General features: G+C 40.4%; 1 protein-coding gene across 1 annotated transcript; it reads right to left on the bottom strand.

Annotated features, from left to right (window-relative positions):
- Positions 1–4830: 4830 nt before the first annotated feature.
- On the bottom strand, positions 4831–119328 carry cwf19l2 (CWF19 like cell cycle control factor 2). Its single transcript, XM_063054104.1, has 18 exons — positions 119207–119328; positions 110495–110605; positions 103462–103572; positions 101033–101149; positions 96486–96605; positions 90236–90329; positions 76174–76289; positions 74010–74812; positions 52253–52352; positions 46410–46514; positions 37330–37449; positions 32811–32948; positions 18758–18970; positions 17570–17686; positions 16169–16324; positions 11537–11617; positions 7602–7703; positions 4831–6728 (listed from the first exon to the last, which is right to left on the bottom strand). The coding sequence occupies exons 1-18, from the start codon at positions 119297–119299 to the stop codon at positions 6582–6584; spliced, it is 2844 nt and encodes a 947-aa protein (XP_062910174.1). The 5' UTR covers positions 119300–119328; the 3' UTR covers positions 4831–6581.
- Between the last annotated feature and the right edge of the window lie 13463 nt (positions 119329–132791).

Genomic DNA, 132791 nt, shown 5'->3' on the forward strand with positions numbered 1-132791 from the left:
TCCCTCTGCTCCTCCACACTACCAAGTATCCTGCCATTTACTTTGTACTCTGCCTTGGAGTTTGTCTTTCCAAAGTGTACCACCTCACACTTCTCTGGGTTGAACTCCATCTGCCACTTCTTTGCCCACTTCTGGATCCTATCAATGTCTCTCTGCAATCTTTGACAATCCTCTACACTATCTACACCACCACCAACCTTTGTGTCGTCTGCAAACTTGCCTGGACAAAGTAATGATCTTTGTTTAATCTTCCAGAGGTAATGTCATCTTGGCACACCACAGCTGTCTTCAAGGCAATTACAATGACCTCTGCCTCCCCTGTGAGCCACACTGCAATGGGATATACCCTTTCAAATCCATAAACTTCCTCATATCTACAGGATTTGGTTGCCTCTGTTTAAAAAAAGTTTGACATATTTAAGAGGTCTCAGACTTGCTCTCAAATTGGGAATGTCTAGGAGCACGAGGCTTGCAGTCATCACTAATAGCCTCGGAAAAAAATGAGGTATACAGTTTTTAGTAGCATTAGATTAGAGAGTTGCAGCTAAGAACTTGTTTGTCATTGTACATCCACAGCAGAACTGAACTGAGGCTAAATCCAAAAATGATTTAAGCCTTTCCCTTGCAGCTTGAAAAATTGTGACTGTATTTGTAGTTACAGGTTTATCATGGGCCCTGGCTGTAAAACCCACAGTAAAAGTTCTCAGCACAAGTAGAAAATTTATACAAGAATAACTTGTATATGAATTCCAGCATGATCTTTGATACCACCATCCAAGTAAACCATCTACTTCATAGCTATTAGAGATACTTTACTCAAATACAGAATTGCAGGAAATGCAAGATAAGCAATGAGATTTTTGTACACATTTCAGACCTTTGCCGAACTATCAAAAATGCAAGTTATGACGCATAAGAATGCAGAATGCCTAAAAGAAAGCAACAAATGTTAGACAAATAGCCTGATAGAGGCCATTAGAAAACAGACCAAGCCTTTGCTGAAGGAGTTGGCTGTGGTAGTGAGTTATGATACAGAGAATCACCAAGTATGGAAGTTGACAAAACTCTTTGACCTAGTTGTTAGAGCAAGAGTGAAAAGGGCAAAGGAAAACAGCAGCCTTATGCAGGATTTGAAGTTCAGAAGTTATAGACAATTTGCTGTTTGTCCTCCAGTCTAGCAAGCAGATGAACAACATATAGGTGAATATGTGAGACAGCAGTTCCCATCCCATCAACAAAATCGATTCCTGCATGATTATGTAGTGTTTGGTTTTCAATTATTTGTTAATAAAGATGGCAAAATAAAAGACATAAGATTTAGGATCAAAAGTGTTAGCAAGTACATAGGCAAACCTACTTTATGGCTTGGAGAATAGCATGCTTGGTGATCCAACTGATTAAATGTCAGGATCAAATGAGACTTCCTTCTGAATATCCGGCCAACTAAGCAACATATTTCAATGAGACAGGCCCCATAAATACAAGTCCAACCACTCCTAATAGCAGTGAGGCACCACACAAAGTAATACAGCAATAGATGAAGCTAATTTGGGAAAAAAATGTATCTTTAAGTCAAGTTTCTCATGATCTTTTTTCATCCATGACTATTAACTGTATTTGAATGACAAGTGTCGGCACTCAGTAACATCATTATATTCTGTCACCACAATTCCTAACCTTTGTCTTCCAGTCATATACAGTATGTAACCAGACCCAATCAAAGTCATCTCATGGAAGATTTTGAAATCACAACTTCCTTCAGCTTTGTCAACATAACACTAATGTTAAATGCTCAGAACTCTAAATAACTTGTTTTTGAGTACATTATCAATTGCTATTAATATTTGAAAATAAATTGGACAGGTTTCTTTGTACAATCAGAAAATATTCCTAAAATCAAGCTTCCAGGAGTATTTATCCAGTCCCTGATGAATGAATAACTTATGTTATTCCTCCTCCCTTCCTCCTGTGACACTGTTTGTGTTTGAAGTGACTATTTGCATTAAAGATTGACATTTTAGATAATCCTTGTCCATACAAAACATTCCCATCTTGTCCTGGAATGCTCCCAGCCTTCCTATACTAAAATGATACTTTTCTATTTCTCACTGCATTCATCCTGTGTACATAGTGAGCCTGGTAATTTAGTACTTGCAGCTTCGTTTTAGGGGCTCACACGCCCCTTTTAACTACCTGCCAATGAATTGGTCTAGCCCCTCTCTTGAATTAGCTCAAGTCTCAGAACCACTCAACAATGAATTTCACAAGATTTCATAGTATGTTGAAAGACTAATTTAACTAGGTTCTGTGAACAGTAAAAAAACAATAAAACAAAGTTTTCAGCAATATTGTACTAATGGCTACAATGAAATCTATTTATTGAAAAAGTCAAATGCAAATTCAAAATTTTCATTATGAGAAACAATATGAATAATACAAAAACAATACGAATTTGAATTCCACTGAGAACTGCACAAGCAGAATGTAAACCACTTGGTTCAAAAATAAAACAAGAGCTGGCTCAAACTAGCTCTTTGTAACTGCCATAATAACAAGTTCTATGAATATATGCTGTACATAACTTAACAGTGTAATATATGTAAAATCAGTTAACAAACATTGCTGTTTTATGACTGTATCACTATTATGTGACTGTACTGAGAGATCAACTGCTCTCTGTTCAAAGACTAGCCAAGTACGAATGTTCCTTAACATTATGTTTTTGAAAAATTCAATATTGTACTCATCTGAGTGTGCTTACAATATCTGCTTCAATGAACAGTAATTTACTCTGGTTATTGTAGAATTGTAGAAGTACCATGGCAGTGATGGAGACTGTTTGGCCCACTAAGCAGAAACTGATTTTTATGTAATCTCTTTCACAGACTCTTGCTCCTGCAATCTTGCCCACTTCAAGTACTCAAGTAATTCTTTTTTGAAAGCCGCAATTGAATTTGCTTTCCATCATACTTTAAGGAATGATAAAGATTTTCCTCATGTCTACTTTATTATGTCTGTGCCGGCTCTTTTGAAGAGCAGTTAGTTGTGCTTAGTTCAACGATCCCATTTTTGTTTGTGACTATATAACTTTTTTATCCACAGATGCCTGCTCAAATTTCATTCAGATTTATTTATGAAATCAACTGCCACCATTTTTTCTTCGGGCAAAATATTCCAGTTCACAACCGTATTGAGTCAACAATTTTAAACCTATGACCTCTGGTTATCATTCCACTTGCCAAGGGAGCAGCTGTACTCCATTCAGCTTTCAGCTATATCTATTAAGTTACCCCCTGCTCCTTCTATATATACATAAAAGCATATTCCCAAACTCTTGGAGACTCTTTATTTTACATCTTTCCTGAGAGTGGTTAGTTTTCGTCTGAAGCCTAACATTGTTCCATGAGGGTGAATGCTACGTGGGAATTAGTATGGACTTGCTGGCCTCGCTGGGCTCCTGCATCACAAGGATATGTACTTCAATCGGCCACTTTTAAAGGCTTTTCTATTTAAGTTTCGTTGTTGAATATCCACATATGGAATAAGCACTGAACGTTAATTGCGAGTCTCATGCTTAGTGGGAGCACCTTCAAAGATTTTAAATCCACAGGATTACAAAGGACATTAAATTTACAAATGTTTTAAGATAATAGTTTTGGGGACCGAAAGCAGAAAGTGGTGAGTAGATGTTTTTCCAGGCTTGGAGTTGCTGCTCATCTACATTAATCAGAGCATTTATGGTATAAGGCTTTTTCATACTGAACTTCCCAAAGTCTGCCATGCATACTTTTCTGCTTTGAACTCCCATCCTCTACACTCTGTCCTTTTAGTCAATCTATCAACGACATTCTGCAGGCCAGTTCTCCCTCAATTCTCTTTATAATGTTGGCAAGTTTTATGGCATCTGAAAATTTTCAAATGGTGCTCCGTTTGGGTCTACAGCATCCAAAAAATTGAAAGGAGATTATGGAGCCTAAATTGAACATTGGGAAGCACAGCAGCTCACCTCTCAGTCTGAAAACAACTATTCTCTGCTTCCTGTCACTGAACCAATATCAAAAGAAAAATAAGTGCTGTAATCCTGTGAATTTTAAATCTCTGAAAACACACCTACTTTAAATATTAGAATAAGCAACAATTATTCCATTTGTTGACATTTAACAATGATATACAGAAATATATAAGCCTTTAAATACAGTAACATACATTGCTGGTTACTGGCTTATACTTCATGGATCAGAATAATTGGACTGGAAGCTAGACCATAAGACATAGTATCAGAATTAGGACATTCAGCCCATTGTGTATGCTCTACCATTCCATCATGGCTTCAACAACCTTCTCAACCCCATTCTTCATTCTTCTCCACACAAACTTTGAAGCTATTCAAGAACTTATAAACCTGTTTTAAATACACTCAATGACTTGGACTCTACAGCCATCCGTAGCAATGAATTCCACATATTCCACCATCCTCTGGCTAAAGAAATTCCTCTTCAACTTTGTTCTAAAGGTACAGTACAAAGGTCTTAGGTGTGTATATATAAAATGAGAGTGCCTGAGATATTTGCACAGCACTATATTTGTCAACATGGAGTGGAGAGCGAGTTTGCAAATCTGGCAGGAGCAAAGGATGTTGGGAATGCCAAGGAAGGGGTGTGGCGCAGATGGCAGAGAAGGAGTGCCGGGGCAGGGGGTGGTGCGGGTGCAGACATACCCACCCCTGAGACACTAGACAAGGTCATTTGATTCCAAACAATTGGTTTATTGATCATTACAGAATGTCTCTCTGGTGTTTCCTGCCCCCTCCCCTCTCCCTTCCCCTTTTCCCAACCATGAGTCCCCGCTCCCTGCCCCCTTTCCACTCTCAATCCATAATAGAGACCTATATCAGAATCAGGTTTAGCACCACTCACATATGTCATGAAATATCTTTTTTGCAGCACCAGTACAGTGCAGAATATAAAATTACTACAGTACTGTGCAAATGTCTTAAGCAGCATAGCTATATGTGTTCCTAAGACTTTTGCACAGTACTGTACGTACTTCTACTCAGATGCTGTGCCTTCTGATTCTAGACTCACCTACTATAGGAAATATCCTCCTCACATCCACTCTGTCTAGACCTTTCAATATTCAATACGGTTTCAATGAGATTCCACCCTCATTCCTGTAAACTCCAGTAAGTACAGGCCTAGAGCCATCAAACGCTCCTCATACATTAACCCTTTGATTCCTGGACTCATTCTCTTGAACCTCCTCTGGACCCTCTCCAATGCCAGCACATCTTTTCATAGATAAGGGGCCCAAAAGTGCTCACAATACTCCAAAGGTGGTTTGACCAATGCCTTATAAAGCCTCAGCATTTCATACTTATTCTTATATTCTAGTCCTCTCGAAATGAATGCTGAAATTACGTTTGCCTTCCTTACCACTGACTTAATCGGCAAGTTAACATTTAAGGAATCCTGCACAAAAACTCCCAAGATCCTTTGCACATCTGATTTTTGAATTTTCTCCCTGATGATGAAATAAAAACACAAAAATGTCTTCATTCCACATCCAGATGGTCTAAGGATCCTCACCATCTTTCTTGAACAGAGGCCCAACCACAACTCATTGCCTAACTGAACTTGTTTTTACACTGAACTCCTCCTTGAATTGCACTTTCTCCATTTCAAAGATGAAACTCATACAAGCCCATTGTGATGAAACAACATAAATTTACAGCTATTTACAGTATCAAATTTTCATTTGCTTTTATAAACATAATAAAGCTTGAACCTCACAGCTGAGGACAAATTAAAAATGTACATTAAGCCTGCTTTTATTTGCTATTTACAGTGCAAAATACCAATTTAAACTATTTTCAATATAGATTAATTTTACATTCTTGTACCGCCATCTGAAAGCTTCATGATAAAATCAGTGGGATCTTGAATTTTAACTGCAGAGCAACTCACACAAAATGCTGAAGGAATTCAGCAGGTTAGGCAGAATCTATGGAGGGGAATAAACAGTCAACATTTCGCGCCGAGTCTTTCATTAGGACTGGAAAGGAAGGAGGAAGATGCCAGAATAAGAAGTGGTTGGGGGGGGGGTGGGGGGGAGGCACAAATGTGAATGTGATAGGTGAAGCCAGTTGGGTGGAGGAAGGTGATGATATATGAAGCAGCGAGGTGAAAGGTGGAAAGGTAAAGGGCTGGAGAATAAGGAATCTGACAGGAGAGGAGAGTGGACCATGGGGAGAAAGGGAAGGAGAAGGGACACCAGGGGAGGTGACTGACAGCTGGGGAGAAGAGGCAAGAGCGGAGCCAGAGCTGGGAGTTGAAGAAGAGGGAAGGGGGAGGGGGAGAAATTACTAGAAGTTGGAGAAATCAATGCTTATGGAAGCTTCCTAGACAGAGCTGAAGGTGTTGCTCCTCTAAACTGATGGAGGCCTCGTCATGGCAAAAAAAAATCGAACTTTTTTTTAGTTTACCTAAGCAGAGGTGGTTTACCTAGAGAACATTGTAAAGAAATTGTCTTTGTCCAATACAATGTTCGAAGAGAGTTTAATCATTTTCTTGTAAAAGACAACCTTATTCCTTATTTTTAGTTTTGGTACAATCATAAGGCTTCCACCACTGTGAAAACTGCAGCACTTTCTTCCTCTGATCATCAAAGTTTTCTCTGTGAGGTTTCCGCCAACGCCTTGGCTCTAGATCTAACATGCCACCAACAATTTCCTTTAAAAGAGGACAAATCAGTTAATGTCAATTATTTTTCTGCAAACTGCTCACTAATTCAACATAATATTTCTACTCCCTGTGTTATTCCCTTTTCATCAACTACACCACACACAAAGCAAATCAATTTCCTTCCTCTGTTCTCTTGGGCAGGCAAGAGGAATATTCTAAGTCAAATTTTGACTCCATCTCCTACCTTTTAATATTAAAAGAAATATTATTTCAAGTTTTCTAGTAAGACTTTTAAAAATGGATACTTCCCACTACACTTCTGAAGACATTGTTCTTTAATTACATTGCCTTTACTAGTGTGGCTCTATTAATTTAATGAACTGCAACCCCAAGTGCTGTTCTGGTACTGAGGTTCAGTACACTTATGGAGTCAGCAGGTAGGCTCTCCTTGAGATGTCAATGGTGGAAGGCCTCTACATCAAAATGATTGCCAAGAGATTGAGGAGGTCTGGAGAAATTTCTTCAGCGAATTATGGAAAAGTTAATATATTATTGGAAATAGAACAAAAGGAATAAAATGAGGTAATGGGATTTATTTTGGATAGTTCTAGATAAAGCACCAGCCGGATGGCTCCAGATTGTATCAGTTCCCTCTGAGCTACAGAAGACATGATGAACAGCAAAAACAGCACAAGAAACAATATAGTGTCAGAGAGCAGCTAGATAAAGACTCCCAGAATTTACATTATAATTAAATCATTAGACCTTGCAGAGCAAATATTTTATATTTCATAATTGGTACATGAAGTTGAGTACATTTACTGTTTAATGAGTTTTTACTAACTGATTTCTTTCTGAGATGATTTAAATAAGAATCAAGCAACTCCGTAGTATATGTCACAAGCATACAAGTTAGGGTACCTTCCCAAAGTAAAAAGGAAACTTGTCTTCATTTTCAATAACATGAGCAAATCCACCTTGAAGACCAAAGTCCACAGAAAAATAAGGAAGACCTTTAGGAACCTGAAACAAAAAAAAGTATTCTTAGATGTTGTTTCTGCAATGTGGAACAATCTGCATCTAAATGAGAAGAATGTAAGGAGTCGACACTCAGGGTCTGCATGCTTGTTCACTGACAGATTAAATCAAGTGTGGAGAAGAAATTTTTATTGAAGCTCCTGTTAAGCTGTGTAGTTCAAAAGCAACACAAACAAGAGAAAATCTGAAAAAGCAACACACACACAAAATGCAGGCAGTATCTATGGAGAAGAGTCATCAGGTCAGGAGAAATAAAGATGAGGAGTCAGAGTAAAAAGGTGGGGGAGGGGAGGAAGAAGCACAAGGAAACCATGTGGAGCTCATAGACTTCATCAATTTTGCCTCTAATTTCCAACCTGCCCTCAAATTTACCTGGTCCATTTCCGACCCCCCCCACTCCCCTTTCTCGATCTCTCTGTCTGTGTCTCCAGAGACAGCTTATCTGCTGATGTATATTATAAACTCACTGACTCTCACAGTTCCCTGGATTATTCCTCTTCTCATCCTGTTACTTATAAAAATGCCATCCCCTTCTTTCAATTCCTCTGTCTCTGCTGCATCTGCTCTCAGGATGAGGGTTTTCATTCCAGAACTAAAGAGATGTCCTCCTTCTTCAAAAAAAAGGGGCTTTGCTTCCTTCACTATCAACACTTCCCTCAACGTCTCTTCCATTTCGCACATGTCTGCCCTCACCCCATCCTCCCACCACCCCACCAGAGATAGGGTTCCTCTTGTCCTCACTTACCACAGCACCAGCCTCCGTGTCCAGCACATAATTCTCTGTAACTTCCGCCAGCTCCAACAGGATCCCACCACCAAACATATCTTTCCCTCCCCACAAACTTTCTGCTTTTCAGAGGGATCACTCCCTACATGACTGATTGTCCATTCGTCCCTCCCCACTGATCTTCCTCCTGACACTTATCCTTGCAAGCGAACCAGCCCCTATACTTCCTCCCTCACTACCATACAGGGCCCCAAACAGTCCTTCCAGGTGAGGAGACACTTCACCTGTGTGTCTGTTGTGGTCATCTACTGTATCCGGTGCTCCCAGTGTGGCCTCCTGTATATCGATAAGACCCCACACAGAATGGGAAACGGCTTCACTGAGCACCTACGTTCCATGTGCCAGAAAAAGTGGGATCTCCCAGTGGCCAACCATTTTAATTCCACTTCCCATTCCCATTCGTCCATCCACGGCCTCCTCTACTGCTGCAATGAAGCCACACTCAGACTGGAGGAGCAACACTTTATATTCCGTCTAGGTAGCCTCCAACCTGATGGCATGAACATCGATTTCTCGAACTTTTGGTAATGCCTCTCCCACTTTCTCCTTCACCATTCCCCAGTCCCTTTTCTCTCTCTCATCTTATTCCTTTATCTGTCCATTGCCTCCCTCTGGTGCTCCTCCCCCTTTTCTTTCTTCCATGACCTTCTGTCCTCTCCTATCAGATTCTCCCTTCTCCAGCCCTGTACCTCTTTCACCAATCAACTTCCCAGCTCTTTACTTCACCTCATCCCCCTTCCAGTTTCACCTATCACCTTGCGTTTCCTCCTCCACCTTCTTACTTTGACTCCTCATGTTTTCTCCAGTTCTGATAAAAGGTCTCGGCCCAAAATGTTGACTAAGGTCTTTTCAATAGATGTTGCCTGGCCTGCTGAGTTCGTCCGGCATTTTGTGCATGCGGCTAGTTCAAAAGCACTTGTTTATGTTTTTCACATCCCTATGACTTTATACAAATTTACTTCACTAGTGGGTTTGATAGATGCAAAATATTCACCAAAATATATAGCTAAGTTGCACTACTGATTTTCTATGAAGATGCTGTACATTCTGGTACACCAACATTAAGACACAAATCATGTTACGTTGTTTTCTTCAAGTCTTAGTAAAGTTTCAAAACTGAGTATTCAAAATTCTTAACCTCCTATTCTCTCTCCTACTGTAGCACCTAGTTAAAACCTGTGATATGGTGGGAGACTATGAAGCTGAACTCAGATTTAGATATATCAGAATATAATTCCATCATATTTTATTATGTTAGATACTGCTGTTAAATTATTCTACTTTTTAAGATGCAGTCAGAGGTATGGGGTATCACAACAAAAAAAAACAATTTGTTGGAAATGTTGCACCTTAGAACATGCTTAATGCTTTAATTGTTCATGAAGCTCTAAATATCATGCAAGACAAAATTTTAGTGTGTAGTTTTAATCCTGCCTTAATCTGTGATGCCTCTTCACCCAGTACTGTACTGGGGATATCTGCATAGGAAGCCTTGCATGAACGTGCAATAAAAATCTTCCTCCAATGGCGTATGAAAAAACTGGCATCTTCTTCCCTACCGGGCCGTTTCAGCTTGTATATATTCACATGCAAATAGTTTATACAACATTGCATTTTAGTTTAATCCCCATGTATCCAACTTGCCTCTGACTCCTATATGTAAACCAACACTTATGAAAAGAAATTACTCTTGGTAAGAGTAGATATAATTAAATTCCATTTCATATGAGCTATGTGTAGAACTCCCAGCAGGCTTCACGTTTTGAGATACTACAACATTCTGTTTAATTAGAAGTTTTAGTAGTGTTGAGTTTAGTAGATTTCTGATCCAGCAATTTTAAAACCAAATAGCAAAGTAAATACTTTCTTTTTAAGAATTGGTGAAATCGTTTTATGCCAACAAACTATCTTTTCCATAGATAAGGAAAAAGAAATCTATTTGGAAAAACTGTGGTTATCAAGAATTTTAAGACAATATAAAGATAGGGACATTTGTTACAGGCACAATTTAAGGCCCTCAATGCAAGGCTCCAGCTCAAGCACACAAAATGAAAGAAAAATAGCTTTTTAGAAAAAGTGCATTTTGTTATGAATGGTGATACAATCCTATAATTCAAATACAGCAATTGGTATTCCAAAACACTGCAGCTCTTACAATCAAAACTGCATTTGAAACTATTTTAATCCAATATTTGATACTTCACAAAAGCAAAAACAATTTAGATAATGCCAATAATTTAATTATTATAACAATAGGCAAATTAATAGAGGAGGTTCAGTGTAACCGGGCTTTGTAAAGCATTAAAAAATCGTAATCTATTAAGCTACAGAAGATAAATTAGAGTTACATTATGAAAGACAAATTTAGTGAAGTCAACCACAATGATACAGATATATAATATAGCAGAAGGTGGTGAATATTTTTTCCTTTCATGCATTTGAATGAACCAGATTCTGCAGCTGTAATGATGAGCCAATAGTAAGTTGCCATTAGCATTACACTGTAATTAACAGCAACCTTAGTGTAATAGATATATATGTAATGAAATGTTTTCACTGAGGTTTATGCTTAGGGCTATTCCTCAGTTGCGTGGGAATCTAATGAATTTTTAAAACAGCATGTTTAGCCACAATTACTACTTTGTGGCCCTAAATACATAATTACATATGTATTGTCAATCTCTAAAATATTATAATTCAATGAAATTGATTTTTTATTTTAACAAATTCAGTTTCTGGATCAGGAGGTTACTAAAGTAGCTAAATTTTGCTCTCAAAGTATTTAATGAAAACTGCAAGAAAAATCAAAAGAAAAATATTCTTGGTGGAACACAGTTTGAAATTTAAGTACTCTTGTGCACTGTGAAACACATAGTCAATCTATAGATATGTTTGCTTAGGTCTTTGCAATATGCAGTTATTTTATTTGATCTTAGGTATCTTACCCAGACAAAAATAACTTCATTCAATTACTTCATATATATATTTATATATATTGCATAATTTCTAGACAATGGTAGTAACTACTTACAGCTCTGCGGATATCCCTTGTTGAAAGATCAACTAGCTTCTTGTTCATGGCCCACTCTTCATCGGACTCCATTATAGCTTTCTTTCATAAATTGCAAAGGAAAATAATTACATTTAGGGAAAATATTGTGTCAAACAATGTACTTGAATGCTTCCCTATTGCTGGCTCTATTTACAACAACCATTACCATAATGAAATGTTAATGCTTATAAATGCTCTCCGTGTAAAATAAAACATTTCAGAACAAAACAAAACTGAAGGCACTGGGCTTCAGTTCTATGAGATTACTTAGTACACTTTCCTCACACAATCTAGTGTCTGCACTTATAAAAACTTACTCTTCTACATTGAGGTTTAATTGGTAATTGTGCCTAAGTGAAAATATGGTTGGGAAGCAAATGACCACTGAAAATCCGCAGATGCTGGAAATCAAAACAACACACATCAAATGCTGGAGGTACTCAGCAGGCCAGGCAGCATCTACAGAAATGAATAAACAGTCAATGTTTCGGGCTGATCATCAGTTGATTCTTAGCATTTCTTCTATTTGACTTCAGCTAAAACAAATGCTAAGAATTTTGGAAATGGTTGATTTGAAGCCAGGAGTAGCGCTTGAGTATGCTAACATAAAAATATCTAAGACTGTAAGCTCTGCCGATATTATAAATATTTTTTAGGAATGCATTGTATTACAACAGTCAGCAATAATATATATTTCAGTTATATAATTTGAAGATTTTACCAGAATATGATATAGCAGATCATTTTTACCTATCAACACTTAATCTTGAGTTTAGCTCATAAAGATGTTCATCAATTTGTTGCCTGCAGCCAAATGTAGCTACTTGGACATTCAGCATTTAAGATATGATAGATCTGAGAAATGCAATTAATTGTCAACATGCACCTCCTTCAGAATATCGGGAAGATTATTAGGAAGAGTTGATGCTGATTCAAAACAATTCCCAACTTCAGTATGATACATTTTATGTTATCTGTCTTATCTCAGGATGCAATGTTTTAATTGCTACTGAAAGTTTAGTTACAAAGTAGCTCAGCTGTTCACTGCCAAGCATTTTTTCATTTAAAATAAAAGTTGTAATTAAAACAGCATTTCCAAAAGGCATGGGAATGTATGGTAGTGAAGCAGTTTCAGAAGGCAAACAAGAGATGCTGGAAATCTGAGCAACACATACAAAATACTGGAGGAATTCAGCAGGCCAGGTAGCATCTACAGAAAAAAGTACAGTCTATGTTTCGGGCTGAAACCCTTCAGCAGGAGTGGAGAAAAAAAGCTGAGGAGTAGATTTAAAAGATGGGGGGAGGGGAGAGAGAAACGCCAGGTGATAGGTGAAACTTGGAGGGGGAGGAATGAAGCAAAGAGCTAGGAAGTTGATTGGTGAAAGAGACACAAAGCCATGGAGAAAGAAAAAAAGGGGGGGCAAGGAAAACCAGAGGGAGGTGATGGGCGGACAAGGAGATAACATGAGAGGGACAAGGGGATGGGAAATGGTGAAGGGGTGGGGAAGCATTGCCTGAAGTTTGAGAAATCAGGTTGGAGGCTACCCAAATAGAATATAAGGTGTTGTTCCTCCATCCTAAGTGTGGCCTCATCCCAACAGTGGAGGAGGCCATGGATGGACATATTGGAATGGGAAGTGGAATTAAAATGTGTGGCCACTGGGAGATCCCACGTGTTCTGGCAGACAGAGCGTAGATGCTCAGCAAAGCGGCCTCCCAATCTACGTCGGGTCTCACCAATATAAAAGAGGCCAACTGGGAGCACTGAACACAGTATATGACCTCAACAGACTCACAGGTGAAGTGACGCCTCACCTGGAAGGGCTGTTTGGGGCCCTGAATGGTAGTGACGGAAGCGGTGTAAAGGGCAGGTGTAGAACTTGTAAGGATAAGTGCCAGGAGGGAGATCAGTGGGGAGGGACGAATGGACAAGGGAGTCATGTAGGGAGCAATCCCTGCAGAAAGCAGGAAGTGAGGGGCGGGGGGGGGGGGGGAGGAAGGGAAAGATGTGTTTGGTGGTAGGATCCAGTTGGAAATTTCGGAGAATTATGGGCTGGACGCGGAGGCTGATGGGGTGGTAGGTGAGGAATCCTATCCCTGGTAGTATGGCGGATGGATGGGGTAAAAGCAGACATGCGTGAAATGGAAGAGATGCGGTTGAGGGCAGCGTTGATGGTGGAGGAAGGGAAGCCCATTTCTTTGAAAAAGGAGGACTTCTCCTTCGTTCTAGAATGAAAGCCTCATCCTGAGAGCAGATGCAGTGGAGACGGAGGAATTGAGAGAAGGGGATGACGTAGCTATCGACACTTAATTGAAACAGTTCCCATGTTCTGAAAGTTGTGTTAGGATAATGGTAGTTAGAGGAATGCATGGTTTCTAACTAGGAAGTAATATATAATCCTGTATTTTTTAAATGACGATTTATGTACATTTCTAGCACTTACTGTTTCAGTTTATATTTCCTTCATTACTGTTTTTTTTCCCTGTTTCCCCTACACATTTTCTTGACCTCACCTTTGTCTTATATGTTCTTCTGTACAATTAATTCTTTTTTTGTTTTGTGACCTCAGATCTTCAAAAATCAGAGTTTATTTTCATTCCAATATCCGCCTGTGCCAGAAGTCAGTACTCCTAACATCTAATCGCAATTGCACTGCCTCTTCAATTTAGTGTTATTACTGGGTTCAGTTAATTTCCAGTCCTGATGAAGGAGCTACAACTAAATTTAAATCTGTTTTAAGAATGGGAAAAGCTAGACCTACTCAGAAGATCAGACATTTTTGGGGTGGGGGAGGGGGAGTTAACATATCAGGCCAATAACCATGGTGCTTACTATCTTAGAAATTTTACTTTGGCATATTTGGCTGGGATTTTCTATAAATCTTTTATAATCCATTTCTTAGTCCTGATTCTTACAGATTAATTAACGGATGCACATCGTAATAGCAATGTATCCTATAGCTATTCAAAGAGGCAGTAAAGGCATTCTGCATCTCAAGTCTTAAGTTTAAGGCCCTTCTCCATTCAAGTGTGAGTTACTGTTGCCAAAGTTCAGATCAGGAAGAGCGGAGCAAGCCTCAGAATTGGAATCAGGTTTATTATCACCGGCATGTGTCGTGAAATTTGTTAACTTAACCTCAATTTTATATCTGACTTTGCCTTATAAAAACAATGTAGTAAATAATTTCAAAATGACATTTCCGAAATTTAAGTTTGAATCATTATTAGAAACGTTAAATGGAACCTTTTAAAAAATGCTTGTTGATAGTGCAATGTTATGATAATCATGAGGGATTTCAATATGCAGATAAGATGGGAAAATCAGTTCGGTGCTGATTTTGGATCCCAACAGGAGTGTTTGTAGAATGCCTATGAGATGGCTTTTTAGAGCATCTTCTAGTTGAGCCCACAAGGGGATCAGCTATTCTGGATTGGGTGTTGTGTAATGAACTGGATTTGATTAGGGAGCTTTAAAGTAAAGGTGTAGTCACGCGCAAAAGCGCCACTAAAGAAATACACACAGGCAGAGAGAGCTGAACTCAGAATGCCTTCACTGATCAAAAACGCACGCTTAAATCTCCCCTCCCATAACCCCTGCGCCCACGGGCGGACGTGACGTCAGACTGTCCCCGGAAGGTCCACACTGAGTGGGTAGTTCCAAATGCGCTACCGCGTGTCTGCCCGCGCGGCTCCCAATGGCGGTTCAAGTCCTGCATGTTTGGGCCGCCACAAAGGAACCCTTAGGGGACAGTGATCATAATATGATATAATTTGTCTGAGTTCCTCCACCATTTTGTGTGTGTTGCTTGGATTTCCAGCATCAGCAGAGTTTCTCATGTTTGTAATTCGTCTTGCAGTTTGAGATGGAGAAGCTTAAGTCAGTTGTATCAGTTCACAGTAGAGTAAAGGGGATTACCGAGGCATGAGAGAGGGGCTGACCAAAGTTGATTGGCAGGGAACACTAGCAGGGATGACAGCAGAGCAGCAATGGCTGGAGTTTTCGGGAGTATTTGGAAGGCACTGGACAGTTACATCCCAAAGAAGAATAAATATTCTAAAGGTAGGATAACACAACCATGGCTGACAAAGGAAGTCAAAGCCAACATAAAATCAAAAGAGAAGACAAATAATAGACCATTTAATAGCAGGGTAGTTTAGGACCAGAGGAAACAATTTCAGAATAGAGGGTCGAGTTTAGAACAGAGATGAGGAATTTCTTTAGCCAGAGGATGATGAATTGGTGGAATTCATTGCCACAGGCACCTGTGGAAGCCAGGTATTTGGGCGTATTTAATGTGCAGGTTGAGAGATTCTTGATAAGTCAAGGTGTGAAAGAATACGGGGAGAAAACAGGGGAATGGAATTGAGAGGGAAATGGATCAGGCACGGTCAAATGACAGAGAAGACGTGATGGGCCAAATAGCTTCTGTGATTTATCGTCTTATGGAGTAACACATGCTGGCTACTATGCAGACTACTAAAATATTCAACTAAAGCATCTGTAAACATTCACTATCAACTTGCTTTCAGGATTAATAAAAAGTCAGTACTGAATTAGAAACTAACTATTTAAAAATGCTTCCATTATTTCTGTATGTACTCAGAATTTACCTTAAAGTAGATAGGAGCCATATCTCCAAGTTCTTTTGGCAGTGGAATACATTCATATACCATATGAAATCGTTTCTTCAAACTCATATTTGTCTCAAAAAAGACACAGTCAAGACCTTTGTCTTCTAACATTTTCACCAAGGTTTTTCGGAAGAGCTGTTAAAAAGATAAAAATTAATCCCATGACTAACAATGAAACACTACAGTCATTTGGCATCTATGGAAGTGGGGGAATCAGCTGCAAGCAATTTGATCAAAAAAAAAGCTATTGCTGTACATCATACACTAATATTTTACAGATAAACCTTTAAGTAAATTGCTCTACTACATGTTGCCATGTGCTTTGCTTAGCACTATTCATCCATTTTATCACTAAGTTCATTTTGCATTTTTGCTTTTATTATCAGAAATGATTGAGGAGCAACATTGAATTCTTTGATACAAACATGTTTTCATCTTTTTCAGCCTTTTATATTTCCATTTTCTATTTTGACATTACATGTCTCTACTTCATACTTTTATTAATATTCAACATGTGGATAGCTGGGAGAAGTAATTTACCATTTATGAAATACAACTGGAAACAGTTATCACATGTAAATATATGTGAGGTTCAGAAGGTGTACTGCTGTGCTGTAGGCTAATGAGAGCTTGAATGAATTCAGAAAGGAAGTCAGTGTGCCAAATAGAAAATATTTCATGTAATTGCTTAATATTCTTAGTTATTGCTGCTGGTTGCATGATGTTTCCATTTGCATAAATATCAGACAGAGTTTACTATATTTCTAAATCATCTAACGACTGCTCCAAAATGGCTGTCTGGTTCACAGAAATGTATCCTTACAGAATTCACAAATCACTACCTAAAATTTGAGGTACGAAATAACATTCATCCTTATGGAATTTGTGAAATAAAAACAATAAACTAAAACAATTTTTTCCAATGAGCATTTCTCGATGCATGGACAAATAACATTGTATTGCAGTACAGAAAAATCACAATATAAGCAATTTTCTAGGAGCATAATCACCCTGGTAACACAGGGTTCAATGATTCAATTTAATATTAGAGAATGTCTACAGGATACAACCTGAAATTCTTACTCTTCGCAGACATCCATGAAACAGAAAAACCTGTATTTCAAATTTGTGTACATACTTTCAATTTAACATTAGTCAGAATGTTCATATCAGCCTTTTATTTAGAGATCAGTCAAGGATAGTGCCATTTGCTCTACATCGATGGCATTTTTAATTTCCATTCATTTTTGTAAATCTTTTAATAAGTAACATTTTCTAGTTACCTGGTTGTACAAGTTCAGTCTCCGACAGGTTTAAAGTTTGATTAATTAAAACAAACAGCAACATTTTAACAAGATACAAAAAACACAGTAATCTTACCTGCATTTCCTCCCAGATATCTTCATCCAACAGGTTACCTGCAGTATGATGCTGGAGAGGTACTATTAGGCAGTGACCATCTGTCATTGATTGGTAATTAGGAAGGCACAGATATACCTGGGGAGGAGAGGAAATGTCTGAATTCACATAATTAAGCTAAAAGAAAATAGTTTGGTTAGTCAAATATAAGTTAGTTCAAGATGTAGCTGCTCCTATGTATAAATAAATGCCTGTCTCACTTATCATGTTTTGGATGAAATCAAGACATACTCAGAAAAGAATTTTTTTTTTAAATCAAGAGTATACCTGGTGATGTTTTATATTAACTATCCATGACTAGTCAAATGTAAAGTAGTCTGATTATAATAGGAGTAAAGTACTTTGATCAGTGAGGTGGTTATATTAGTGTCTATATAGATCATGTATCATTTTATTCAGTTCTCAAAAGAAAAATAAGATATGACAAAGAGCTGAAGATCCCAACATTTTCCAGTGGGACTGGTCTTGACAAGAAGAATGGTTGTAGAAAAAGCTGAGAAAAAGTTCTTACACCAGAAAGAGGAAGGGAGATAACAGTGGCGCACAACGCCAATTCTTTCAGTGCTCCATGAAATGCGGCAACTGCATCAGGTCATACAAAAATCATATTGAGCATATTTCTGTTATTTTTAAAACTGTGTTCTAATACAGCATTTAATTATTGGAAATCGGTGGAATAAAGCTATTACTCTTTGAAGCAAATTACGCTTTACTTGAAAAAAAAATCCCTTGATACAATGCAACAAATATGATAGCAGATTTGCTAATTTCTTATAAAATTTATGGATAGAAGATTAATTACAGGGTGCAAAAATTTAATTACGCACCCCCAGAAGATCTCACCATAATCCCTACAACCTTCCACACGCTCTTACTCTCAATATTTTGGCACATCTATCCCAAGCCCAACTCCTCATTATCCAAAAGATAATTTTAACTAGTGGTCAAACGGTCCTTGATCCTCCAGAATTTAAAACAATATGTCTAAAATGTTAATGAAACAAAATATTCATACCCCTAGAGCTTTCCTTTCAACAGCAATATCCCTCAGATAACTTTTCAGTTCAGGACATTCAACTAGACTAAAGACCGCAAAGACTATTGTAAAACTTGTTACTTTGTATTGACTCAAAAAGTCTATTTACCTACCTTTACACCAATACCAATGATAAGGTGTTTTGGAAGTTCTGGGTTATCAAAGCAGTATTGGCATTTCTCCATACGCTTAGCCAAATGTTTATGTTCATGTATAGCTTTATTTCGTTGCCTTTCACATTCACGACCTGGCTGATCTTTCCTGGCTGCTTTTGACACAAACATGTCATCCAATGTGTAGTAGTCCCTATCCATTTTCTCCATAAACTACAGAAAAACATAAAATAAGCAATTGAAAATATCAAGGTAATTGCCACAAAGATATGAATTTTATTCCTTGATCTTTATGTATATACATCAATAAAATGTTGAGGCCCAAAAGCAATTCATTTAAAAAATGTCAAGGAGATTTGGTTATTTTATTCCATTGTACTTCTACAAATAGCATTTTCACCCATGATGCTGTGATTGGAGTTAGCATTCCAAGGTCCTGGGCTTTTACATTATTTACTTTATGAATTAATTAAAATTTCTGACAGAAGTAAAATTTGTAAGTTTAGATCTTTTTACTGCGACTAACAATTGGTTGAAGTGCTAATAATTCGGCCCTTTGACCATTACTGAATTATTCCAAATGATGTAATTCAGAATCCATAGTTCCAAGAACCTGAAATGCAGCAAACTTGATTCCTGTTCACTGAGCTGATTTGTCTGTCTCCAATCCTCAAGGGATAATTGGACTTTTCAATTTTGTAACAAAGTCAATTTGCTAATCACTGAATGAATCTGCAGCAAAGGCAGCAGAGCAAGTCCAACACATTGCAAGTACACATTCAAAAAAAGATGTGCAATTATAAAAGAGGGGTACCTGTTACATATATAAGCTTTTATGACATACTGAGCCACCAAAGATTACATTCATGGCACCTGTTGCCACATCTATAACCCCCACAACGCTGGTGATGTCAGGAATAAAATAATAATACTACAGGGACACCTATTTTTCCCTTATTAGGGACAGAGAGAGCCTGTAGTATGTCGAATACCAGGTGAACGAGTAGCCTTTGGGGTACTGCAAGTCTGTGTCTTTATTGATGCTTTGTTGCACGCTTTGGTGGGGGACATCAATGCCTTTTTGCTGGTGGGGGAGGGGGGGTCATTGCCTTGTTGCTGCTTGTGCATGGAAGGGGGGGAGTTGGGGTTCTAACATTTAACTGTCATTCATTCTTCAGGGCACTCCTCTGTTTTCGTGGATGTTTGCGAAGAAAAATAATGTCAAGATGTATATTGTATACATTTCTCCAACAATAAATGCACCTATTGAAACCTACTAATTTTTAGATGTGTCATAATATAAACTGTAATAATTGAAATACCCCTTCAAAAATAGCATGGTGACTTATCTGAAAATGTCCTTGAATGCTTCATGAGTGAAAGCAGAACTCATAAAACTGAACATTCGGGTAGGGTCTCAGAAAATCTGCTGAGTATATACATCCTATCAGATGAGAACCATCAAAATGATTTAGTACTGCAAAGTGAATCTATTTTGCCTTAGACTCATGATGTTTCTCCTCCCCTATATATGAATCATGCAATTAGAATTCATACTTGAAAAATCACTGTATAATTGTCAGTTAGAAATACAGAAAATACAATGGAACTCACAATTGGCATCTATCTATATTGGAATCCTGGCACATCATGCTATTACCAAAAATCGCTGTTTAACTTCTGATAGGTTCTTCACCATCCTAAACATTTCTACTAAACTTTATCTGGTTATGGAGGAAATCAGTTTTCTCATTAGGACAATTTCAAATTTAGACCAAATTTTGCTTAATGTAATTAATTAAGTGCCATCTCTTGTAATGGGTCAAATGCACTCTCAAACACACTATGCACTTAAGCAAAACATGATAAAGAAGGTACTATTTCTCCTCTGTACTGGATTCTAAAAGTACAAGAATAACATTATTTAGCAGAAGGTGTCATTTTAAATATTTCCATAAGTGGAGAATAAATAATAATACTTTTCCTGTTAATGCATACAATTCTGAGCTAAGAATAACAATTCTGATTAATGTTGAAGTCCTGACCATCGCAGGGCCTTTGAAAGCCTCTTCCAAAGCACTGTTAAATTCTTCTATACGCTATACAGCCTTAAATAAGCAAATCCATGAACTAAAAGTTGCAAAATATTTATATTTTAAAACACATGCCACATAGGTATTTACAATTTCAGTACAGGTTCTACAATGCAAGCATTGTCCTCAAAATTATTGACTGTGACAACAAAGATTCTTGGTCAGCATTGTCAGTTTCAGTTAGTCCTGAAGAAGGGTCTCGACCCGAAATGTCGACTGTAGTATCTCTTCCTATAGATGCCGCCTGGCCTGCTGCGTTCACCAGCATTTCGTGTGTGTTGCTTGTCAGTCTTCATTGTTATTTTGCTATGGTTGATAACAGAGGACAACAAAGATTTTTCTTCCTGGAAACTTTTGGAGGTATCTTATGGATTTTGGGCTGATCATGAAAATCACCATGAAATTTCCTTATCACACAACATTTTTTTAAATATCACTTGTGTTTGTCATCTGATTTCATAATTCAAGTCAGAATAACTGATGCCAAGATTAAGGAAGGCATTTTTGTTGGTCCACAAATCAAACAGGTCATCAATGACAGGCAATTTGAAGAAATTCTAGTGAGACCGGAGCAAATCGCATGCAAAGTATTCAAGGATGTTGCTGGAAATTTTCTTGGCAACTACAGAGCAGCAAACTATGTGCAGCTGGTTGACAACATGCTTCAAGCATACAAAATCATGAAGTGCAACACGTCACTAATTCTCTGCATTCCCATTTAGACTCCTTCCCTGCAAATTTTGGCACTGTCATGGACAAGTAAGGTGAAAGGTTTCATCAGAACATTGGGATTATGGAGAAACAGTATCAGGACAAATGGAATCCATCATTGCTGGACTCTTAAGCAAGAAGCCTCAGACACTGAGTACAAATAAAAACTATCAACAAAACTTTTTAGCTTAGTTGAACTATTGCAAAGCGTCAGCACCGATATGCAATTAAACACATTATATTCAATAAATTTCTTATTTCTCCATATTCCTAAATGATACAAGAAGTCTGAAGTTATATTTGTGTTCAACTTCAAGCGGTCTATCATAAACAAAAACAAAATTCTGAGGAAGCAACACTTTCGGAAAAATATGTTGTCCGTTATTTGTGCTCACTTGCAGTATATTGAATTTTAATGCTATTTCGTCAAACAAAAATGAATAATGAACCAAATCTTTTGTTATAGATTACTACTCATACTACTATCAACTTGTTCCATATTTGCAAATATGACAATTCTTTGAAGTGCTCGGGGGGGATTTTTTATAGATATATACCATATCTACCATACTCGTGCAGCTACATACCTATCAATCTATTTCAGAGTTTGACTGTTATGAGGAAAGCTGGGAGGAAATGGAACTAGTGACTAAAGCCAAAAGAAGAGCTCTCCTTGCCTACAAGAATGATCCCAGCCCCAGAACTCAAAACGTTCTTTAGGCTGCAAGAAACACGGCCCAGAAAATTGCTTGCCACTGCACCAACAACTGCTGGCTCAACTTGTGCAGCAGTATCCAGACCGCTGCAGACACAGGGGGATGCACAAGGCATGGATGAAGGCATTAAGATGGCCACAGGTCCCTCTGCCACCAAGACTGCCATCTAAAGTCTAAGACTGGACAAGTCATATCTGATCAAGGCATATCTGATCAAGCAGCTTCAGTGCTGGGTTGAGTACTACACAGAGTTTTTTACAAAACTCTATATTCCAAAGTTCCAAATATAACCCAAATTGACACCTTCCTGAATTCTTTAGAGTTACCCACTTTAAGCAAAGAACAAAATAGAACGATGACTGCTGACATAACTGAAGCTGAACTAAAAACTGCAATTAGTGTGCTTAAATTAAGCAAGTCACCAAGATCAGATAGATATACGACAGAGTGGTATAAAGAGTTCAGAAGTGAGTTACTCCCCACACTGAACTGGGCCCTAAGAAAGGCGCAAATGCCACCCAGCTGGAAGGAGGCAATAATCTCAGCTATACCGAAAGAACGCAAGGATAAAATGGAATGTGGGTCATTTAGACCAATATCTGTTCTTAATGTGGATTATAGAATACTTACCTCCATCACAGCCAAATGATTAGAAGAGTTTCTACCCACACTGATACATAATGATCAGACAAGTTCTATACAACAACGCCAAACACAAGACAATATATGAAGGACACTTCACATTATGGATCATATTTTAAAAAATGAAATTGAAGCAATAGTGATAAGCGTGGACACTGAAAAGGTATTTGATTCAGTTAATTGGAATTTTCTTTACAGAGTTTTACATAGATTTGATCTACATGACACAATTATTAAAACTATACAGGCACTATATGACAATCCTACTGCCAGGATTAAAATCAATGGATACTTATCTAATAGTTTTACCCTAGAAAGGGGCACGAGACAGGTTGTGCATGGTCACCGCTACTCTTCGCATTATATCTGGAACCACTAGCTCAATACATCAGACAAAATGAAGATATCAGGGGAATTGCTATTAAAGGAACAGAGCATAAATTGGCCTGTTACGCGGATGACATTTTGATCTATCTAATGCAACCAACATACTCTTTACCTAAATTAAGAACCATAAGACAAAGGAGCAGAAGTTGGCCATTCGGCCCATCGAGTCTGCTCCGCCATTTTTGCAATGCAATCCTTTGAACAATATGGCCAATTACCAGGATACAAGATCAACATAGATAAAACCCAACTACTTTCATATAACTATAGCTGACCAACAGCAGTTGAAAGTAGATATCCTTGGGCATGGCAAACAGAGTCCATCAAATATTTGGGCATCATTATGCCAAAAAACTTGGCAAAATTATCAGAATGCAATTATCAGCCTATACATAAAAAAAATTAAGGAAGATATAACAAGATGGAACCTAATTCATTTTCTTGGTCTCACTTCAAGGACTGAATCCATTAAAATGAATATCCTGCCCAGACTACTGTATCTCTTTCAGAACCTACCAATAGAGATTAACTAAAATCAATTCAATGAATGGAACAAGATGCTATCAAGATATATATGGCAAGGTAAAAGGCCTAGGGTTCGTCTCAAAACTTTGCAATTAGCCAAGGAAAAGAGGGGGTGGGGCCTACCTTCTCTTGGAGATTATTATTTTGCAGCACAGTTGAGAGCCGTGATATGCTGGTGCAACCCATCATATGGCGCTCAATGGAAAAACATTGAGGAGAGGGTACTTTCCATCCCCATACAGGCAATTTTGGCTGATAACAACCTACAAAGTTACATAAATAATATTGACAACCTGTGGCTGAAATGGACTCTTAAAATATGGAGAACTATTATAAAAGAATATAAAGTAGAGAGAGACATTGCAATTCTTAAATGGTGTGCATATGACTCGGATTTTACGCCGAATAAACTGGATGCTAGATTTAAGGACTGGACAGCTAAAGGAATAACAGCTATTTGCAATATAATGAAAGAAGGAACACTGTTCAGTTTTGAAATGCTCAAAGAGAAACACTTATTAGAAAAACAAGACTTTTACCGGTGCAACAGTACGTTAATAGGACAGTTAAAAATGTAACCAAGGCAAGTACATGTCTGATGGAGCTATTTAGAAAAGCATATAATTCAGACAACGGTAGCAGAATAATTTCAAGCGTTTATAAGGGTTTGTCAAATCTTAAAACACATTCAACTTCAAACATTAAAACAAAATGAGAGAAGGAAGGAGGGATAATAATATCTGAGGAGGACTGGACAATAATATGGAAAAACTTGGTAAGATATTTTATTACACCCTCTCAGAAATCCCATTATAATAGTAACCCCCTTGACTGCTGGAGAAATTGTGGAAATCAAAATGCAAACCATTATCATATTTTCTGGGAATGCCCTGTTATCAAAGACTATTGGAGTGAAATGCATAATGCCCTACAAGACATCTTTAAAAGTGAAATACCCTTTGAGAGTAAGACCATAACCTGAATGTGAAGAGTTATACCCTACTAGGTCATATGTAAAGAGAAAGTACACTGTTAAGGGAAAGACCATTAACTGATGAGCAGAGAGAGGGATCTTAGGGTTCAAGTTCGTAGCTCCCTGAAAACAGCTACACAGGTCGATAAGGTGGTTAAGAAGGCATATGGCAAATTTGCCATTACTAATTGAAGCATTGATTTCAAAAGTCAGGAAGTTATAATGCAGCTTTATTAAACTCTAGTTAGGCCACATCTGGAGTATTGCATACAGTTTTGGTCGCCCCATTATAGGAAGGATGCTGAATCTTGGTTGGGGCATCTATAACGAAAATCAGTTTCCCTCGGGATCAATAAAGTATGACTATGACTGCGACTATAAGAGGTTTACCAGGAGGCTGCCTGGACTAGAGGGCACGTACTATAACAAGAGGTTGGACAAACTTGGGTTATTTTCTCTGAAGAGGCAGAGGCTGAGGGGAGATCTGATAAAGGTTTGTAAGGTTATGAGAGGCACAGAAAGAACAGACAGACAGTACCTTTTTCCCTGGGTTGAAATGTCTAATACCAGAGAGCAGGCATTTAAGTGAGAGGGTGTAACTTTAAAGGAGATGTGAGAGATAAGGTTTATCTTTTTTACACATAGTGGTGGCTGCCTGGGTGGTGGTAGAGGAAGATATATTAGGGACTTTTAAGAGTTGCTTATATGGGCACATAAATGTGAGGAAAATGAAGGGATGTGGACATAGTGTAGGCATAAGGGATTAGTTTAGTTGGCCATTTGATTACTAATTTATTTGGTTTGGTGCAACATTGTGGGCCAAAAGGCCTCTTCCTGTGCTGTACTGTTCTATGTTCTACTATATATTCCATAATGTGTTAGGGCATGTGACCGTGGACTGATCATGCAAAACTATCCATTGGTAGAATTCAAAAAAGTAAAACTCTGCTTAGTTTACCCATTTCATAGTTTAATAGCTTGTTTTTTTTTTAATGTACCTTTTGCAGAGGAGGAACAGATAGAATAAGCAAATTATTTTAATGTTGTTTCAGCTGTAATGGGAGCATGGGAATGAGGGCATACGTAAATACCCAAAACGCTATCTCTTCACTTTACTGGTGTACACTTCAAGTTATCAGCTTTCTGTTTTACTCTCAATAGTAACCTCCTTTATGCCATATAAATTCAAAAATGCCCATCGTTTATCTACTGCTGAGCAAACGCCGTATCCCCTCCTCCTCCAGGCAAAGGCCCTCTATAGCTGCCCCTCACAGCAGAGCATGCAATTGTGAGGCAAACATACAGCAAGTGGTAGGTCCTGGAGGAAATATCAACATTTACAATAGCAACATAAACAAGACGTTCACACAATCACTTGAATAAGCCAAGAATAGAAGGATAAGGACCAAAGTTCAAAGTAAAATTTATCAGAGTACATACATGTCACCACATACAACTGAGATTCTTTTTCTGCTGGCATACTTAGCAAATCTATAGAACAGTAACTATAAAAAGGATCTGTAAACTGTAAACTATAACCTATAAACAAACTGTGCAAATGCAGATAATAAGTAAACAGCAATATATAACAAGCATGAAATAACAAGATAAAAGAGTCCTTAACTGAGTGTAGTTATCCCCTTTTGTTCAACAGCCTGATGGTTGAGGGGCAGGAAGATGGGATTGGTTAAAGACATCATGATCAGCACAGACAACGAATGGCCAATTCCCATCCTACTTCCAAGACAATCTCAAATTGGCATCAAAGAGATAAAAGGTACAGTGCTAAGTTTAAAAAGGGTAAAAGCTGGAGTACAGCTCGAAGACCTTTGGCTCATATGGAGGAAAGAGAAGACAATAGATAGAAGCTACAGGAAAATAGTCAACCCTAAGTTGCAGGAGTCAGATACCTAGGTGACTGTCAATGAAGGGAAAGGGAACAGGCAGCCAGTGCAGAATACCCCTGCAGTCAATCCCATCAATAAGTATGTAGCTTTAGATACTTTTGGGGGAGCGACATAAACAGGCAAAGCCACAGCAATCAGGTCTCTGGCACTGATTCTGGCTCCACGGCTCAGAAAGGAAGGTGGGGGTGGGAGGAGAAAAGGACTGCAGTAGTGAGGGGGAATTCCATAATTAGAGGAGCAGACAGGAGATTCTGTGGATGTGAACGAGACACCTGGATGGTATGTTGCTCCCAGGTGCCAAGGTCTCAGATTGGGTCAACGGCATTCTATAGGGGGAAGGTAAGCAGCCAGAAGTCATGGTACATACTGGTACCAACAGCATAGGTAGGAAAAAGGAGGAAATCCTGAAGAGAGAATTTAGGGAATTAGGTAGAATGCTGAAAAGCAGGACCTCCAGGGTAGTAATCTCTGAATTTCTGCTTGTGCTATGTGTCAGTGGGAAAAGAATAGGATGATTTGGCAGATGAATACGTGGCTGAAGAATTGGTGCAAGGGGCGGTGTTTCAGATTTCTGGATCATTGGGATTTCTTCTGGGCAGAATGTAACCTGTACAAAAAGATAGGTTACATCTGAACCCAAGGGGGATCAATATCCTTGCAAACAACAGGAATTCTGCAGATGCTGGAAATTCAAGCAACACACATCAAAGTTGCTGGTGAACGCAGCAGGCCAGGCAGCATCTATAGGAAGAGGCGCAGTCGACGTTTCAGGCCGAGACCCTTCGTCAGGACTAACTGAAGGAAGAGTGAGTAAGGGATTTGAAAGTTGGAGGGGGAGGGGGAGGGCCTTCAGTTAGTCCTGATGAAGGGTCTCGGCCTGAAACGTCGACTGCGCCTCTTCCTATAGATGCTGCCTGGCCTGCTGCGTTCACCAGCAACTTTGATGTGTGTTGCTTCAATATCCTTGCAGGCAGGTTTGCTTGAGCTGTTGGGGAGGGTTTCAACAAAATTGGCAGGGGGATGGGAACGAAAGTGATAGGGCTGAGGATGGGACAGTAGGTATACAAGTAGATGCAGTATGTATAGAGACTGTGAGGAAGGACAGGTAGATGTTGGGCAACACTGTAATCAGTGGGATGAATTGAAGTGTAACATGAGTACAAAATTGAAAATGGTGATGAATAAAAGATTGAAGGTGTTATATTTGAATATACGCAATATATGGAATAAGGTAGGTGACCTTGGAACACAATTAGCGATTGGCAGGTATGAGGCTGTGGGCATCACTGAGTCGTGGCTGAAAGGTGAGTCGTGGCTGAAAGAAAATCATATTTGGGAGCTTAAAATCCAACGATTCACATTGTATCAAATGGATAGGCAAGTAGGCAAAGGAGGTAGGGCAGTTTTGTTGATAAAAAATAAAATCAAATCCTTAGAAAGAATTAACATAGAATTGGAGACATAGAATCCTTGAGGGTAGAGTTAAGAAACTGCAAAGGAATCTGAACAGTAGCCAAGATGTGGGATAAAAATTACAATGGCAGATAGAAAAGGCATGTAAAAAGGGCAATGTTATGATATTCATGGGGGCGACCTCAATATGCAGGTAGATCAGGAGAATCTGGTTGGTTCCTGGTCCCAAGAGAGGGAGTTTTAGAATGCCTACGATTTGGCTTTTTAGAGCAGCTTCTGCTTGAGCCCACTAGAGGAATGACAATTCTGGGTTGGGTGGTGTGTAATAACCCAGATTTGATTAAAAAGCTTAAATAAAGGAACCCTTAGGAGACAGCAATCAAAGTATGATAGAATTCACCATGCAGTTTGAGAGGGAGAAGAAAAAGTTCAAAGTATTAGTATTATAGTGGAGTAAAGGAAATTACAGAGGCATGACAGAGGAGCCAGCCAACATTGATTGGAATGACGCTGGAGAGGTAGTAATTAGTGTAACGTTATGGAAAGGCTTCACTGCTAGTGTAATAGTTGTTCCGTAGCAGCAGTGTTTGGGTTATGACTAGAGATAACTGGAGCTTTGGAAAGTGCAGCATCCGATGTCGGGAGTGCTTTTTTTTCTTGATTCTATTGCATAACTTGTATTTATTGTGAATGCCCACAAGAAAATGAATCTCAGAGTTGTATATAGTGACATAAGTGTACTTTGATAAATTTACTTTGGACTTTAAAAGTATCAACAGAGTCTGTATCCCATATAGCTTTAGGTGTTAAATCCCGCAGTTTAGGAGCATTGTTCAAAAAAAATGACCTGCTAATTATCTTTTGAGGGAGATTGTTTAAACTTAAGAGCCCAGCAGAAGAAGTCTCAAGAGCTTGAGCAGGATTATAAAACAAAAGTGATTCTGTGATGTATTCCAGTCCCACACCAGGAACAGCTTCAAAAACAAGTAAGAAAACTGTATAAAATCAATTCTAAAAGATACAAGAAATCAATGCAGAGTAGCCAAGACAGGAGTGACATGTTCCCTCAGTTTGATTTTAGTTAAAAGACTACCATATGCATTTGGAATAAGTTGAAGTTTGTCATTAGATTACTTTGGAAGACCAGTAAAAAGTACATTGCAGTAAACTAGTCTATCCAATATAAAGGCGTGAATTAGATATTCTGCATCATTACATGTTAGAAACAGACATACCTTTACAAATTTCTTAAGCGTAGAAATGCTGCTATGGTCACTTTCCTTATGTAGGATTTAAGATTCAAATCTGAACCTAGGCTAGTTACCTCTGATCTTACAAGGGCAGCCAAGTTCCCAAGTTCATCTCTTTTGGCTTAGGGACCAAATAAAAGTATTTCAGTTTTATCTTCACTTAATCTTAGAAAATTATTGTTCATTCATTTGTTTACTGCAGCCATACCTGACGTCAGAGAAGATAGGGTGTTATCATCATCAGGCTCAACTGAGATGTACATCTATACAACTGAGGAAATCGAGTTTATGCTCTCCAATGCTGTCTCCTAAGGTGAACATGTATAAGGAGAAAAGTAGGGGACCGAGGCAGCTTCCCTGTGCAACGCCGAAAGCTACATCATGTCTCTTAGAAAACTGATCTCCAAGATGGACAAATAATTTTCTCTCTAAGATAGATGAACAAAACCAATTAAGGGCACTACGAGAGTACCAACACAGTTCTCAAGGTGATCTACGAGGATGGTGTAGCCAATTGTGTCTAAAGCTGCACTTAAATCTAGAATTAGAATTGTGCCTCTGTTGGCATCAATGCTGAGCCTAAGGTCGCTGACAGTTCTGGTAAGGGCCCTATCTGTGCTGGGATTTGCTCTAAAACCTGACAGTTCTGGTAAGGGCCCTATCTGTGCTGGGATTTGCTCTAAAACCTGACAGTTCTGGTAAGGGCCCTATCTGTGCTGGGATTTGCTCTAAAACCTGACAGTTCTGGTAAGGGCCCTATCTGTGCTGGGATTTGCTCTAAAACCTGACAGTTCTGGTAAGGGCCCTATCTGTGCTGGGATTTGCTCTAAAACCTGACAGTTCTGGTAAGGGCCCTATCTGTGCTGGGGTTTGCTCTAAAATTTGACAGTTTTGGTAAGGATCCTATCTGCGCTGTGGTTTGCTCTAAAACCTGACAAACTTTTCCAGAATATTGTTCTCATTCAGAGCCTTATTGAGTTGGTTGAAAATGACTTTCTCAAGAATTGTGTCCAGGAAGGGAAGATTTAACATAGACCTGTAGTTAGCTAGTACCTCACCATCAAAGTTTGGCTTTTTAAATAAGGGGTTGACAGCTGCAATTTTGAAGGCATCTGGAAAAATTCCAGTTTCAAGGTGTGTATTAATAATTTTCCGAACAGAATTGAAAACATTATTAAAAGTATTGAGGAAGCAGAGAGTTTGCAGAATGACTTAGACAGATTGGAAGAATGGGCAAATAAGTGCAAAATGGAATATAGTGCAGGGAAGTGTATGGTCAAACGCTTTGGTAGAAGGAATAAGAGTATTTGCTAAATGGGGAGAAAATTCAAGTATCAGAAGAACGAAGGGTCTTGGAAGTCTTTGTGCAGGATTCCCTAAAGGCTAACGCAGATTGAATTGGTGGTAAGGGAGGCAAATGCAATGTTAGCATTCACTTCAAGAAGACTAGAATATAAGATTAAGGATGTAATGCTGAGGCTTGATAAAGCATTGTTCAGACCGCACTTAGAGTCTTGTGAGCAATTTCAAGCCTCTTATCTAAGAAAAGACGTGCTGGCATTGGATGAGGTCCAGAGAAGGTTCACGAGAATGATTCCAAGAATGAAATGGTTAATGTATGAGGGGCATTTAATAGCTCTGGGCCCGTACTCACTGGAGTTTAGAAGAATGATGGGCGATCTCATTAAAACCTATCAAATACTGAAAGGCCTAGACTGAGTGAATGTGGAGAGGATGTTTCCTATAGTGGGTGAGTTTAGGACCAGAAGGCACTGACTCGGAATGGAGGGACACCCATTTAGAACAGAGATGAGGAGGAATTTCTTATAGCCAGAGGGTAGTGAATTTGTGGAATTCACTGACCAGACAACTATGGAGGCCAAGTATTGGATATATTTAAAGTGAAGGTTGATAGGTTCTTGATTAGTAAGGACATCAAAGGTTACAAGGCAGGAGAAAGGGGTGAGAAGAATAAATCAGCCATGATGGAACGGAGCAGACTCAAAGGGCCAAATGGCCTAATTCTACTCCAATGTTTTATGGTCTAAAGAGAGAGAAACTATTCCTGTGGGTGAATGGATGGTTCAAAGACTGGGAACATAGATTTAAAATATCATACTCACTCTCACTAGATGGACCATACCCAATGGATAAACACACAACCTTAATTTACGCATCTGTGTTTTCTCCCCCATGATGAAGAATACACAAAACACAAAAGAGTTGGAGAGGACTGTGAGTGGGATATATAACTTGTGCACTCACTGATGAAATGCTCATGCCATCAACTAAACAGGACATTTCTGTCCCTGTCCATCAGAGGTTATGCACTGAGAAATTATTTAAGGATGTGACAGATTAAAATCTCCTTGACAGGCATCAGGGCTTTATTTCATCAGTGCTGAAACTATGTAGAGTCTGAATATAATGACTGCCAAGTCCACTATTAAATTAAAAGAAAAATACATTATTCCTTTCTTTGTCTTCTAATATACAGGTAGTAATAGCTTCAAAGGACCTCATTCTGTCAAAAGTAGTACTGACACAAGCTATAAACCAGCTTAAATACTCAACAGATCTTGCAGTATTCACTTAGAAATTCATTCTTTACAAATTCATACACTGTTGTCAGGGGCAACTATGGAAAGTCTATGCCAAGAGGAGGTGGGGATACAACTTTTGCTCAGCTGAACACAATGCTGAAGAACATCTATCATCAGTGGGAAAGAAAATGCAGTTATCAAGCAGTTATTGTCAGGAAATTCATGATATATGCATTCCCCCAAATAATAAAGGGGTTCCCTGTAAAAAAAAATGGAATTTTGAGAAATTTATTACAAATATATCCAGAAAGGAGCAACTCCCACATGAAATTTGAAACATGATTTTGAAATGCATCCATGAATCCGATAGCAAAAACCTTATATGTCTTAAGATAGTCTTCACTTTGGCACATTAGAGCCCACTGGAGACAACACAGAGCTTAGCAATTTCAGATAATGAATATTTACAGCTTGTTTCTTCCAGCTCTCTTGTAGAGTGATATCAGCTAAATTCTACATTTTTGCTTTTGTTACCTTGTACTGTCAAAATCACCGAATGACAGTATTTGCATTATTTTCTGGTTTTATTTCTTATTTCCAGAAACTAGTATTTCACTTCTGCAGCAAAGTTTATTATGTAATAGGGAATGAATCTTGTACCCAGCTTTTAAGATATAAAATTGGGGAGAAAATTAGGTCAAGCAGTCAATCCTTCATGAGCCATAAGGAGAATACAGTACAACATCCGGTTACCAGATTTCATTGGAGCCTGCAGTTAAATAAATAACATTGCAAATAAACAGAATTATAGTCTAAGTAATATACAAGAGTATACACTGCATCTGCAATTGAGATAGTCTAGTGTCATACATTGACTGCAAGGTGAATCTTACTTTAGAAGCCATCCGTGAGAACCTTTCATTTTGATCTTCTGCAGTTGCCAATTTTTCTTGTCTAACCAAATCTTGAAGACTCAGATTATCATCATCCTCAAAGTATCTAATCCGTTCTCCTTCATGGTGAGTTTCAATCTGAAACAAACACGTTTTATACAATTGCATCAATTATATAAAATGCTACCAAATTTCTAGGTCAATCCATCTTAGAAGCAATATTAAGGCATTATTATAATTCACAGCTTCATGCAAAAATATCTGAGGAAAACAAATTATGGATAAGAAAAAATATAACATGATTACACAAGTTCCCTTTTTATAAATCAAGATGCTTTTACAGAATTAGGACCTCAAAAACTTTCAAAACAAGTTAAAATCAAAAGAAAACAAGAGCAGGAGTAGCTACCAGGCTTTTCAAACCAGCCATGCTATTCAATACAATCATAGCTGATTTAGGCTGGCCTGAACTTTTCTTCTGTGCCAATTACCCCCAATTCCTCAAACTTTCAAATTGCTGGTGGCCAAACATTTTAATTCCAATTCCCATTCCAACGTGTCGATCCATGGCCTCCTGCTGTGCCAAGATGAGGCCACCCTCAGGGTGGAGGAGCAGCACTTTATATTCCATTTGGGTACCCCCCAACTTGATGGCATAAATATTGATTTTTCCTTCCAATCAACAAGTTCCACCCCTTCCCCCTTCCTCTATTCCCCACTCTGACCTTTTACCTCTTCTCACCTGCCTATTACTTCCGCTTAGGTCCCCTCCTCCTTCCTTTCCTCCTATGGTTCTCTCTCCTCTCCCATCAGATTCTTTCTTCTCCAGCCCTTGACCTTTCCCACCTACCTAGCTTCACCTATCACCTTCCAGCTAACCTCTTTTCCCTGCCCCCATCTTTTTATTCTGGCATCTTCTCTCTTCCTCCTTGGCCCTGAAGAAGGCTCTCAGCTCACAACGTCGACTGTTTATTCTTTTCCATAGCTGCTGCCTGACCTGCTAAGTTTCTCCAGCATTTTATGAGTGCGTTGCTTTAGATTTCCAGCACCTACAGACTTTCTTGTTTGAAATTGTTATCTATTTTAATCTTAAATACATCTAATGATTTGGCCTCCACCATTGCTGGGGACAGATAATTCCAGAGATTCATTACCCCCTGAGTGTCGTTTCTACACACCTAGATTTTAAATGACTGGCCCCTTATCTTGTAGCTATGGCTCTTGTCTGAGACTCCCTCAACAGTGAAATCATCTCAACGTCTGTCCTATCAAGCCACCTTCAGATCTTACAGGTTTGAATATTCTTCTGAACTACAGGGAATACAGACCCAAACTGTCTAGTTCTCTTGACATGACAACTGTCTCATCCCAAGAATTAGTAATGTGCCTCAAAATTTACTGCATCCTCTTTTTAGGCAGGGTCATCAGAAGTGTGTGCATTATTCTATGTGTAGCCCCACCTACATCCTATACAACTGTAACAAAACCTCCCTATTTTTTAATTCCAGCCTTTTTTAAATAAAGGCCAAAGTACAACTTGCCTTCTAAACTGCATGCTCAACCTCACTGATACATCTACCTGGACGTTTCGATCCCTCCTTTTAAAAATTGATTAATTTTAAAAATTGATTAAAAACTGATTTTAGATACTTTGTCAAAGTTCTCCACTGACAGCAGCCAATATCCCCTCGGTCACATTTTCTTTTCAAGAGTATTCCTGTCTGCGTTTCCTCTGTTAATTACTTCTTTTTCATATTACTTCTGTCTCCTTCACTATTATTTCTGTGGTGGTTTTGTTGTACACATTTCATGCCATGATTTTTTCATCCACTATCAAAATTTGCACACTCTTTTGAACTTACTGCATTATCCCTTGTGATTTTAGTATTGCTTGCTTTTTTTTGTGTAGCTTAAGGTCATTTGTCATTTATTCTTTTTAAGATTCTGTTGTTTTTTTTCATTTTTCTACCACTCCTCCTTGATATTATCTAAAGTGGTTGTTTGTCTCCTTGCATTCAATATGATGAAAGGTGTCCAAATAAATATTTAATCTTTGCAGAGCACCTTTAACGTTAGTAAAGTATGAAGGCATATCAATGGACTATTATAAGACAAAATTTGAGAGGGAACTAAATAAAGATAGGTTAAAGCAAGTAACTAAAATCTTAACAAAATCAGAATACTGTAAAATAAAACAGATATGACAGCAAGAAAGACATTCATAATGATCATTTTTCTAGTCTTTAGGACAACTAAAGCTCTTTCTAGTTGATGAAGTTTTCTTTAGGTATTGACCATGCAATACTAGAAGAAACTCTCAAAAACAACATGTAATAATGACCACACTTTTATAATGATGTTCATGTAGAGAATTATATATTATTATTGGACTGTTTTACTCATCATCTGATACAATGGCATTTTTTAATCAGGCTATCATTTATTTTATATTTTCTCCAAACAGGAAACTTTGCAGCAGCCCGCACACGAGGGACTCGAACCACCATTGGGAGCCACGGGCAGACACACAGCAGCATGTTTGGAACTACCCGCTTGGGGTGGACCTTCCGGGGACAGTCTGACGTAACATCCGCCCCGCGGGTCGCAGGGGCCCATGGGAGAGGAGATTTTAAGCACGCGATTTTAAATCAGTAAAGGCATTCTGAGTTCAGTTCTCTCTGCGTCCGTGTGTTTCTTTAGTAGCGTGTTTGCGCGCGACTACATTGGTGACTCCGACGTTCCAGACGGCATCTGGAGCCGGTGACTAAGCAACCAGCCATGAGTTCGAGCAACTCGCACAGCGCTGTCTCTCTGAAGCTCCCGACTTTCTGGGCCACTCAGCCCCACGTTTGGTTTGAGCAGGCTGAGGCCCAGTTCAATATCAGAGACATTACAGCCGACGCCATGTGGTACTACTATGTGGTCAGCACGCTCAACCAGCAGACAGCAGGCCGGATCATCGACTTCCTACGCCAGCCACCAACAGAGGCCAGGTACACTAAGCTTAAGGTGCCCCTGATTCATACCTTCGGACTCTCCCGCCGCAAACGGGAGAGCGTGGTTCCTACACATGGATGGCCTGGGTGACCGCATGCCATCCGAGCTCATGAATGATATGCTGGTGCTCATGGACGGCCATAAGCCATGCCTTTTATTTGAACAGTTGTTCCTCGAGCAAATGCCAGAGGACATTCGCCTCCTCCTCACGAGTGAGGATTTCAGCCACCCATACAGGGTCGTGGCTAAAGCAGACGTCCTTTGGCAGAGCAAGCAATGTGGAGCAGCCTCCATTGGCCTAGCACGATCGCACGCCCCAAAGTCCGGGCCCTGCAACTGAAGCCGTCGAGACCCACGGGGGAAAAAGACAAAAGTTCGGAACAATGGTGTTTCTATCACCAAAGATGGGGTTTAGGCACGCGCTGCTGCCATCCACCATGTGCTTTTCCGGGAAACGCCGGGGCCAGCCGTCGCTAATGGCTACAACGGCTGGCCACCCAGACAGCCTCCTGTACCTGTGGGACCGACACTCCAAGCGGCGCTTCCTGGTAGATACCGGGGCCGAAGTCAGCGTACTCCCCCCCTCCAACATGGACAGTCGTAACATGGTCCCAGGCCCTGAACCCACCGCTGCAAATGGCACCAGTATTCGGACGTACGGCCCGTGAACTATCTCACTGCATTTCGGGTCCAGCCGTTTCACTTGGACTTTCACATTGGCAGCGGTGTCACAGCCACTACTAGGGGCAGATTTCCTATGAGCCAACTGTCTCCTGGTCGACCTAAAAGGCCGGTGCTTGGTCCACACTGAGAAGTTCCAGACTTTACAGCTCGGAGAAGCCAAGCTACCGGCCCTCCACCTGGATTCCGTGACCCTCTCGGGTAACGAATTCACCAGGGTGTTGGCGGAATTCCCCTCCATAATCATCCCGCAGTTCTCCACAGCCGACCCCAAGCACGGCGTGCAGCACCACATCCCCATGCAAGGATCACTGTTGCATGCCTGAGCTTGCAGGCTCCCACCCGACAAGCTCAACCTCGCCAAGGAGGAGTTCCGTAAGATGGAAGAGATGGGAATCGTATGCCGCTTAGACAGCCCATGGGCATCCCCGCTGCACATGGTGCCCAAGTCCGCAGGAGGATGGAGGCCCTGCGGAGACTACAGAAGGCTCAACGACGCCACAACCGCCGACAGATACCCGGTACCCCACATCCAAGACTTCACGGCAAACCTGCATGGAGTGACCATCTTCTCAAAAACCGACCTGGTCAGGGGATACCATCAGATCCCAGTGCACCCCAATGACGTGCCCAAGACATTCTTGAGCTAGGCTGGAGGGATGGTCCTGGAACTCAGTGAATAATCAAAGCAGAAACCACCATTATTAAAATACTCTGAAATTAATTCGAGGTGAAATTTTGACTCTTAGCAAAAAGTCCAACCAATATCTTGGAAGCAATTACAGATGTTTTGACTTTAAGTAGTAACTATTAATCTTAATAAGGATTATCTGCAATTTACCATTTGTCTCTTCTTTTTCCCTTCTGTATGGATCATGGTTTCTGCTGCAGAATCAACAGGCCATACTCTCCCAGATGGATCAGTTCGAACAAGTACCACATTACGATCTTCATCAGATGGCTAGATTTTAAAAAGTTAAAGACAAAAACAACTTTGTGAAACAAATTGATTTTCTTCATAATTTATACTATTCCAACTCTTAAAATCATTGTTCAACAACGCAGGAAGTTGGATTGCACACATTTTTACAAAATGTGATCAGACAAGAAAATCAACTATAAGCTAGAGATAATATCAGGCATAGCTATACAAATATCAAAGCAGGTTTGAGGGTCACATGTCCTTTTCCTCCACCTATTTTTTATGTGACAATGAGTACAGGAATACAGTGAGGTGGAGGACAAAGGTGTGGCTGAGGGATTGGAGCAGGGGGCAGGTTGGAAAGTTGGAAAGTGTATGGTTATGCACTTTGGCAGAAGAAATAAACGGGCAGACTATTATTTAAATGGGGAGAGAATTCAAAGTTCTGAGATGCAACGGGACTTGGGAGTCCTCATGCAGGATACCCTTAAGGTTAACCTCCAGGTTGAGTCAATGGTGAAGAAGGTGAATGCAATGTTGGCATTCATTTCTAGAGGAATAGAGTATAGGAGCAGGGATGTGATGTTGAGGCTCTATAAGGCGCTGGTGAGACCTCACTCGGAGTACTGTGGGCAGTTTTGGTCTCCTTATTTAAGAAAGGATGTGCTGACGTTGAAGAGGGTACAGAGAAGATTCACTAGAATGATTCCAGGAATGAGAGGGTTAACATATGAGGAACGTTTGTCCGCTCTTGGACTATATTCCTTGGAGTTTAGAAGAATGAGGGGGGACCTCATAGAAACATTTCGAATGTTGAAAGGCATGGACAGAGTGGATGTGGCAAAGTTGTTTCCCATGCTGGGGGAGTCTAGTACGAGAGGGCATGACTTAAGGATTGAAGGGTGCCCATTCAGAATAGAGATACAAAGAAATTTTTTTTAGCCAGAGGGTGGTGAATCTATGGAATTTGTTGCCACGGGCAGCAGTGGAGGCCAAGTCATTGGGTGTATTTAGGGCAGAGATTGATAGGTATCTGAGTAGCCAGGGCATCAAGGGTTATGGTGAGAAGGTGGGGGAGTGGGACTAAATGGGAGAATGGATCAGCTCATGATAAAATAGCCAAGCAGACTCAATGGGCCGAATGGCCGACTTCTGCTCCTTTGTCTTATGGATTCAGATTTCTGGATCATTGGGACCTCTTTTGGGGCAGGTGTGACCTATACAAAAAGGATGGGTTGCACTTGAATCCCGCGGGACCAATATCCTGGCAGGGAGGTTTGCTAAGGCTATTGGGGAGAGTTTAAACTAGGATTGCTGGGGGAGAAGAGACGGTAGAAGGGGCGGTTGGCTCACAAATAGAGAAAGCGTGAGGTACTGTGAGAGGGAGGATAGGCAGGTGATAGAGAAGGGATGCACTCAGACTGATAGTTTGAGATGTTTCTATTTTAATGCAAGAAGCATCATGAACAAAGCCGATGAGCTTAGAGCACGGATCAGTACTTGGAACTATAATGTTGTGGCCATTACAGAGACTTCGATGGCTATGGGGCAGGAATGGCTACTTAAGAGCGCCAGGCTTTAAATGTTTCAGAAAGGACAGGGAGGGAGGCAAAAGAGGTGGGGGAGGGGTGGCACTGCTGATCAGAGATAGTATCATGGCTGCAGAAAAGGAGGAAGTCATGGAGGGATTGTCTACTGAGTCTCTGTGGGTGGAAGTTAAAAACAGGAAGGAGTCAATAACTCTACTGGGTGTTTTTTTATAGACCACTCAAGAGTAACAGGGACATCGAGGAGCAGATAAGGAGACAGATACTGGAAAGGTGCAATAATAACAGGGCTGTCGTGATGGGAGATTTTAATTTTCACAATATTGATTGGCAATCTCCCCAGAGCAAGGGGTTTAGATGGGGTGGAGTTTGTTAGGTATGTTCAGGAAGGTTTCCTGACACAGTATGTAGATAAGCCTACAAGAGAAGAGGCTGTACTTGATCTGGTATTGGGACATGAACCTGGTTAGGTGTGAAGTCTCTCAGTGGGAGAGAATTTTGGAGATAGTGATCATAATTCTATCTCCTTTACCATAGCATTGGAGAGGGGTAGGAACAGACAAGTTAGGAAAGCAATTAACTGGAGTAAGGGGAAATACGAAGCTATCAGGAAGAAACTTGGAAGCATAAATTGGGAACAGATGTTCTCAGGTACCGCAAAAATGTGGCAAATGTTTAGGGGATATTTGCGTGGCGTTCTGCACAGGTACGTTCCAATGAGACAGGGAAAGGATGGTAGGGTACAGGAACCGTGGTGTACAAAAGCTGTTGAAAATGTAGTCAAGAAGAAAAGCTTATGAAAAGCTCAAAAAACTAGATAATGATAGAAATCTAGAAATTTACAATGCTATCAGGAAGGAGCTTAAGAATGAAATGAGGAGAGCAAGAAGGGGCCATGAGAAACCTTGGCGAGCAGGATTAAGGAAAACCCCAAAGCATTCTACAGGTATGTGAAGAGCAAGAGGATAAGACGTGAGAGAACAGGACCAATCAAGTGCGATTGTGGAAAAGTGTGTATGGAACCAGAAGGGGTAGCGGAGGTACTTAAGGAATAGTTTGCTTCAGTATTCACTACAGAAAAGGATCTTGATGGGCAATGATCTTTGCATCATCAATGGGGATGGGAGAGGTTCTGGAGGATTGGAAGGTTGCAGTTGTTGTTTCCTTATTCGAGAAAGGGAGTAGAGGTAGCCCAGGAAATTATAGACCAGTGAGTCTTACTGCAGTGGTTGGTAAGTAAATGGAGAAGATCCTGAGAGGCAGGATTTATGAACATTAGAGAGGCATAATATGACTAGGAATAGTCAGCATGGCTTTGTCAAAGGCAGGTCGTGCCTTACGGGCCTGATTGAATTTTATGAAGATGTGACCAAACACATTGATGAAGGTACAGCAGTAGATGTAGTGTATATGGATTTCAGCAAGGCATTTGGTAAGGTACCCCATGCAAGGCTTATTGAGAAGGTAAGGAGGCATGGAATCCAAGGGGACATTGCTTTGTGGATCCAGAACTGGCCTGACCACAGAAGGCAAAGAGTGGTTGTAGACGGGTCATACTCCGCATGGAGGTTGGTGACCAGTGGTGAGCCTCAGGGATCTGTTCTGGGTCCCTTACTCTTAGTGATCTTTATAAATGACCTGGATGAGGAAGTGGAGGGATGGGTTAGTAAATTTGCTGATGACACAAAGGTTGGGGGTGTTGTGGATAGTGTGGAGGGCTATCAGAGGTTACAGCAGGACATCGATAGAATGCAAAACTGGGCTGAGAGATGGCAGAAGGAGTTCAACCCAAATAAGTGTAAGGTGGTTCATTTTGGTAGGTCAAATATGATGGCAGAATATAGTATTAATGGTAAGACTCTTGGCAGTGTGGAGGATCAGAGGGATCTTGGGGTCCAAGTCCATAGGACACTCAAAGCTGCTGCATAGGTTGACTGTGTGGTTAAGAAGGCATATGGTATATTGGCCTTCATCAACCATGGGATTGAGTTCAAGAGCCAAGAGGTAATGTTACAGCTATATAGGACCCTGGTCAGATCTCGCTTGGGAGTACTGTGCTCAGTTCTGGTCACCTCACTACAGGAAGGATGTAGAAGCCATAGAAAGGGTGCAGAGGAGATTTACAAGGATGTTGCCTGGATTGGCGAGCATGCCTTATGAGAATAGGTTGAGTGAACTTAGCCTTTTCTCCTTGGAGCAACATCGAATGAGAGCTGAACTGACAGCGGTGTATAAGATGATGAGAGACATTGATCGTGTGGATGGTCAGAGGCTTTTTCCCAGGGATGAAATGGCTAACATGAGAGGACACAGTTTTAAGGTGCTTGGAAGTAGGTACAGAGGAGATGTCAAGGTAAGCTTTTTTCTTTTTTTTTACACGCAGAGAGTGGTGAGTGTGTGCAATGGGCTGCTGGCAGCAGTGGTGGACGAGGATACAATAGGGCCTTTTAAGAGGCTCCTGTATAGGTACATGGATCTTAGAAAAGTAGAGGGCTATGGGTAACCCGAGGTAATTTCTAAAGTAAGTACACGTTTGGCATAGCATTGTGGGCCGAAGGGCCTGTAGTGTTATAGTTTTTCTATGCTTTCTATGTTCCATTTTGTATCCATGAAAGATAATTTTAATATTTCATCAACACAAGTGCAAGTCACCAAACTAAATATGAAGAACAGACTAAAAGAACTTTAGCAGAACTGACTACAGTGAATCATTAGTTTGAATGGACACCCATCTTTCAAGCAGGAAGCATCCATAATTTAAGAGGAATAGCCTGAACTCAATACAGTATATGAAAAAGAAGTGTACATTATTTTTCCATTCATTTTCAAAATCTACCCTCTCAGCTATCTCTGCTCAGACAATTAAGAAAAAGCTAACTTTCCCTTGCCAATGATGCTACAAGCTGCCCAGGTGGGAAACAGAGACTTGACACTTCTGGTTCTCATGATTTCCTCATCGTTTTATAAAACATAAACAGATTTCCCATCAGTCTTTTCTTCCCTAACTTACATTTGCAATTTTTCCATTATTCTCATAAATCAATGCTCCTGTTGAGGCTTTAGCAGTATCTTATAAAGATTCAGCATGACTTTCCACTTTTATATTCTATGTTCCATTAATAACTGCTTTCTCAACTTGCCTTGCCACTTTCAATGATTTATGCATACATATCTACAAATCCCCAAATTCTTGCATCTTTTTAAAATCATTCTTCATTATATATTGGCTCTCCTCATTTCTCTTTTCAAAATATATCATCAGCTTCACACTTCTTTCCCTTAAACTTTATTTGATACATACATACACACCCATTTTGCTTTTCTATCAGTCTTTTGATATCCCACTATAATGTATCATCATCCTCTTTGCACATCATAATGCTGCCAGTTTTTGTATCACTGGCAAGTTTAAAAATGGTGGTTTACACTATCAAGCTTAGGCCATTGACATACAATATATCTGACAAAGCATTGGTTCTAGCACCAGTCCCTGAGGAATACCACTGTTTACCACCCTCCAGTCCAAAAAAAATCATCACAATTGCTGTCTGTTACTTAGCCAACTTCATGTCATGATATCAATGTCCACTTTTTTTTGCCCAAGTGCTCCAACTTTGCCCATAAGCTGGTTATCTGACTCCTTATCACCTGCCTAACTCTCATCAGCTTTATCCATTATATCATCAAAAATTTCTCTCACATTGGTCAGAGATGATCTGTCACATGGTCAAGTCAGAAAAAGCTATGCCCAGGAAATAACTGGAAAAACTATTTGCAAGCTAAGCCATGTCCCCAGGCTTAGCCCACAGTTACAGCTGGCAAGGAAAAGGATTTAACTCTGAAAATTCAATAAAACAATGAAAAATGAAAAACAATAATATTGAAATACAAGAGCATTTTGAAATGAAAATATTTAAGCAATGTCAATGAATATTTTGTTTCTTACAGTCATTTGTTGTATTTGAAATAAGTAAAATTGATATTCTGCACTAGTTGAACTTGGAAAAATAAACACGAGATAGGCAGCAACTTGATGTATTTGTTTATTATTGTACATGTACTGAGGTACAGTGCAAAACTTGTCTTGCACACTGTGCATACAGATAATTCATCATAATGGTGCATTTAGGTAGTACAAGGGAGAACTGTAACAGTGTGGAAAATAAAGAGTAAGTGGAGTACCGATAAACAGTCAGGTGCAATGTCACAGCTAAGTAGATTATGAGGTCAGGAGTCCATCTTATCATGCTAGAGAATCATTCTATAGTCTCATATAACAGTGGGATGGAATCTGTCCTTGAGTCTGGTGGTATGTGCTTTCAGGCCTTTCTATCATCTGCCCGATAGAAAAGGGAGAGGGAGAGATAGAGAATATCTGGGGTTGGTGGGACTGGTTATGCTGGCTGCTCTACTGAGGCAGAGAAAAGTGTAGACAGCGTCTATGGAGGGGAGGCTGGTTTCTGTGATATGCTGAACTGTGTACACAACGCTGTATGCTTTGCAGTCATTTATAAAGCACTTGCCATCCCAAGCTGTGATGTACACAGGTAGGATACTTACTATGGTGCACTGATAAAAGTTCATTAGGTCAAAGGGGACATGGCTAATTTCTTTGACTCCTGAAGCAGAAGTGCTGGTGAGCTTTCTTGGCCGTATCATCAACGTAATTTGACCATGACAGGCTATTGATTCATATTCAGATTTGCTTATCAATGCATATCGAAACATACAATGAAATGCATCGTTTGCATTAACAGCCAACACATCTAAGGACGTGCTGGGGGCAACCTGCAAATGTATCCACACATTCCAGCACCAACATATCACGCCCACTATGCTTGGCAGAACAACCCACAACACAACAACTCAGAGCACATCAACAATCAAGAGCAAAACAAGCCCCATTCCTCCCTCCTATCCAATCATGCACACTAATGCCAGTACGGTTTTCTTTAGCTTCCAGCGGACTTGTGGATTCACAAAGACTGGGTCTTTGACCTTCCCAGCAGACGGACAAGAGATTCATAAACTTGGGCCTCTAGCCATCAGGCTTCGCCTTCTGAATTTCTGATTGAATTTTGGACTTTGATCTGGATTTCTGATTGAACTCTGTGCTTCAATCTTCGGTATCAACCCAGGACTCACAAATAATGATGACGAGGGACCCAAACTCCAGGCCTTGAACTTGGGACTCGCTGCTGACAGGACCCAAACACTGGGCTTTGAACTCCAGTCCCACTGATTTGCATAACCAAGGGTCAGCATCACCCATGCCATCTGCCCACACAGAACTCCAATCCCAAATCTGGCATGTCCCCTATAACTCACTCGGATCCCGGAACATGCTGGCAACTCACTGACCTGGGGGGCACCCTGCCCTTGTCCTTGTTGGTCTGTCTGCCTGACATCCAGCCGTGTCCATGTCGCTGGCCTCTGAGAACGCAGTGGAGACCAAGACCAGCACGTTCTTTAATTCCCCCACATGCCTGTCCTAAAAACCCTAACCCAACCCCTAACTGTCATCTCTGTACACAAATCCATTCCTATGAACTTAAAAAAAAACCTACAATTCCAAGCTACGACCTTGATAGGGACTGCAGCTCTGCACCATCTTGACCAGAGGTGGCATTATTGGTGGCGTTCACTCCTATGGACTTGAAACTCTCAATCCTTTTGACTCAGCAACATTGATGTAAACAGGAGCATGTGCACTGCCTCCCTTTCTGAAGTCAATGATCAGCTCTTCTGTTTTGCTGATATTGAGGGAAGGGTTGTTTCTCCCTCCTGTACTCTGACTCATCATTATTTGAGAAAGACCCACTACTTGATCCAAGAGGAGAACAAAATCAGAACATAAGATAACAGTCAAGTACAGCCTACAAGTCTGGGAAGAGCAGGTTCATCAGCAAATTCTGGATAAAAAAAAATTGTAAAAAAATAAACTACTGGTAATTTCTATCTTCTAGTTCTGGTGAAAGCAGGAAGTTCAATTTACTAACTTTGTTGGAATTGCCGGAAACCTACATCATCACTGATGAAGAAGCTATTAACGTAGCAATATTTTTATAACATGCAACTCCAAGGTAGTTGCAGTATAACTAAAGTTAAGGACAACATCTGATATGTATTTGAATACTTTTCCTATTAGTTAAATAGTTTAGTTACATTTGGGCAAATTACAAGGAAGATCAAAGTTGCTTTCCTCTAAAATTTTAAACAAGTATGATATTTTAGTTCACCAATATTTCTTTATCTGGATCTAAAAGATTGTTGGTCATTTTTTAAAACACAAATATGTTGAATTCCAGAGATGTTGGCAGAGTCCCCTAGTAATTTCCATTTCATACTCAATGTCAATTTAATGTGACATATTGATTTATTGTATAAGCAAAGTTAGTTTTCTATTTAGGAAAAAAGAGCATTTATCCAGTGAACTTGACCTACGATCTTAAAAAGTTAATAGTCCTCATGTCTCCAGAGATGACTTTATTGCAATTATTTCAAATACAAATCATGTATAAACAAAATTAAAACTGACATGCAGTATATTGTATAAACCACCATGTAACTATTTGTGCACTGAAAAATTCCAGATTAAGAAATATGTCTTTTACGGAGCGATATCCATGATAACACATGAAAATGGAATAACCGTCAAAGCTGATAGAAGTATATCATGACATCATCCCTTAATGACCTAGCCCTAATTTTAAGAACAATTATGTCCTTTTGTCCTGGATTCTCTGCAGATAAGAAATGGTATCAAAGTATCCTACTTTGTTCAATTTATTCAATTCAAAATACCTTTATTCAATTTAAAAAATTAAATGAGCTCAAACTTTTTAATATTCTATACTTCAGAAAACATATGCAACCTGTCCTCATAACTTAACCCTCTTGTTCCTTGTATTATCATAGTGTTTCTCCCATATGCATTTCACCACAGAATTATAAGAAGTGCTAAAACTAGTTTTTCATTCTATCAGACTATCGCAATTAAATAGTACCTTTTTAAAAATGAAGCAAAGATAGATTTTAAATCATAGGTGAAAGTTTTTAAAATTATGTGTGCAGTACCAGTTCAAAAAAGTCAATGTGATATGCCATAATAAAACATCCACAGGAAATTCTTTCGGAGCTTGGAGATGATTAAAGAAAGCTTTGTAAACCAACTTCAATGTGACCAGACTGCAAGTTCATTTCTCATCAAAAATGGATCGAACCATTAACCTTGTATTTTATATAAACATTTTTCAATGTAATTCAATGACCCAAGCCATTTTTATGGAGAACGGAGATAATTCTGAAATTAAGAAGGCCTGAATGAAAACAAACATGGCACAACGAGGTTAATTTATGGTTACAAGATAATACAGCAGCTTATCAGCTTGCATGTGGATTGCAGCACTGATGATATAACTTTCCTAAATCAGCTATGAGTGCTTTTCTTACCACAGTGTCAGTCCTCTTCAGTGTTGTAGCTGGTGGGTGACCTTTTCCTTGTTCCTTCAACTTTCGAGCCTCCTCCAACTGAGCCTTAAGTTTTGATGCCAGTTCCTTAAAAAATAAATTCAAGACTTAGCAGTTAAAATATTCCATTTTAGTTAGGTATTTTGAATTCCCTTTTAAAATATAACATATTTATAAGAAGATTCAAAGTAGTAGAGGGGATTTACATTAAAGTGTTTATTTACATTAGCATTTTTGTCATTCTGTTATTTTAGATAAGTAATTCCAATTAAAATCACAATTAACAATTAGCTTTTAATTTTATGAATCCCTTATAACATGGTATGAATTATTTGCATGTTAGCCTGAGTTGGATTAGTTGGAAGTGGATGAAACTCAATGGACCACTGGACCAAAAGACTCCACCAACCCGAACTGAAAAAAGCACAAACAGACTTCAGTAAGAAGAGGTACACTCTATGCACAAAAAGCTTGTAGATTAAAGGTCTATAACTTCAAACCTTGATGATCAAACCAGAATAAAACAGGTAGCGAATGCAAGTCAAAAATGACTGCAATCTTGGAATTTTGCTCCACATTGAAATCCCAAAACATGTAACATAAAAATGGACTCAGCAGTGAATCCAAATATCTCCTTTTATACAATGACACAAGAATTTGATGCTAGAATTTCGAGCAACTGGAAGAAATCAAATTGATCAGGTAGCATCTATGGAGAGAAATGGACAAATGTCATTTCAATTTGAGACACATGATGTGGATTGAAAGGCAGAGTGAAGGCAGCTGGCGTAAGAAAGTGGAGGGTAGGGCTGGAGCAAGAGTTGCAATGCAGTAGCAGGATCCAGGTGATGGAGCTGATAGACTAATGGGTGAAGGTCCCTGCCTTTTATCACATCACTTTCCCCTACCCCATCCTCTCAATCTGTCCACCCCAACCCACATTCCTCCCACTGGTTCCCCTCTCACGTCCCTCCCTTTATTCCATGCTCTACCTTCCTCTCCTAGCAATTCCATCACAGAGACATCAAGCATTACAACATAGAAATAGGCCCTTCAGCCCATCTAGTCCAAGCTAAACTGTTGTTCTCTGTAGTCCCACGAACCCACAACGAGACCATAGCCCTCTATGGTTCTCCCAAACATGCACTTATCCAAACTTCTCTTAAATGTTGAAATCAAACCAGCATCCATCACTTCCACTGGCAACTTGTTGCACACTCACACCAGCCACTGAGTGAAGAAGTTTCCCTCCTCAGATTACCCTTTAATATTTCACCATTCACCCTTAACTTATGACCCCTAGTGCTAATCCCACACTATTTATAACCCTCATAATTTTTTTAATCTTCAACAAATCTCCTTTTATTCTCCTACACTACAGGGGAAAAAAAGTCCTAACCTATTCAATCTTTCCCTATAACTTAGGTCCTCAAGATCAGCAACAACCTTGTATATTTTCTCTGTACTCTTTCAGTGTTAATAATATCTTTTCTGTAGGTATGTGACAAGAACTGCACACAACACTGTAAATTTGGTTTTACTGATGTCTTACACAATTTCAATATAACATTCCAACTCTTGTTTTCAATATGTTGATCTATGCAGACCAACATGCCAATTTCTCTCTTCACAATCCTATCTACCAGTGATGCCACATTTAAGGAATGATGAATCTGTATTCCAAATCCCTTTATTCTACCACAATCTTCAATGCCCTACTATTTACTCTGTTTGTCCTGTCCTGTTTTGTCCTCCTAAGGTGAAACTCCCTACAAGTGATTTCACTAAATTCCATCTGCCATTATTCAGCCCATTTTTCTAGCTGGTACAGATCCCGCTACAAGCTTTGATAGTCTTCCTCAACGATCACTACACCCCCAGTTTTGGTATCATTGGAAAATTTGCTGATCCAGTTTACCATATTATCATACAGATCACATATAAATGGCAAACAATCCCTGTGGCACACCACTTGTCACAAGCCTCCAATCAAAGGGGCAATCATCTACTACTGCTCTGTGGATTCTCCCACTAAGCCAATGTTGCCTTCCTGAATGCCAAGCAACTGAACCTTCAGGACAATCCTCCCATGCTGGACTTTGTCAAAGGCCTTGCTAATGTCCATGTAGACAATGTTCACTACCTCTCCTTCATCAACTTTTCTGGTAACCTCCTGAACAAACTCTTAAGATAGGTTTGATACAGCCTACCACAAACAAAGCCATGTTGACACTCTCTAGTCAGCCCTTATCTATCCAAACACTTACATACCCTGTCCCTTAGAATACCGTCTAATAATTTACCTATTACTGATATCAGGCTCACTGGCCTACAACTTCCCAAGTTATTTTTAAGATTCATTTTTGACACCTCACCCTTGTCTACGAACATTTTAAATGCCTCTGCCAGGACCCCTGTAGTTTCAGCAACAGCCTCCCACAAAGTCTGAGGAGAAAGCTTGTCAGGTCCTGCCAAATTATCCACCCTAATTTGCCTCAAGCCAGTAAGCACTTGCTCTTCTATAATCTGGATATGGTCCAAGACCTCACTAACTGTTTTTTCTTTGTTCTATACACTCTGTCTGTCTCCCAGAAAAAATCCATTTGAATCCATTTCTTTTAGCTCCTTGCATAGATGACCAGATTGATCTTCAAGAAGAACAATTTTGTCCCTTGAATCATTTTGCTCTTAGTACACCTACTATGGTAGCATAGTGGTTAGCATAATGCTATTACAGCATCAATTGTATGATCGGTATCAATTCCTGCCACGGTTTGTAAGGAGTTTGTACATTCATCCTGTGACCGCATGGATTTCATCTGGGTGCTCCAGTTTCCACCCATATTCCAAAAATGTACGGGTTAGGGTAAGTGAGTTGTGGAAATGCTATGTTGGCGCCAGAAGTGTGGGAACACCTGAGGACAGTCCAGCACAACCCTGGCTAATTCGATTTGACTCAAACCACCACATTTCATTGTATGGCTCGATTTACATGTGACAAAAAAGGCTACTCTTTAATCTTTACCTGTAGAAGCCCTAGGGATTCTCGTTCACCTTGTTTACCAGAGCAACCTCATGCCTTCTTTTAGCCCTCATGATTTCCCTCTTAAGTGTTATCTCGGATTTTGTTTACTTCTCAATGCATCATTTGTTCCTCGTTGCCTATACCTGGTGTGTACCTTCTCCTTCTTCTTAACCAGGGCCTCAATATCACTCAAAAGCCAAGGTTCCTAAACCTGTTAGCCCCAGCTTTTATTTTAATTGGGACATAGACTCAGTGGCAACTTTATTAGCTACACCTGCTCCATACTGCAAATATCTAATTAACCAATCACGTGGCAACAACTCAATGCAGAAAAGCACGCACACAAGGTCAAGCAATTCAGTTGTTCAGATCAAATATCAGAATGGGGACTTTGACTGCAGAATGATTATTGATGGCAGACAGGGTGTGATGAGTATCTTAGAAACTGCTGATCTTTTTGGGATTTTCACATACAACAGTCTCTAGAGTTTACAGAGAATGGTGCAAAAAAGACATCCAGTGAGCAGCAGTTCTGTGGACGAAAATGTCTTGTTAATGGAGGATAATGGCCAGACTGGTAGAAGCTGACAGGATTGTGACCACAACTCAAATATCCACATCAGAACAGTGGTATGCAGAACAGCCTCTCTGAATGCACATGTCAAACCTTGGTGGATGGGCTATAGCAGCAGAAGACCACAAACATACACAGGAAGAGGTACCTAATAAAGTAACCACTAAGTGTACAAACTCCAAATATTTCACTTATCAACCATTCCTATGCTAGAAAACAACCTATCCTAATACATACCTGCCAGATGCTTTCTGATGCCATCAAAATTAGCCTTTCTTCAATTTAGAATCTCAATCCAAGGACCAGTCCTGCCTTTCTCCATAATTATCTTGAAACTAAGGAAATTATGATCACCAGCTTTATGGTGTTCCCCTACACACATCTTCTATCACCTGCCCCGTCTCATTCCCTAATAGGAGATCCTATAATTGCAGTCTCTCTAAACAGGACTTCAATATATTAAGGAATGTTTCATGAACACATTTGATAAACTTTATCCCATCCAGTCCTTATAAAGTATGGGAGTTCCAATCAATATGTGAAAATTTAAAAACATCTACTATAACAACCATATTTTTACTGCAACTTGCTGCAATTTCTCTACAAATTTGCTTCTCTAAATTCCACAGACTGTGTAGCCTACAGAATAATCCCATGAGCATAGTCATCCTTTTCCTATTCCTCAGTTCCACCCATATAGCCTTAGTAGAAAAGCTCTCCTGTCTGAATACTGCGGTGACAATTTCCCCGACTAGTAATGCCACCCCTCCCCCTCTACCATGTCAAAAACAACAGAACCCCAGAGCACTGAGCTGCCAATCCTGCCCCTCTTGCCCTTCGATAATAGCTACATTATCATAATTCCACATGCTGATTCAAGCTGATTCATTTGCCTAACCTACAATACTCCTTGCAGTGAAATAGATGCAGCTCAGAACATTAGTCCCACCATGCTCAACTTTTCAGGCCAAGAAGGCTTAACATCTACTTTCCCCACAACCACTCAACTAGCTGCCCTGGCACTCTGGTTCCCATCCCCCTGCAACTCTAGTTTAAAATCACCCAGAGCAACGCTAGCAAATGTTCCTGCAAGGATATTGGTCCCACTCCAGTTCAAAATGTCTCATTTGATAGATCCCATTTTCCCTTGGAACAGAGCCCTTTAATCCAATAATAATCCCTTCCTCCACCATCTCCTTAGTCACAAGTTAAATTGTATTAACTTCCTATTTCTAGCTTTACTAGCATATGGCCAGGTAGCAATCATGTGATCACTACCCTCAAGGTCCCATCCTTTAACTTAGCACCTAACTCCCTGAGCTCATTTTGAAGTACCTTGTCACGTTTCTGCCTATGTCCTTGCTACCAATGTGGACCACGATCTCTCACTGCTCCCCCTCTCCCTCAGAATGCTCTGGACTCGATCCAAGATGTCCTCAAGCCTTGCAACGTACTATCTGCGGACCTCGTTCTTGTCCACAGAATTGCCTGCCTGTTCCCTAACAAATGAATCTCCTATCTCTACTGCTCACCTCTTCTCCTCCTCCTCTTCTGAGTCAAAGAGCCGACTCTATGCCAGAGACCTGACTGCTGTGGCCTTCCTCTGCTAGATTGTTCCCTCCCAACAGTATCTGAAACAACATACTTATTATTGAAGGGAATGGCCACAGACATACCCTGCAGTGGCTGCCTATCCCCTTTCCTATTCTTGATAGTCACACAGTGAAATACAAATATTGCAAAAAGTTTTGTTTCGGTATGTATTCAATATATCTGAATATATTACAGATCTTTCTTTGCTGTGTGTTCTAAGCATTTGCATCTGTAGGAAAATGGTTCAAAGCATGAAAACTATTAAGAGTTAGAGATATATGCAAGGAAACACGAATATCTAGTTAGAGATGACGAACTACTACTTTAACCTTAAAGGATAGATTGATCTATATTAAAAAAACTAACTGCTAAGTACAAACACTGGTTTCAATAAGTAAGTCTCCATGCATATAATAAGAGATTAAACTGTAAAATAACATATTTGAAGACTTCCAAATGGAGTTGATAGCATAGATAACACAGCAATTTTAGTTAAACATAGTGTACAACAACTAAAACTTGAGAAGGACTACAAATTGTTTATTTGTGTTAAAATATTTTAGTTACTGTATTCTAGTCATCTCTATTAACAGTCTTGGCTTTGTCACGCCAATTCACTCTACCGAAACTTACTATGTTTCCCATCAGTTCTGCTTTGATGACCTTAGCACCCAGTTTATTCATTTCTTCCTCACTGAGGGCCGGCACAGTTTCTTCAATCACAGCAGTAGTTCTGGCAGAAACAGAGGCATTACATCATGGGAAGAAGGGATAATTTCCATTGAAAAAAAAGTGAATAACTTTTATCCACATTCACAAAACAGCATCAGAAACACACAAAGTCATACCTGGCTTGTACCACTTTTGCAGAATTAAAAAAATAAGAATTATGCTTGATTAATGAATTATACATTAAGATACATAGTAATAATTTTATACTGATTTTTATTAAAACAAAGTCAGCAATACTACATTGTATTGTAACAATAAACTCAATAATATATGAAATCCTTTCATAGAATGATTTAAAAAAATGCATTGTAGTGTAGCATTATTCTATTTATCTTACTTACACTCCTGGAACCTCATGGTTTGATTCACTACAAGGATTTCACATTACAGTGCCTACAACAAAATTAAAATAGGAAACAACAAGTAGGTAATGCAGCATCAACAAACAGAGATTGAGCAGGTTCATGACCTTCCCTCAGAGCTAGACAAAACTTTTGTAAAACAAGCTCTAAGATGCATAGAAATGGAGGAGGGGAGAGATGTAACAGCAAAATGGCACAAGGCAAGAGAAGACTGAGAGAAACAGAAAGCAGATGTTGGTATACTGAATATTTCACCAGTATTTCATCAATAGCAACCTTAGCAATAATAGAAAGGTACTGAATATTTATTACACTACCCACTTATTAGTTACCTACCTACCAACAAATACTATTTCCCAAGCCCATTGACAGGAAAACCAAAAATGACCATCTTAAAATTACATGATCAATATCTTTTACTTTCAAATCTCTTACTATCTCTTCTTTCAGATAGTCCTGACAAAGGGTCTCAGCCCGAAATGTTGACTGTACCTCTTCCTATAGATGATGCCTGACCTGCTGCGTTCCACCAGCATTTTGTGTGTGTTGCTCGAATTTCCAGCATCTGCAGATTTCCTTGTGTTTGCATGATCAATATCAACATAGCTTAGATAAAGGTATCAACCAACTTTCAATATAGACTTAATAATCTGTTTTATAGAACAATACTTAGCAAATTTACTTAGCACACTTAGAAAGGAAATATTGTGAATCATTTCCAGTAATGATTGAAATGATTTCTGCTATCTTGCAGCAATACAAAGAGCACTGAAGGAAGATCCTCCAGCACTTATGTTGTTCCAGCCTTCAGCATCTGCAGTTTCTAATGTTTTCACTCTGCCATCTTGTAGTTGATTTGTTTTTAAATAGACTGAGATGGGATTCATGTTAATGGCAAGAATGTAGAAATAAAAGTCACAAGTTAGAGGCTGCAGGGAAAAACTGCCATATTGACTTCATCATCTCATGTACATGATCCTGAAAACCCTTGGTTTTCCTATGATGTGGTTATTACTGTTATTTCTTATGTAGCATATTACTGTCTACATTATTTACACATGCTTAGCTTACTCAATCTTCAGATGTGAAAATGGTTTTCTGCAGCCTCATTTGAAACAAATGTGACAGAATGACTAGATGAGATTTACTAAATGTTGCAGTTGATATCTTTTGAATCATTAATAATCTTCTACAATAACAGGTAACCTTTTGATTTTTTTTCCAGAAATGCTAATTCTGAATAGTTAATTACCTTAGTTTTAACAACTTCAAACTACTCCTTCAAATTCAAATTAGCTTTGGTTTAGCTCCTTACCAAAATGGGAGATGATGCCACCTTCCCAGCTGAATGTGCTCTAAGCTCTTTCACATATGATCCTGGTGTGTCAGCCCCAGTAACATAGACTAGAATGATATGAAAGAACGAGAGAAAATCTGCAAATGCTGGAAGACAAAGCAACACGACAAAGCAACACAAAATGCTGGAGGAACTCAGCAGGCCAGGCAGCATCTATGGAAAAAAGTACAGTCGATGTTTTTAATTCCACTTCCCATTCCATTATGTCCATCCATGGCCTCCTCCACTGTCGGGATAAGGCCACACTTAGGTTGGAGGAACAACACCTTATATTCTATTTGGGTAGCCTCCAACCTGATGGCATAAACATCGACTTCTCAAACTTCCAGTAATGCCTCCACCCCCCCACCCCCCTTCACCATTTCCCATCCCCTTGCCCTTCTCTCATGTTATCTCCTTGCCCGCCCATCGCCTCCCTCTGGTGCTCCTCCCCACCCCTATTTTTCTTTCTTCCATGGCCTTCTATCTCTTTCACCAATCAACTTCCCAGCTCTTTGCTTCATCCCTCCCCCTCCAAGTTTCACCTATCATTTCACCTGACGTTTCTCTCAACCCTCCCCCCACCTTTCAAATCGACTCCTCAGCTTTTTTTCTCCAGTCTTGCCAAAGGGTTTCGGCCCGAAACGACAACTGTACTTTTTTCCATAGATAGTGCCTGGCCTGCTGAGTTCCTCCAGCATTTTGTGTGTGTTGCAATGATATGAATGATGTCAATTTGAGGTAGGGCAATTTATACAATACTCATCCAAGATTAGTTTTTAAATAAACTGCCAAATTGTACTAATCCAGATGTTGACTCCATCAGTCTTGGCTCTAATCCTGCCTATTCAAGTTTAAGCATTTCAATCCACAAAGTCAAATCTATGCCGATTACATTTGCAACAAAAAACATATACCACAGTTGTACAAGGAATAGTAAGTGGGGAGGGAGGCTTAGAGAAACGTTTTGAACAACCCGTTATAAAGTTAAAGTCGGGAAAACAAATGACAAGTAATAACGGTCCATCCCTAACTGTACATGAAACACAGTAATTTGTGAAGCCATTTCACAAATCAGGTGTGTGGCTCTGGAGCCACACCTAAGATGGCAGAATTAGTTGGTGGGGGGGAATATCCATCTTTCTGAGCAACCTGGTAGTTCCTTGGTAAGTCTTGCTGAGCTAGCTGTTTAATTCAAAGTCCAAAGGTTCAAAAGTTCATTTATTATCAAAGCATGTATCCATATACAACTGTGCAATTTGTATTTCTCCAGATAGCCATGAAACAAAGAAAAATACATGACAGTCATTCAGAGAGAAACATCAAACACCACCCCCATACAGAAAAGAACGGCATCTCAATTATCAACCCCCAAAATACCCTACCCCACACAAAACGGAACATCGACCCCCCCTAAAAACCCTATCCCCAAAAAGCTAACAGAATACAACAGAGCATTCACCCCCAAACATCCTCACCTCGCACAACAACAAAAAACAAAAAAAACGGGCTGTTAAGAAAAACACAATATAAAAACCATGCCTGAAAAAGTTCAGTCCATAACTGCAGAACCACGATACCATCCACCAATATCACAGCAAGCCACACAGCAATAGGCCACCATCAGACTCGTTCTCCAGCAGCGATCAAAAGGCAGGCAGTCGGCGCTGAGACCTTCGCTAGCATTCTGCATTCACCTCAATGTCTCTGTCTTCCCCAACACTTTAATCGGCAATTAATGGATGCTTTAACAGCAAAACGGAATCGAACATCAGCTCGCACCCTGCCTCAAAATTTCTTTGCATCGAGGCCATCTTGAGTATGTGCTCACTTCCCAGAATCTTTTCAGAACCAGCAAAGCACTGGATTACTCAAACGATCTCCAAGCTGTAATTTGCAGGCTCTAGCAGTCCCAGAAACACATTTAAAGTGAAAAACAGATGTAAAAGTAGTAAAAATGCTACTATCTGGAAGAAGTCAACTGAGGGAGCATTGCACGCTGGTGCCATCTTGACCGGAATCATGCATTCATTGAACAAGAATTCCTCAGATGCTGTGGGATCATACATTCTAACTTCTGGATAGTTGAGAAGTAACTAAGCAACTTTGCTCTCAATAATATTAACTCTTTTGTTAAACCAATTAAGTAAATCAAGAGAACACGGCAGCACACATTGGCTGAATTCCTCTGTTGTTAATTATGAGGAACGAATACACAGTTTTATAATGTAGAGGTGTTGATAGTGTTTTAATTTGTTCTATATTTCATTCAAACACATAAATTGTTACTCAGTGAAATGGAAGTTTGTCTTTCTTATATCTTTTTAACTATTTCCATGAAACTTTGGTTAATTGGAGCAGCCAGTTAATTAAGCCAAAATGACCTGGTCCCGATGTGCACCAGTTAACTCGAATTCATTGTACATAGTTTGATGACCATCAACTGAAGGTCAAAAATGGTCATTATGAAAAGGATTACTTGCTTTGGCACTCTAATGTAGCATATCTAGGACAGAAAGTATTCACTGTGTGCTTCTTTTGCATTTCAAACCTCTGGCCCTGGGACATTCCTACACCCGACTTTTGCCACATACTGATCCACATCCCCAATTCGAACTCAAGGTTCAAAGCTCAAATTTATTATCAAAGCATGTATACCATTTACAACTTTGAGATTCATCTCCTTGCAGACACCCAGAAAACAAAGAAACACAATAGAACCCAGGTGAAACCACACACAACAAAGACCGACAAACATCCAATGTGCAAAAGGGGCCAAACAGTGCAAATAGTAAACAAATAATACATAGAACATGATCTGTAGCGTCTACATCTGCAGAGTCAGTTCAGTGCTGAGACTGAAGCTGGTCCAGGAGCCCAATGGCTACTGGGCAACAACTGCTCCCAAACCTGGTGGTGTGCTACGTAAGATTCCTGTACCTCCCACTAATGGTAATAGCGCGAAGAGAGTGAGACACAGTCAAACACAGGCAGGCGTCACTGAACACCAGTTCATATTCCGCTCTCAGGCCTCTGGTTCACCACTGTAATTGCAGAGAGCAATGGAGCTGAGTACGGGTTCATTTTCTGCTCTCAGGCCTCGAAGCAGCATCATCTGCAGCAATGGCCGTACTTGCATTCTCCAGTGTCAAGTTCACTAAATCCTCCAGGAGATCGTAAAATCACTAGATCGTTTGTTTAGACCACTGATTCATGCTGGATTTCATAGGGGCCACAAGTTAAAGAAAAAGAAGAAACTGAGAGCCATGGGAGATTCTGAATGGGCCACAATAAATTAATTATTTTAATAAACTATTATGTAACACACTATAAGGTTTCACTGCTAAGGCTAAGGTAATGGTCTCTCTGTAGCAGCAATATTTGGGTTATGACTAGAGATAACCGGGACTTTGGAATGTATGTTAGCCATTGAGAGGAGTGTTGTTCTTTCTTGTGGGTCTAGAAGAGGAATTTTCGTGGTCTTTTGTCGGGGAGAGATGAAGAGAGAGGACGCAAATGGACAGAGTTGGTAGACCGCCAGATGGAGTGGACTGAGGAGTGAGGGTCCGAGGGTCTGAGGGTTGGCTACACTCGGAGGACGACGGGAACAAATGGACAACGCTGTAAGCTCCAACATTTGCGAATTAGACTGTTTCATGAGAATGGGCCCTTTTCTTCTTTTTGTTTCTTTACTAACCATATAGTCAAATTAAGAATTATAAAGCTCAATCATTTAATCACATATTGTATACTGTTTGTTATTTAGTGGTACTGATTTGTAACAGGGGACACATTGCACAGCATCCACCCAAACAAGATTCTTAAGTTTGGCTGGGCCAGGGGCCATCATCCCCTAGATTAAGCCGCCAGCCGAACTGAGGGTTACAATTAAAATATATAAAAAAGAATATATGTAATTTAATTGGAATGCTAAAATGAAATGGAAAATATGCTAGATAATGCAAATGAAGCAGCAAAACTATTTAGCCTGTGTGTGCCAAGCTTGCCCCACTCCAAATCCATCCCCCAAATCACAAACAGCAAATTGGGCATGGCTGTCTGCAGCAAGGCCAGTCAGCAAATATGCAGCAGGAAACTGGTTCTGCTTGCCTTCCACTGACCTATGTGTCTTGTAATACTTATTAAAACATAACACAAAGGCTGCAGTTACTACAGGGTGTCATCTGCCAGAAACGGCTAAATTGCAGAGAGGCAAAAACACGTTCATCACTATCTACCACTATAACTTCCAATCAATCCCTGATACTTATATTTTGAAAGGAAGTTCAATTTGCTTTTCTTGGTGAGTACACTCTTTATTGCCACATACAACTTGCATACATTACAACAATTTTTAAAAATATCTAGCTAAAAAAATTAAGTTTTTTTAAAACTACTGCCTAAAAAGCTAGTAGTAATTTTACATTTACTGTCAATGTTGATACTTTTTCATGAAGTTATACTTATTATAATTCTTTGTCATTTACTGACTTCTCTATAGAGCCTACTCACACAATTTTATTGTTATAACTGTTATATATACATACATAAACACAGGTATACATGCACATACATTACATATATGGAGAGAGAGAGAGAAAAGTACAGTCGGCCCTCCTTATCCGCGAGTTCTGCATGTGCGAATTCAGCCAACCGCGAATCAAGAAAACCCGGGAGTGCTCTTCCAGCACTTGTCGTTCGAACATGTACAGACTTTTTTTTTCTTGTCATTATTCCCTAAACATTGCAGTATAACAACTATTTTACATGGCATTTACATTGTATTAGGTATTATAAGTAATTTAGAGATGATTTAAAGTATACGGGAGGATGTGCATAGATTATCGTGGATCAGGATCGAAAAAAAACGTAAGTTCTCTTTCTAAGTAAGTCGGAACAGGTACATCCGGTATTATTTAGCGTCAGTTAGTCAAACGTTTGTCTTCGTATATAGTATATATTTTACCTTTCTATGCATATAAAACACTTAAGAAACGTATGTTGCAGCGCCGGGCCCCCAGTGACAGACCGCTCCCGGGCGCTCTCCATCCCTGCCGGGTTGATGTTGTGACAAGAATACACATAGATAAGATGTTAGCTGTCCTGTGTGATCAGCAGTTGGTCTGCCACCTGTCTTCAGGAGAGAGAGAGAGAGATAAGGAAAACAATGGAGCAGCATTTGGAGATGTGTAATGAAGGGGAAGGAGAGCTGTCAAGAGCGGCTCCCCCTTTGAACCCTGAACTGTTTGAAGTGATGGACAGGTGATACCCCAGCAGGGGGATAAAAAGGGACAGGTTCACTAAGGCGACACACAACACCCGAGGTAACGAGACCCTGGAAGCGGTGCGCCTCTCACAAGTCGGTGGGAAGCTTTTGGACGGCTGATGGCGGGATCAAGCCATAAGCGCACAGGGTGGAAAGGCACGATCGGCGGGAACCTGGTGTGTGTCCACCCTTGCCTGGGTGCCAGGTTCAGCGCAGGGGAACAATCGTATCTGGAAACGGAGGGGTCACAGTCGGTGACCTCAGATGACATCACAAAGGGCTCACCCGAAAGCTGACTGTGAAGGTCTGTGTGGAAGCTGTGTTGAATATTCATTCGTTTTGCTCTCCCTCCTCCCCCCCCCCCACTGTCCATCGCCATGGCAACGATTACTGCGAACTGAACTAAATTGAACCGGACTTTGTGTCACTTTGAACTGGTCATCTACCCCTAGACAACGATAGAGCTTGATTAATCTTGTTATCTTAATTCTGTGTACATGTGTGATTTTCATTGCTGAACTGTTGCATTTATTATCCTTTTTGATTAGAATACTGTGTTGCTTGTTTCTTTAATAAAACTTCCTTAGTTCTAGTAATCCAGACTCCAACTGAGTGATCCATTTCTGCTGGTTTGGCAACCCAGTTACGGGGTACGTAACAATGTGCAGGATCAAAAACCCAAAACCCCAAAACCCAATAATTAAACCACTGCGTTGCTTAGTAATAATTGTAGTTTTAATCGGGGCAGGGCTTTTCTCACTTTATCCTTTAAAATTGTTCTGATCGTTGACCGACTGTAGCCTAACGCTTTTCCAATGACCGGTGACGTTTCACCTCTTTCTGATCGCTTTATTATTTCCACTTTATTTTAAATCGCGATCGTGATTATTTTCGTGAACAGAAACACTGCGGATTCAGAGCTCCGCCATCGGGTCCTAATGCCCACCGCACTGAGACCAGTGAAATAAGGTCCATCGCATTTAGACAGGTTGAATAAGGGACTTGAGCATCCGCCTTTTTTTGGTATCCGCGAGGGGTCCCAGAACCAATTCCTCGCAGATAAGGAGGGCCGACTGTATGTATTTATTGACATAGATAGGCGCACACACACAGTGCCTGTAAAAAGTATTCCCCCCCCTTAATATAACACACCATATCATCTAACTGGTTTCAAAAGTCGCATAATTAGTTAGCTCTGTGTACAGTCAAAGTGTTTCAACTGATTGTAGTAAATATACACCTGTATCTGGAAGGTCCAACTGCTAGTGAGTCAGTATCCTGGCAAAAACCACACCATGAAGGCAAAAGAACACTCCAAGCAACTCTACAAAAAGGTTATTGAAAAGCATAAGTCAGGAGATGGATACAAGAAAATTTCCAAGTCCCTGAATATCCCTTAGAGTACAGTTAATTCAATCATCAAGAAATGGAAAGAATATGGCACAGCTGTAAATCTGTCCTCAAAAATTGACTGACTGTGCAAGACGGTGCAATGGAGGGCACCAAGAGACCATGACAACGCTCGAGGAATTACAAACTTCAGTGGCTGAGATGGGAGAGACTGCGCATACAACAACTATTCCCCAGGTGCTTCACCAGTCGTAGATTGAAGGGAGAGTGGCCAAGAGAAAGCCACAGTTGAAAAAGCTTACATGAAATCTCAGCTAGAGTTTGCCAGAAAGCATGTGGGAAACTCTGAAGTCAGGTGGAAGAAGGTTCTATGGTCGGAAGAAACTAAAATTGAGCTTTTTCGCCATCAAACTAAATGCTATGTTTAATGTAAGGCAAATACTGCACATCATCAAAAACACACCATCCCTACCGTGAACCTTGGTGGTGGCTGCATTATGCTGAGGGGGTGCTTCACTGCAGCAGGCCCTGGAAGGCTTGTGAAGGTAGAGGGTAAAATGAATGCAGCAAAATACAGGGAAATCCTGGAGGAAAACCTGATGCAGTCTGCAAGAGAACTGCGACTTCGGAGAAGATTTGTTTTCCAATGACCCCAAGCGTAAAGCCAAAACTACACAGGAATGGCTTAAAAGAACAAAGAACAAAAGAACAAAGTTAATAAAAGAACAAAGTTAATGTCCTGGAGTGGCTATGTCAGAGTCCAGACCTCAATCCAACTGAGAATTTGCAGCTGGACATGAAAAGGGCTGTTCACTCATGACTACCATGCAATCTGACAGAGCTTAAGCAGTTTTGTAAAGAAAAATAGAGAAAAATGGCAGTGTCCAGATGTGCAAATCTGATAGAGACCGATACACACAGACTCAAGGCTGTAATTGCTGCCAAAGCTGCATTACTAAATAATGACTTGAAGGGCGTGAATACTTATGCGATCAAATATTTTGTGCTTTATATTTGTAATTAATTTAGATCACTTTGTAGAGATCTGTCTTAACTTTGACGTGAAATTGTCTTGTCTGTTGATCAGTGTCAAATGAAAAATGAAATGAAATGCACTGTGATTCAATGTTGTAAAATAATAAAATATGAAAACTTTGTGGGGGGGGTGAACACTTTTTATTGGCACTGTGTGAGTGCGTGTGTGTGTATATATTTTTTTGTTTTTTTTTAACTTTTTTATATTATATTACCATGACTCCTGCGGTGAAGAAAAAGTGTAGGCAATATTCCATTGAGTACCTTGCCCATGGTTTTATTCCATCCCACGGGACAAAATGATGCCACTATGGCGACTTGTTGAAATGAAAGCATGCAGTCCTGTAAACTGAGTAAGAATTCAGAGACAGCATATAAGGACAAGATAAGAGGCGACACTGGATTGCTTCAAAAAACTGTGTGATAATTTTCAATCAAGGCCGACTAAATGTTTAGTGAAAAAGCAGCTAAGATAAACAGAAGTTTATCTGCATCCTATCAAATTTCAAACCCAAGTACAAAACCTGGCAAGCCACATAATAAAGGCGAATCATCGATTCTGCCTGCAGTTTCTGTTGTAATTTCTACTGTTATGAATCAGAGCGCATTTGAAACTACTGAAGCTATTCCCTTGAGTAACTTAACAGTTTCGAGGTGTACTGATTAAATGTTAGATGATGTGGAAATACAACTAGTTGCACACCTGCAAATCGATGAAAGCACATTACGTAATGAAGCCCTTCTGATGACATATGTTAGAGGTTTTTGAATGATGATCAGGCCAGTGAGGAAAGGCCTTTTGCCCAAAAGCTTAAGACAGATACCAAATGTGAAAATATTTTTGAAGTCAAGAGCTATTTCCAGGAAAGCAATATTCTGCTGGAAAATACAATGACTTGAGCAACTGATGGCACTGCTTTGATGCATCAGTCTTCACAGTGGAAGGCACTAGCAGTATGGTGGAAGTTCCAGGTGTCGGGGGCATGAAGTGTGTGAAGTTACCATTACTAAACAGAAAGTTCTTGAGAAACTGGAAGGTCTGAAGATAGATAAGTCACCTGGACCAGATGGTGTACACCTCAGAGTTCTGACCTCAGTGGTTGGGAAGATGTCAAAGTTGATTATTAAGGATGAGGTCTCAGGATACTTGGAGGCATGAGATAAAATAGACCATAGTCAGTATGGTTTCCTCAATGAAAAATCTTGCCTAGCAAATCTGTTGGAATTCTTTGAAACAATAACAATCAAAATAGACAAAGGAGAATTGGTTGACATGTACTTGGATTTCCAGATGGCCCTTGATAGGTGCCACACGAGGCTGCTTAACAAGCTACGAGTCCATGGTATTACAAGAAAAAATCTATCTTGGATAAAGCAGTAGCTGGTTGGCAGGAGACAAAGAGCAGGAATGAAGGGAGCCTTTTCTGGTTGGCTGCCGGTGACTAGTGGTGTTTCACAGGGGTCTGTGCTGGGATTCTTTTTATGTTATATGTCAATGATGATGGAATTGATGGCTTTGTTACAAAGTGTGCAGATGAAATGAAGATAGGTGGAGAGGCAGAAAGGTTTGAGAAAGTAGAGAGGCTACAGAAGAACTTAGATTAGTAGAATGGGCAAAGAAGTAGCATATGGAATACACTGTCAAGAAATGTGTGGTCATGCACTTTGGTAGAAGAAATGAAAGGGTTGTCTACTTTCTAAATGAAGAAAAATTACAAAAAAAAACTGAGGCACAAGATCCTTGTGCAGGATTCCCTAAAGGTTAGTTTGTAAGTTGAGTCTGCACAGAGGAAGGCAAATGCAATGTTAGCATTCATTTCAAGAGGACTAGAGTATAAAAGTAAGGATGTAATGTTGAAACTTCATAAATCACTGGCGAGGCCTCACTTGTATTGTGAGCAGGTTTGGACCCCCCATCTCAGAAAGGATGTGCTGAAACTGGAGAGCGTTCAAAGGAGGTTCACAAAAATGATTCCAGGTTTGAATGGCTTGTCATATGAAGAGCATTTGATGGCTCTGGGCCTGTATTCACTAGAATTCAGAAGAATGAAGGATGACCTCATTGAAACCCATCAAATGGTGAAAAGCCTTGATCGTGTGGATGTGGAGAGGATGTTTCCTGTAGTGGGAGACCAGAGGACACAGCCTCAGAATGGAAGGGCATCCTTTTAGAATGGAAATGAGTTGGAATTTCTTTATCCAGAGAATGGTTAATCTGTAGAATTCTTTGCCACAGGCAGCTGTGGAGGCCAAGTCTTTATGTATATTTGAGGCAGAGGTTGACCGATTCTTGGATTGGTCAGAACATGAAGGGATACAGGGAGAAGGCAGCAAATTGAGACCGAGAGGAAAATTGGATCAGCCATGCTGAAATGGCAGAGCAGATGCGATGGGTCTAATGGCCTAACTCTGCTCCTATATCTTGTGGTAGGAAGATACAGAGGATTCATTGCTCGTTTAAAAAAATGCTGTACCTGACATTTTTTGTACACTGTGTCATCTGCCAGCATCTGGTTGCAAAATAATTGGGAGGACATTTGCACGACATCCTTGCTGCTGTAATAATGACGGTCAACTTAATTAAAACAAATACACTTCAAGATCGTCTTTATCAACAACTTTGTGAGGAAAACAAAGAAGATTTTGAATGGCTACTAATGCATTCAGAGGTCTGGTGGTATGATCAGGCATTACTGCTTTCCCTGGAAAACAAATTTTTCAGCAATAATATTGGACTTCGTGAATTTATGCAATTTTTACTGGCCACTCTTAAAATTGAATCGCTAGACAATGACCTGATTGTACATCTCGATCATTTGAAACAACTACACACTGATATGGGGGAATTTTGGTTCAGAGACCTGCTGGACATGCATGTTCAGATTGGGTGGTGGATCCATTTAGGCTGAATGTGTATGATATTGACACATTGCAAGAATGACTTAATGAGCTGCAGAGAGAAATAACAGCTCAAGCAAAATTTGTGGATAACTAGTGATATTCAAAATAAATTTCCACAGCTCTGGGAGAAAGCAAAGTTGTTTTTAATTAGATTTCCCACCTCTTATCTAGTTGAATGTGGTTTTAGTCAAGTTTCAAGCTCATAACCTTTTTGATGTTGTGAAAAGAGATAGATCTTCAATTATGTTTACCCAAGATGCAACCATATATTTAAAACTCACTAGTTTGCTTCAGTTGCAAGGATCTCGCTAAATACACAAAGTAACACATAGTTTTAGTTACATTATAAATAAGTCACCCTATACAGATATTTAATGTATAATAATACCTATAACCTGTTAAAACATAAATATTGTCTCTATATTAGAATAATTAGTACAGTTGACCAGAAAAAAACTTCAGCAACTAACGGATACTATGAAGATCAGGGGCCACTGAGGTAAACAAAAGTCACAAGCGGGCCACGAGCAGAAAAAGGTTGAGAACCACTGATTTAGACGTTTCAATAGTACATTTTCTAAAGGGACATTACAGGCTGTGGATTGTAGTGATCATAGTTCAGAAGTGTATCTAGTAGAGTATTGACTATTAATGATAAAGTCTGCAGATGTTGGAAATCCAAAGCAACACACATACACAAAATGCTGGAGGAACTCAGCAGGTCAGGTAACATCTATGGAAATTAATAAACAGTCGACATTTTGGACTGAGACCCTCCTTTCGGACTGAAGAAGCGCCTTGGCCCAAAAAGCCGACTATTTATTTATTTCCATAGTTGCTGTCTGGCCTGCTGAGTTCTTCCAGCATTTTGTGCATATTGCTGCAGAGTATCTTGTAGTTTTGTGAGCTGCCTGCAAGTATTGTCGTATGTTGCCAGCACCATAATCAACATCAGGAATGTAAGTCAGCTACATGGCAGCGTAATGGTACAGAATTACAAGTGCTTCAACAAATGCACAGATGGGTCTATGACTGTCGCCAGTGGACCACAACTGGGGTTCAGTGTGACTAGACTCAGGAACTAGTGATTGAAAAAGAAGGATGAAAGCTGTGGGCAAATGTTAATACACCTGAGTCCACATACACACCTTCATGCAAACTGGTGTATACATACCAGCTGATACCTTTAAGTGTGAATATTAATACTTATGCAGAAGAGCCTAGTCTCCAAATGTCTTGATCCCTATTGTATACATAAACGATATTAAGAAAAGGAGTTGAAGGTCATGTGAGATGCAAAACTTCACATTGGATTTGTCCCAATTAAATTTATCTACCAGAAGTCAACATGAATCTAGTGAGCAGAATGGCCTCCTTAACATCATTATAAGATGATACAAGGTAATTATTATCTAGTATCTTCTTATAATGATGTTAAGGAGGAGTGGAGCAAAGTTATGATGGCACTAAACAGCGACTCATTTGCTTGCAACTTCAGAAACAGCTCTATGTTTATCTTTGATATATTTTTTTTCCCTTTTTACACTCTGACTTTGGTTCTTTGCGGGAATGGGACACGTTCTCGGGGCCTTTTGATTTTTTTTGATATTTCTCCTCTAGCTGTGAAGCGGGGCACCTCTTTTTCCTTTATTAGGGAGAGAGAGAGAGCCTGGGGTATGTCAAATTACCAGGTGAACGAGTAGTCTTTGGCAGGGGTCCCCAAACTTTTCTGCACCGCGGACTAGTTTAATATTGATAATATTCTTGTGGACCGGTCGACCGGTGGTGGGGGGGGGGGGGGAGGTTAATCACAACCGGAATATAGGTGATAAGTCAACTATAAGTCACTTATCAGTGGCTAATACACTTAATTTTGTTTCTAAAAGGGTTTATCTAACAAATTTAATATTAAACACAGCGCATATTTTCCTCACATGAATATAGTGATAAGTCAATTATAAGTCATAAGGGGGTTCCTTATGTCCAGTCTATTCTGCAATTTAGTTTTCAATGCATTCATTACAGAAAACTCCGCTTCACAGAGATATGATGTTGGAAATGGAAGCAACATTTTCAGTGCTTTCATGGCTATCTCAGGATATTCACCCTTGACTTTGATCCAGAATGCCGGCAGAGATGTTATGTCAAATATACTTTTCAGCCCACTGTCATTTGCAAGCTCGAGGAGTTGATCTTCTTCCCATGCTGGCATGGATGATTCACCAGGGTCATTCACAAATGGGTCATGGACCCATTCCTTTGCATGTCTTGGGAAGTAACACTCGAATTCTGTCGATAGCGAAGCTAGGTGTTCGCGCACCAGCTGTGAGCCTCAGTCTCTCCCAAATACCCAGCTAATGTTGGGAATATGTCAAATATGCCCCTGTCCACTCGCTGTCCCCACAGTTCCAGTTTGGCTGTGAAAGTAGACACTTTATCTGCCAACTTGAAGACAGTTGTCATTCTCCCCTGAAGTGACAAATTGAGTTCATTGAGCAGGTTGAAGATGTCACACAGATAAGCGAGTTTTGCTATCCACTCCTCATCCAGTGTGCTGCCAGTGGTGACTTTTTTTCCTGAAAGAAATCTCTGTAGCTGCTCTCTTAACTCAAAAACCCCAGCCAGGACTCTCCCCCTTGATAGCCACCTGCCTCCAGTGTGTAAGAGATGGTGTTTGTGCTCTGCATCCATTTCCTCACAAAACTGCTCAAACAGACGTGAGTTAAGGGCTTTAGCTTTGGTGTGATTGATAACTTCAACAACGTCACTCAATACGCTGTTAAGATCAGGTGACATTTTTCGGCTAGCCAGCATTTCCCTGTGTGTGACGCAGTGTGTAGTCTGGCATTCAGGAGCAACCTCTTTGACTCGGGTAGTGAAACCAGACTCGTTAAGCCATTCCAACAGCTGTGCTTCAATGTCCTCCACTATGTCATCGATTCTCCTTGAAACTGTGGTAGCTGAAAGAGAAACCTGTGCCATCTTGTTAGCTGCAGCTTCTTCCAACAGTTAACGGCACATGTCCTTGGCAGCAGGCAGAATCAATTCTTCACCAACAGTGAAAGGCTTCCACGAGGCATTCTGCAGATGCTGGAAACTCAAGCAACACACATCAAAGTTGCTGGTGAATGCAGCAGGCCAGGCAACACCTCTGGGAAGAGGTACAGTTGACGTTTCGGGCCGAAACCCTGACGAAGGGTCTCGGCCCGAAACGTTGACTGTGCCTCTTCCTAGTGAAAGGCTCTTAGCCTTAGCAATACGGCTAGCGACTAAGTACGACGCTCTCAGAGCAGCAGCATTTGTGGATGTGGTGGCTCTCAGCACTTGCTTCTGTTCCGCTTGCTCACGTTTTTTCCGCTCAAAAAACTCAACGGGTTTGTCTTTAAGTGCAGGGTGCTTGGACTCAAGGTGCCAAAGCAGTTTTAAGGGCTTCATTGCCTCATTAGACAGCTTGTCTCCACATATCACACACACAGGGGCCTGGAGCATGCGAGTCACCAGTCGTAATAAAGCCATATTTTATGTACGACTCGTCGTATTTTCTGTTGAAGGAAGCTTTCTTTTTTTTTTGCAGTCTTGGCCTCAGCTGTCTCTGCATTATCATCATCATTAGGCCTTTTATGTCCCCTACCATCTCTTCCAAAGAAACTCTCAAGCGACGTTTGTTTCTCATCGAGAAGTTGTAGGTTAATGACCGACTGATGTCTTCGTGTGGGTAATGACCTCACATGCATTCAAGTTCAACAGTGGGCGTGACAGGGAATGAGGAAAGGTGCAGTTGACTCACATCGTTTCCTCGTGGCCCGGTAGCACATGCTTTGTGGCCCAGTACCGGTCTATGTCTTTATTGATGCTTTGCCGCATGCTTGAGTGCTCATTGGGGGGCGCCAGTGTTTTCTTCCTGATTCGGAGGGGGGGGGGTCATTGCCTTACTACTGCTTGTGCATGGGAAGCTGGAGGAGAGGGGGGTCTTTGGGTTTCTAACATTTAACTATCATTCATTCTTTGGAGCACCCCTCTGTTTTCATGGAGGCTTGCGAAGAAAAAGAATTTCAGAATGTATATTGTATACATTTCTCTAACATTAAATGTACCTTTCAAAACCTAAACCTTTTGTTATAACAGCATGCTCCTCTACGAAATCAATTCCCATATGATTAAGCAGAAACCGAGTTACTTTAACACTCAGGAGAACTGCACCAGCATTCTTCCTTTCTCCGAGTACTACTTCTTGTACTTCTAGTTGCCCCATTACAATTTCACTTTATACTGTTGTTACTGTTTTCAAATGTATCACTGCTCAATCATCGATCTCAGCTTACTCTATGTCCTGAATACAACACAAAGACACTCACAAAAGAAAATCTCCCTGGATTCAGTAGACAAAATGACCTTGTTCTATAAACTGTATTCAATGCCTATGCTTTAAAACATATCCTTGACTCTGTGCTGAGCCAATAATCTTACTGCCAAATTGTCATCAAATCCATTATAGATATTGTGTCCACCTTATCCCATCACTGAATCCTCATCCAGACCATTCAATGCCTAAATAAACACCAAAGCTCGTTTTAGGAAGAACATCCAAACATGAACATTTATCAAGGATATGCTTTAAAGCAGACATTGAATAACGTTTATAGAACAAGGTCATTTTGTCTACTGAGTCCAGGGAGATTCTCTTTAGAGCAAACTAATCACTGGAGAACGTCACTACCTGAGCCACTGATGTGAAGGATTCAAATAGCAAAGTTTACATGAATGATAGAAGTGGAAAGACATCATGATTCACATTTCAGAGTATTAAAAATACTCGAGTTGAAGTGATTTCTGCAACACATCCCTCCCAACTTTAAATTATTACCAGCAACTTTATATTATTAGAAGAGTACATGAAAGTGAACAAAGTTCTAAACCAATTCTATAGTCACTAGAAATCATCCTGGCATATCATAAGGCATGCATGCCACAGTTCCCAAGAGGACAGAGAATTGCCTAGCAGGAGAGAGAGTTCAAAAGAAGCAGGCAGGGCCAGTTGGGACATTCTGCACACCACAGTTCCCGAACAAATGTTGGATTGTGTAGTGGAAAGAAAGTTCAAAAGAAGTGGGGTCAGTCAGGACATTCTACGTACCACAGTTCCCAACAAGATGCTGGATTCTGCATTATTAGGCACTTGGCAGGGCCCAATGAAAAGTTAGAGAAATTGGATTTAAGTGGAGGGGCCATTGTGTGAGTAGGGGAATTCAGACTTCAGCTCATCGAGACTTTGGCGAAAAAAGGCGGAGGCTGCAGGCAGATTTTTCACTTAAAATTTCTTTCTTTCCAATTGTACAGTTAGAGTAGTGGGGATGCCAGGCAGAATAGTGGCGTTCTTTGCTTGCAGAAAGACCTCCGGTGTCCCCATCAACAACAACTACAAGAAGTGCATCCAGTTGCAGCTTCTTTCAAACTGGATTAACTCCAGATCATTCAGTAGGCTGGGGGTTTGATCAACAGGGGAGGTAGTTACACCCAAGGTGCAGAACACAGGTAACTGGGTAACCATCAACAGGGTGAAAGGGGATAGGCAGCCCAAGCAGAATATCCCTGTGGCCATTCCCCTCGGCAACAGGTATACTGCTTTGGATACTGTTGGGGGGGAGAATAACCTAACAGAGGAAAGCCACAGCTGGCAGGTCTCTGGCACTGAGTCTTGCTCTGTGGCTCAGAAGGGAAGTGGGGAGAAGAGATGAGCTGTAGTGATAGGGGATTCAATGGTTAGGGAAACAGACAGGAGGTTTTGCGGATGAGAACAAGATTCCCAGATGGTATGTTGCCTCCCAGGTGTCACGGTCAGGGTCACCTCTGATCAAATCCACAGCATTCATAAGTGGGAGAGTCAGCAACCAGAGACGGTGGTCCATGTCGGTACCAATGACATGGGTAGGAAGGGTGATGAGGTCTTGCAAAATGTGTTCAGGGAGTTAGATGCTAAGTTAAAAGACAGAACTTCCAGGGCTGTGATCTCAGGATTGCTACCCGTGCCACAAGCTAGTAAGGCTAGAAATAGGAAGGTCAAGGTTTAATTCGTGACTGAGGAAATGGAGCAGGAGGCAGAGCTTCAGATTTTTGTATCACTGAGCTCTCTTTCAGGGAAGGTGGGACAGAAGGGACAACTCACATCTGAACTGGAGGGGGACTAATATGCTTGCAGGAAGGTTTGCTAGTGCTGCACAGGGGGAGTTTAAACTAGAATTGCAAGGGGATGGGAATTACAGTGCCAGAGCTGATTGTGGAATGGTAGTGAGAAAGATATTGTCTACATATACATATACAAGTCTACATATAGAAAGATTGAGCATGCTAAGACTAATGTTCTGAGTTGTGTATATTTAAATGCAAGGAGCATTGTAGGGAAAAGCAGAGGAACTTAGGGCAAGGATCAGCATGCGGAATTATGACATTGTAGTTATTAGTGAGACTTGACTGCAAGAAAGGCAACACTGGCAGCTCAATATTCCAGGGTTCTGTTGTTTTAGACATAGTAGAGGGGAAGGTATTAAAGGGCATTACTAGTCAAGGAAAATGTCGTGTCAGTGCTCCAACAGGATAGACAGGAGACCTCGTTTACTATGGCTATATGGGTGGAACTAAGAAATCAGAAAGGGATGACCACGTTAATGGGATTATATTATAAGACCACCCAACAGACCATGGGATTTAGAGCAGCAAATTTCCAGAGAGATTGCAGACTGTTGCAATAAACATAATGTTGCAGTAGGTGATTTGATCTGAACTTTCCATGTGTTGACTGGGACTCCTATACTGTAAAAGGGCTGAATGGGATAGAGTTTGTTAAATGTGTTCCGGGAAGTTTCCTTAATCAGTACATGGAGGTCCCATCTGGACAGAGTGCAATACCAGATCTCCTATTTGGGAATGAAGCAGGGCAGGTGACTGAAGTTTGTACAAGGGAACACTTTGCATCTAGTGATTATAATGCCATTAGTTTCTAGATAATTATGGAAACAGATAGGTCTAGCCTTTGGGTTGAGATTCTGAATTTTGGAAAGGCCAATTCTGATGGTATCAGAAAGGACCTGGCAAGTGTGGATTGGGACAGGTTGTTTTCTGGTAAAGATGTACTAGGTAAATGGGAGCCCTTCAAAAGTAAAATTTGAATAGTACAGAGTTCTATGTTTCAGTCAGAATAAAAGGCAAGGATACCAGGTTTAGGGAGCTTTGGCTATCAAGAGATATTGAGGCCCTGATTAAGGAAAAAGAAAGAGGTACAAAGCAGTTTAGGCAGGAAGAATCAAATGAAGTACTTGAGGAATATAAGAAATGGAAGAGAACCCTTAAGAAGGAAATCAGGAGGGCTAAAAGAAGGAATGAGGTTGATCTAGCAGACAAGGTGAAGGACAATCTCAAGGGCTTCTAGATATATTAAGAGCAAAAGGATAGCAAGGGACAGAATAGGTCCTCTAAGTGGTTACCTATGCATGGAGTCGAAAGAGATGGGGGAGATCTTAAATAGATTTTTTGCATCTATATTTACTTGGGAGACAAACACAGGGTCTATAGAATGAGTCAAAGCAGCAGTTGAGGTCATGAACAATAGACAGATTACAGAGGAGGAGGTGCTTGCTGTCTTGAGGAAAATTAGGGTGGATAAATTCTCAGGGCCTGACAAAGTGTTCACTCAGACCCTGTGGGAGGCTAAAAATTGCAGTGACCCTAGCAAACATATTGCAGTGGCCTTAGCCACAGATGAGGTGCCAGAGGATTGGAGAATAGTTCATGTCATTGTGTTGTTTAAGAAAAGCTTTAAGAATAAACCAGGGTAAACAAGGAAATTATAGGCTGGTAAGCCTGACATCAGTACTGGGAAGGTTATTGGAAGGTATTCTAAGGGATCAGATATACAAGTATTTGGATAGACAGAGACTATCAGAGATAGTCAACATGGCTTTGCGTATGGTAGATGGTGTCTAACCAATCTTATGGAGTTTTTTTGAGGAAGTTACCAGGAAAGTTGATGAAGGCAAGGCAGTGGATGGTGTCTACATGGACTTTATCAAGGAATTAGACAAGGTCCCACAAGGGAGGTTGATCAAGAAGGTTTAGTCGCTGGGCATTCAAGATGAGGTTGTAAATTGGATTAGACATTGACCTTGTGAGAGAAGTCAGAGGCTAACAGTAGAGGGTTGCCTCTCTGACTGGAGGCCTGTGACAAGTGGTGTGCTGCAGGGATTGGTGCTTGGTCTATTGTCGTTTGTCATCCAAATCAACGATCTGTATGATAATATAGTAAACCGCATCAGCAAATTTACCAAAGTCACCAAGACTGGGGGTGTAGTGAATATCAAGGAAGACTATCAAAGCTTGCAGTGGGCTCTGTACCACCAGGAAAAACGACAGAAAAATTACAGATGGAATTTAATGCAGACAAGTAGGAGGCATTGCACTCTGGGAGGACAAACCAGAGCAGCGTTTACAGAGTGAGCAGTAGGGAATGTGGGAATGCATATCCATAATTCCTTCCACAGGTAACTAGAATTGTAAAGAAAGCTTTTAGCACATTGGCCTTCATAAATCAAAGTACCGGGTACAGGAGTTGGAATGTTATGTTGAAGTTGTATAAGATGTAGGTAAGACCTAATTTGGAGTACTGTGTGCAGTTTTGGTCACCTACTTACAGGAAAGATGCCAATAAGATTGAAAGATTGCAGAAAAAATCTACAAGGATGTTACCAGGACTTGATGACTAGATTCTTGATTGGTCAAGGCATGAGGGGATACAGGGAGAAGGCAGGAGTTTGGGACTGAAAGGAAAATTGAATCAGCCTTGATGAAATGGCAGAGCAGACTCAAAGGGCCAAATGGTCTAATTCTGCTCCTCTCCCTTGTGGTCTTGTGATGACCTGAGTTATACGGAAAGGTTGACTAACTTAAGACTTTATTCCCTAGAGCTTAGAAGAATTAGGGGAGATTTGATAGAGGTATGCAAAATAATGAGTGGTATAGATAGGGTAAATGTAAGCAGGCTTTTTCCACTGAGGTTGAGAGATACTAGAACTAGAACTCATAGGTTTAGGGTGAAAGGTGAAATGTTTAAGGGGAACAGCAGGGGGAACTTCTTCACTCAGAGGGTAACGAGAGTGTGGAATGAGCTGCCAGTGCTAGTGGTGGATATGGGGTCGATTTCAACATTTATGAGAAATTTGGATACATAGTGGTTGAGAGGGGTATGGAAGACTATGGTTCAGGTGCAGGTCGATGGGACTGGGCAGAAAAATAGTTTGGCACAGATTAGATGGGTCGAAGGGACTGCATCTGTGTTGTATTGTTTTATGACTTCAAGTAATGTCACTATGAAACAATAAAACTGCTTTGAAGCTTCCTCGTTTATTAAAGTACACATACCTAGAACTTGACTTGCGTTGGCACTGGGCACCTTCTGCTTGCATGGTGTTTTCCCTGGGCTTGGTCTCTGTCCATTCGTCAGCAGCATTTGGCATTTCTTTAAGTGTAGCAACACTTCTCTGGTGTGGTAGTGATGTAAGTTGTTGCGATGGGCTTTCCCCACTATTAGATCTGCTCCACACGGATTTATCATCACTACCATCATCTGGTTTTTGAAAACTGCGACTTTGAGAAGGCTGTGAATCTGACAATTGATTAGAACATCTTGGAAAGTTGATACCCCAACTGCCCCTACCACTTCCAGAATCTTCAGGCTTCAAAAACTTAGATTTTAAATCATTTAAGGGAAAGGATTTATCTTTCCCTCTGTCATGAAAATGATCACTTCCTAAATTTTTGGCACCAGTACTTCGTTGCACTTTCTCCTTACGTTTTTCTTCTTGGATTCTGCATTCTCTATCTTTATCTTCAGCATGCTCCATTTCCACCTCTCTTTCATTGGATTTTTTATCTTTACATCGATTGGCAGTTTCTTGTCTTTCTTTATCCCTTTTCCATTTAAGTTCATCCTGGAAATTTCCTACTGGTTTCTCTCTCTCAATAGCGCTCTCACGTTCCTCATGTCTGTCTTTGTCTCCATTTTGTCCTCTCCCAGAATCATATTTTTTCTTATCAGTCTGATCAGAAGTCCAGTTCCTTGCTTTTTCCCAAGACCCTCTCCGACTCCTTTCAGAACACTTTGGATAGTTCGATACTGCAATTTCCTCGGCAGCTTGTAGCTTCTCCTGGAATACTTCCACAGACTATATGGAGCGGAGAAAATATATAAATATTCATCATTAGCAAATCTTTCCATTTGGATCACTTTCATTACTTCAATTTCATATCATTGCAATTGCTTTGCAATTAAAATACTAACCTAAAAAAAATCAATTTTACACATCATATAATCCTCCGCAAATAGTAAAGCAGATAAATATTCTTTTTGAAAGAAGCAAAAAGCAGAAAAAAAATCAGAAGCAAAAGAAAAAGCTGTCAGCACTCAGATGACCAAAGAGCATCTGTGGGGAAAGAGTCAATGTCTTAAGTCAACGACACGAAATTAGGACTGGAAAATTGACCAAACAAGCATATTTTAAGTTGCAGGTAGGGGAAGGATTGAAAAGAACAGGAGTGCAAGGCAATTCTGGATTTTATTAATAGACACACAGCATATAAAAATAAATAAGTCATTTTGAATCTTGTCCAGCCACATCTCGGGTACTGTTTTCAATTCCGGTTTTCCTGTTATTGGAAGTATGTGAAGACACTAGTGAAGATCAACAAAAGATGAGGAACTACTGTGAAAAGGACAGATTAGAGAAGCTGAGACTGACTTTGTTAAAGAAGGCTGAAGGAAAATTTGATAGAAGTATATAAAATGTTGAGAAGGATGGTTGAGGAAGGCTGACCTTTTGATAGATGGACTGAAGACCAGAGTTCACAGATGAAAAAGGGAATACATTGAGAGATGAGGAAAAACTCAAGTGTGTCGAAACCTGGAAAGCACTTTGTGCATACTTAGTGAACGCAGGTTCCACCAAGGCCTTCAAGATGAAGCTGAACAAATATACGTGAAAGAAAATCTTAAAAAGAGGTTTGGGGTAGAACTAGCAAGTTGGTCTGGTACAGATTTAACATGGACATAAATGTCAAAAACAAATCTGTGCTGTGACCATTCTGTGATTCTGTTTTGTGCCTCTGTAATATGCATCTCCTGCTTCTTGCAGTAATTTTCTATTTTAATCATTGTGTAGAAATCTATTTTTATTTTTTACTTAATTAAGGCAAATAGCAGCTTCAAACACATGCATAATCCGAAGGATACAAATCTATAATTGTTAAAAGTAAACATGTTTAATGTACGTGATAGAAATGTAAATAATGAAAACTAGAAGGCTCATGAGCCAAAACAAATATAGTTGACATAATCTGTCAAATCCTACACAGCATTTAAGGACAAATTTGCAAACCTTAAATGGGTTTTATAGGGACTGAACATATAGCAACATGGTGTCTTATCCAAATATGAAGACACTGAAGTGATGTTTAAAAATTAGAAATTAAAAGCAGAAGGTGAAAAGTATAAATGAATCATTGCTTAGTTACATTAAAATGATCTTACACCATATCTCTCAGCAATTACATCCTCTAGTTGACGCTGATCCCTCACTGCCTGTTCCTTCATGCGCTTATAGGATCGTCTCAACCAGCTCAGCCCGCCATCTTCTACTGAAGCTGCTACGGATTGAAGAGTTGGGAATAATTATTTTTTAATTTTATTGGAATACAAAATTTCTGTTAAAACTAACTAAGAATTTATCAAGACCTGTAATATTTGAAACCAGAATTATGTATTAATTTAACATGCAGGAATTGTTCCATATTATTGAGTCGTCTTACGAAGAAACTAAATCAATCTTACTGATGAAAAGTCTCCTATTTCCCACAAAATATGATGACATTATTACAATTTGCCAAGACGCTTTCTATCTATTCGCTTTTGAAAAGAATTCACAAACAGAAGAGATTCCGGAAATCCAATAATTTACATGTGTCTCTACATCTTAAAGCAGTTCATCTGAAAGAATAAGTTTCCTCCGAGAAGGTTCTGTGGCCAGCTACTGAAAGAACCCAAAGTGCTTTAGTTCAAATTAAAAAGTGGTGAGGAATTTATGTTATATCTCCAAAACATTAAGCTAATTGCAAGAAAAACGCAGGAGCCCAGGAGCACAGGCCTTAATTTCTTTTACTTAAAGCCAGGTGCATACATCTGAGGTGGTACAATAATGACATATGCAATTCATACATTTTACATCTACCCGTAATGAATTACTTAAACAAAGAATGCTTAATCAAACAATATATTTACAATATTACTCAAATATTAGCAATATATAATAAATACACAACATCCCTCCCAATTTAGCTATAAACTCCAATTTAATGTAGATTGTATCTGAACTTATACACATACAGTATACTACATAATACCACTACTATATAGACATACACAGCACAGTAAATTTTAAGCAACACACAAAATGCCAGAGGAACTTCAGGCCAGGCAGCATCTGCAGAAAAGAGTACAGTTGTCCCTCGGTATCTGTGGGGGATTGGTTCCAGGACCCCCCCCCCACCCCCCGTGGATACCAAAATCCACGAATGCTCAGGTCCCTTACATAAATCCATGGATGCGAACGAATGAGACGCGAGGCGAACAATGCTCAAGCAATGAGTGCTGGAGAGAGACTGAGGATCTGTGAAATGGCAGGAGGCTACAGCAAGGTATGCCTACACATCACTTCATTCACGTGCATTAAGTGTAGTGCTCGGCACGCGGCAAATTCAAGCTTTGCTTTTTGGAATTTCCTGGAATTTTTTTTCGAATATTTTCGATCTGCAGATGTGGAACAGGCAGATACGGAGGGTCGACTGTACAGTCGACGTTTCAGGCTGAGACACTTCATCAGGACCTCAGTCCCATACAGGCCTAAAGATTTAATTGTTGTGGAGGATTTCTTACTTTTGAGAGAGAACATCTTTCCTACCAAGGGAGGTCACTCTGCTTGACAGATGAGACTTGTGGCTGTGAAAACAACCTCAGGTTCTGGGGCCTCCTCTGTGGTATTGTCAGAGTTGACCCAGACTGCAGGAAGTCCTTGCTTCTCTCCCTGTCCCACTTTCTTTCACTCTCCTTCTCATTTTCCTTCTTCTTCTAGTATCTCCTCATTTGCTAATTTCTCAAGAAATTAAGTCTTGTTTATCCTCTTCCATTTCCATTGCACTTATGTCATCCTCTTTTTCCTTTTTCTTCTTTGTTGGATGTGCAACTTGATCTTGGGAAGATACATTTAGTTTACTGGAATACTCACTTATTAATGCTTCTATTAATAAGGGGGCATGAGAAGGCCTTGGCGAGTAGGGTAAAGGAAAACCCCAAGGCATTCCTCAATTATTTGAAGAACAAAAGGATGACAGGAGTGAAGGTAGGACCGATTTGAGATAAAGGTGGGAAGATGTGCGTGGAGGCTGTGGAAGTGAGCGAGATCCTCAATGAATACTTCTCTTCGGTGTTCACCAATGAGAGAGAACTTGATGACGGTGAGGACAATATGAGTGATATTGATGTTCTGAAGCATGTTGATATTAAGGGAGAGGAGGTTTTGGAGTTGTTAAAATACATTAGGACGGATAAGTCCCCAGGGCCTGACGGAATATTCCCGAGGCTGCTCCATGAGGCGAGGGAAGAAATTTCTGAGCCTCTGGCTAGGATCTTTATGTCCTCGTTGTCCACGGGAATGCTACCGGAGGACTGGAGGGAGGTGAATGTTGTCCCCTTGTTCAAAAAAAGGTAGTAAGGATAGTCCGGGTAATTATAGACCAGTGAGCCTTACGTCTGTGGTGGGAAAGCTGTTGGAAAAGATTCTTAGAGATAGCATCTGTGGGCATTTAGAGAATCATGGTCTGATCAGGAACAGTCAGCATGGTTTTGTGAAGGGCAGATCGTGACTAACAATCCTGATAGAGTTCTTTGAGGAGGTGACCAGGCATATAGATGAGGGTAGTGCAGTGGATGTGATCTATATGGATTTTAGTAAGGCATTTCACAAGGTTCCACACTGTAGGCTTATTCAGAAAGTCAGAAGGCATGGGAACCCGGGAAGTTTGGCCAGGTGGATTCAGAATTGGCTTGCCTGCAGAAGGCAGAGGGTCGTGGTGGAGGGAGTACATTCGGATTGGAGGGTTGTGACTATTGGTGTCCCACAAGGATTGGTTCTGGGACTTCCACTTTTCGTAAATTTTATTAACGACCTGGATGTGGGGGTAGAAGGGTGGGTTGGCAAGTTTGCAGACGACACAAAGGTTGGTGGTGTTGTAGATAGTGTAGAGGATTGTCGAAGATTAAATTATGATGACACGCAGTCCTTTTTTATTGTCATTTAGTAATGCATGCATTAAGAAATGATACAATATTAGGGTTAGGGTTAGGATTGCAGAGAGACATTGATAGGTTGCAGAAGTCGGCTGAGAAGTGGCAGATGGAGTTCAACCCGAAGAAGTGTGAGGCGGTACACTTTGGAAGGACAAACTCCAAGGCAGAGTACAAAGTAAATGGCAGGATACTTGGTGGTGTGGAGGAGCAGAGGGATCTGAGGGTACATGTCCACAGATCCCTGAAGGTTGCCTCACAGGTAGATAGCGTAGTTAAGAAAGCTTATGGGGTTTAGCTTTCATAAGTCGAGGGATAGAGTTTAAGAGTTGCGAGGTAACGATGCAGCTCTAAAAAAACTCTGGTTAGGCCACACGTGGAGTACTGTGTCCAGTTCTGGTCGCCTCACTATAGGAAGGATGTGGAAGCATTGGAAAGGGGACAGAGGAGATTTACCAGGATGCTGCCTGGTTTAGAGAGTATGGATTATGATCAGAGATTAAGGGAGCTAGGGCTTTACTCTTTGGAGAGAAGAAGGATGAGAGGAGACATGACAGAGGTATACAAGATATTAAGAGGAATAGGTAGAGTGGATAGCCAGCGCCTCTTCCCCAGGGCACCACTGCTCAATACAAGAGGACATGGCTTTAAGGTAAGGGGTGGGAAGTTCAAGGGGGATATTAGAGGAAGGTTTTTTACTCAGAGAGTGGTTGGTGCGTGGAATGCACTGCCTGAGTCAGTGGTGGAGGCAGATACACCAGTGAAATTTAAGAGACTACTAGACAGGTATATGGAGGAATTTAAGGTGGGGGCTTATATGGGAGGCAGGGTTTGAGGGTCAGCACAACACTGTGGGCCGAAGGGCCTGTACTGTGCTGTACTATTCTATGTTCTATGTTCTATTGCTCCCTTTACGATCTGATCTCTCTTCTCGGTTTCCTCATCCAGAACATCATCTGACAATCTTCTGCTTTCATATCTCCATTGACTCCTTTCTTTTTCACCTTCCATTCATCCAGCTTTGCTCTGGTGTTTGCATCCACTTGTACAAGCAGCTTTTAGTCTCCCACTTGAAGTTCATGCAATAGCCTTAATGTACGCAGAGTAGATTCTGGTTCTTATTACTCACAAAGGCCGAATGCTTGCAACTTTCCAAAAGCCCCTTGAACTGCTTCCAGCTTAAAACCAAGCCACATTTCACAAGTAACTATCTCATTAAAATATCAGAAGCTTTCTCATATATGCTGCCTACAAAAAATGTAGTCGGACCATTGCTTTCCTCACTTTCACCACTCCTCGGAGCAGCCCGATCCTTCCTTGTTTCAATATCCTTTCCAACCAGTGGCACAGAATTGGCACCCACACCTGTTTGCCCTCTACTGGGCGATGGTCCATGGAGGCAGTTGTGGCATCATCCAGTAACTTCCTTAATTCACTTTCAGTTGACTCTATTACAGGGGGTGTGGCATACAATCTACTTTTAGTTGCCTCAGCCAATCACACCCTCACTTTCTTCTTTGTAAAATTTATTTTTACAATCTAAAGACAAGTCTACTCCAAGAACATCGGGTACTACAGGGCTACTCCATCAGTGAGCTGCTCGTTGATCAGAATAGCTCAAATGATGTCAGCAGTGAAGCCAGCTGAGAAGTCGAAAGGGTCGGCCGAGGTGTTGAAGGAGCCCGTTGGGGTATCGGAGGAGCCCACGATGTGTTGCAGGAGTTGGTTTGGGTATGGAAGAGCTGACCTGGCTGTAGAGGGTGCTGCCCTTTACTCGGAAGCATAGCTTGGTGATAAAGTAAATAGCCACTGCCTGTTACTCTTCTCTGATGGAAGGACGGTCTACGTGGGAGCTGTCAGTTGTACTGAGAACCAGGCCTCAAGCCCCAGGCTTGCCTGCTGCTGCAGACCAGGTGAAGGACGCAGAAGCACGACAGCATGGTTGAGCATGGCCTGGGCCAGGCCTCTCCCGTCAGTGCTGCCCTCCCGTGTTCAAGTGGTGGGATGACAAGCTGGATTGTGTGTGTCCGTACAATATTGGGAAACTGTACCATCGATTACTGGACATCATCGTTCAGTGAGTATGCTTCTTTGTTTGATATTTTGAATTATGTCACTCGCTATTTTTGAATGTTTGCTTGCTAGTTTGAATGTTTTGCACCTTGCCCCAGAGGAATGCTGTCACGTTCAGCAGTATCTATGTATCGTTTGAATGACAATAAAACTTGATTTGATTTTGACAATACTGGCCCTCCAGTTTTTACCACATACGAGACTCATGCGGCGTGTTGGTTGTTGCATTTTACTGTTATGAACGTCATTCCCACAGGAGTTATCTTTTCAAGTATAAGTTCTAAGTTGGATATCCACAGGCTTCAGTTCAGTATCTTTGAAATGCTGTTCAAACTCATTTGGTGAAACTACTGAAGCAGCTCAGCCAATGTCCAATTCCATTTAAATTAATTTGCTGATCATTTTAGTACAAGCCATCTTGCTTGTCTTTTAGTTTTCACATTATAGATCTCAAGGCTACGCAGTCCTGATTCACTCTAATCATTATCAGATTTTTCATCAACACCATGTTCTTTTTGAAACTGCTAATTTTTCCCTTCCCTGTGGAATCCATTTACTTTTGTCTGTCTGACACGCTCTTTGTACGTGTAACCCTCTCACTGGGCTCATAAACCAACGTGCTCATTAGCTAACTTTGCTAACAGCCACGCAACTCAGCGGTGAGAAGGCCATCTTTCATCTAGGGTCATTATAATTTGGGGTTCGATCAAACAGGAATGTTGTGACGTTCCAATTAAAGGAACCTCAATTTGAGTGAACGCTGTGTGAGTACTGCCCATACACAGTTATCTGTTGGCAAGAAATAACAGATCGAGCACCAGCATAAAATTATGATGAAAGTATATTTACCAAATTTTCAACTTTAACAAACAGCTACAGAAAAAGAGAAGTGCCCATTACAGTTAAACCAGTCCAATGTGCACATAAACGTTGGAACTCATACTGGAGTATTCGGGGGGGTGGGGTGTATCTCTTACTCGCGTTCTGTTCAGCTACGCCTCGTGACATTTCCTGTCTACTAGAGGGTACCTCCCTGTCTATCACTCACACCTTCCAACTGTTCAGGTCACCCTGCCCAATGACTGAACTCAGCTTCATTCAGTTCAAGCAGGTGCTGCCAAACATCTTAAATCTCCGTTGGTGCTAACCGGTGAGAACTCTCTTGGAAAGGGGTGTCCTCCATCATCCTAGCTACTCCTTCAGGTCATTATGTGACAGGTTTAGACAGGATGCACCACACAGTTCCACGTTTATTCTCATCCTTCTGCTTAGGAGGAACTTGCACCTTCTTGAAAGTAGCTCTGAACACCGGATCAATGGACAAGGTTTTCAAATAAATTCTCTCCATCTCCTTTTTCTTGCATGCTCCTACGAGCCTCACAACGGAAGTATTTATTCACCTTTTTCAAGTGGATCTGGACAGACCAACACAAAGTGTCAATAGTCTCAGTTACTCCAACGTTCGCTTCCAAAAACTCCAATTTTAACGACAAGTAACCATTGTACAGGTACTCATCAGAACTAAACCTCAAATCTCAAGAGCACTGAGAGGTGTCAATGGTAAATGAGTCAAATACTGGATGTAAAGGGATCTATAAAGCAAAGGAACTTGAAAACCTGTGTCAAGTATGGGTCTAGCATAAATATCATCAATCCGTATGGATACATCAGAGCTTTGTTCCACTAAACCTTCACAAATAGTGTTTTGTACTTTAGCATTTCCCTTGATTGGAACAGATCTCTTCGAGATGACAGCACGTTCCTTTACTGGCTCCCTCTGAAGTTTTGCCTATTTTTTCCTCCGTTTGATTAACCACTGACTTACTACTCAAAGATTTTTCTGTCCCCCACAGTCTCACTTGAAATGCCCATCTTCTCCACAGTTGTAACAGAAAATACCAGTTGCCTCTCTGGTCAAGGGACCCTTTTCAGCAGCATTTCTCTAGGTCGCAAGTCAGGATTCCCAACAGACGTGTCACGTTTAGCTGAAACGTGAGCAGACATTCATTGAGTCAGCTCAGCTCAAAGGCTTTTCATTTCATTCCTCAAAAGCTCTATCAATGTGACATAAGGGGTCACTTTAGCAGCAGAAGCTATCACTGAAGGCACTACTTCACTTTTGGAATTGATCCACTTCTCAATCATGTTTTCCTCCTCTCTAACTTTTCTGAATAACTTGGTAAAAGATGGAGGAGGGCACATCTTGTAGGCCATTCGAATACATAATCATGTCATGTGACAGCACACCCTTCATAATTTGCTCCACCCTCAAGCAATTTCTCCCAGACAGTTGTGGCACAAACAATCCAGCAGTTTCTCCAACCTGAAAAGGTAGGCAGACAGCTTCTCCTTTTTCCTGGAATGCGTGCCTAAACTTGATCATAAGATCAGCTGAACTTTCAGTGGTGCCAAAAGCATCTTCCAGAACTTCCAAGTAATTAGCTGACAGTGCTAATGGGTTCTCTGCCTTTAGGAACCGCACTTTATCAGCAGCCAGATCCTTTAAACTCTCTACCAGTCTCTGTTTTTTCATATTATCTGAGCACTGCCATTCATCCAGTAACTGAGATGTCTACTCAGCCCAAGCCTCATATTCTTTTTCCCCATCGTGAGTGGGTTTAACTCCAGAGAACACTCCCAGTCTCCCATAACTTTGGCTCTTTTGTAACAGGAACACTTTAGCATTTATCAACCAGTGATGTATTAGCCAAAACCAGTTCAGAATTTAAATCAACCGCTGAAGGACCCATTAGACAACTCCTTTCCCTCACCACAGAAACGAGAACAACTCGCCTTTAAAGTTTTCACCCTCAGCTACATTCCCCCTGCTCTAGAGATATGAACTGGCTCTGGCCCTACCTGCAATTTTGACCACCCAATTGGTCAAAATGCCATTCCATCAGTGCAACTTTTCCCTATACTTTTACAGAACTCAGCGCTCTAAGTAGCAGAAATTGGGAATTCAGACATCCACCCCACTCAGAACACAACCTTATGGATATCCTCAAACAACAGGAATTCTGCAGATGCTGGAAATTCAAGCAACACACATAAAAGTTGATGGTGAACGCAGCAGGCCAGGCAGCATCTCTAGGAAGAGGTGCAGTCGACGTTTCAGGCGGAGACCCTTCGTCAGGACTAACTGAAGGAAGAGTGAGTAAGGGATTTGAAAGTTGGAGGGGGAGGGGGAGATCCAAAATGATAGGAGAAGACAGGAGGGGGAGGGATGGAGCCAAGAGCTGGACAGGTGATAGGCAAAAGGGATACGAGAGGATCATGGGACAGGAGGTCCGGGAAGAAAGACAAAGGGGGGGGGGACCCAGAGGATGGGCAAGGGGTATATTCAGAGGGACAGAGAGAGAAAAAGGAGAGTGAGAGAAAGAATGTGTATAAAAATAAGTAACAGATGGGGTACGAGGGGGAGGTGGGGCATTAGCGGAAGTTAGAGAAGTCGATGTTCATGCCATCAGGTTGGAGGCTACCCAGGCGGAATATAAGGTGTTGTTCCTCCAACCTGAGTGTGGCTTCAACTTTACAGTAGAGGAGGCAGTGGATAGACATGTCAGAATGGGAATGGGATGTGGAATTAAAATGTGGCCACTGGGAGATCCTGCTTTCTCTGGCGGACAGAGCGTAGATGTTCAGCAAAGCGGTCTCCCAGTCTGCGTCGGGTCTCGCCAATATATAAAAGGCCACATCGGGAGCACTGGACGCAGTATATCACCCCAGCCGACTCACAGGTGAAGTGTTGCCTCACCTGGAAGGACTGTTTGGGGCCCTGAATGGTGGTAAGGGAGGAAGTGTAAGGGCATGTGTAGCACTTGTTCCGCTTACACGGATAAGTGCCAGGAGGGAGATCAGTGGGGAGGGATGGGGGGGATGAATGGACAAGGGAGTTGCGTAGGGAGCGATCCCTGCGGAATGCAGAGAGCGGCGGGGAGGGAAAGATGTGCTTAGTGGTGGGATCCCGTTGGAGGTGGTGGAAGTTACAGAGAACAATATGTTGGACCCGGAGGCTGGTGGGGTGGTAGGTGAGGACCAGGGGAACCCTATTCCTAGTGGGGTGGCGGGTGGATGGAGTGAGAGCAGATGTACGTGAAATGGGGGAGATGCGTTTAAGAGCAGAGTTGATAGTGGAGTAAGGAAGCCCCTTTCTTTTCTTGACACGGTTTTATCCCCCCTTGTTCAATCCCTTCCGACCTATGTTCGTGACACTTCTCACGCTCTTAAACTTTTCGATGATTTTAAGTTCCCTGGCCCCCACCGCTTTATTTTCACCATGGATGTCCAGTCCCTACATACTTCCATCCCCCATCAGGAAGGTCTCAAAGCTCTACGCTTCTTTTTGGATTCCAGACCTAATCAGTTCCCCTCTACCACCACTCTGCTCCGTCTAGCGGAATTAGTCCTTACTCTTAATAATTTCTCCTTTGGCTCCTCCCACTTCCTCCAAACTAAAGGTGTAGCTATGGGCACCCGTATGGGTCCTAGCTATGCCTGCCTTTTTGTTGGCTTTGTGGAACAATCTATGTTCCGTGCCTATTCTGGTATCTGTCCCCCACTTTTCCTTCGCTATATCGACAACTGCATTAGCGCTGCTTCCTGCATGCATGCAGAGCTCGTTGACTTTATTAACTTTGCCTCCAACTTTCACCCTGCCCTCAAGTTTACCTGGTCTATTTCCGACACCTCCCTCCCCTTTCTAGATCTTTCTGTCTCTGTCTCTGGAGACAGTTTATCCACTGATGTCTACTATAAGCCTACTGACTCTCACAGCTATCTGGACTACTCCTCTTCTCACCCCGTCTCTTGCAAAAACGCCATCCCCTTCTCGCAATTCCTCCGTCTTCGCCGCATCTGCTCTCAGGATGAGGCTTTTCATTCTAGGACGAGGGAGATGTCTTCCTTTTTTAAAGAAAGGGGCTTCCCTTCCTCCACTATCAACTCTGCTCTTAAACGCATCTCCCCCTTTTCACGTACATCTGCTCTCACTCCATCCTCCCGCCACCCCACTAGGAATAGGGTTCCCCTGGTCCGCACCTACCACCCCACCAGCCTCCGGGTCCAACATATTATTCTCCGTAACTTCCGCCACCTCCAACGGGATCCCACCACTAAGCACATCTTTCCCTCCCCCGCTCTCTCTGCATTCCGCAGGGTTCGCTCCCTATGCAACTCCCTTGTCCATTTGTCCCCCCCATCCCTCCCCACTGATCTCCCTCCTGGCACTTATCCGTGTAAGCGGAACAAGTGTTACACATGCCCTTACACTTCCTCCCTTACCACCATTCAGGGCCCCAAACAGTCCTTCCAGGTGAGGCAACACTTCACCTGTGAGTCGGCTGGGGTGATATACTGTGTCCGGTGCTCCCGATGTGGCCTTTTATATATTGGCGAGACCCGACGCAGACTGGGAGACCGCTTTGCTGAACATCTATGCTCTGTCCGCCAGAGAAAGCAGGATCTCCCAGTGGCCACACATTTTAATTCCACATCCCATTCCCATTCTGACATGTCTATCCACGGCCTCCTCTACTGTAAAGATGAAGCCACACTCAGGTTGGAGGAACAACACCTTATTATCCGTCTGGGTAGCCTCCAACCTGATGGCATGAACATCGACTTCTCTAACTTCCGCTAATGCCCCATCTCCCCCTCGTATCCCATCTGTTACTTATTTTTATACACACTCTTTTTCTCACTCTCCTTTTTCTCTCTCTGTCCCTCTGAATATACCCCTTGCCCATCCTATGGGTCCCCCCCCCTTGTCTTTCTTCCCGGACCTCCTGTCCCATGATCCTCTCGTATCCCTTTTGCCTATCACCTGTCCAGCTCTTGGCTCCATCCCTCCCCCTCCTGTCTTCTCCTATCATTTTGGATCTCCCCCTTCCCCTCCAACTTTCAAATCCCTTACTCACTCTTCCTTCAGTTAGTCCTGACAAAGGGTCTCGGCCTGGAACGTCGACTGCACCTCTCCCAGAGATGCTGCCTGGCCTGCTGCGTTCACCAGCAACTTTTATGTGTGTTGCTTATGGATATCCTTCTTGAATCACACCACACCTTAATCCCCGCGACATCCATAAAAGTACCTTTATTACGATGCACCTCACTTTCCACTAGCACCAGCTTAAACGTACAAATAAGCCGCTTAATCAGTCCTTAAACAGCATTCACACAGTATTCCCAGACGAGCTCTCCACAAATGTAACCCTCTCATCGGGGCTCATACACCTACTTGCTCGGTAGCTAACTCTGCTAACAGCCATGTGACTCAGCAGTGAGGCCACCTGTCATAAACAATATCCATCTAGGGTCAGTATAATTTGGGGTTCAACCAAACTGGAACATCGTGATGTTGCAATAGAAGGAACCTCAAATTGAATGAGTGCTGTGTAAATACTGCCCATACACAGTTATCTGTTGCCCAGAAAAATCAGATTGTACACCAGCATAAAATTATAATCAAAGTATATTTACTAAATTTTCAACTTTAATGAACAGTTACAGAAAAATAAAAGGGCCATTACAGTTAAACCAGTCCAATGTGCACATAAACATTGGAGCTCATTCTGGAGTAGTCGAAGGTGTATCTCTTTACTCATGCACTAGACCCACGGTCTGCATGAAAGCACCTGTCACATTCCAAACTTCCCTCGAAGACCACCTCGAATGAACTGGCTCTAGGACCTTCTCTCCCATCCCACAATCCTGTTTGGCTGACACAACATTCCTAAGTTGGACAACATGGCTTATCTTTAGCCAAAGCCAATACACTCTTTCCAGCATGGCACACTGCTTTTACAGAAAACTGCTAAAATAAACTATCTCACAGCATAGCAGTAGAAATCTTAACCAGGATATTACATGTGTGTCCTACTTTGTTGCATATTCTGCAGTTTTCACCTACATTGGTCTGGCGTATGTGAGCCTGCCACAATGCTAACAGAATTTGTTCAGTCTGGTTTTGCAATTTTGTTCATGCTCACTTTCATTCCTGACTGCAACTAATCTGCATCTCTGGCCACCGTTCTATTGATTCAGCTACTTCAAAGGCTCTTTTAAATATAACTTGTGCTTCAGATAGGAGCCACTTTTGAATGCTTTCTTGTAAGATTCCACAAACTAAACAATCTTTCAGCACATCATTAAGCCTATCACTGAACTGACAATGCTTGGATAATTTCTTCAATTCAGCCACATAAACTGAAATGGACTCCCCTTCCTTTTGATTCCGCTTATGAAAACTAAAGTGTTTTGCAATCACTAATGTTTTAAGTGTTTAAGTGTTTCAGCATTACATTTGCCATATTAGCAAAGGTCATTTCAGCTGGTTTGGTTGAAGCCATCAAATATCTAAGCAAACTGTATACTTTCCCAACCAATGCACTCAGCAAAACTGATACTTGTTTTTCATTAGCTATTCCATTTGCTTTAAAATATTGTTTAATTCGCTCCATATAGATGAGCCAGTTATTCATTGTGCAATGGAACACGTCTATCTTTTCAACATAGCCAGTCTATCTGCTCCTTTTTGGTTTTTATGATTTTATCACCCAGTACTCACTGAATTCTTCCATTTTCTGCCTTTTTTAAAACTCAATCATTTTTCCTTTTGTGAAGAAAGCATGCTGCTCCAAAGGAAAAAAGAATGTGCTACACTTCCTTTTAAACTCAAATGTTTCACTGCACTTCAACAAAAAGGTAGCTGGGTTCATTTAAAACTTCCTTGTTGCCGCTGTTATGTTTTGTATTCTAAAACATTAAAGTAATTGTAAGGAAAAGAATGGAGCCCAAGAGAATGGGTCTTAGTTTCGTTTTTACTTTAAGCAAGGCACATACATATGATGTGGTAACGTCATGATGTATTCAATTCATGTACTTTTATGTATAACCATAATGAAATCATTTAAACAACAAAGAATGCTTGATCAAACAATATATTTACAATGTTACACGGAAACATAGAAACACAATACAGGACAATACAGGCCCTTCGGCCCACAAAGCTGTGCCGAACATGTCCCTACCTTAGAACTACCTAGGCTTTACCCATAGCCCTCTATCTTTCTAAGCACCATGTAGCCATCTAGAAGTCTCTTAAAAGACCCTATCATTTCTGCCTCCACCACCACAGCCGGTAGGTCATTCCATGCACTCACCACTCTCTGCATAAAAAACTTACCCCTGACATCTCCTCTGTACCTACTTCCAAGCACCTTAAAACTATGCCCTCTCATGTTAGCCATTTCTGCCCTGGGGAAAAACCTCTGACTACCCACATGATCAATGCCTCTTATTATTTTCTACACCTCTATCAGGTCACCTCCCATCCTCTGTCGCTGCAAGGAGAAAAGGCAGAGTTCACTCAACCTATTCTCATAAGGCATGCTCCCCAATCCAGGCAACATCCTTGTAAATCTCCTCTGCACCCTTTCTCAAATATTACTGATATATTAAATGCACAACAGAATTCCTCAGTGCAAGCACAAAAATCAAACTTGCCAACTTGTGGATACAGTTCATTATAAGATCAACAAGCTCTACTCCCAACTCATATGATATTAAATCTGCTTACCCATGACACCCTTGCTCCGACATGTTACAGACCATTAAGTTATAAATTAATCCTTAGTCTGACACATGCTCAAATTGGACTCACTAAACATCAAAATGCAACTGTAAAACCTATTTCTAATAGAAAGACAGATTAATGGAGTATAATTTGGTAGAAATGCAGTAATATTTTGAAAATCTAAAGTCAATGTCTCCAGAACATTTGGTATTTCTCACACAGAATGGTGGACAGAAGCGGTAGATAAGAGTTAGTTACACTTCCTGAAGTTTCTCAGTTACAGACTGCTAACTTGGTGCAATGTTAGAAGATATGTTGAACTTGTCCACTTTTTTTCACCTGTCTGGAAAGGTACACCACATGGGGTTAAGTAGAACCTGGCACATAACTCAAGAGATAAAACATGAGTTGCTACCTTCCACAAGGAATAAGGATTATAACTACTGAACACCAGAGGAAATGAAGATGCAGCTCCACTGTGACTTCCCAAATGAAAGAATACTGAAGCTTACAAAGATAAAGAAACTTCATTGTGCCCTGACAGTAACTCAAAAATGTGAATAACACTAAAACAGCACTCAAAGCTTAATGAATGAAATTCAAATTTACCTTTTTGAATTTTTGTTGAGTCATTTTCCACAGATGGCAAGCCTGTTCCTCCATTTTTCCAAAAGGGATTTAATTCTCTTTTGTCTATTTCAGCCTACAATGAAGTAAAATCAATTAATCAATTGCAACACTGTGCGTCCAACAGAGTGATCAGCAGCACTGGGGCTCCACAGGGGACTGTCTTGTCTCCCTTTCTCTTCACCATTTACACTTCGGACTTCAACTACTGCACAGAGTCTTGTCATCTTCAGAAGTTTTCTGATGACTCTGCCATAGTTGGATGCATAAGCAAGGGAGATGAGGCTGAGTACAGGGCTACGGTAGGAAACTTTGTCTCATGGTATGAGCAGAATTATCTGCAGCTTAATGTGAAAAAGACTAAGGAGCTGGTGGTAGACCTGAGTAGAGCTAAGGTACCAGTGACCCCTGTTTCCATCCAGGGGGTCAGTGTGGACATGGTGGAGGATTACAAATACCTGGGGATACGAATTGACAATAAACTGGACTGGTCAAAGAACACTGAGGCTGTCTACAAGAAGGGTCAGAGCCGTCTCTATTTCCTGAGGAGACTGAGGTCCTTTAACATCTGCCGGACGATGCTGAGGATGTTCTACGAGTCTGTGGTGGCCAGTACGGTCATGTTTGCTGTTGTGTGCTGGGGCAGCAGCTGAGGGTAACAGACACCAACAGAATCAACAAACTCATTCGTAAGGCCAGTGATGTTGTGGGGATGGAACTGGACTCGCTGACGGTGGTGTCTGAAAAGAGGATGCTGTCCAAGTTGCATGTCATCTTGGACAATGTCTCCCATCCACTACATAATGTACTGGTTGGGCATAGGAGTACATTCAGCCAGAGACTCATTCCACCAAGATGCAATACAGAGCGTCATAGGAAGTCATTCCTGCCTGTGGCCATCAAACTTTACAACTTCTCCCTTGGAGGGTCAGACACCCTGAGCCAATAGGCTGGTCCTGGACTTATTTCCTGGGATAATTTACATATTACTATTTAATTATTTATGGTGCAAGTGTAATGAAAACCAATTTCCCCCGGGATCAATAAAGTATGACTATGACTATGACTAATGAAATTGGAAAATAATCTAGTTTGCTTCTTTCCATTATCACTTCAATAAAGACCAACTGTTGAAAATTCTTCTTCTTAAATTTGGCTGCAGTTAAAATTTAATTCCATTTTGCACTTGCTTCAAGAAAAGGCTCCGTGCAAACCATGCTCTAAACTAGCACATCCACAAAAGACATAATCTCAAATGCCCCAAAAGATCTCTGAACCTTTCATGCTACAATGCACATCATCTCCAAAGAGCATGCTAATGGAATGGTGCTAAACTAACAAGTACGTAACTGTTCAATCTGGATCTCTCCACTCCAGAATTAAAGGTAACCTGAACTTCTACCATCAAGCTGCGTACAATAGTGTTTTTGTGGATGCACACTCAAGGCAAACTCCAAGTCACTGTCAATTTGTTCACTGATATATATGAGAAAAAACTTACAAATTAATTTTCCTCTTCCAGTTGACTCCACCACTCAACAGTGTCCCTCAACAATAAAAGTCTCACACAAAAACAGGGAAAATGAGGATCAATTATCTCAGGTGTCACCTCCAAGCACAGCAGATATCAATGATGATATTCACCATCATCTTCAGTGCTTCAAGAGGAACAGAGTGCTGGAAGATAAAAACCTCAAAGCTAGAACAGAGCTCATGATTTACCAAGGTAGCAGTGACCCTTGCTCGCTTATATTTCTGAGACATGGACTACCAAAGCAATGGAGCGATAATATCAATGTGATAATCAAGAAAATATTCAAGGATATTCTCAATGTAATAGCTCCACTGACACAAGGAAATCCGTGGCCCTTGACTGCTCAAATTGGAGGAGCATGCCAGTGAGGACTTCAAAGCACAAAAAAAAACACAATGTAACTAGCTGAAGGAATGCATGATCTAAATTTTTTTAACCACCTGCCCCATTAAGTATCCTCTGTCCCAACTGCAGTTTCTGTATTGACTTAATCAGCTGCCTCAAAACCAGAAAAGCAGCAAATCACTTTCAAACCCTAGGATGGAGAAGAGATTAAGAATAAGAAGAGGTTATTAGGGTAGCCCAAATGAACAAGAGAAAATACAATGACTATTTGATATATCTGAGATAAATAAGAAATTGGAAACTAGACTACCGTGAATTATTTTATTTATAATGAAACCCCACATTCTGTGCACTTAAGTAACTTATAAAAACAAAAAGCTTTGTCACTCTTAAGTATGATAAATACAGCTGGCACAAAGTAAAAGCAAGAATAATAAAATCAACATCATAATCAATTCAAAAAGTCAACTTTGCTCTGCTAATAGAAAACAGCAATCAAATATGAACAGTTATACTGTTAGCTGCTCAAATCTTTCAAACGGAAAGCTGGCACATTCCTCTATATAGGAATGAGAAACTCTAGATTTAGAACAACTGCTTGGTAACAGTTGCTGAACTTTCAATAGCAAAACTTCTCAGATTATCCTTTGGACATGACCTAATTTGCCATTATCAAAACTCACAGGATCAATAACTCTAGCTAAAAGTACGTTCAGGTAGGAAAGAACACAAGCACTGTATCTGATAACTTCGTTTCAGTTTAGCTAGGTCGAAGTCTATTATCATTCTATAAACCGGAAAACCTCTCAGAGTAGTACAGCATGGAAACAGGCCATATGGCCCAACACCTCCAAACTGAGCAAGGTCTTTCTTTTGAAAAACACTCCGCACTGCCCCGCCATTCACCGTGAATGTCCTACCCTGGCTGAACTTCCCATCATTTCACACTTGACCAACATAAATTCCATCCACAATTCCCACTTTTCAAGTTGATCTATATTCTGTTGTAAGTTTAAAGTTGAAAGTAAAATTAATATCAAAGTACTGTATGTCAACATGGAGCAGAGAACGAGTTTGTAAATCTGGTGAAAGCAAAGGATGTTTGGAATGTCGAGGGTGGAGCACCGCGGGAGGGGTGTGGAAGGGGTGGCAGAGAAGGAGTACTGGGGGGAGGGGGGCTGCCATGGGTGCAGACACACACAGCCATGAGACACCGTACAAAGTCATTTCATTCCAAACAATTACAGAATGTCTCTCTGGTGCTCCCAGCTCCCACCCCTCTTCCTTCCCCTTTCCCAATCGTGATTCCCCTTCCCACTCTCAGGACCACGTTAAAGACCCATATCAGAATCAGGTTTATCATCTATCACTCACATATATCATGAAATTTGCTTTTTTTTGCTGTAACAGTACAGTGCAATACATAAAATTATATGTGCCTAAGATTTTTACACAGTACTGTATGTCTCCATATACTACCCTAAGATTTATTTTATTGTGGGCATTCACAGTAGATACAAAGAAACATAATGGAATTAATGAAAAACTACACACAAAGAAAAACACGCAACCAACATGTAAAATATGACAAACTCTGCAAATAAAATAAATAATTAATAAATAACACTGAGAGCAGGAGTTCTCATAGGTTGTGGAAACAGTTCAGTGTTGTGGTGAGTGAAGTTATCCAAGCTGGTTCAGAAGCCTGATGGTTAAAAGGTAATAACTGTTCCTGAACCTGGTGGTGTGTGACTTAAAAGAGCCTGGGCTGGATGCTGGATATCCTTGATGATGGATGCTTCTTTCTTGTGGCAGTACTCCTTGTAGACATGCTCAACGGTGGGAAGGGCTTTTCCTGTGATGGACTGGGCTGTATCCACTGCTTTTTGATGGTTTCTCCATTCATGGGCATTGAAGTTTCCATACCAGGCCATGATGCAACCAGTCAGGTTGCGTACCTATAAAACTTTATCAAAGTTTGGTAAGAAGCGCTGGCGTGCCTTCTTTGTACAGGCACTTACATGCTGGTCCCAGGACGGTTGCTCTGAATGATAACATCAAGGAATTTAAAGTTGCTGACCCTCTCCACCTCCAATCCCCAGATGAGGACTGGCTCATGGATCTCCTATTGCAGAGCTATAGTCAGTGAAGTCACCTGATGTAGGCATCTTCACTGTCTGGATGTTCCAAGGCTGAGTGAAGAGCCAATGAAATGGCATCTGCTGTTGACCTGTTGTGACAGTAGGCAAATTGGAACATATCCAAGTCACTCAGGGAGGAGCTGATGACCAACCTCTCAAAGCACTTCATCACGGTGAAAGTAAGTGCTACTGGATGATAGTCATTAAGGCAGGTAACCACATTCTTCTTGGACATCATCTTGAAGCAGGTGGGTACCCAAGACTGCCATAGTAAGAGGTTAAAGATATCAGTAAACACATCAGCCAGTTGATTAGCACGGGTCTTCAGTACTCAGCCTGGTGTGCTAATCCTGGGTGACTTTGACCCTCCTGAAGAATGCTGTCATGTGAGCCTGAGACTGAAATTACCAGGTTGTTGGGAGCTGTGGAAGTTCGCGAAGGTGCCTCCACGTTTTGTTGGTCAAAGTGAGCATAAAAGGCATGACCTATCTGGGAACGAAACCTTGTTATCACCTAAGTCACTTGGTTTTACTTTGTAGGAGGTGATAGCATTCAACTCCTGCCACAACTGTTGGAACATCCTTCTGTGATTCAAGTTTAGTCCAGAATTGCCACTTCACATGAGAGATGGCTTTCCGGAGATTATACCTGATCCTCTCGTACTTTCCTTGGTCACCAGACCTTCTCGACACCGATCTAGGCCTCAGCAGATTGTGGATCTTTTGATTCATCTAGGGTTTCTGGTTGGGGAAGACCTTGAATGATCTTGTGGGGACACACTTGTCCACAAGTGTTGTTGTAAATTCTGTGACAACCACGGCATATTCATTCAGATCCTCTGACGAGTCTTTGAACATGGTCCCCAGTCCACCGACTCAAAGCAATCCCATAGCTGCTCCTCTGCCTCCCGCGACCACCTCCTCGATGTTTTTACCTCTGGGCTTTAGCCTCTGCCTGCACACAGGTAGGAGGAGGATAGCCAGAAGATCAGACTTCCTAAAATGCAGTCTAGGGATGGAATGGTAAGCATTCCTGATGGTAGCAGTAGTTGAATGTGTTGGGACCCCTGATACTGCAGGTAATATGCTGATGATAATTGGACAGAGATTTCTTCAAGCTAGGCTAATTGAATTTCCTGGCAAAGATGTGAAAGACGTCAGAGTAGGCTGTTTCTTGTTTGCTAATCACAGCACTCAATACATAGAGTGCTTGCTTAACATTTGCCCTCGGCAGTGTATAAACTAAAGTCAGATTCACGAGGGAGAACCCTCTCTGAGCTTAATCATTACATGTCCCAGTTCCAGAGAACCTATAAAACTACTTTTACTCTCCATAATACTTGACAATCAGGCCACTAACATTCTCATTGAAGTCATTAATATATTTGACAAAAAAATCCAAAAGACCCAGCAAAAATCTCTGCAACACTCCACTGGTCACAGGCTCCAATCTGAAAAAAAAACTCCCCACTATCATCAATTCAATTTTGTATCCAATTTGTTGGTTTCTCTGGGCCTAGATTTTTAGTTGCAACTTGATTTTTCCTGTCAGTAGTAGGAAAGAGTCAATCAGAGTAATACTTCAAAACTTATGTAGCAGTTACTTAAAAACAAACCAAAACCACTGAAAGACTGAGTACAGGAGTTGACACTGTACTACGGGCTTCAAATTAACTAGTTCCAAGTTGAAAAAAGTACGTTCGTTCCATTATTACAAAAACAGCAAAGACAAACGATCTTATTGTGATATTAGAAATAAGCAAAATAATGAAGTGTTCCAATTAGCATAATGAAGCAATCAACAACAAAAAAAAAATCATTCCCTAGTTACCTCTCAACTAGACTAAACTGACTAAGACAAACGAAAATACATAACTATACTCATTTGTTTCTACCACACCCCAACCCAATGACAAATTACCGTCCGGTCCATAATAAACTCACAACACAAAATACAATGCAGACAGACAGAAAATAGATACACAGCTCCTACAACTTACATGAGAAATTTGAGTGCTGTTAATGGCAAGACAGCTCTTAAAAAAAAATTGATGCCATTAGATGGATCACTACATTCGGAGTTGTATTACCTATGATGGTAGCAGCATCATCCAACATGACAAAAATTTTAAATACACTATATCTACAATTACTAGTTGCCTAATTATGCTTGTTTAATGTTAATTCTCTTTCTCCCCCCCCCTGCCCCCTACCTGTTCAATGGCTTTCACTTTCTCATGCTCCATTTTTTTCTTCTCCAGTTTTCCAGCCTGGATCTCAGCAGTAGATATAGACTTTATGGACATGAAGTCTAATGTCATCCATTCATCCCTCTAGTACAGAAAGAATACATCATAGAATGGATTTGCCTCAGAAATAAATACTTTTAAAGTACACCCAAAGTATAAAAAAATCCTCCTGCAGGTGACTTCTGATAGAGAATGGTCGAGAGTTTCTTTTCTTAGGTGTCCAAGAGAGGGAGCCCAGTTGTAATAATTTTATCTTTGAAAAGGACACATGTTCAGTTTTGGACAGTGCAATTCATATCAATCAAAATCTAAGCAACACACACAAAATGCTGGAGGAACTCAGCAGGCCAGGCAGCATCGATGGAAAAGAATAAACAGTCGACATTTCGAGCCAAGACCCTTCTTCAGAACTGTATACGCATATACAGTAAAATGTAGAAATTCATAAGCCACTTCAAGAAATTCCTGCTTCTCCAAAGACTTCACAAGCACACTTCTTGGGAATTAATAATTTGACAATAAAATTTTCTCCCCCCCCCAACAAATTTTGCTATTAACCGATTTCACTAATTTCCCCCCAAAATATTACTTTTTGACACATGCTATAGATGAATTGTCATTAATTTCCTAAATCATTATTGCTGACCAATTTCATATGTTGATGAATTGTCAAAATTGTAAAATATTTCAAAATATTGTTTTATAATTTATAAAAATTATGTACCTTTAAAGGTTTGTAAAGTTGTTCCCTCCATCTTATTGATATATTTCAATTTATATTTTAAAAATTTTAGATTTTTCATTAAAAATTGCAATTGCATCTCTAAGGTTACTTCCTTTTGTAATGTGATTGACTGCTAAGTCTAATCGGTCACATGGTGGAGTCACAAGAACTGATACTCAATAGCAACCAAAAGACATAAGAAACAAGTAATGTGGGAAACCTACACCGCCAAGAGTAGCTTTAACTATTTAGTTAAAATGTTAAAACAATGTTGAATCATTAATGATATAACAAACAGCAAGGATCCCAGGGTTCGATCCCAGTGGTACATCACTCGTCATAAGTTTCCAATCACAAAAACAATTTTCACTATTCACCCCTAATTATCAAGCCAATTTTGGATCCAGTTTGCCAACTTGCCCTAGATTCCACTTCCTTTAAACTTTTGGACCTGCTTTCCATGTTGGACATTGTCAAAGACCTTAATGAAGTCTAAAAAAGATTACATCAATCATATTGCCTTCATCAATACATTTTTGTATGATAAAAGTGACATTAAATCCCCCTAACAAAGCCATACCAACCATTCTTGATGAAGCCCTGTGTTTGAAATGTAGATTAACCCTGTTCTTCAGAAATTTTTCCAACAATTTCCCTACCATCTGCATTAGACTTACAGGCAGGTAATTACTTGGGTTAGCCCACTGAACTTCTAGAACATATTTGCTGTCTTCCAGTAATTTGGAATTTTATCTGCGGCCAGCAAAAATCTGTAAACTGTTTGAGGCTCCAGAAGTTTTATGTCTTGCATTATAGGCCACTGTGGGAAGCATCTATCAGGTCCTGGGACTCCATTCACCTTAAAGCCCATGAAAATATCTAGCATTTCCTTCCTGTGCTCCAGAATTTCAGCATTCCCTCCCCAAATTCTCCAACTACAATGCTCTTCTCCTTAGTGAATACAGATTAGAGACACTCAATAAGATCTGATGTGTGCTCATGTTCCCTGTATACATTGCCCTTTTGATCCACTATTGGACGCATTTATTCCCTGGTCATGACATCACCTTTAAAATAATTTTAATATGTTTTAGGATTTTCCTTCAATTTTATTTACTCTCTTAAAATTTGTGGATTTGTTTTGCCCCCTTAATTCCTATTTTTATATCCCCAACATGATTCTCTTAAAGACCCTCTCCTACTTACAGTTCTCTACACTCAAAATGTATGCTTCCATTTTTTTTTTAAATCCAACCCTCAATATCACCCAACATCCAGGAATCCAATATGCTTTTGTAATTTTATTTTACTTTATGGGAACACAGGGGCCCTGAACTTGTTTTAAATATTTCTGTCAAATGCAGACATCCGTAAACAGTTGCTCCCAGTCCACTTTTGCCAGTCCCTGTTTTATAATATTGAAATCAACGTTCCCCCAATTCAGGATCTTAATTTCTGGACCATTCTTATTCCTTTCCATAGCCTTCTGGAAATCTACAATCATAGTTATAGTACTATAGTCTAAGTTATAGTCATTCTATCTAAAATAGCTGCTGACACTCCTTCTACTTGCTAAAAAAGATTTCCTACGATTGGGTCAGTATTATTCCATTTCTACTAGCACTGCCTGTACATTGGCTCAAAAGCTCTCCTGGATGCACTTCAATGATTCCAGCTCCTCTATGTTATTCACATAAAGGCAATTAAGCTAATACTAAGAAAATTGAAATCATCTCTTCCTTCATCCCTATTACCATTACACCTCTCAGTGATTTGACTACATTTATTTATTGAGATATAGCACAGAATAGGCCCTTGTAGCCCTTCGAACTGTGCCACCCAGCATTTAATCTGAGCCTAATCACTGGAGAATTTACAATGACCAATAAACCTACCAATCTTTGGACTGTGGGAGGAATCTGGAGCACCCAGAGGAAACCCACGCAGTCACGGGGAGAAAGTACAAGCTCCTTGCAGGCAGCAGTGGGAATTGAACCCAGGTCATCTGTAAAGCGTTGTGCTAACCACAATGCCACCATGCTGCCTCTAACTTCTGCTCCTCTAACTTTTGGGAAGTCTGCAGCATACTCTACTGGCCCTCTTTCTGTTCCTGAACTCTCCTGATATGATCTCATTTGAAAAGTCTTCTAGCGTATGCTGTCAGAATACTGCAGTTTTGGAGTACTTAATCAATACAGCAGCACTACCTTTAATTTTACATCACCCTTTCCCCCAATTCCTAAAAGTTCTATATCCTGAAATGGAAGTTGCCAGTGCCCCCCCCCCAACTTCTTTCAACCAGATTACTGTCTTAGCAACAATATCAAGAGTGTTTAGCAACATGCTTTAATTTCTCTGCCTTACGAGGTCAGACTCTGCATTAAAATAGCTGCAGTTTACCTTTGATTCCACCCATGCATCTCACCATGCCTATGTCTGCTCTATCTACTAGACTGATTTAGCTTGTCCTCCCCCAGCTCTATGCAATTACCCCATACCCCATTCCCTGCTACAAGCTTAAACCTTGTACAACTAGCATCAGCAAACCTCCTCACAAAGAGCTGGATCAGTTCTAGTTCAACAGCACCCACTCAGTCTGTGCAACCCATTGAGTATGTGCATCTCATCTTCCCCAGAAATCATCCACATCATACAGTGATCAAAGGCCTTCCTTCATTTAGCTAAACATTCAAACAACAGGGAGGATAGAAACTTCCTGTTTCTATACTCATTGCACTGAGTGGCACTGAAGTTATGCTGAAGGAGTAGATTCAGAACAGGTGATCTTATCAAGTTTGTGTAGTTCAGCTATGTCTGATCATGAGTAACCCTATATCCCTGTTCAAAGCACTGATTCATAACTGTATTCAGCCAGAAATACTGAGTCTATATCCTGACATCCTCACCAATGCTACATTTTACCAATAAACCTTGGGGAATATTGGATATGGCAAAGGCCATATGGATACGGCATTTGACAAAATTGCATCCATAGCACTGAAGTCCAAGCATGTTCTGTTTATAGATCACCTCCAACAACGTGCAAATAATCTTGACAATGTCTGGGTACTAGCTTGTACCACGTCCACTAACTTAAAAATTCACTCGCATTCATTTTCATCACTCTCACCACACCAGCAGTGCTGCACTATCTTTGTGCATTAAAAATCCAGGCTAATCTACGCACATCTCAAACTTTCAATCTGTATTCTCAAGGACAAGGGCTTCAAGAATATGGGAACACTACCACCTGCAGGCTTTCATCTAAACTGCTACACATTCCTGACTTGGAAACACATCAGTGCTCCTTGATCAATGAGTCTAAATTCAAAACATTCTCCCCAAGAGTGTTGTGGGAATACCTTCATCAGAAGGACTGTGTTGGATCGAGGAGGTGGCTTGCCACTATCTTCTCAGAGTAATTAGAAACAAACAATCAATGCTGTTCTTCCCAGAGATGCCAAGATCCCAAAAAATGGATATTCAAAACTTTATTTAAATATGCAGTTGCTCAAACATGATGAATCTTGAAGGACTTCAACAATATAGGAAGAAGATGGCCACTGGAAAAAAAGCCTGCAAACTTTGGAAACTGAGATTAAAGCAGAAAGTACAGTCAATGAACCTCTATAGCCTTCATTAAAGTAACAAGCTTCTATTTTTTCCTCGCTTTTTTGCTTGGTTTACGTGGCTTCTGAGAAGAAAAATAGAGGCATGGACTTGGAAAGTTTACTTATGTATGTTTCTCATATTATAAAATTCTGGCATCCCAAAAACTCTCTCATACCTGAATGGAGTCTGTTTTTTCTGCTGAACTTGATTGTTCTTCTTTGATTTTCCAGAGTTTCTGACTGTTGTCAACATTAGAAACAGCCGAAGATTCAACCCACTCAATCTCTGAACTCTGAAGTGTAAAAATCAATTAAAATACTTTTTTTTTGAAACTATGACAAGCACAGAAATAGGATTTGTTAAGATGGAAGGATATTTTTTAAACAGATAAGTTATTTAACTTTCAAACAGATCAAGCATTTCCATGAAAAGTTTCTCACCTTTCTTAATTTAATGCTGCATTACTGTATTTTTCTAACATACTTGATAAAGCAGTAACTACTTTGTATTCTTTACAATTAATTTATTCTAACAATTTTTACTAACTCAACAAAGAAATTTGTACAGAGTCACAAGTGGCTACAAATGCTGGAATCCAGACCAACAAACAACCCACTGAATGCTTTGACTAAAGATCCAGTTCAGGAGGGGAGTGAAACTGTTGATGTTTCAGGCCAAAACCCTCTATCAGAAGCAAGGCTGGAGAGGTAAGAAAGCCAGCATAAAGAAGAGGGGGTAGTGCCGAGACAGGGGCCAGTGACCAATTGTGGATCAATGTTCATAACATAGCTTTTATGTAAAAAGGCAAGATTTTTCTCCGAAATATTGTTCAAACTTTAACATAGTCGCTTTGAAGTCAAATGCAGAGAATCGTCAATCAAAAAAATTAGTATTTTGCTAAAAATGATTTATTATGATCTTCGTATCTGAATTTGCATTGTTATGGTTTGTCAATAGTTAATTTGAAATACAGTATCAGAACCAAGTTTAATATCACCCGCATATGTCGTGAAATTTGTTAACTTTGTGGCAGCAGTACAATGTAATGCATAATAAATATAGAAAAATAAACTGAAATACAGTAAGTATATATGTATATTCAATAGTTAAATTAAAATTAGCACAAAAACAGAATTTTTTTAAAAAGTGAGTTAGTGTTCATAGGTTTAACATCCATTTAAAAATCAGATGGCAGAGGGTATGAAGTAGTTCCTGGATCACTGAGTATATGCCTTCAGGCTTCCGTACCTCCCTCCTGATGGAACAATGAGAAGAGGGCATGTCCTGGGTGACGGGGGTCCTAAGTGATTGACATCGCCTTTCTGAGGCACCACTTATAACTAATTTAATAAAATTATTATTTGCTTTAACTTTACACCATCATTTCTCCTGCCATTAATCCTGCTTATTTTCCACCCTGTAAGATGATAAAAATGAATGTCAGCTTGTGCATATAATTATCTGCACATGTTGACATTTTGATTAACTGATAGCATTGCACTGGACTATGCCCACATTTGTTTGCCCTATAGCTAACCTCAAGGCAGTACTAACCTTTCGTAGCTGTATTATACACATACCAGCTTTCATGACCTTTGTGTAGTGGGTCATTCATAGTGCTAAGGCCTCACTCAGGTGGTGCAAGCCAAGGCCTCAACCAAGGACAGTCTCATTAGTCTTCATAAAGTCTTAAGATTCAAGATTCAAAATTGTTTAATGTCATTTCCATTACACAAATGTGGAGAACGAAATAGTTGTTATTCCAGGTCCAGTGCAACACAAAAAAACTCAGTAAGATAAAGACCACAATAAATATAAATACATAAGGTAACTTACATACATAAATTAATAGCATGTATGTCCATAAAGTGATGCTAGGCAGAGGAATGTCTGTACATGAGGAGACTCTGACAAGAAATGATAAATTAGTGGTGATGGGGTGGGGGTGGAGGTGTTGATCAGGCTTACTGCTTGGGGAAATTAACTGTTTGAGTCTGGTGATCCTGGCATTGATGCCACATAGCTTCCTCCCTAATGGGAGTGGGACAAACAGTCCATGAGCAGGGTGTGTGGGTCCTATCATGATGTTACTGGTCCTTCTCCAGCACCTTTCTGAATATATTCATTTAGAAACAACTGAAAAGATTTAATTGATTAAAAAAATAATAACTAATAAATATTTTCTTAAAATCACTTAAAACACTATTTACTGGCATATCCAACGCCCAATTGCAGTGGCATGGGAGTGATCCAATCCTATTCAGCTTAATCTATACTAACAATCAGGGGAAAATTATACCCAGAAAATAAAAACCACATTTACAATTTGTAAGCAGTTATACTGGGCTTCGAGGCATATGGTCCTGAGTTTGAATCTGGTTGGGTCGCAACCTGGGCAGCAGCAGTATCTGTGCGGAAGAAAGGCCTGGAAATCTACTTTCATATCTTGCCACGAAAACCATATAGACAACTACATTATCCATAGGGTCTCCATGAGTCAATGCCAACTCAACTGCACTCAACAACAACATGTTTGTTTTACCCCACATTTCCAGCAGCTTGTCACAACATAAAAACGTTTTATACTCCTAATTCCACACTTACAGAAGGACTGTCACTGAATGCTTCTGTCTTATCTTTTGACTTGCTCTTCTTTTTCACTTTTTTGTCTTTCTTTGATTTCTTTTTTTTCTTCTTGGATTTAACAGAATGTTCCTATAAAAAAGCACAATTCAAACATTTTATCATTTTTGTAAATTACTTAAGTGTGGAATTTTGATACCATTGTATAACTGTAAATCTGTGAAACTATTTAGTGACATTGTGAAATGAAAAGGAGTCATATGAAGTCATATTTCATTAATTACTGCAATAAAATTCTTCCTCTAGTGACAATTTACAATGTACATTTAACATTGTAATGCATGCCAAAAATATTTCACAACAGTATTATCTGAGAGCGAACAGAAGGAATATATTAGGGCAGGTAACCAGAACTTGGTCAGAATCATGGGTTTAAATGAGAGTTGTAAGGAGGATTGTAATGGCTTTTGGGACATGTTTTCAGATGTATAAACAACCAAAGATGGTGAACCTATGGCACATGCAAAAATTTTGAAACAGCGAATAATTTTATACTTTAATTAATATTAAAACAATGGTTACATGCAAATAAGCAATATGACATCCTTTTCCTGAATAAAGTCCATAATTATTGTAACCAATTCATTAATCAATGATAATCTCTACTCAAAATTACCAACGCAAGTGAGAGAATTCTCTAGAAGCAGCAATTTGGGCACACACTCTCAAAAAATGTTCGCCTCCACTGGTCTAAGCAAATTGATATCATGATGACTAATGATTGTGCAAAAGAATTTAGAGATTCTGAAAGGTTATAGTAACGAAAGTTAATCGATATGAAGGACAAGGATATGTAAACAACGTCAAGAATTTTAAACTCGAAGATTTGCTAGACCTGGAGGCAACACAAGTCAGAGAGGAAATGAAGTGAAGGAAACTAAAGTAGAGAAGATTCTGCTTGAGTTATTTCAAAATCCTGGGATGAAGTATGACCTACAATCATCTCAGTTAGTACGAAAACCATTACCAATTATGCCAAATGATATAGAAGTTTATGTTGGGACTCATTTACAATCATATGATCAGAAGTAAAGGTGTTCATTTTATCATTTCCCTAGCAGCTACCCAAGTTGAAACAAGATTTTTAGTAACATATATGAAAACAAACTGAGCTTGCTGTAAGCAATGATATGTTAAGATCGTTTATCTCCACTTTGTTTTACAGCCTAAATTTGCTGTGTCTCTGCTTATCTACTGCTGAGATCCTCATTTGCTCTTCTGAAAACTCTAGTTTATCTATTTGAATACTTGGACACCTTCCAAGTTCCACTCTATAAAAATGAAGCTGTCTTATAACTGAAGAAACACAAAACAGAGAGTTTCTGGATAGAAATAAATAAAGGATAAGGGCAATACACACAAAATGCTGGAGGAACTCAGCAGGCCAGGCAGCATCTATGGAAAAAAATAATTTCCAGCATCTGCAGATTTTCTCTAGTTTGTGAAAGGATAAGGGCTACAATTTTAAAACTAGGGTGAAGACCTTAATATTGAGGCAGAAGCTAAGATTATCCATCACACTTCCCATTGCCCTATTCTCACTGATCTACTTTGCTTGGCATTTATACATCTCAGTTTCAAAACTCTAATAATGGGAATGCAACTACTTCTATGTTCCCTTTTAGTTGCCTCTATGTACATATACATCACCATTTCTTCTAGTCAAAAGCTGTGAATATCCAACCTTAGAATGAGTATCTCCATCACCTCTAACACGGTCTGCAACCAATGAATTAGGAGTACATAGTATTGTAAATATTGAAAGCAAATTAATTTAGGCCAAAAGAATATATGCTAAAATAGAGACTGAGGAAATAATGGGAAGAGATTGACTGCCTGTGCTTTAAAATACAGAGACAAGATGAAACAAGACTTTCAGCTGTTAGTCACATCAGTAGTGGGAAAGTTATTGGAAGGCATTCTAAGGGACCGATATATGAGTATTTGGATAAACATGGACTGATTAAGAACAGTCAACATGGCTTCATGTATGGTAGGTCATGTCCAAGCAATCTCACAGAGATTTTTGAGGAAATTATCAGGAAAGTTGATGAAGGCAAGGATGTTGTTTACATGGACTTTAGCAAGGCATTTGACAAGGTCCCACATGGGAAACTGGTCAAGGTTCAGTTGCTTGGCATTCAAGCTGAGGTAGCCAATTGGATTAGATACTGCATTTGTGGGAGAAGCCAGAGAGTGGTAGTAGATAGTTGCCTCTCTAACGGGAACCGTGACCAGCGCAGGGCTGCTGGGACTGGTGCTGGGTACGTTGTTGTTTGTCATCTATATCAATGATCTGCATGATAACATGGTTAACTGGATCAGCACATTTGCAGATGACATCAAGATTGGGGGTGTAGTGGATTATCGGGAAGACCATCAGAGCTTGCAGCAGGATCTGAACCAGGTGGAAAAATGGAGGGCCCTGAGGAGTGCTGTAAAACAAAAGGTTCTGGGAATACAGGTCCATAATTCATTGAAAGTGGCATCACAGGTAGATATAGTCATAAAGAAAGGTTTTGGCACATTGGCCTTCATAGATCTAAGTACTGAGTACAGGAGATTGGATGTGATATTGAAGATGTACATGATGTTGGTAAGGCCTAATTTGGAGTATTATGTGCAGTTTTGCTCAACAATCTATAGGAAAGATGTAAATAAGGTTGAAAGAGTACAGAGAAAATTTATGAGGATATTGTTGAGACTGGAGGATCTGAGATACAAGGAAAGATTGAATAGGCTAGGATTTTATCCTTGGAACGTAGAAGATTGAGAGGAGATTTGATAGAGGGATACAAAATTATGAGGCGTATAGATAGGGTAAAGGAAAGCAGGTTTTCCCCCACTGAGACTGGGTGGGGTGAGAACTAGAGGTCATGGGTTAAGGGTTAAGGGTGAAAGGTGAAAATTTGAAGGGGAACATGGAGAAACTTCTTCACTCAGAGAGTTGTGAGAGTGTAGAATTAGCTGTCAGTGCATGTGGTGAACATGAGCTCTATTTCAATGTTTAAGAGAAGTGTGGATAGGTATACAGATGGTAGGGGTTTGGAGAGCTATGGCGTTGCTGTCGGTCGATGGGAGTAGGCAATTTAAATGGTTTGGCAAGGACTAGATGGGCCAGAGGGCCTTTTTTCTGTGCTATACTTTTCTATGACTCTAAAATACTTTTACCACAGGAAAAAGTATCACAGGAGAAACAAGGCCTATAAGATGAGAATTATTGTGCTCAACAAAACAGTTTAAAATCTCTGGTGTAAAGAGTTTGTGAGAAACTAAATGATTAAAGTATTGATCAGGAACCAGAAATTTAAAAAAATATGGAACACGTCATCTGAGCACAGAATTTAAGGACTATAAACTGATTCTGAGAGAGATTTTAAAACAGTTTAGATGTTCTCGAGAAACTTCAAGAAACTATATTTAGAAAACAAGGGAGGAATTGGGAAACTGGGGATTTACAATCACAGTTGGAATGCAAGGTCAACATTTGCTGAGAGAATCGGCAAAGAAATTAAGACAGCTGGCTTATCCAGGATACATTTAATTTATGGTATTTGTCAGTCTTACTAAACAAGAGATGGCGAATGGTTCCAAGATTGTTTAACAAAATAACCGGGATGGATGGCTGATGTGAATGTGAGATATGCAGAAATGTAGTAAAAAAAAATCCTGCAAGAGAAGATGGAATAGTCAAGCAGAGATTATAGTGTTCATAGTAGAACACTTGCTAGAATTGACATCATAATCTGCATTGCCTCAAGGTTATCAAACAGCCAAGCAGCAATCTCTCAACTATTGCCAGTTAATTTTACATTTAGCTATGTTAATATTGGCTGCTTAAACTCTTTGATTGTTAAGTAAGACATTCTATGCACCTTCCCTAACCAATGCATCTTACCACAAGACCATAAAACATAGGAGCAGAATTCGGCCATTCAATCATGGTGGATTTTTTTCCTCATCTCTTAACCCCATTCTCCTGCCTTGCCCCTGTAACCTTTAACACCCTTACTGATCAAGAAACTATCAACCTATCAAGAACCAATGACTTAGCCTCCATAGCCTCTATGCAATGAACCCCACAAATTCACCACCCTCTAGCTAAAGAAATTCATCCTCATTTTTTTCCCATTTTTTCTGCATGAAGCCACTTATAAATTAAAAGAACTAACTTCAACTTTGCAGATACCTAACCTTATTTCTCCTTTGTAATTTAATAATCCACAAAATGGCATAACCACACTACATTTACATTTAAGCTACATTCACACAGGACCTTTTAACAGGATTGGCAAAATAAATCACAAATCAAACTACCCATGAGATCAATTCCATTTAAAGAGTTACTGGGCATCGTTATTTTAGCATAAGGAGAAATCAACAGCAATAACATTTAATTGGCCCAAGAGATTCTGCAGATGCTGGAAATCCAGAGCGACACACATAAAATGCTGGAAGAACTCAGCAGGTCAGGCAGCATCTTTGGAAATGAATAAACAGTCGACATTTTGGGCCAAGACCCTTCATCAGGACATTTAATTAGCATTTAGCTAATACTTCACACTTCCAAATATAGTGGTTTCCAGTTAATTGGAACACCTTGGGACCAGGACAATTTGGCCTAATTAAGGGGATGCCCGAATTAGCCGAAGTTTCATGGAAATAGTTTGAAAAAGACAAACTATGTTTAACTGAGTAACAAATTATGTATTTAAATGAAATATAAAACAAATTAGAACACTACCACTATTACTACAGTACTACAGAACTGTGTACTAATTCCTAATAATTATCTACGAGAGCACAGTAGTTAGCGCAACCCTATTACAGCCCGAGGCGTCAGGTTCGGAGTTCAATCCCGGCATCTTCTGTATGTTCTCCCCATGGAATGCATGGGTTTTATCCAGGTGCTCTGGTTTCCTTCCACAGTCCAAAGACATACCAGGTAAGTTAACTGGTCATAGTAAATTGACCCACGATTAGGTTAGATTTAAAGTGGGATTGTCAGGGGTGGGCACAGCTCGAAGGGCCAGTAGAGTCTATACTGCACCGTATCTCAAAATAATTAAATAAATTCATACAGTGTTCTTTTGATTCACTGTAAATGAACAAAATCAGCAGACACCTAGTGCAGATAATGGCTTCCTTAATGATGTACTAGCAAAAACCACTGCTTTTCAATTCGGCGCCAGTTGGCCCAAATAAATAACATTACACGAGCATACACAATTGACTCAATTTGAAGTTTGAAAGGACAAAGTAAATTTTATTATCAGAGTACATATATATGTCACCACATGCAACCCTGAAATTCATTTTCCTGTAAGCATATTCAGCAAATCTATAGAATAGTAAGTACAAAATGATCAATGAAAGATCAAACAGAGTGCAGAAGACCACAAACTGTGCAAATGGAAATATACATAAATAGCAATAAATAATGAGAACATGAAATAACAAGATAAAAAGTTTTGCAAGTGAGATCATTGATTGTGGGAACATCTCAATGGATGGGCAAGTGAATGTAGTTATCCCCTTTTGTTTAAGGGCCTGATGGTTGAGGGGTAGTAACTGTTCTTGAACCTAGCGGTGCAAGTCCTAAGGCTCTTGCACCTTCTACTTAATGGCAGCAGCAAGAAAAGAGCATGGCCTGGGTGGTGAGGATATCTAATGATGGATGCTGCTTTCCTATGACAATGTTTCATGTAGATGTGCTCAAAGACTGGGAGAGCTTTACCTGTGATGTACTGGGCCAAATCCACTACCTTCTGTAGGATTTTCTGTTCAAAAGCATCGGTGTTTCCATACCAGGCAGTGATGCAATCAGTCAACACACTCTCCACTATACAGCTATAAATGTTTGTCCAAGTTTTTGATGTCATGCCGAATCTCCACAAGCTTCTAAGGAAGTAGAGGTACTGTCATGCTTTCTTCACTATTTCATTTATGAGTTGGGCCCAGGTCTGTTCGCTCTAAGCATGGTACGGTGTCTAACAGCCACAGGCGAGCATGTGACTGATGTTAGTTAGAAACTGAAGCATCATCCAAACTTCTTTTTCATGCCTTCAAATTCTTGCAACACACACAAAATGCTGGAGGAACTCAACAGGCCAGCCAGCACCGATGGAAAAAAGTACAGTCGACGTTTTGGGCCGAGGCCCTTCGGCAGGACTGGAGAAAGAATAGCTGAGGAGTAGATATGAAAGGTGGGGGAGGGGATCAAGAAACAACAGGTGATTCTTCAGAGTTCCTAACTTGCTGAAGTAGTGAAATTGTTTCATTTTCACTCCTGCCAGTTTCTGGCATTTCCAAGCCTGAATGCTTCAAACCACAGTGAGCAAAACAGTTCTGAATCGTCTTACTACTTACTTCTCGCCAACTATTAGTGACAAAAATCACTGCTTTTTGAAGATAACAGACACCATCTTAAAACTATTTGCTCTAAGTACTGTGTCGTGTCTAACAACCGTTCAGCAACACTCTCCTGTCCCAATTAAATGGCAAAGCATCCCAAATAAATGAAGGAAACCCCAGCTATTTTCTCAATTAGTTTTAGTTCTTTAGAGTTGTCCCAAATACACTGCTGCCCCGATTAACTGATGACCCAATTAACCAAAATCCACTGCATTCTCCTTGTTCCCACACCATTTGGTAACAGAGCCTTCAGCAACACTGATATAACAAAGTAGAACTTACTCTGGAAATCTTCGTTATTTATTTACCCACTTTAAAGCCTCCTTGAATTAACATCTTTCTTTTACTCATTATTAATTTTCAATTTTAGGCATTTACTTTTTTTAAATGCAATAACAGAGCAAGTAACTTTTGTTCGTAGGATAATCATGACTTCTGAGATAACACATTTGGAATTCTAAAAGAAAACTAACAGGTCAAACTACTTTTTCTCTCTGAGAAATATATTGTTATGTAATAAATCAAAAGGACCTCATTAATTTAAACAGTAACAAAGATATAAAAATTACATTTCTATTACCTCTGAAAACTCTCCTATTCGTTCATCAACATCTGGCAACATCCATGTGTCCTCACCACGTAAACGCTTGAGCTGTTTCTGTTTCTCCTCTTTTTCATATTTAGCTTGAGCCTTAAATGGAAAAAGATTCAATTCAGATGTGAAAGTCTACAAACATATATTCTGCCCTTTTTACTCCATTAATTTTAAATGGAGATCTATATACTATATGGATTATAACGTCACTTTGAAACTCAAATATTACAGCTATGCAACCACATCAGAACTATTCCCAGGACATGGATTTCTTTTTTTTAAAATCATATGTAGCATATTAAATGCTGTCAATTCTTTTATTAAAGTTCACACCACAGTATAACAATTATATATTTTTGAAATTTGCTTTCTCGAAGGTATTAGAGGCATTCACATTAAGGCCAATTCTAAAAGCACAGCATCACATAATATTATTTCACTTATATTTGTAAGATTAAATAATTTCTCAATTATGCAACATCTTTATAATTGTTTCAGATGTAGCAATCTTTGAATATCTGCTTGCTGAAGACACTTAAATTGCTACAGATGAAGCAGGATTATAGAATTACACTCAGCTCATAATACCTATCAGCATCCTTTTCTGTGGCTTGGTGCTGCATATGTCATCCTTAGCTCTATTACACACTGAACCAGAACTGCTTATACATCTGTATGATGATGGAGCAACAAGAAGCCATGATATGACAGAACACAACGACATTTCATCAGTGCCTCAAACATTCTTGTATGGATTATAGATCAGTTCATTTAGCTTTAGCTTTATGGTACTATGCAATGAAGTCCATTCTCAACACAAGGTCAGAATTTTGTCTCCAAGCAACTGCATGTTCATTTCTTCCACAGCTATCAACAATAGATGAGACTACAACTGGCACATTAGTCGGGACAAAATTAGGTAAATGATTCAGATGTTGATTTTCTCACCTGACAGCTATTGTATATATTCAGGATAAAGGTCTGCACTGGATGAACATTAAAACCTGACCCAAGCTTGCATTTTCTCTGTGAGAATGTGGGTTTCCTCTAGGTACTCCAATTTCCTCTCCTATCCCAATGATACGTAGGTCTGTACATTAACTGGCAACTGTAAATTACTCCAAGTAGCTAGATGAATGTAGGATCTGCCAGCAGTATGGGTTGACTCAGGAAGTCAAAGCACCTATTTCTGGGCAGCATAATTCTAAACCTTTTTCTTAGCTGAACCAGCCCAAAAGTATTTGCAGAAATATAATGCCCCTATCTAACATCAAATCGGATTTAACATTCACACCAAGATTAAGTGCAGACACTCATCCACTCCCCGTAGATGGTGGTCACCACCCGACCAGGGCATTAAGGTGAACCTGAAATCATTGCCAGAGAAGCAGCTCCCCAATCTCAGACAACATTCCCTTTCCTCCTTCTGTGTCAAGTAACACATGACTACTGAAACCAAGTCAAACTTCAAATCAACATGTGAAAAAAAAATCACACTTCCATTTTTTCCAATCCCTCTATAATACTGCTATCAATCATTGACACCAAGTCAATTCACCTAGATAAAATACTGAAGTGAGGTGGCATGGCTTTGTCGGAACACAATAAGATTCAAAGCCAATAGATATAATCAGATCCCACAGATCCATCAGACTCTAATGGAGGCCTAATCCAAATTGATTACTGGTGGTATTTCAGGGACACTTCTGCTGACTGGCACAGAATTTAGTCTGGCTGAAAAATGTAATTCCTTTGCTACCTTCAGCACATTCATATATCATCAACCTATAAGTGGTAATCATTAATCAACTGATGGCTTCAAAGCACATTAAACTTTTAAGACAAAATATTGCAGTAGATGGAAACCTGATGCAAAGTCATCAACCTGAAATGTTAACTATTTCCTTCTTCAAAGAAGCTGTTTAACTTGCTGAGTAGTTCAAGCAATTTCCACTTTTTTTATTCAGTGATGACGTCTGCAATGATCTGGGACATGGGCGATAACAGCAATGTTGTGGGCATAAGGAGAACAGATTTTTGTACAAATTATCTAAGAAATATGGACACCAGTCTCCAGATTTCAATGCTTAGCTCACTGTGAAATGACTAGTTCCATTTTCTTACCGTAGGACAAAGAACATAATAATTTAAATAGCCTCTGAAATTGTCAAACAAGTGTCAACTGTATTGATGTAAGAGTGCAGTCATTCTTGGATCAAAATGAATAAAGGCAGGAGGACCTTAGTGCTTTCAAACATTCCAACAGCTTAATGGTCACTTTACTGGTACCAGCTTTTACTCTGAGAATCAAACTACTTGAACAATGGCAACACAGGGGCAAGATGGCAATATGTAAACTCAGTATAAGGACTTGGCCTTTAGCTAACGATTATTAAATAATCAACAAGTGTAAGTAACGCATTGCTTTAGAAATGTAATCAAGTCAAATTAAAAAGGGAGCACAGACTATACCAAAATACCCCAGTAAGCATGAAAATACAAAAGTCTCAAAATATTTTCCACTCTTATAGGGGGAAAAAGTCTTCATTTAGACGTGCACAGATGTACAGCACTTAAAAGTTTACAACCTGTGACTCATCACTGCAGAATGAAGATGATTTTTGGCAAGTATCAAAAAGATTAATTTCAACCTCTTGTACAAATTTGGTTACCAGCAGCTTGGCAATAATTACATACTTGATTTTACTTAGAAACATGATGCTTTTTTCATCTGTGTTATGAACAAGGAATAACTTTATGAAGAAATTACCTTTTAAAGTTAATACTTTCCAATTATACAGACTAGAAACTCCAAATAAGAATTAAAATGTTACATTAGAGTTCTGATGAACGATCATCAAAGGTTCCAAACAAAAAAAACCTGCTAAGTTATTTCTTTACCATTTATGAATGTCTTCAATCCAATTCATGCTCAAACCCCTCCCTCTGGTTAATAATTCTTCTTTTCTTTAGCTCCTATTATGGGGATATGCTGTTCTCTGATGTCTGTTATAAGCCAACCTTGTCCATTCTCTTATCTTCACTTTCACTATTACCAATTCAATATGTTATTCACTGTTCACAAATGCTTTCTATACCAGAGAAAACAAAACATGATCATGTTGCCAAATCTCAAGCATTATTCTCCGTCTCTAGTCACTAATCATTTTATTTCTTTGGTTCAATCCTCTGATCCCTCTATCTTTGGCTTCCTTCACCATTTCAGCTGAGCTTTAAATAACTGTGAGTAAGAGCATTTTACAGCCTTCCAGACATACCAAGTGTAATAACTCCAGAACTTAACTACTGCTCTCACATTTTCAGAAGACAGATATCAGACAATGCTCTGCTGTTGCCAGTTATATCTCGACCAGGCCATAAGACGTAGGAGCAGAACTACACCATTCAGCTCATCGGGTCTGCTCTACAGTCCTCAACTTTTCACACTTGTATAATTTTCCAACAAAGGCAGTGGTCATTCTGCCTACCGGAGTCCATGCCAGCTCGCAGAGATATTCCACCAACCTCATTTAACTGCCCTTACTCTCCTACCACCCATCTCCACTGGGTAATTTCACAGAGGTCCCTTTGAAGTTTTTGCAATTTGGTAGGACAGCAGAGCACCCGGGAAAGGACAACATGCTCAGTGATGGTCACCAGTGCAAACTCCACATATATAGTGCTGGATAACAGAAGCAACTCTCCTGTAGCCAGTTATACTAACTGTCTCTCAGAGTCAGAGGATGGAGCAGTTGTTGTAATGGCAGATGCAATATGTAGAGAATCTGTGAGAAAGGATAGACAGCAGATAAAAAATAACTGCAGTCAGTTGGATGGGTTAAAATAGTAATGTGAGCAGTATCAGGAACAAGTGTGATGATCCATATATGAAACTGTGACATTGTGGCCTTGGCTATCACAAGGGCAGGAATGGCTGCTGGATGCTCTGAGGTTGAGATGGTTCAAAAGGGACAGGGAGGGAGGTAAAATAGGTTCTTTAACACTGCATCAATTCTCTTAGGTACACTGTCATGCAGTTTTATTTTAGTAAAAATGTTTGGTAAGTTGTTCTAAGTATCTTAGAGGACTTGTCACAGTTCTGCAGACTTTGGCTGTCTCACTTGCTTCTGTATCTCCAGGTAATCCCACACAGCCTCAATGATGGGGCTCTGTGGAGGCCATACCATCTGTTGCAGAACTCCTTGTTCTTCTTTTCAATGAAGATAATTACTTATGCCTTGGTCGTGTGTTGGGGTCATTGTCCCGCTTTGACTGTTCAGACACCTTCCTGATGGTACTGCAAGATGGATAAGAATCTGCTTATACTTCACAGCAATGAGGATTCCATTAATTCTGACCAGATCACCAACTCCATTTGCAGAAGTGCAGCCTCAAACTAACAGGGAACCTCCACCATGCTTCACTGTTGGCTGCAGCAGACACTCATCCATATAGCATTCTTCAGCTCTTCTACAAACAAATTGCCTCCTGTTTGAACCAAAAATTTCAAATTTTGACTTGTCAGTCCGGAGAACTTGCTGCCATTGTTCTGCACCCCAATCCTTGTGTTTTTTTCTGTCTTGGCTTTGTTTCCACTTCGAAGGAATGGCTTTTTGGTAACAAACTCTTCTAAGAAGACCACTTTTGATAAGACTTCCCCAGACTGTAGAGGGGTGTACTTGGGTTCCAGTGCTTTCTAAGCACTCAGAGCTGATAGCAGTGCTGGACGACTTCTGATTTAGAAGGAATATCAGATTGATACATCTCTCATTTGCTGCACTCAGTTTCTGCAGTCAGTCACTGCGTTTCTGGTCCTCAACCTTACCTGCTTCTTTGTGCTTCTTCAGAAGAGCTTGAACAACACATCTTGAAACTCCTGTCTACCACAAAATTTCTGCTTGGGAGAGAAGGCAGGATGACAACACCTTGTGTCTTGTTGATATGCTCAGTCGTGCCATGGTGGTAAAAACTGATGATTTGAGAAGTCAAACTGTCACATCTGCCACACCTTCACCTTTTAGTTTGGTTGTCCTTCGCCCAATTTAATTCCGTTCACATCCGTTTCTGGTTCAGTTAATCAGTTTAGTTCATTCAACTCATTAGGTCATTGATCATTAGCATCCTGTTTATTATCTTTGTTTAATCATACACTGGGCTGTATACCTACAAAGTAATCAAGTTCTTATTTGAAAAGTGGTCAATTACTTTCTTTAATGAAATGCACTAATGCAGAAGACAAAAAATAAACATGAAAGAAAAATGGAGGGCTATTTGAAAGGGAGAAGCATTAGATTGATCTTGGAGCAAGTTTGAAGGTCAACACAACATTGTGGGCCAAAGGGCCTGTACTATGCTGGACTATTCTGTGTTCTATCTGTTATATTGTAATCATCCCTAGCAGCCTACCAAGCAAATTATTAATTAATCAATCACTTCTTCTCTCTTCTGAATATGATGTGCTAACAAGGCAAGAAACAGTATGATGGCATAGATGAATGTGTGACAAAGGAGCTCGTGCAGGAGTGAAGGCTTTAGGCAACTAAGCTATGGTGCTCTCTTCCGGGGCAGGTGGAACCTACACAAGGACGAGTTGCACTTAAAGTGAGTGGGGTGGCAGCAACAAAATTTTCACATGGAGGCTTACTAGTGTTATTTGTCAGGTTTAAACTAGTGAGACAGGAGGTGAGAACTGAAGCAGTAGGTCAGCAAGTGGAGGAATTGAGGGGGAAGGTGGAAGTCAAGTCATGCAAATCTAAAAATAAGGACAGGTTAATGAACATTCCTATGACTATGTTTCAGATGCTCTAAGTCAGTAAAATTAAAGAGCTGATTGTTGAGTTCAGGAAGGGGAAGGAGAGTGAGCATGTGCCAGTCAGTGGAGAGAGTCAGCAGAGTTAAATTCATGGGCATTAACGTATTGCCTGACCTGCCCTGGGCCCCGCACACAGATGCAATCACATGGAAGATGTGCCAGCATCTTTACTTTCTTAGGAGGTTAAGAAGGTTCAAATTGAATGTATCCTGACTGGGTGCATCATCATCCAGCAAGGCAATTGGATGCGCTTGAACATAAGAAGCTGGAGAGAGTAGCGGACTCTACCCAATACATCACAAGTACATCCCTCCCCCTCCCCCATTGATGGTAGCTATAAGAATGCTGTCTCAAGAAGGCAACAACCATCAAACATCCCCACCATCCTGGTCATGTCATCTTCTAGCAGCTACTACTGGGTAGTTAACCTGAAGCCCCAAAACCATCAGGTTCATGAACTGCTACTTCCCTTCAACCACTTGGTTCTTAAGCCAACTGGCACAACCCCAATCACAATCAAGAGAAAATCTGCAGATGCTGGAAATCCAAGCACCACACACAAAATGCTGGAGGAACCCAGCAGGCCAGGCATCAGCTATGGAAAAGACAACTCTAATCACTGCAGTTTAGCAACACTTTAACTACATTAATCATTCTGCACTGAATTGGACTTCTTTTTGTTCTAATTGTGTCCTTCCTTATGAAAATTGTATTTAGTCTATATTGTTCTTCTGGAAGTTGCTTATATGATGTAATGTTCCTGCAAGCAAGTTCTTCACTACACCTGTGCATGCATGTATTTGTGTCCATGACAATAATCTCAATATTGAGTGAGATGTAGAAGATGTGTGAGGGATGCGCTGCTAATGAGGGCTCATCCTTCCAGTATGCCCTCTCTAAGCAGCACTGAGTAGTTAGCATAACGCTTTACAACACCAGCTGTAAGATCAGGTTTCAATTCCTGCCGCTATAAGGTTATACATTCATCCCATGGCAGTGTGGGTTTCCCATGGTCCAGTTTCCTCCCACATTCCGAAGACATACGAATTAGGGTTAGTAAATTGGGTGGATTGCTATGTTGGTGCCTGAAATATGACAATACTTGCAGGCTACTACCAGCACATTTTCAGGCTGAGTTAATCATTGAAGCAAATAATGCATTTCCCTGTATGTTTCAATGTACATGTGACAAATAAAGCTAACCTTTAATCTTTAGTCTTTCACAAAGAGATGACATCCTGGAGGGCTCATCCAGTGAGGTAATTTCAGTAGCACTTAGGAATACAAAATATACTATGAAGGGGTTAGACTATAAACCTCCCAACAGTCAGTTGGAGATAGATTAATAGATATATAGGCTGATTATGGTAAAATGCAAAAGCAACAGAGCTATTGCAGTGGGTGATTTTAATTTCCACAGTATCAAAATGGATTCCCTTTATTGATAGAGACTTAGATGGGACAGCATTTGATTGGGGCATCCAAGAGGTTTCTTTGACACTGGGAAGGGGCCACATACTGGATCTTGTTTGGGAAATGATTGTGGCCAGATAAACCACAATTCCAGTGGGAAAGCATTTCGGAAATACTGCTCATAAATCCCTAATTTTTCAAATCTTTATGGATAAAGATTGGCATCAAGGGGAAAGTGCTAAATTACTGTAATATTAAGCAGAATGTGGAGAGGGGTGATTGGGAGCAGCTTTTACAGGGCAAGTCCATGTCAACCCCAACTAATCAGAATTCAGTTCCAGCATGCTCCTGTGTTGAAGAAATAGCAAGACGGCAAGATTCATGGATAATGTGAGAAATTGCAAATTTAGTCATAAAGCTCCTTGATTAATATAAAGGTAGCAGGAAAGAAATTCAGCAAGGAATCCAGTGGTAGGGCGAAGAGGGTAAAAGGGCCGTGAAATGCCCTTGCTGAGTAACATTACAGAAGATCCAAAGGTATTAATACAAATATTAAAAATAAAGCAGGTACCAAAGAAAATGAAAATCTATTCAAAGAAAAAAGAAGGAATTTCTGTCTGGAACTAAAGCTGGTAGTACTTAACCTAGCTTGTACAAAGTGGCTAGTACTAAACAAATACTCTGCATCAGTATTCCCCACGAAGGCCGTGGAAATTTGTGAAATCAAGGAAGAGTATGCTGATATACTAGGACATGATGGAGGTGGTGTTGGGTCTCTCTAAAAACACGAAGGTGGATAAATCTCCAGGGCCAGATGAAACACAATTTGAATTAATGTAAACAAGGAACTAATGCTTTAGATTGCAATTATAAACGCAAACACGAGGAATCCTGCAGATGCTGGAAATTCAAGCAACACACATCAAAGTTGCCGGTGAACGCAGCAAGCCAGGCAGCATCTCTAGGAAGAGGTACAGTCGACGTTTCGGGCCGAAGATTGTGCCTCTTCCTAGAGATGCTGCCTAGCCTGCTGCGTTCACCAGCAACTTTGATGTGTGTAGATTGCAATTATGTTGGCTTTCAGGCTTTTCAAATTGAGGAACTGCAATTTAACTTTCTTAATCAGCTGAATTAGTTATATCGTAGCGTTTACAGAAAATATTAGTACAAACGTCACCACAATCAAATCACGAAGCTCAATTTAAGAATATATTCCCGGCCTACAAATTCACTTCTGACTTTTAACTCTGGCGAATGCCCAGCGTTGGGGTGCAGTAATATTTCGTGGGTCCGTCCAAAAGAAACAGATCGGTGACTTTTTTTTCCACCGAACTGCATCTCAAATCTCGGTGATACTTGGTTTCAAAATGTTAAAAGATTCAGGCCGCAATCTCTGATTATCGTAATCAGGGAAGGATAAGGTTAATGATACAGCTGCATCCAGAGAAGCGCGGACACTAACGAGTAAATACCTTGGCCAGAGCCTCCTCCCTCACTCTCCGCTTAACTTCTCTTCTATCCGCCAGTGCTTTCTCACTTTCAAATCTACCCCCGTACTCCGCCATGGTGCTTCCGTCGTCCCTGGTAACCCTCACTTTACGGCGGTCGTACAGTGCCTATTCGAAACGTCGTTAAAAATCGTCCAACCGGAACTAAAGCGCGTGCGCACTACCGGTGACAGCTGCTCTGTAGTTCAGTTTCCTTCTTCCGTTAGTCTTGTAACTCAGTGGCCACTTTATTAGGTACCCCCTGTGTTCTGTAGTTCATCCACTTTTAAGATTCGACATGTGCACTCAGAGATGACTTTCTGCATCTCGCTGCTGTAACGCGTGGTGGTTGTCTTCTCGTCTTATTTGAGCAGCTGTTGCCTTTCTATCAGCTTTGACCCCAGCATCTGCAGAGTATTTTGTGTTTCTATCAGCTTGAACCTTTCTGGTAATGCTCCCGTGACTTCTCTCATTAACAAGACATTTCCACCCACTGGATTTTGTAACGCAAACACGAGGAAATCCACAGATGCTGGAAATTCAAGCAACACCCACAAAGTGCTGGTGAAACGCAGCAGGTCAGGCAGCATCTATAGGAAGAAGTACAGTCGACTGTGTCCTGACGAAGGGTCTCGGCCCAAAACATCGACTGTACTTCTTCCTATAGATGCTGCCTGGCCTGCTGCGTTCCACCAGCATTTTGTGTGTGTCACTGGATTTTGTATTGTTTTTGGTACCATTACCTGAAAACTATAGAGACTGGTATGCGTGAAAATTCCAGAGCAGCAGTTTTTGAGATACTCAAACTTCACCGCCTGGCACGAACAATCATTCCATGGTCAAAGTCACTTAGATCACATTTCCTCCTCATTCTGACAGTCGGTCTGAACAACTGAACCATGTCTGCATGCTTTTTTTTTGCATTGAGTTGCTGCCATATGATTGTCTGATTAGATATTTGCATTAATAAGCAAGTACCTATTAAAGTGGCCACTAAGTGTATAGTGGCAATTGTTTATTATTGTCATATTTACCAAGACATAGTGAAAATCTTGTCCTGTATACCGCATATACAGATCAATTCCTTACACTGTGCATTAAGCTAAAATAAGGTAAAGCAATAGTTAAAGACTGCTGAAAAGGTGCATCGCAAGTAAATAATAAGATGTAAGATCATAACAAGGTAGATAGTGAGGCCAAGAATTGTACAAGAAGTCCATTCTAGAGTCTGATAAGATGCTGTCCTTGAGCCTGGTGGTACATATTTTAGTGTCTTCTGCCCCATGTGAGCAGGGAGAAGAGAGAATGTCTGGAGTAGGTGAGGTCTTTGACTTTGCTGGCCACTTTACTGAGACAGCCAGAAGTATAGTTAGAGTCTGTAGAGGGGAGGCTGGTTCCTGTGATATGCTGAGCTGTGTCCACAACTCTGCAGTTTCTTGCGGTCACATGCAAAGCAGTTGTAACATCAAGCTGTTATGCATCCAGACAGAAAGCTTTCTATATATAAGTATATGAAAGTACTTAACTCATTCCTGTGGATATTTCTACCAATATAAATATATTAACTGGCTTTAAATGAATACTTCAACTTGTAAAACTTTCCAAAGTGACTTACAGAATCAAAATTTGACAACCACTAAAATATTTGGAAAGATGACTAAATGTGTGACTTCAGTCAAAAAGCAGTTCAGAAAGCAGAAATATAAGAATACGGGAAATGTTCACGTATCATTCAGCATATTCCTTGCTGGACTGTTGAGAAATGCTGAATTTTACTTAGGCTAAATATCTCACAAGGTGGTATTGTCTTTTTGGTTGATATCACTTCTAAAATGCCGAAATAGCACCAAAACAGGAAGAAAATGAGTTGTAAGCAATATAGTCATAGTCATAGTCATACTTTATTGATCCCCGGGGAAATTGGTTTTCGTTACAGTTGCACCATAAATAATAAATAGTAATAAAACCATAAATAGTTAAATAGTAATATGTAAATTATGCCAGGAAATAAGTCCAGGACCAGCCTATTGGTTCAGGGTGTCTGACCCTCCAAGGGAGGAGTTGTAAAGTTTGATGGCCACAGGCAGGAATGACTTCCTATGACGCTCTGTGTTGCATCTCGGTGGAATGAGCCGCTGGCTGAATGTACTCCTGTGCTCACCCAGTACATTATGTAGTGGATGGGAGACATTGTCCAAGATGGCATGCAACTTGGACAGCATCCTCTCTTCAGACACCACCGTGAGAGAGTCCAGTTCCATCCCCACAACATCACTGGCCTTACGAATGAGTTTGTTGATTCTGTTGGTGTCTGCTACCCTCAGCCTGCTGCCCCAGCACACAACAGCAAACATGATAGCACTGGCCACCACAGACTCGTAGAACATCCTCAGCATCGTCCGGCAGATGTTAAAGGACCTCAGTCTCCTCAGGAAATAGAGACAGCTCTGACCCTTCTTGTAGACAGCCTCAGTGTTCTTTGACCAGTCCAGTTTATTGTCAATTTGTATCCCAGGTATTTGTAATCCTCCACCATGTCCACACTGACCCCCTGGATGGAAACAGGGGTCACCGGTACCAATATGTTGGCGACATAACATCCCAACCCTTATTTTCTATACCCCAACCTATGAAGGCATAGCCTTCTTCACTATGGCATCAACCTGTGTGGCCTCTTTCAATAAACTATGGACTGGGACCCCCTAGACTCTGTTATTAACGCTAATGCCTTGCATTCACTTAGGTGTCTTACCCTACTTGACCTACCTAAGTGCATCACCTTGCGCTTACGGGAATTAAATTTCACCTGCTAATGTTCCCCGTATCTTCCACTTATATTCTGCTATTACCTTAGGTAAACCTCCTATCTACAACACCTATCTTCATGTCATTCTTATACTTATTCATCATGTCTCCTACATTCACATCGAAGTGTAACACACTGCAAGGTTTCACTGCTAATGTAATGGCCTCTCTGACGTAGCAATGTTTGAGTTATGACTAGAGGTAACGGGGCTTTGTAATGTGGGGGCTGTCTGATGAGAGAAATATTGATCTTGTGAGTCTGGAAGAGAGAGTTTCATAGTCTTTTGCAGTGGAGAAATGAGGAGAGAAGATGCAAATGGAGAGAGTTAGTAGACCGCTGGATGGAGTGGGCTTGGAGAAGGTCAACAACGATCGGAGGAGGTCGATGGTGGACGGGCGGCTTATCAATGGGCTCCAACGTTGCACAATAGACTGTTTCATGAGAATGGGCCCTTTTTCTTTTTTTGTTTTCTTTACTAACTATCTAGTCAAATTAAGAATTATGAAGCTCAATCGTTTAATCACATGTTGTGTATTGTTTGTTATTTTGGGTACTGATTTGTAACAGGGGACACATCGCGCAGCATCCACCCAAACGAGATTTCTTAAGTTTGGCCGGGCTGGGGGCTATCATCTCCGAGATTAAGCCGCTAGCCGAAGCGAGAGTTACATAAGTCATTGGGGCATAGTGATTAGCACAACGCCTTATGGTACAGGCGACCAAGGTTCAATTCCCACTGCTGCCTGTAGTTTGTATGTTCTCCTCGTGATAGTTTGGGTTTTCTCCGGTTTCTTCCCACTGGGTTAATTGGTCATTGTAAATTGCCCCGTGAATCGAGTGGTGTGGCTCAAAGGTCCAGACATGTCTATTTCATGCGATATCTCAGTAGATAGCTAGATCAATCAGGCAAGCAATCGATCAAACCAAAGGTAACAGCAACAATATCTGTGGAATACCATTCACCTCTGACTTCTAATCAGCCTACCTCATGCGATTTTGTCGAATTCCATATATAGTACACCCTGCCTTCAATCTTCTTTGGTACATCCTCAAAAAAATAATGAAATTACCAAGGCAGGAAATTACTGCCATGTGGATTATCCCTAATCAGTCTCTGCTTTCAAAAATACTCTGAAATCCTGTTCCTTAGAAACTTCTGCAATAATTTTCCAACCACTGACAAGGCTCACTGACACGTAGTTACCTGGCTTATTTATCCTTTATCATTCCTAATGAAACAATATTAGCTATTCCATATCTAATTGTTTAAATCTTATATGTAGGGATTTATTGAACTTGATATCATGAGTAAGACCCTCCCCTCCAATGAGCACATCTACGGGGAGTGCAATCACAGGAAAGCTACATCCATCATCGAGGACTCTCACTGCCAAAGCCATGCTCTCTTCTCGCTGCTGCCATCAGGAAGAAGATACAGGAGCCTCAGGACTCCTGTTACCAGGTTCAGGAACAGATATTACCTCTTAGCCATCAGACTCTTGATCCACTGGGGATAATAGACAATAGACAATAGGTGCAGAAGTAGACCATTCGGCCCTTCGAGCCTGCACCGCCATTCTGAGATCATGGCTGATCATCTACTATCAATACCCGGTTCCTGCCTTGTCCCCATAACCCTTGATTCCCCTATCCATAAGATACCTATCTAGCTCCTTCTTGAAAGCATCCAGAGAATTGGCCTCCACTGCCTTCTGAGGCAACGCGTTCCACACCTCCACGACTCTCTGGGAGAATACCTGCCATTGCTGTTCCACTGTCTTTTCTGCTAGGATATCCGACCAGTCAACTTTGGCCAGCTCCTCCCTCATGGCTCCATAGCCTCCTTTGTTCAACTGCAATACTGACACTTCTGATCTGCCTTTATCCCTCTCGACTTGCAGATAAAAACTTATCATATTATGGTCACTACCTCTTAATGGCTCCTTTACTTCAAGATCACTTATCAAATCCTGTTCATTGCACAACACTAAATCCAGAATAGCCTTATCCCTGGTTGGCTCTCGTACAAGCTGCTCCAAAAATGCATCCCGCAGGCACTCTACAAACTCCCTATCCTGGGGTTCAGTACCAACCTGGTTTTCCCAGTTCACCTGCATGTTGAAATCCCCCATAACTACTGCGACATTTCCTTTGCCACATGCCATTGTTAACTCCCTATTCAACTTGCACCCCATATCCATGCCACTGTTTGGGGGCCTGTAGATAACACCTGTTAGGGTCTCTTTGCCCTTACTGTTCCTCAGTTCTATCCACATTGACTCTACTTCTCCTGATTCTATGTCCACCCTTGCAAGGGACGGAATCTCAATCCTCACCAACAGGGCTACCCCACCCCCTCTGGATAACGTCACTCAATTTCTCTTGCCCATCACATCACTGAACTGTTCCCATAACTATGAATTCACTTTCAAGTAGTCTTCATCTCGTGTTCTTCATATTTATTTTATTTTCTCTTTTGTAGTTGCGCAGTGTGTTGCTTTTACCACATTGGTTGTTTGTCTGTACTGTTGGCTGCAGCCTTTCATTGATTCTATAATGGTTCTCGAATTTACTGAGTATGCCCACAAAAACGGATCTCAGGGTTGTATATGGTGACATGTATGTACTTTGATAATAAATCTACTTTGAACCTTGAATTCTTTCCTTAGAGTCATGGTCCCATAGACATCAAAGATTTTGAAGGAATTTGGAAATTTGAACATTTAATGAGAAACCAAAACTAATAGTAACAAATACAAGACCGTTACTAATAAATTTAACAGAAAATTCATTAGAAGCCTCTTTATCCAAAGAATAGTGAGAATGTGCAGTTCAATACACCATGAAGCTAAGAAAATGGCACCCACACAGACATGCTGATTACAGGGGAGAGGTGTAGGATATATGTAAAGGATGAACATGGTCAGGAAAGGTGTGGTATAGCTTTAAAGTTACCCAAGATCATGAGTGCGTAGGCAGCAGAATTGGCAACTGTAGCATATGTGGTTAGCCACCCAGAATGTTTTCCATTTGGGTCAGTCATACTCTCAGATCGTATGTACGTTTGTAACAGCTCTACAGAACATATCCCTCTGTGGGAAGCCAGAGGGTTTGTTTCAGCTGATGGGAAGCCCTTCCCATCCATCTACTGCTTTATTGTGGTTTATATCTGAAGAGTCAAAGGGAAAAGAATATGGAGTCACAAAGGTGAAAGCCCACTCAAAATTATCACCTGAGGGGAATAGGGAGGTGGACGAATTAGCGAAGCAAGTTGCTTTAAATGGGCAGGAATGGTAACCGTAGATTGGGGAGATCGGAAGGCAGAAGGAACAACAGGTTAAGGTTATGGATTTAATAGGAGCAGAAGAAAGATAGAGAATTTTAAAAATTGATTGGAGGAGCAGGGTCAGAAATATACAAAGACCACAAGGGGTGCATGTTAAAGGTGCAGTAGTATGTTGTAGTAGAAAATGTTGGTGCTTGCCTCTCCTACCCTAGATCAAAACTGTGTGAGGAAAAATGGGTGGCTGAATCCAAAGACAATTGGGAGCCTGTATTGGAGGGTCTAGAAAATATGAACTTAAAATAATTTAAGATTGAAACTGGAAATAAGAGCAAATATTACCCTAGTGTGTTACAGGTTGAATTCAACATGAAGAGAAAAATGTATTTTGTTGCAATGGAACTAACGATGACTGGTGCCATGGTTTGTCTTGCTCCAGTACATTACAGTGGACAAATGTGTCAACAGCAATGTTTTTACTTGAAGAACATTAGGTGATCAGTGAGTGGACACAGGTAATGTGGGCTAACAAACGAGAAATATAGGACTCAAATTTGTATTCTGCTGGGGTAGATGGCTTGATGTGCATGGACAAAACTTTAGGTATTCCAGAAGGTATTAAGGTACGGTTCTTATGCAATAAAGTTCTAGAGATGACATTAACAAGTATCCCCAGAGAGGAATAATCATGAGTCAGTTTTTAGATAGATAGATAAATAAATACTTTATTGATCCCAAGGGAAATTACAGTGTCACAGTAGCATTACAAATGCACAAATGTATAAATATTAGGAGAGAAGTAAGAAAGAATAAAAAAATAAGTTAAAGTGCCTACAAAAAGTATTCCCCCCCCCTTAGAAGTTTTCATGTTTTTTTGTTTTACAACATTGAATCAAAGTGGATTTAATTTGACATTTTTTTTTACACTGATTAACAGCAAAAGACTCTTTGTGTCAAAGTGGAAACAGGTCTCCACAAAATGATCTAAATTAATTATAAATGTAAAACAAAAATAATTGATTGCATAAGTATTCACCCCCTTCAAGTCGGTATTTAGTAGATGCACCTTTGGCAACAATTACAGCCTTGAGTCTGTGTGGATAGATCTCTTTCAGCTCTGCACATCTGGACACTGCAATTTTTCCCATTCTTCTTTACAAAACAGCTCAAGCTCAATTAGATTGCAAGGTAATTGTCAGTAAACAGCTCTTTTCAAGTTCTGCCACAAATTCACAATTGGATTGAGGTCTGGACTCTGTCTTGGCCACTCCAGGACATTAACTTCCACCGCATCTGCTCTCAGGATGAGGCTTTTCATTCCAGAATGAAGAAGATGTCCTCCTTCTTCAAACAAAGGGGCTTCCCTTCCTTCACCATCAATACTGCCCTCAACCACATCTCTTCCAGTTCACGCACTCATGCCATCCTCCCGCCACCCTACTAGGGATAGGTTCCTCTTGTCCTCACCTACCGCTCCACCAGTCTCTGTGTCCAGCATATAATTCTCCGCAACTTCCACCTCCGACGGGATCCCACCACCTAACACACCTTTCCCTCCCTCCCACTTTCTGCTTTCCACAGGGATCGCCATCTATGCAACTCTCTTGTCCATTCATCCCTCCTTATTGATCACCCTCCTGGCACTTACCCTTGTAAGCAGAACAAGTGCTATACCTGCCTCTACATCTCCTGTCTCACTACCAGTCATGGCACTTCCAGGTGAGGGAACACTTCACCTATGAGTCTGGTGGAGTCATATACTGTGTCCGATGCTCCCAATGTGGCCTCCTGTATATCGGTGATACATGACGTAGATTAGGAGACTGCTTCACCAAGCACCTACACTCCATCTGCCAAAAAAAGCCAGATCTTCCAGTGGCCACCCATTTTAATTCCACTTCCTATTCCCATTCCAATATGTCCATCCATGGCTTCCTCTACTGTTGCGACGAGGCCACACTAAGGTTGGAGGAACAACCACTTATATTCCGTCTGGGTAGCCTCCAATTTGATGGGCATGAACGATTACTTGAACTTCCAGTAATTCCCCTCCCACTTGACCATCCCCCGTCCCCTTTTCCCTCTCTCACCTTATCTCTTTGCTTGCCCATCACCTCCCTCTGGTGCCTTTTTCCATGGTCTTCTGTCCTCTCCTATTAGATACCCCCTTCTCCAGCCCTGTATCTCTTTCACCAATCAACGTCCCAGTTCTTTACTTCACCCCTCCCCCTCCCAGTTTCACCTATCACCTTGTGTTTCTTCCTCCCCTTCCTCCATCTTTTAACTCTCCTCCTCATCTTTCTTTCTCCAGTCCTGCTGAAGAATCTCAGCCTGAAGCATTGGCTGTGCTCTTTTCCATAGCTACTGCCTGGCCTGCTGAGTTCCTCCACCATTTTGTGTGTGTTGCTTGATTTCCAGCATCTGTAGATTTTCTCTTATTTGTGATAGGACATTAACTTTGATGTTTTTAAGCCATTCCTGTGTAGCTTTGGCTTTATGCTTGAGGACATCTGCTCGAAACAAATCTTCTCCCAAATTGCAGTTCTCCTGCAGACTGCATCAGGTTTTCCTGCAGAATTTCCCTGTGTTTTGCTGCAATAGTTTTACCCTTTACCTTTGCAAGCCTTCCAGGGCCTGCTGCAGTGAAGCATCCCCACAGCATGATGCAGCACAGCACTATGCTTCTCTATAGGGATGGTGTGTTTTTCATGATATGTGGTGTTTGACTTACACCAAACATAGCGTTTAGTCTGATAGCCAAAGAGCTCAATTTTGGTTTCATCAGACCATAGAATCTTCTTTCAGCTGACTTCAGAGGCTCCCACATGTTTTCTGGCAAACTCTAGCTGAGATTTCATGTGAGTTTTTTTTCAACAGTGGCTTTCTCTTTGCCACTTTCCCATAAGGCTGTGAATGGTGAAGCACCCAGGCAACAGTTGTTGTATGTGCAGCCTTTCCCATCTCAGCCACTGAAGCTTGTAACTCCTCTAGAGCCGTCATAGGTCTCTTGGTGGCATTCCTCATCAGTCCCCTTCTTATACAATCAGTCAGTTTTTGAGGATGGCCTGCTCTAGGCAGATGTACAGCTGTGCTATGTTCTTTCTATTTCCTGATGATTGATTTAACTGTACTCCAAGGGATATTCAGTGACTTGGAAATTTTCTTGTACCTATCCCCTAACTGGGGCTTTTCAATAACCTTTTTGCAGAGTTGCTTAGAGTGTTCTTTTATCGTCATGGTGTAGTTTTTGTCAGGATACTGACTCACCAGCAGTTGGACCTTCCAGACACAGGCGTATTTTTACCACAATCAATTGAATCACCTTGACTGCACACAGATCTCCATTTAACTAATGTGACTTCTAAAACCAATTGACTGCACCAGTGATGATTTGGTATGTCATGTTAAAGAGGTGGGGGTGAATACTTATACAATCAATTATTTCGTGCTTTATATTTGTAATTAATTTAGATCACTTTGTTTTCACTTTGACATGAAAGTCTTTTATTTGTAATTTATTTTTTAGTGAAGTTCATCATCAAACAAACATTTCCATAAGATGTATTTCAGATATTGTACATATATATCATATAATCATATTTGCCACAAATCTCCACATAATATTTATCTGAGGTATACACCTATAGAAAAGAGAGGAAAGAAAGAACAAGCAAAAGGAGAAAACTATGTAAAAGTAGGGAGAAGATTTTTTTTTACAACATATTCATTGATTTGTGAGAATAAGGCTGATGAGGTGTTATGTAGTTGAACCATTTTTCCCAGTATGAATCAAATTGTTTCAACTTATGATTAACAGATGCTGTTATCTTCTCCATTTTGTAAATGTCCATTGTAATTTCCATCCATGCATTTGAAGTTGGGCTCTCCTGTGATAACCATTTCCTGGTAAGAGTCTTTTTACCAGCTACCAGTAGTATATTCATTAAATATTTATCTCTTTTCAACCATTCTTGAGTTACATACCCAAAATACATGGTCTTACTTTCTAAGGGTATTTCACATTTAAAAATCCCACTCCAATGGTCTTTGATAACAGGGCAACCCCAGAAAATATGATAATGGTTTGTATTTTGATTTCCACAATTTCTCCAGCAAACAGGGAGGTTACTATCATAATGGGATTTCTGAGAGGGTGTAATAAAATATCTTATCAAGTTTTTCCATCCAAACTCCCTCCATTTCTGTGAACTGGTACACTTCCATTGATACCTCCATATTATTGTCCATTCTTCCTCAGATATAATTATCCCTCCTTCCTTCTCCCATTTTGTTTTAATGTATGAAGTCGAATGTGTTTTAAGATTTGACAAACCCTTATACATGCTTGAAATGATTCTACTACCGTTATCTGAATTATATGCTTTTCTAAATAGCTCTATCAAACATGTACTTGCCTTGGTTACATTTTTAACCCTCCTATTAGCATACTGTCGCATCTGTTGATACAGATAAAAGTCTTGTTTTTCTAATAAGTGTTTCTCTTTAAGCATTTCAAAACTGAACAGTGTTCCTTCTTTCATTATATTGCAAAGAACTGTTATTCCTTTAGCTGTCCAGTCCTTAAATCTAGCATCTAGTTTATTCGGCGTAAAATCCGAGTTATATGCACACCATTTAAGAATTGCAATATCTTCCTCTATGGAAGTCTTTTCTGTTGATCATTGTCAAAAAAAAATTAAATCCACTGTGATTCATTGTTGTAAAACAATAGAACATGAAAACTTCCAGGGGGGGGGAGGGATGGATAATTTTTATAGGCACTGTACCTCAACCAATCTAATGTTTGGGGGGGGGGGGAGGGTTGTCAAACTTCCCTGGCTATAGGTTGACTCATTATAGGGCCTAATGACCTAGGGTAAGAATGACTTTAGATAGTGCTGTTCTGGGCAGAGCAGTTGTCTTAGCCTATTACTAAAAGTGCTTCTCTGTTCAGCCAAGGTGGCACACAGAGGGTGAGAAACATTGTCCAGAATTGCCAGGATTTTCCATAGGGTCCTTTGTTCTACCACAGCCTCCACTGTGTCCAATTTGACTCCTATAACAGAGCCAGCCTTTCTAGTCAGTTTGTTGAGCTTGTTGGCATCACCTGTGTTGATGTGATTGCCCCAGCACACCACCACATAGAAGATTGTACTAGCAACCACAGACTGGTAGAACATGTGAAGGAGAGGCCTGCATACTCCAAAGGACCTCAGTCTCTGCAGGAAGCAGAGGTGATGCTGGCCCTTCTTGTACAGAGCGTCTGTGTTGGTGCTCCACTCAAGTGTGTCATCCAGGTTCACCCCCAGGTACTCGTAGGTCCTCACCACATCCACATCCTCACCATCAATAGTAACGGAGCAGTGCAGGCTTAGTCTTCCTAAAGTCTATCAGCATTTCACTTGCCTTACTGATGTTGAGCTGCAGATGATTCAGCTTGCACCATTCGCACCATACAGGGCCCTGTATTCATCCTCCCTTTAGACACCTAACTATTGACTGGCCTTCAGATAATGATGGCCGTGGTAAGATTACAGTTCTATACAATCACTCATAACTGAAGTAACCAAAACTACACCAGAGCCTAAATGTGAGACCCAGTGTAACACAGAGGGTGTGGGATTGGTGTTCGAAGTTATGACCTCGAGCCAATGAAATAGATTGACCTGAAACGGAAAAGTATAAAAATAGAGGATATTTGGAGCTCAGGCAGCAACGACTCTGGAGAGTAACCATCACGGAAATGGATGAACCCACGTTGGACACGCAGAGATTAGACTGAGATCACAAGGAACACCTGGCTAACGTAGACTCCTTTCCCCAGATATTAGCTTTTCTCTTTGACTGTTCATGAAGGGTCAGATAAACCTAATGCGTGTGCACACAGTTAATTCAGATTATCTCTGTGCCTAACTGTTCACATTTATTGAGGGTCAATCCTTGTAAAAGAGCATCAGGGACCCCCACCACCCAGATCATACTCTCTTCTCAATACTGCCATCGGGAAGGTGGTACAGGAGCCTCAGGACTCACACTATCAGGTTCCGGAGCAGTTATTACCCATCAACTATCAGGCTCTTGAACCAGTGGAGATAATTTCATTCAATTTCACTCGCCTCATCATTGAACTGTTCCCACAACCTATAGACTTGCTTTCAAGGAGTCTTCATTTCACATTCTTGATATTTACTGTTTAGTTTATTTACTTAATTTTGAATTTGTAGTTTGTTCTTTTGTATGTTCCTTGTTTGTCCACCCTGTTGAGTGCAGTCTTCATTGATTCTAATATTGTTCTTGGATTTACTGAGTATGCCTGAGAGAAAACAAATCTCAGGGTTGTATTTGGTGACATATGTACATTGATATCACCATCTCCACCCCACAACACCACAACTTCACTGAGAGCAAATTTAATTCCGCCCCTCAAATTTTTGGGTGGTCATTTGCAAATTAAACAAGGGTGAATTTCCATAAATGCATTGGCCATAACATTTGGGGGGGGTGTGCTCATGTGTAGTTGGATTAAGATCCAGGCTTTTGTGAAGGATTGATGGACTTAATTTTGCCATGTAAATGCCATGCAAAACCTCTGCCCTATCCTCTACTAATCCAACTATGTTATGACTTTTTTTTACAAAAATTATTCCAAGCAATACTCTGTTCTCCATTAGATTAGATTATGAAGACATGTAGTCCTCTTTTACTGTCATTTAGTAATGCATGCATTAAGAAATGATACATTATTTCCTCCGGTGTGATATCACAAAACACAGGACAGACCAAGACTGAAAAAACTAACAAAACCACATAATTATAACATACAGTTACAACAGTGCAACAATACCGTAACTTGATGAAGAAGTCCATGAGCACAGTAAAAAGTTCAAAGTTTCTCAAATGTCCCATATTTCACGCAGATGGGAGAAGGAAGAAAAACTCTCCCTGCCATGCCGACCACAATCCAACTCTGAGTCATCCGAAAATTTCGAGCTCTGATCAGCTCTCCGACACCGAGTACTGAGCGCCATCTCTGCCCAAACGATTCGACCTCCTTCTCAGTCGCCAAAAGCAGGCAAGGCCAGGGATTTTGAGGCCTACGCTCCGAAAGATTCATGACCACATAGTAACGACAGCGGCGAACGGGCGTTTCAGAAATTTCTCCAGATGTTCCTCTGTGCTTTCACGTCCATTCTCCATCAAATCAGAATTGTCCACGGCCCCTATTTAACAGATACAGTATCATTTTTCACTGGAGGGCTGCGCACACGCAGGTGCGCTGCCATCTTCTCCTCCCGCCACCATTAGCTCACCAATAAAGCTTTTTTTCCCTGCTCCTAGTAACTATTTTAAATTAAGTTTCCCAACAATGGAAACAGTCAAATCTTCATTAATGAGCGTATCAAAACTGTAACCTAACAATTAAAATATCGCATGTTTTAGACCCACAATGCTAATTACCTCCAATGGCTTCACTTGCACGT

The sequence above is a fragment of the Mobula hypostoma genome, chromosome 7, assembly GCF_963921235.1.
Source record: "Mobula hypostoma chromosome 7, sMobHyp1.1, whole genome shotgun sequence".
Classification (NCBI taxonomy): Eukaryota; Metazoa; Chordata; class Chondrichthyes; order Myliobatiformes; family Myliobatidae; genus Mobula; species Mobula hypostoma.

Coding starts and splice junctions, on each gene's coding strand:
- cwf19l2 (XM_063054104.1), bottom strand. CDS start 119,299: ATGGCGGAGTACGGGGGTAGATTTGAAAGTGAGAAAGCACTGGCGGAT. Junction 32,949..37,329: donor GGAAAAAGAAGAGACAAATG/GTAAATTGCAGA, acceptor TGTTTGTTTCAG/ATTGAAACTCACCATGAAGG. Junction 17,687..18,757: donor TCATTGGTATTGGTGTAAAG/GTAGGTAAATAG, acceptor TCTCCTCCCCAG/GTATATCTGTGCCTTCCTAA.